At 46.1% G+C, this 135,192-nt stretch overlaps 1 protein-coding gene across 1 annotated transcript; it reads right to left on the bottom strand.

Moving 5' to 3' along the window:
- Nucleotides 1–26,169: 26,169 nt before the first annotated feature.
- On the bottom strand, nucleotides 26,170–108,188 carry CDC16 (cell division cycle 16). The gene is made up of 18 exons (XM_088454144.1): nucleotides 107,877–108,188; nucleotides 91,864–91,918; nucleotides 79,292–79,389; nucleotides 78,199–78,237; nucleotides 77,825–77,965; nucleotides 72,702–72,861; nucleotides 69,556–69,647; nucleotides 68,015–68,148; nucleotides 52,183–52,262; nucleotides 52,032–52,081; nucleotides 44,876–44,949; nucleotides 44,551–44,676; nucleotides 40,892–41,044; nucleotides 34,025–34,088; nucleotides 32,723–32,784; nucleotides 32,032–32,167; nucleotides 29,358–29,448; nucleotides 26,170–26,912 (listed from the first exon to the last, which is right to left on the bottom strand). The coding sequence occupies exons 1-18, from the start codon at nucleotides 108,165–108,167 to the stop codon at nucleotides 26,647–26,649; spliced, it is 2,112 nt and encodes a 703-aa protein (XP_088310270.1). The 5' UTR covers nucleotides 108,168–108,188; the 3' UTR covers nucleotides 26,170–26,646.
- Between the last annotated feature and the right edge of the window lie 27,004 nt (nucleotides 108,189–135,192).

The following is a 135,192-nucleotide window of genomic DNA, read 5'->3' as shown; positions in this document are numbered from 1 at the left end:
AAATATGATTAAGTACTGAACCTTTACAATGTTTCCGGTTTATCTATTTAACTTGCTCTTAACCCACTTGTTATAACATACTGTACAGCAATTATTCATTATCTGTAGAAAACCTTACTATACGGATAAACCCTCTACCCTTACATGATACATTGTTGTTATGATAGCGGCTGGTATTGATATTTCTTAATTTAGGGGTCTTGCTTTACTGGGTGATGCTGCATGTAAAGCAATCTCAAAGTCTTTCCTTTGTAAACTATCATGCATGTGACAAGCTCGATCCACAGGTACATTTGCAAAACACTGTTGGAGACTAGTAATTGGGAGGCTTACCACTTATATTGTTCAATTATCTGGAAGAGAAATTTATCTGACACTGTGATATAACCTCAACATTCATAGAATGAATTGTGACTGCAATGCAGATTTTGTCACTCCTAATTTTAAAGGCCAAGTTTTGAGAGGAGTTGCCAAACTGAAAACACCTCAGAAGATCTTCCCCTACAAACATTTATGCACAAGGCTCATTTTGCTCATTAGTAATCAATGCGGTTATTTGCATAACATTATTAGAGACTGATCAAAAAAAGATCAGGTTTCCCAGAGCAACCAACAGATGTGTGGTAGTCTGCCCACAAGCTGGTGCCAGGTGACAATCTCCCGAAGAACAAACTGTAGTTTGCAGGAATCTATGATCTGCAATCTTTCTTTGTTCTAGGGAATAGGATTAACACCTAACAGTGCTTATCTGAACTTTCCAAAAAATGACAAAGTAACTGTTGCTCACTGTTGGTTACTGTTCCATGACATTTGTACCTGGCGATAGGACGACGCGATGGAACGATACATCTCGCCGTCTGTAGACATTGCACAATGTTGTGTACCATGGCGCAATTTAGCAGCATGGTGTAATTCACAACATCTTCCCACCTGACATGCAGCACATCAGATGGGAAGATGCAATGAATGACGCATGTGAACGCGCATTTGAGCGTGCACACTATGTGATGTGAACAATGTCATTCCAGTTTGCCTCAAAATGACATGTCATCCAATAAATCACCTAATCTCTACCCATCCTTAGGCTGGGTACACACCTAAACGACCGGCAATTGTATCGATGTTCAGGGCGATTTGCCTTCACCCTGGACATCGCATGATTGCCGGTACACACTGCACAATTTAATGAACGACGGAACGATTACTTGTTCCGTCCTTCATTAATATGTATGGCGCCGCATGCGATATCGTGTGATTGATTGTGCAGCACAGCAATCACACGATAACGCATGCGGCCAGCGGGAGCGCGCAATTGTGCATACACACTAGGTGATATACACGATTTGTCATGCAGATACGCCAAATCATTCCGATATTGTCCTGGTGTGTATGCACCCTAAGGGCCGTATTCAGTTAGGTGCAAAAAGTCAGTTTCTGTGGAAAAGTATCGCGAGTGATGTCATTTCACCTTGCGAAAAATTTCCTCCGTATTCAATTCAGAAGACTTTTCGCCAGTGTGGAAACTCAATGCAATGGGACCTGCGATAAAGTTTCGCCTATGAATAGGTGTCGAAAAAAAGATTTGAGGTTTTGGGGTGTAAAGCTGAGGGAACTCCCCTGCACCCTTGGGACAGTCCCCCAAAGGTAAACAGCGTCAAAAAAAGTAAAAAAAACTTCTTTAGATCACCCCAAAAAAGTACTTTCATTTTGGGGGTGAAAAAGTCCAAAGTTGGGGGACAAACTTAAAAACTAGCAAAATACACTCCAGGGGCCCCCCAAGTATGCCCCAGGTGTTTTTAAGTTTGCAGGTGCTTGCGGAAGGTGGATTTTTAACGATTTTTAAAACTTCACCCATTTTCAAGTACCCCAAATTTGCTGGGACTACTTATTTTCACCAAAAAAAACTGCTAATTGCTATTCTTCACCACTTATGCAAAGACGCTAAATAGCAGCTATTGAGAGCATTTAAGTACCCCAAATACCTGCAGCAGGGCTATTCAGGGGGCTCTAGAATGATCCTCAATGTCAGTGTATCTTTTGGGAGTGTCAGGCTGATTTCCCCTAATCTGACAGTACATTTCTCATGTTTGAGTTTTGCCGGGTCCTGTTTTCGACGATTTCTAATTGAAACCGGTGGAAAAGCGGGCACGCGCGCGATACTTTTCCGCATTGAAAACCAGCAATGTCGGCGAAAAGTCCGGCATGCGAGAAGTATGGGACTTTTCATCTGGAATTGAATATGCCTCTAAGTCTATTAAAGACCCTCTTAATGGCCCTCCGAGGGACTAGAAACGAACAACTAGGCTCACTACACAGGACCCTAAAAATTGAGAAGCCTCAATTTCCTCTGTACCTTTATTTTTAAAACAAAGCTTACTTTACAATATTGTTTATCATCCTTATCAGTTGCTGTGATTATCATCCTTATCAGTTGCTGTGATTATCATCCTTATTAGTTGCTGGAAAACAAAACAAATACATACGAGAAAGTCAGTTCATATATATGTAATTTCTTCTCAGGGTTTACCAGTACTGTTTGCTTAAAGTAATGTTCATTTGGTTCGGAACTTAAGTGTGGACATTAATATGCGCATTTTCCAACCACACACAATATTAACCCTGAGGTGTTTTAGTTGTTAGAATTGCTACCAGTAAGCTTCCACAAATCTGATGCAGTGAGCAGTAGTAGCCCCATCCAGCTGCTAGTGTGCATGTGACCTGTGCACTAAACAGCCTGCTGGGTAGTTGCAGCTTCACAGTTAGGGGCCTATTCATGATGTTAATTATCGGGGTCTGAACAGACCCCGATAATTAACATTCCAACCCGCTGCGGCTGTCGGAGCAATTCATCATTGCTCCAGCGCGGTGACAGCTAATGCAAAATCAGCTGTCCCTGCGAGCGGTTTCACTGCTCCTTTTCAGAGCAGTGAATCTTTTCACTGCTCCTTTCGGAGCAGTGACAGGACTGCACATCCGCGACCTACAGGTCACGCATGCACGCAAAAGCCCCGACGTCCGACGGAAGGAGCCGGACAGGGGCGGAGGGATCCATAGGGAAGGAGCAGGTTGCGAGCCCGGAGGAGGAGCATTCGCCATCTGAAGATGACGAATGCTCCCACAGTCAAGCCCCGAAAATTTAATATTTTCGGAGCTTGATGAATTCTGTCCCCGTACTAGTGTATGGGTACAGCCGGCCATTCCGCAAGAGGAAGGTAAGTAGGAGATATCTGTGATACTAGTGTATGGGGACAGCCGGCCATTCCGCAAGAGGAAGGTAAGTAGGAGATATCTGTGATACTAGTGTATGGGGACAGTGGGCCATTCCGCAAGAGGAAGGTAAGTAGGAGATATCTGTGATTCTAGTGTATGGGGACAGCTGGCCATTCCGCAAGAGGAAGGTAAGTAGGAGATATCTGTGATACTAGTGTATGGGGACAGCCGGCCATTCCGCAAGAGGAAGGTAAGTAGGAGATATCTGTGATACTAGTGTATGGGGACAGTGGGCCATTCCGCAAGAGGAAGATAAGTAGGAGATATCTGTAATTCTAGTGTATGGGGACAGCTGGCCATTCCGCAAGAGGAAGGTAAGTAGGAGATATCTGTGATACTAGTGTATGGGGACAGCCGGCCATTCCGCAAGAGGAAGGTAAGTAGGAGATATCTGTGATACTAGTGTATGGGGACAGTGGGCCATTCCGCAAGAGGAAGGTAAGTAGGAGATATCTGTGATATCTCCTGCTTTACCTTCTTGATAAATGACCCAGTAACTTAATTTTTACAATTGCAGGTGAAAATGTGCATTTTCACCTGCTTTTGTAATAATTAAGTGATGATGAATTGGCCCGTATATGTTGGCAGGTTAGTGATGGAAATATTTACTTGCCCTGTATTTCAGCAGAGAATCAGGATGCTTGGTACCCAAACCCACTGTCTTTTGCTAGGTTATCAGCAGAGTGCCGCGCCCTGCTCGATTTTAAGAGGCTAAAATGCACCCTGCCCTTATGGAGACGCTCCACTGATCACAGCCTGATGCCAGCGATCCCGCAAAGACCCGCTGTGCCTCCTCCTGCCCACAACTTTCACCTTAAAGGCTGCAGTGTCCCGTTGGGGGTGAAAGGTTGGGGGAGCAATGTGCAGAAGGTGAATAGATGCCGTGCGCATGTGCATGGTATCTATTTACAGTGTGGGGAGAGCTTGGGGGCAGCAAAGCATCTCTGAGTGCTGGGTACGACTCCTAGAATGATGGAAAGGCCACAAAGTCACACCCTTCCCCAATAGGCCACACCCCCTTTTTGGCATGCGGAAAAGTGCCCTACTTCTTGATCGGCACCAGGGGCCTGATTCAGAGGCGCTCGCAAAAAGCGAGCGCTAGCTTTGAGTCAGGGCGGGCGCTTGGTTTTTAAGTTGCGGCCACCCACAGCTTATGCGAGCGGCCATGATGATGGTCACGATGGTCAAGATCATCGCGACCATCGGGCTTGCGACGAGACCCTTGTGGTAGGGTCTCATGGCTGCAAGCCCCAGAGAGCTTTCGGCTCTAACAGAGCCGGAAGCTCTCTGACTGACATCACTGGTGATGTCAGTGAGGCCGCCCACAAACAGCAGGTGTTCGCTTGGGAATGCCTCCGTTTGTGAAGCCACCCCCCGGCCATGCCTACAAAAGGGGTCGAGCTGTTGATCAACATTGACAGCCGCCCCTATTGTAGTGAGTCCCAGAGCGAGCGCTCTTTGCGCTCGCTCCGGGGCTCGCGCACGCGTAGTGCGCACGCCGCACGTGCGCACTGGCCCACCATTGACCCGGTTGCGAGCGCACAGCGCTTGCGACCGTGTCTGAATCAGGCCCCCTGTCCAATCATGAAGCTAGAATTACCACTACAGTCCTATTCCCTAGAACAAAGATTCCTGCAAACTACAGTTTAACACCTGGTGGTTCTATTGGCATTATACTGAAAAGATTGTGGGCTTCATTCAGAGGCGGCCGTACGGTCTACGACCGCTTCGATGTTTGTCCAGTGCGCATGCACACGAGGGAGCCGGCTCCTTCATGCGCATGCGTGAGACCCGCTACGACCGACAGCGCCGGTCGTAGCGGGTCTCTTTCCAAAGGGGACGAGCTGTCGATGTTGATTGACAGCTTGCCCCGTTTGGAAGGCGGGCCGGGGGGGTGGCAGCCCAAACGGAACGCCTGCCGTTTGGGGGAGGCCCCACTGACATCACTAGTGATGTCAGTGGAGAGCTTCCAGCTCTGACAGAGCCAGAAGCTCTCCGGGGCTTACGACAAGTGAGACCCTACCCTAGGGTCTCGTCGTAAGCCCCGATGGTTGCGATGGTCTATGACCATCGCGACCATCACCCTAGCGGTCGTTAGAGCTGTGGGTGTAAACCCACAGCCTAACGACCGAAACAGAGGCGGCCGGTCAGGATGCAAGCGGCCGCCCAGTTTCTGAGCGACCGCTTGAATCCTCCGACCACCTTTGAATGAGGGCCAGTGTGTGCACTGTAATCGCAGTGCTATAGAAATGAAAGTATAAATAAAAGCACGTTATAAAATACACCACACTACGGGGTCCAATCACTAAAATGAGAGTTTTTAGAAGTGGAGATGTTGCCCATAGCAACCCATCAGATTTTACTTAACATTTATCTAGCACCTTCTAAAAGATAATAGCTAGAATCTGATTGGTTGATAGAATCAGCTCATGCCCTGTTCCAAGCCACTACAGTGTAGACACTGGATCAATGATCCAAGTCAGTGGCGTAAATTCATCTCAGATACCCGGAGGCAAGTTATAATTTGGTGCCCCCCCCCCTAAAAAAGGAAAAATAAATATGGTGCATTATCTATCTATCTATCTATCTATCTATCTATCTATCTATCTATCTATCTATCTATCTATCTATCATTCTATCTATCTATCCACAAGCACAAAAAAACTAATATAGAATATGTGAATTTGTTTCTATTAAAGTAAAATTGCAGTACATACCCCCAAAACACCCTTTTTCAGGGAGTTGTGGGTGAGGGGGGGCGCCGTATGTGTCACACTGGCATAAGAAGCTGCTGAGGAGCAGCGACACCAATAAGCGGAGACAGGCTATGGATAGACGGAAGCGGCAGCTGATGATCTGACACAGAGCCCCCCACTAGTTTATGCTTATGGTTTGCTCTGACACGCAATGTACATTGCAGGTTTCCACTTCCTGACAATATTGTTACAGGGGTTTGCTCTTATGTTTTGTTTAGAAACTTGCTTGATTGAGTCCTAACTCTTTTGCAGTAATCTGCATGGGAGATAGAGAAATGGAAAGGTGTTGCTTAGAGTTTCCTCTATGTGTTCCTGTATCAAGGAGCTGTAGGCAGGTAAATGTTGGAGTCATAGAAATCATCTTGGCATGGGAATATATATTTGTAGAGTAAGTGAACCAGAGGAAACATTTTTAGAGCAGACTTTTGGTTCCGGTTTTCATATTAGGAGATGCCAGAATCCTCAGCTCCGTTGCAGCCTCAGTTACTGGGAGCTACACAGTTACTACAGCACCTCCCTTTTCTGCATCTTCAGCAGATTACTGGAGGGGATTACACCCTGCACTGACCCACGAAACGCAGCATTTTGCCGTGAGACGGACAGGGCTTAATAAAATAGTACATGCTCTGGTGCAGCTGCGGCTGCTGCTGTGTGGGGACCCCCTAGGTGTGGGGGCCACAGGATGACCGCCCCTGTCGTCCCCCTTTAATCTGGCCCTGTCTGATCATGCCTTAATGGTGCGTACACACTGGGCGATTAAAGTGGACGACTGAACGATAACGATATCGTTATCGTTCAGTCGTCCACTTTATCGTCCATTTTTAACATAAAAAAGATGAACGATGACGACGACGCGCGTTCCCACGGGTCGTTCGTCATCATCGTTCATCGCGCTGACATGCAGGCCAACCTGACGACCTCGTCAGGTTGCTGCATGTCAGGGAATGGGTGAGAGAGCTCGGCGCTGAACGATATCGCTAATGATATCGTTCAGCGGCTGTGCTCAATGTCATGAACGACATTGAGCACAGCCTGCCGGGGACACACTAGACGATATCGCTCAGGGAGCATATCGTCTAGTGTGTATGCACCTGAAGCGAAGTCAGACTGTGGCAGTGGCGTATTCCATCTCACCTTTTCAACTCATTGCAGTTTCGAAACATGGAGGAAACAGCATGGGCAATACACATAACAATTTGAAATCTGAGAAGGATCCATCACTGCTCTTCTGTCAAGTCTCGAAACCAGTTATTTGTGGTGAAATTATATCTTACTGCACACACCGTGATAAAATGTTTTGAGCTTCAGTCTGCCCTGGCTACAGCTTATCAAGTTTTAAATCCACTCCCTCTCCCAACATTAAAGCTGCTTTCCTGCACCAGAGGTCTTTGTTTGAATATATGCTCTCCCATATGTAGTCGCATTACACCTTTCAAATAAATATAATTTATACAGATTTGGTAACAAACCAAGTAGATTAATATCCAACCTATTATGTGGCCATTACCCCCTACTGCAGTAGTCCCCAAACTGTGCGCCCTGGCACCCCAGGGTGTGTTGGGACACTTACAGGGGTGCCTCAGGTTGGTGGTCCAGCACCAAATCAAATTCTTTATGGTTAATGTAATGTAAATATGTGGACAAACAGAAGTGCAAACCTGTCATCCATCACATAACTGTACCTTAGGATGATAGGTAAGCACAATTTACTTCACTAAATTATTTTCTGAATTTCTCAATAACAAACTTTTGGCTTAGGGGTGCCGTAAAAACAACGCTGATACTCTAGTGCGCCATAATTAAAAAAAGTTTGGGAACCACTGCCCTACTGTAAATAAATTCCTCTGTCATCCTGATGGTCCGGTGTACAAATTACTTATATTTTAAGATCCTTCTTTGATCAACTATATACACTGCACCCCAGCTGGATGCATCGGAGAAGGCTGCTTTTTGGAAAGGTCTTCAGTTACTACAAATGTCTGCAGAGCACGTCCCCCTTATTAGCCCCTATTACAGTTAAAGAAATTTCTAAAGTCATTAATGCCTTAAATACTGGTAAGGTACCTGGCCCATACCAGAGAGGAATGGAAACACCACCAGGCCTACCCTGGCCAGAATTACACAGTTCCCGCGGAACACTTTGCACAGCCAATGCCCGCCACCAGACACCAGCCCCTCCACCGGAAGGACCACGCCACAGCGCCCTCACAAGTAATACCCGTCGCCCCCTATGCTGAGAAACCCTGATCGTGATAGTACCCCCCTCCTTACGGGTGGCTTCAGGACACTTACCAGGCTTTTCTGGATGGTCAGAGTAAAACTTCCTGATGAGTGTAGGAGCGTGAATGTCTTGGGCATTAGTCCAGCAGCGTTTTTCCGGGCCATAGCCTCTACAAAACAATAAGATACTGTAACTGACCGCTTCAGACATGGCAATCCAAGACTTGGGACACTTCAAACTCCACACCTCTCTGTTTAGGCATGGGGTGGAACTGGAAGAACTTTGAGAAACTTGTTGAGAATCAATGGCTTGAGTAGGGATACGTGGAACGAATTCGTAGATAGGAAGGAAGTTGGAGATGGTAGGAAACTGGATTAAGTACTTCAGTAATAGAAAATGGTCAAATGAATCATGGGGCAAACTTCATTGATGGAACTCTGAGGCATAAATTATGGGTGGAAAGCCAAACTTGATCCCCGATTTGCATTTGAGGCACTTTCCTTCGCTTCCTACAAAAAGCGGATTGAAACACCACTAGGCCTACCCTGGCCAGAATGACACAGTGCCCGCGGAACACTTCGCACAGTCAACACCCGCCGCCAGACACCAGCCCCTCCTCTGGAAGGACCACGCCACAACACCCTCACAGGTAATACCCACCATCCCCTATGCTGAGAAACCCTGGTCGTGACACCGACACCTCCTTCCAAGTAATAGGAAATTGCTATTTATCGCCTTCATTTCTATAGAAAGAGGCACTCGCTAAGGTTGTCCTCAATCACCAATACTCTCTGCTTTAGTCATTAAAGCCTTAAATACTGGTAAGGCACCTGGCCCTGATGGCCTGACTAATGACTTCTACAAGATACTTGCTCTTAGAATCTGCAAATCCCTAGAAGCGGTGTTTAAGATTTTGTCAGGCCACAGCCCTCCAGCTTATTTTAATTTAGCCATTGTCAAAGTCTGGCCATGACCCGGAAATATTAGGAAAGTACTCATGGTAATGTGATGATTGGAGTCTTCCGAATCCCACAATACCAATGTTATTCTCTCCTTAGACACCAAAAAGGCCTTCGAGTTTGTCACTGGGGATCAGCAATATGAATCTCTACGTCAGTTTGGGGCTCTAGGGGACTTCATCTCAGTCCTTCAGCGCTTGTATGCCGACTGTTAGAATCTGGGTTTGTTGTGGACCCGGGGTGGTAATGGGAGCAGACACCTGAACAGATTTAAATTGAAAAGTGGTTTTTTTAATGGGTGAACCTTCAGACATGTACACGGATAAAATTAAGTCCAGAATATTAAGAGGATGGTGATGATCAGAAACTGTAGTGAAGTAAGAATAAATAATGTCTGGGTAGTGGCAGAACTAATAAAAAGTCTTTGTAATCCAGAAGGTCACTCCAAGGCTGCAGACAGGATAACAGTTACTGATTGATACTGGTGAGATGAAATCCAGAGAGGTTATAGAGTAATTGGATTAGCAGCAGCTGATGAATTGAATGGAGAGTTGTACTGAGACGGCTCAATGTATAATCAGAGAGCTAGGTAAAAGGAGGCAGTGTAGGTACAGGGTTAACTGAACACTCAGGTCCTTTGGCAGGGAAAGGGTAGATAGAAGGTGTAGGATGGTTCCAGCAGGAGACTGGGAGCAGGCAGGGTGATGTAAGCTGCTGGGAAGCTGGCATTCAGCAAAAGCACAGGCAAGAACTCAAACAGATGGGTTTTCAGGAGCACAGGAACTCTCTCACAGCATGCACTGTGAAACATGTTGCACTGGCAACTATGGGAAGCTCTGAACTCCCTTAAGTACCCAGTGCAGAATCGTGATAGGTCAGAGAGAGCATGTGACACACCAGGACTGGAGCAGCTAATTCACATGACCAAAGGCAAGATGGCGGTGCCCATACCAGAGCGGTATGGAAACACCACCAGGCCTACCCTGGCCAGAATTACACAGTTCCCATGGAACACTTCGCACAGCCAACACCCGCCACCAGACACCAGCCCCTCAGCCGGAAGGACCACGCCACAGCGCCCTCACAGGTAATACCCGTCGCCCCCTATGCTGAGAATCCCTGATCGTGATAGTACCCTCCTCCTTGCGGGTGGCTTCAGGCTTTTCTGGATGGTCGGAGTGAAACTTCCTGATGAGTGTAGGAGCGTGAATCTCTTGGGCATTAGTCCAGCATCGTTTTTCCGGGCCATAGCCTCTCCAATCCAGAAGATACTGTAATTGACCACTTTGGACATGGGAATCCAAGACTTGGGACACTTCAAACTCTACACCTCTCTGTTTGGACATGGGGAGGAACTGGAAGAACTTTGAGCAACTTGTTGAGAATCAATGGCTTGAGTAGGGATACGTGGAAGGAATTAGGAATTCGTAGATAGGAAGGAAGTTGGAGATGGTAGGAAACTGGATTAAGTACTTCAGTAATGGAAAATGGTCAAATGAATCATGGGGCAAACTTCATTAATGGAACTCTGAGGCATGAATTACGGGTGGAAAGCCAAACTTGATCCCCGATTTGCATTTGAGGCACTTTCCTTCGCTTCCTACAAAAAGCGTAATGGAAACACCACTAGGCCTACCCTGGCCAGAATGACACAATGCCCGCGGAACACTTCGCACAGCCAACACCCGCCGCCAGACACCAGCCCCTCCTTTGGAAGGACCACGCCACAGCACCCTCACAGGTAATACCCGTCGTCCCCTATGCCGAGAAACCCTGGTCGTGACACCGACACCTCCTTCCAAGTAATAGGAAATGGCTCTTCATCCCCTTCATTTCTATAGAAAGAGGCAGTTGCTAAGGTTGTCCTCTATCACCAATACTCTATGCTTTAGTCATTAAAGCCTTAAATACTGGTAAGGCACCTGGCCCTGATGGCCTGACTAATGACTTCTACAAGATACTTGCTCTTAGAATCTGCAAACCCCTAGAAGCCGTGTTTAAGAATGTGTCAGGCCACAGCCCTCCGGCTTATTTTCATTTAGCCATTCTCAAAGTCTGGCTGTGACCCCGAAATTCCTACAGGCAAATATCATTACTGAATACCAATTCTACATTTTTTACGAAAATCATATTGGATAGACTTAAATTTATTCTTCCATCCCTTATACATGTAGATATCAGATATTAAATAAATCTGGTTTTATTTGGGGTCGCCACTCTCTGGTTAATAGTAGGAAACTACTCATGGTAATGTAATGATTGGAGTCTTCCGAATCCCACAATACCAATGTTATTCTCTCCTTAGACACCAAAAAGGCCTGTGAGTTTGTTACATGGGATCACCTATATGAATCTCTACATCAGTTTGGGACTCTAGGGCGACTTCATCTCAGTCCTTCAGCGCTTGTATGCCGACACCTTCCTCCAAGTAGTAGGAAATGGCTATTTATCTCTTTCATTTCTATAGAAAGAGGCACTCGCTAAGGTTGTCCTCTATCACCAATACTCTCTGCTTTAGCTCTAGAACCCCTTGCGATTTTCACAATTATTCAGCCTTTACAGATATTCAAATCCTGTGGCTTGAGGTTAAGCTGGCTTTGTTTGCTGATAATTAAGGATACTGCCTCTGAACCTCTAAATACCCCTGCCTATACCTTCTAATATCCTACCTATAAACCTCTAAGGATGACACTAATTTGCGTACGCAGTCATACAGTAAATAAGACTCCAGACCTAGAATCTGTGGTTCCAAAGCACAAAGTATTATTCAAGTAAAAGTACAGCAGTTACACGCTATGATCCTCATATAATCTTAGCGCAAAGAGATTATACAGACCCAAGTACAATTATACATACGCAGCGCTCTCTGGTCCAGATGTTAGGCATCAGCAAGAAACCCCTCGTCAATCAGCATTCAGCACAAAGACTAGGAACCCAGGGTCAGAGCACACATATTTATACCCCCCAGAAATAAACAACACAATAGAGAAGTTTGTTGCTAATACCATTGGTCCTAAATGAGAGGGCATATGTTACAATACAAGGCATTTAATAGGTTGATTCAAGTAGACACAACCCAGCCTCTAACAACTGGGGGTCTCTGGTATCCTGCCTCATGCAACATCCTAACAGTTGTTCATATAATGTACATTTTGTTGCTTGAAATCTCTGCGGTCCATAAGTTAAGAATGCATGATGCGATCTCCACACCGATGGTACCGGAATACTGTTGAAAGAGTACGCATCAGTACAGTACCAATCACGGCTTACTTATCATGTATAAAACCTTAGTTACGAAATAACCTTTATTTCATAGCAAGTAAATGTGCATACATGAATCTTATACCTTAAAGCTTATGGAACCTTGTATGTGAATATGTAAGGTGTGAGTATGTGGGGTTTGATGTAAAGACGCTAGTTAACTTGGGGCAGATGCGTGTGCATGGAGCTAATATTCAGCGTTTTCATACAGGGTCTTATGCATTCGCTAATATGCGACTAGTTAACAGCGCAATTGTGCGTATTAATCTGTGTATGAGAAATGGTGCACTTAAATCTCACTTAAACTAAGTGAACACCTAGCAGTGTGGAATGCTGAGCCTAATAGTTCCATGACCTGCTCATGCCCCAGCAGCCCCCACCCTTTTCAGGCTCCAAAATACTGGTCTTTGTTCTCCCAGGGCCTGTGTGGATGCAAATTAGCACAGCTACAAGACCCAAACCTCAGGTAACACTCTTGGCTTTGAAGGTATTTTATTGTAGGAAGCCTGCTAATGTAAGGTGCTACAAATGACCCTCTTGCTGTATTCGAGCAGGGCCACCAGGAGTGAGAGCAGACGTTATGTCCATGAAGCTTGTCTTCACAAGCTAGTTGTCACGTGGCCATTTGCTCTGTTTAGCTAATGCAATCCAATTTTGACATACTGTACAGCCATTTCTGAAATATATACTTTAGGGGAATAATAATAATATACACACTTTATCCAGAGCACCCAAACTACGTAAAGTCATGAAATGGGCTTTTGATGAAATGCCGTAACTTATGGCGATGGTCACAGATGCAATCGCATGATGCTAATAGTAATATTGCCACATGTACTAAAGTGTGAGTTTATCTAAAATGGCGCTTAGGCGGCCATTCGCAAAATTCCAGTTTCGACACGATATGTTGCTGTTCATGTCAAATCAGCCTACCTGAATTCCTGCTACAATCTCCGTCATTAACTGTTTTGGCACTTTTGCAGGTTATAAGGTCAATTTTACTAAATCTGAATTATTACCCCATCCTGACCGCCAACATCCCAAAGGTAAGTATGCGGGTTAGGCTTAGGGGGGGTTAGGTTTAGGGATCTCCAGGGGGGGTTGGGGTTAGACACTGCCCAGGGAGGGTTAGGTTTAGGGTGCCTTATGGGGGGTTAGGTTAAGCCATCAGCAGGGGAGGGGGTAAGGGTTAGGCACCACCAGGGGGAGTTTAGGGTTAGACACCATCGGCTGAGGTTTAGGTTACTTACCTACCCGTCGGGATCTTCACCATCGGGATGCTGCTGTTGGCCTTCTGAATAATGGGATCGTGTCCGCCGGTATATCATACCGATTCCCTCCCATTATCCTTATTAGGCAGAGCAACCGTTAAGAGCATAGCCTTCCCAAAACTCTTGTACTTACTCCAAATGCTTCCTATAAGGCTTTCAAAAATAGACATGCCGTGCTGTGATACTACATTTTCAAACTCAAACTAAATAAGGCAGACAGAGGTTTCAGTGTTCCTGAAATTGGGGATTTTGGTCAAGCGGCCTTCTTCATATACATTTCAGACTGATTCATGCTAAAGTTTCTATTCACTGAGAGCTTGTATAGGCATAATTTCATCCTCATTCCCGGAGTGCTTTATTTCATACCCCAAATCACCTATTACCCGATGATGTTGGCTCCAATATTTTGTTTTGTGATGTATACAAAGCCTGGTGTTCCATTAAGTAAAAAATTAACAGAAACCCTACCTGTTTCCCATATAACACTTTCTGGGACAATCCAGTTTTTAGCCCTAGTCTAGATAATAGTACTTTTCTTGTCTGGAAAACTGCAGGTATTGCGGCTATCAGCGATGTTTTCGATCCTGGGGTGTTATTCAGTTATTTTCTATTTTGAAAAATAAGTTTCATCTATCGCACAAACATTTTTACATGTATTTGCAAATTCAACATTTAATACAAATGTAGCCTCCGGCTGTACCCCCAGGAAAGATTTTGACCCCATACATACGCTTATGGCTTTTCTCCGTACTTACACATATAAGATTAGAGATCTTTATTCTGACCTTATTATGCCTCGAAGAGATACTTTGTGGCTCCATTACTACTCAAAGTGGTGTGCTGATATCACTTCTCTCAACTCTCCAGATATTTTATTACAGCATTGCAGTGACATCTTAAAATATCACAAAAACCAAGAAAAAGAAAAGCATTCGTCAGGGTGCACTAGGAGCAGCCATTTGTTAAAAGAATATTTCTTTATTGGTATGCATTAAAAAGATATCCCCTTGATATCAAAAAGGTGAAATATTTAAAATCTTTTATGTAGTGTGAAATAAAGATAAGAAAATTGTGTTTATATAACTACAAATATAGTAAGTGAAATGCTGTGCCTATTGTCTTTATTTATCCTTTTTTATAATTGTAATAGATACCGATCAGTGGCCTTATTTTTCTAATCTGAGTCTATAGTATTGTTCGTCTTTTCCCATAGAGAGAAACAAGGTAGTTATTATTTGTTCGGTCTACATTATCTATATACAATGTTTCAGAATTGTTGCATACACCTTATTATGAGTTCTCCTGTTGCAACTAGATGTCACTCCTTTGCCATATTCCCAGAGTCTCTTTATTAGATGCAGTACTTTTAATTATTTATAATTATCATTTAATATTTTGTATTATACTGGAAGAATCAGATAAATTCAGATCCAGACACTGGTGGAACCCTAGTTGTCTGGACCTTTCAGAAATCAATTTCCAAAGTACTACAGATAATGTTATTTCGGCTTAGGTTGACTTAGCAGTTTAGGTTTTCCATCTTGCATTGATATCCCCTTTCAACAGCTGCTTTAACTGTGTTAGTGCTATCTTATATATTATCAGTAGAGCTTTTTGGTAGCATTCATAACATTTATTTCATTAATATCCGAGCTCTTCATAACAAAGTGTCCATTTATTGTACTGGCACAGTACACACACAGTAGTCTTTCACAGTGTTAACTGGTAATTCACACTTCCAATGCTTTTAATGTTATATCAGGGCTATCTAAGATGCAGTGTCCTTATAAATATCTCTATCATCTGCCACTTTTAGTACAAGAGCAATCATTGATAAATTTGCCCCTTTAAGACAGTTTAAATGGTAATCCTATCATAAATCTTAAACTGTATATGACTTGCACCTGAAGCTGGGCACACACTTTTTTGATTGCAGTCTGTCCCGAGTGTGACCATGTCAGCCGCGTACATAAAAGTGCAGACATAGCACAGTGTGTATGGGCTTCTATGGGATCGGGAGGTCGAACCGATAAATATTAAACCGTACATAAGATGCAACGATGATTGTATAGGTGTGTACCCAGCTTAACACTCCTTGTCTAAGAAAAGAGTGCTGGGGATTTGTATTAACAGCGCTATACAGAAGGTGTGATTTACAAACAATAGTGAGCCTCAGAATAGAGAAATAAGGCCACTGAGCGGAAACGATTACAATTATAAAAACGGATAAAGACAATAGGCACAGCATTTAAATTAATATATTTTTAGTTCTATAAACCCAATTTTCTTATCTTATTTCACACTAAATAAAATATTTTAAATATTTCACCTTTTTGATATCAAGGGGATATCTTTTTAATGCATACAAGAAATATTCTTTTAATAAATTGCTGGTCCTAGTGTACCCTGACGAACGCTCTTCTTTTTCTTGTTTATTTTTGATGACTCTTCTCTATGAGCTATGGGTAGCACCTCTAATACAATAATCTAAAATATTACCAGATTGATTGAATGTGAAATGGGAGTATGGGACCAAAGAAACATTAGATTTAATTGAGCTGGTGCGGGATTGGATGTTCTTAAATTGGGTGTAGAAGTTTCAGACACCTTAAAATATCTCCACTCTGCAGCCCTACAGGAGGTCCATCTTAGGACCCTTCATTAAGGATATATTTCTCAAGTTTAGAGGGCACACGTGGTAGCTGTGGAGACCTTTTTTCATAATTTCTGGGAACGTGGCAAAATTAGGAAGTTTTGGAATAAAGTCATGAATTTTATAAATCATATTTTATCTTCATTTAATTAAAGACCCTATTGCATGCCTTTGCTCCAGTTTTACCTATGGGGATTAGGCCCCAGAAGCAAGGATATTACCCCTTTAACTCACTGTTACTGCTACAGTTTAAAAAAAAAAAATGATTCTATTTAATTGGGCAAAGAGATCTTCCCCCGTCCCTTTTTGGAGGGGGAAGATCTATTTATCTAATAAATCACTAACCTAGCAGAAGACAGATGCAAATAGAGATTTACTAATTCTGCGGACATTATCCCTACACTGCAGCTAAGAGGTTGAAAAACCTAATTTATGGGATATATATGTTTTGAGACTAACTGCAACAGACAACTATGACAAAACTATTATGAGATGCATAATGTATGTGTGTATGATTACCAGAGATCACCCTAACTATAGATCCAGAAAAGGAGACCACCTTAACTATAGATCCAGAACTATAAACAACACAAAATAGATGGTGTCAAAATACCTGAATGAGAAGGTCATGCTGCAAAGTTTAAGCAGCTTAATAGACGACCACTTAAATCATAAACATACAAGTGTAAAGTCATGCTGTGGAAATATCGTTGTAGAATAATTATGCAGCTCAATAAGTGACCAATAAAACTGCATGGGCTATGCTGTATATAAAATATACATACAGCTCAATGAATGGTCAATTAACCAGAGTAACTGTCATGTGGTTGCGGGTATGCATGAAGCGAGGTATCTGCACTGTGCAGAGAGATCACTGATTACATTGTGAATTGTGTAGAAAGCAGGGTCAAGCTACAACTAATAAAGAAACAATAGAAATAAGGAGCTATAACATATGGCCACAAGGGAAAAGGAGGAACAAGCAGCTCAACAAGTGACCATTATAATAATCATAATTAGATAAGACTATACTGCAAAGAGAAGGTGTGTCATACTGTGAAAATATTTGCAACATTTCAAGACAGTGTAATTTAAGAGTAGCTTGCAAGAATCTAATTCGACAATATTGAATTGCAACTCTATCAATGGGGAATGATTTGCAATATTTTAATACATTGCAATTCAAGAACATCAAGCAAGAATTTAACAGTGTAATTAGCAACCACATAAAAAGACTTGCAATAACTAAAGGGGTCTGTTACTAGTTGAGCCGTATAGTAGATCAACCAAAGTACCACTTTGTGAAAAGCATATAAGTAAAAATACTGACAATAAAAGAAATAGTAAAATAGAAATATCCATATATTGTGTTATAAGCAAACACACTTACGGTAATTTTACTTCACTTATTTCTAAATTATAATTGCTATCTATTTTATTTTTACATATTTTGCTTTAACCACAAAAGAATCTGGGTACATGTTTTAAACAAAACTAAATAAAAGCCATATTTTAATTGTATTACTATCCGTAAAAAAAGAAAACAAAATAACCTCATACTAAAGAAACAGTGCCTAAGTATGGCAATTAAGGGCATGTGCACTGAGTAAGAAACCCCTTCTCTCTCTGTAATTTTAGTACATTGTATTTTGAAAGGTGAGCAACATTGCCGGTTACACTGCACAACAATGAAAATGTATCCGATGTGAAAATAGTTACTTCTAATTGATTTCAGCATGCAAAGAATGAATATGACATTTTTATGACGATATAGGGCTATTCCTAGTGAAGTGGATAGAATGGAGAGAATCTCACCAGCAATCTGCGTTCCGCGCAGAGGGGGCGGGGCCTAATGACCCAATTAAATGAATCAGTTATTTGTCCCCTCCCCTATTCAAATATATGCGATTCACGGAATTACCCACACAAGATAACTGTGGTGCACTGAGTGACAAGCATAGTGAGCGATTCCACCAAGACATTTCAGCAATGGAACAAAGATATCAGGGTAGGTGATCACTACTGTTGGACAGTGACAAGAGATGCCCCAGAAGAGGAGTACAAGCGACAAGCAAAGAGAAAGCACCCCCATGAATAGGCCACTATATTAGATAGTACTTTCGTATGCTGTATGTTTGTTTAGTTTTGTGATCTTATTTGATTGTTTGAATTAAAACAACTGTTATTTATTTTCTACCAAGAAAATATCAGATTTTAAAATAGCTTTTCACTATGACTATATTACTTATGTACATACAGTATAGTGCAAGTAGTGTAGCTCAAAAAATAGAGCTAGTAAAAATATTCTGAAATCATTTTAGTTTTTCCTGACCTCAAATTAGTAATGTATGACTATTTTTAGAAAGGAAACAAATTAAAAGTATTAATTTGTTGTACAGTGTTATTGAAAAGGGTGTACTTCGCTTTCATAAGCAGTGGGGGCTCTATATCGATCAGCTAGATCAGGGGTGGGGAACCTTTTTTCTGCCAAGGGCCATTTTGATGTATATAACATTATTTGCGGGACCGGTGCAGGCAATAACGCCACGTGTGACATCACACGGGGCTTGGCCACAATTGCTGGTGATTACAGCAATCCCTGGAGCATCCTGAGGATGCTCCGGGGAGCTGTAAGGGCAGCGGTGTTACCGTCTGAAGCGTCCTAAGGACGCTCCAAACGGCACTGCTGCATAGATCCTGCTGGCTGCAGGATGCCATTCTAGGCACCCTGCTAGCCAGATGAGGCTAGCAGAAAAAAGCTTAGAGGGCCCTACCAAATGATTCCGGGGGCCTTATACGGCCCCCGGGCCTGAGGTTCCCCATCCCTGAGCTAGATAATGGTACTCACTGTAAATTCAGAAAATGAGTCAACCAATTGGTTCTTGTTTTACCAATTAGACACATATTTTTACCATACACTCTCATTGTGATAGCCCCCTTTGAATTTTCGTTAATTGCTAATCAGCCTTGTCTTGTGATCCCTACCCACCCCTCTGTGAATCCCACTTAATATCATTGTTATTTTTTATACATGCTATATTTTTTTACTATTACTACTATTATTAATATTGTTAATATTATTATTTTAATCATATTTTGTTTAATTTCCGTCGACTTGTTAATGCTATGTAATGGATTGTCTTCATGCACATTACTACTTTTATCTTTGCCAAATCTTTTTATATGTTCATCCAAGACCCTTTGGGTTACCTCACTTTTACATATTGTCTTTGTCTTCTATTTCCATGATTGATTTGTGTGCAATATTCATATCATTACTGGATACTTTTCCATGCTATAAACCAATAAAATAGGTTCTAAAAAAACAAAAACAAACAAGTGGAGATCATACAAACTCCACACACATAGTACCCTGGTCGAGAAGAGAACACATGACCCCAGTACTGCGAACCAGCAATACTAACCATTGTTTCAAATTGCTACCCCAGTATCTCTAATAAATTACAGAAGTTCACAAAATATTCAGATATAACAGATAAGGAAAGATATTCTGGAACAAAAAACAAGAGATATGGTAAGAACTTACCTTTGTTATCTCTGTTTCTACGAAGTCCATAGGGTCCACAGGGTGACCTTGGGGTATAGCTGGATCCTGGATCCTCGGGCACCACGGAGTTAAAGCTTTTAGCTGCTCCCAGGATGCACTTGGGTCCAACCTCCCCTATACCCCGCCCCCGAGCCACAGGCACCTCAGTTGGTAAGCAGCCCAGGCCGGAGGAGGAGACGAAACAGAGAGAAGGAAGACTGGAACACACAAGAACCATACTCACAGAAATGGGAGACGGAAAACCGGTGACCAGTCACAGAGCCCATATGAAGCCAGGTGCGTCAGGGCGGGTGCCCTGTGGACCCTATGGACTTCGTAGAAACAGAGATAACAAAGGTAAGTTCTTACCATATCTCTTGTTTTCTACTTCAGGGTCCATAGGGGTCCACAGGGTGACCTTGGGGATGTCCCAAAGCAGTCCAACTAAGGGCGGGGACGCTCCTGTGCTGATAGGAGAACCCGGCGCCCAAAGGATGCATCCTGAGAGGCAAAGGTGTCAAACGCATAGAACCTCAAAAAGGTCTGAATGGAAGACCAGGTGGCCGCCTTACAGAGCTGAACAGCAGAGGCGCCACGGCTAGCAGCCCAAGAAGGGCCCACGGACCGAGTGGAATGAGCCTTAACAGAGGCTGGAACAGGTAAACCCTCCTGCATATAAGCCTCAATAATAACAGAACGAAGCCAACGGGCTAGAGTCTGTTTGTTGGCAGGCCAACCCCTCTTGTGAAAACCAAAGAGGATAAACAAAGAATCCGACTTCCTCACAGAACTAGTCCGGTCCACATAAACCTGGAGTGCCCTTACAACGTCTAAGGAAGTCTCCCCAGCCGAAAGATCAGGTGACTGAAAGGCTGGTACAACAATTTCCTGATTAATGTGGAACCTGGAAACCACCTTAGGCAGGAAATCAGGACGAGTGCGAAGCACCGCTCTGTCCTGATGAAAAATCAGAAAAGGGGGACGACAAGAAAGCGCCCCCAAATCTGAAACCCTCCTGGCAGAAGCAATTGCCAAGAGGAAAACAGTTTTAAAAGTTAGCCACTTGAGCTCCACTGACTCCAAGGGCTCCAAGGGCTCAAAAGGAGGACCCTGTAAGGCCCTAAGAACCACCGCCAAATCCCACGGGGCCACAGGTGGCACAAAGGGAGGCTGGATTCTCAAAACACCCTGGAAAAAGGTGTGTACGTCCGGCATAGCAGCGATCCTGCGCTGGAACCACACCGACAGACCAGACACGTGTACCTTCAGTGAAGAAAGACGTAATCCTAAGTCCAAACCGGACTGAAGGAAAGCCAGAATACGCGAAACTCGGAACACCTGGGGATCATAGTTTCTGGCCTCGCACCACTGAAAGTAAGTGTGCCACACTTACTTTCAGTAAGTAAGTGTGCCACACTCTGTGATAGATCCTCGCGGAAGCAGGCTTGCGCGCCCTCAGCATGGTGGTAATAACGGAGCTAGAAAAGCCCCGAGACCTCAGGACGGCTGTCTCAAGAGCCACGCCGTCAAAGATAGTCGACCCAGATCCGGGTGAAGACAGGGCCCCTGAGACAACAGGTCCCGCCGTTGAGGTAGGAGGTACGGAGTGTCGATGGACAGGCTCCGCAGATCGGAGTACCACGGCCTTCTGGGCCACGCTGGGGCCACCAGGATCAGTGTGTCTCCGTCCTGTTTGAACTTGCGCAGGACCCGAGGCAGCAGAGATATCGGAGGGAACAAGTAAGCCAGTTGAAACAGCCATTTCACCGACAGCGCGTCTATCAGACTTGCGCCTGCGTCCCTTGTCCTTGACCCGTACACAGGCAGCTTGTGATTGTAACGGGACGCCATCAGGTCCAGCTCTGGCAGCCCCCACTTGTCCACGAGTAGTTGGAATACCTCTGGATGAAGCGACCATTCCCCGGGATGCACATCGTAACGGCTGAGGAAGTCTGCCTCCCAATTGAGGACTCCTGGGATGAAAACTGCCGAGAGAGCTGGAAGATAGCGCTCCGCCCAAGCCAGGACGCGGGACACCTCCGACATCGCAGCTCGACTGCGAGTCCCTCCCTGGTGATTGATGTACGCCACCATGGTGGCGTTGTCTGACTGCACCTGAACGGCCCTTCCGTGAAGAGCGGTGCCGGACGACTGCAGGGCTCTGTATACTGCCCGCAGTTCCAGGATGTTGATGGGAAGAATCGCTTCCTCCGCCGACCAACGACCCTGAAGTGACAAGGAGCCTGTCACCGCCCCCCAACCCCGGAGACTGGCATCTGTCGTGAGCAGAACCCATTCCGGGATCCAAAAGGGGCGCCCCTCCAGGAGATGCGCTGTCTGCAGCCACCAGGCTAGGGACAGACGCACCTCCGAGGACAACACCAGCATCTGAGAGCGGATCCTGTGTGGCAATCCGTTCCATTCTGAAAGAATCAGCCCCTGCAGGGGCCTGGAATGGAACTGGGCAAACTCCACCATGTCGAATGCCGACACCATGGACCCCAAAACTCTCATCGCTGAGTGCACCGACACTCTGCCACTGCTCAGACAACTGTGAATCCGCAGCTGTAAGGAGGAGACCTTCTCTGGAGTCAGAAAAATCCGTTGCTGACGAGAGTCCAGCAGGGCCCCCAAATGAACCATCCGTTGTGATGGGATGAGGGAGGATTTCTTCCAGTTGATCAACCAGCCGTGCGCCTGTAGACAAGCGACCGTCAGGTGGAGATGCTGGATCAGTACCTCCGGGGAGCTTGCCAGCAAGAGGAGGTCGTCTAGATACGGTAGCAACCGTATCCCCTGGCTCCGAAGGTGAGCCGCCATGACCGCCATCACCTTGGTAAATACCCTTGGTGCCGTGGAGAGACCAAAGGGTAGAGCCCTGAATTGGTAGTGGTTGTGGAGAATAGCAAACCGCAGAAACCGTTGGTGCGATGTTGCTATAGGCACATGGAGGTAGGCGTCCTGGATATCCAGGGAGACCATATAATCCCCCGGTTCCATCGCCAGTATGATGGAACGCAAAGTTTCCATCCTGAATTTTGGAACCCTGAGAAACCTGTTCAGGGACTTCAAATTGAGGATGGGGCGATGAGAGCCATTGGGTTTCTGCACCAGAAACAGCGTAGAGTAATACCCCATCCCACGTTGAGACTGTGGTACGGGTATAATGACCCCCGCCGTCAGCAAGGCCTCTATGGCTTCCTGAACCTGCAAGGCCTTGGTTTTGTCCTGAGAAGGACTTGTGCAAAAAAACTGGCAAGGCGGCCTGTGCCGAAAAGACAGGGCGTACCCCTGGGACACCACTTCTCGCACCCAGGCATCCGTGGTGGTATTGTGCCAGCACTGGGCGAATTGAAGAAGTCGGCCTCCCACTCTGGGGTCCCCCAGAGGGAGGCCCGTCCCATCACGCAGAAGGCTTATCTTCTGGCTTGGAAGAAGGGCGCCTAGCACTCCAGGCTTGCTTCTTTGGCTTTGAGGCGGTCTTGGGTGCGGACTGCCTCGGGAAGGACTGACCCTTTGCCTTGCCCTGAACCCGATAGGAACGAAACGCCGAGCTCCGGACCTTAGCAGGTGTAGTAGCTGAAGGGAGGAAGGCTGACTTGGATTTTGCCAGGGTATCTACTATTTTGTCCAGGTCCGGACCAAATAGTAATTCCCCATTAAAAGGTAAGGCCTCCAAGCCTTTCTTTGAATCCGCGTCTGCTCTCCAAGACCGCAACCACAAGGATCTACGAGCAGACACTGCTGCCGCCGAAACCCTAGAGGTCAACAGGCTAGCATCCAAAGATGCTTCTCCAATGTAGGAGGCGGCATCTCTCATCTGTCCTAACAACGCCCCCTGGACGTCCGGAGATTCATCCGTAAACGTGTCCTCCAAGGCGTTGGCCCACCCCTCAATGGCCTTGGCCACCCAGGAGATGGCCATGGACGGCCGGGCTACAGCCCCTGAGAGAGAATAAATAGACTTTAGACAAGTCTCCACCTTCCTGTCCGTAGGATCCTTCAGCGAGGATATAGACGGCAATGGCAAAGTAGCACTCCTGATGAGGCGTGTTACATGGGAATCGACTGCAGGCGGAGTTTCCCATTTCTTACAATGCGCTTCCGGGAATGGATAATTGGACGCCAAGCGTTTCTGTGGCAGGAAACGCTTACTGGGCGTCTGCCAGGCCACCGCCATGTGATCAGTCAACTGATCAGACAAGGGGAACGCTGTAGAAGTAACCTTAGCTTTTTTAAAACTAGGATACCTTGACTTGGGAGCGGGTGCCTCATCCTCAATCAGAAGAATAGCCCGCACCGCCTTAACCAGAGCCCGCACATTGATGGAAGACTTAGTGTCTACCTCCTGGACTGAGGCATCTGAGGCTGAGTCATCCTGTACCTCACCATCATCCGAGAACCCCTCAGAATCCGAAAGATGCGCAGCCTGTGCCATGACTGAGCGTTTAGACGCCCTGGAGGGCACGTCACTGCGCAACATCGACTGAAAAGCCGAAGATGCTGCCGCCAAATCTTGGACAGTGTGGGAAAGCGCATCCACCCAGGGTGGAGGAGCTGTCACAGGAGCCTGAAACGGCACCACAGCCGGCTGTGCCACAGGGGTGGACTGAATATACATTGGCAACCCCGCATAGGGACCAACAGGCTGAGACCCCGGGGGAGTCTGCAATAATTGTGGGACACCCGGGGAATGGGGGATGGCAGGCTGGGGCAACGCCCTAGTAGGGGCGGCAGTCGGGACCGACAGACGGTCCGCGATGGACACCAGCACCTGGGAAAACATCGCCCATGGTGGCTCCTGCGAAATGGGAGGTTTAGACGTACCAGGGACCGCCTGGCACCGTCCGCACAGGCCGTCCTGTGACAAATCCTCCCTATCCACTCCTGCAGAACAGCGCCTGCAGGAGAACAATGCTGGAGCCCCGGAGTGCTCAATCTCCTCCTCAGACATGACTTAGGAAGAAAACATGCGCACTCACCAGTGTGCTGAAAAACAGCCCACAATATGGCACCGTGTAGCACACAACTGTATGTGACGGACCTCACAAATACGTGATCTATATAGGTGAGGTCAGTAGAAACACCCTTCCCCCGCACACCTGTAGGGCTTGTAGGAGAAGGAAAGGGATAGGTACAGGCTGACAGTAAGTAGAGAAAAGACACAGACAGGCAGCACTAGCAAAAGTCACATACCATGCAGGAAGATATACTCACTGCACCTTTCCACTACAATCAACCTCCCAGATTCAGTGTCTGGGAGGGCTATAGCGCTGTGTACACTGTCCTTCTGCAGGGGAGAGGTACACAGGGGGACCGGTCCGCGTGCTCCTTGAGAGTATCCACGCTGCCACAGAGAAAATGGCCGCTGGAGACATCAGAGGAGGAGTGGCCCGAGTATCTGCAGCTCAGCGACGCCAGACTCCGAGCTGAAAGGCGCGCTGAGCTGAGGGGAGGAGCCGCTAGACAGGGAAGGCTTCCTCCCCTGGCTAGCATATTAACCCCCGGGTTGCCGGCATCCCGCTTGCCGCGATATTAACCCTGGTGGTCTAGTGGTCTGGCGGGGTATGCCTCCGCTGGAGGGGGGCCCGCCGCCACCGCTAGCGCCCCCGGTCTGTCCCCTAGACCGGGGGCATGGGACTGCATTTGAAAGGAACCCGCGCACCACCGCTAATCAGCGGTGCACGGCTTACCTGATCTCCCCGGCGTCTTCCGGCAGCAGTCCCGGGGGAAACCAGAGTCCGGCTAGTACAGACTCTGGCTTCCCCCGCCACGATCCCCAGTTCAGTGCTGGCGTCGCGGCGCCAGCAGGGAGAAGGAGCGGCAGCGTGGGCGTCTGTACAGACAGCCCAGCGCTGCTGCTCTAGAGAAAAAACTTATAGTAAAAAATAAATAAATTTAACGAAGTTAAATAAAAAATTAAAAGCTTTAGGGGGCTGCTCCTGCAGCCCACCCCGCAGGGTGACCCGACTCCGGCCGGGCACCATCTAAAACTGAGGTGCCTGTGGCTCGGGGGCGGGGTATAGGGGAGGTTGGACCCAAGTGCATCCTGGGAGCAGCTAAAAGCTTTAACTCCGTGGTGCCCGAGGATCCAGGATCCAGCTATACCCCAAGGTCACCCTGTGGACCCCTATGGACCCTGAAGTAGAAAGATAGATACGCAAAGAGTGACCTGACTGAAGTGATATGTTTAATAAGTATAAAAAAAAAAAAACAACAAAACCCCCCACATTAGGTCTTTTCAAGTCTTTATTACAGACAATGACGAAATGTGATGCATGTCTGAGAAAAGCAATTTCACATTATCACATGGAGTGGTCTGTGGACATAGAACACTTCTTTCCTAGTTAATGCACTAAAATAGTTTTATTCACAAGTAATTTCTATTTTACATGTGAATACTGTAATTGTGCAGCACTTTATTATAATCATAATGGCAGTCCACAGTACACGGTTTAAAAAACATAATAGGCTAAATACATTTTACAATTGTTAACAGTAAAAATGTAAAACCTTTTCAGAGTAACACAACCTTCAATGTATTACAGCCAAAGTGAGGAGCAATCCATTGCTCAACAGCATACTGCTAGCCAAGGTTCATTCCCAGGTTAGAGAAGAAGTTGTGTGTCTCTTCACTATAAAATATCTAGATTTAATGGTGTAAAAAGGAGTCCCAAATAGCATAAGGAAAGCTCAGTGCCATTCCACTCATGTGCTATGGTCTGACATTGAAGTCTCCAGCATCATATCACTCTCATTCATCTCAATTTCAAGAGCTTCCTCAACTGGTGACCTGGCATCAGAGGATTTAGGTACAAGATGAGAAGTCTCTAAGGCTATAATACCACTTTCATCAAGGGACTGCCGCTGCAGCTCAAACTCTCTCTCCCAGGGAGGCGAAATAATGTTCTTCAAGGTTTTCATTGTGTGCACATCAAAGTCATAACATCTTAACTTGTCCTTGATCTCTGTTCCTAAGAGGATGATAAACAGGTTTAGTTATTTTAACACTGGACCAAATTTACATAATGGCACAGTGCATGCGTTCAGTACGTTTACATTCTGACATTTGTGTAAATGTAACATGAAGATTTTTACTTGGAAATAGAGAAAAAAATACTGGAAATATTTATTCTAAAACTTCAGCAAATTGTGTTTGTATTTTTATAAATATCACTTGGTCTATTTTCTCTTTTATCCAAATATGCACGTTTGTATCATAACTACAACTTGCTATTCTAAAATTTGATGCTACATCTCACATTTCCTATAAACAAATCCCCATGAAAAGAGGTCACTACGCCACCTTTTTCTTATAGCCACCTAAAATATGCCACATTTCTTTATTGATACAGAAATAAGACATGGTGATGTACATTTCCATTGCATCATTGTCTGACGGGTTGGGTACGGGATGCCAACACTCAGGATCTCGTTGGTCAGAATCCAAACGCCGACATCCCGACCAGGTTAGAATGCCGAAGCCCCCAGGTAAGTAAGCCTAACCTTACCCTACCTCGGCCCTAACCCTCCCTCCCTGGTGCCTAAACCTAACCCCCCCTACCCTCGCAGGCTAACCCTAACCCTCCCCCTAGTGCCTAACCCTAACCCTCCCCCAAAACCCAGTGCTTACCTTCGGGATTCCAGCGGTCGATATTCCGGCATCTGCATTCTGACCCGCCAGAATCCCAGCGGTCAGCATTCTGACCGCATCCCGTCTTGACCTCCAGTTCAGTAAATTCCACAATAACCTTTTTAAGTTGAAAGTATTTGACAGCAAAAAAGAACAAATATGTTCTGCAAGTTTGAAGTTTATTTAGTTGTTAAATGGTCTATTGACAGCTGTGTCACCCTTGTGGAAATCTAGAATCTTGAGCAAATTAACTTGCAATAGGATAGACTATCTGGTCACATATTTTATACAGCATATGTAAAATAGAACTAAAAAGCAGCACAATGTCTGTATGAAACTAAACATAGAATATCTCACCATGTATCAGAACCAATTAAATAAATAAAATAGTGCAACAAAAAATGGTTGTGTGAATTTTAAAATGAAAGAGTTCTGGACATATACCTCATATTCTGTTTTAATCGTTTGTTACTTACATCAACATTTTTTAAATGGTTATATATATATATATTATATATATATACCCTATAAGTAACGTTCCATCCTTTTACATAAAACAAAAAGCTAAAATGGTTATTAGTGTTGAGCACTTGCTTTCATATAATGTTTTAATGTAAAACACCATAAGAAACTATATGTAACAAAATAAAACAGTCAGGTAGAGGCAGTGTGAAAATGGAGTGCTCCCACTATGAGGCACAGAGATCTGGGGGCCCAGCATATTTTTTTTTTACATCAGAGCGTTGAGGCTAGACCAGTGGTACTTGTGGCCATCCAGCAGCAGTAGAACTACATGTCCCAGCATGCACTACCACAGTTTTGCTATTAGGGCATGCCAAAATTGTGGCAGGGCATGCTGGGATATGTAGTCCCACAGTAGCTGGATGGCCACGAGTTTGACACTCCTGCACTAGAACAGCATACCAATACCCAACAAAATACCAATACTCAATTCTTGGTGAAGCACTACTATGGTCATTTGCAGTGAAAAGATGCCCAAATGGGCAATTCAATTGTTAGCGCCGGCGCTGGCTCCTGGGTTTCCAAATGCTTGATTTTAAAGCAAGTGTGGCCAGTCCATGAAGTGGGCATAATTATCACTTAACCAACAATAATATTCGTCATAGATGTATATGGATCATTACCCCAAACAGTGCATGTTTTCCATATCTCCTAGTTGGTGCATAAATGTATTAATTACTGGCTCACACATTTTAAAAGATCAACAGGTGGTGCTATTGTTTTCATTTGTGACACTGAGGGGGATCTTAAAAACATGCAACTTTAGTATTATATGCTATTTCTATTGTGGGCATCACGTTATGGGCTGGTGAGGGAGATTCCAGGCAACCAGAAACCCCCGCTGCTTTTGTCTATGCATTTTATAAGATAGATCTATTACTCTTGGGTGTGCGGTCACGCTCTGATATACGCACGTCTTGGGTGGCTGATCACTCAAACAAATTGGTTTAACCAATTTGTCCAAACAACCATTTGTGTCCATATTCCGACGTTTGGGAGCAAATGGATGAATGTCAGTTGCTCCCATACATTACCAGATTTTCGTTCCAACCAGCCAGATTGGAAAGATAATCTTATAGTGTGTACGTATCTTTGTCCTGATTTTCCACTGCAGCTTCATTAAAAAGGAAATATAAATGCTAGAATTTCCTCCTCCATTCCTAGTCACATGCTTACCAATCAGCTTCCAGTTGGACCTACAGGTCCTCGTTACTCAGATGTTGTACTTCCCAAGTACACAATAATAATTAATATGAAGCCTTACCAATGTATGCTTCAGAATCTCCAATATACATTTCTATGCAGTGTCCAAGCATTGTAACAGAAAATGTGTCATCTCTCCTTAGACCAAGAGCCTGAAAACAAATCCATAAAGCACTTAGTACAGCATCCAAATATAAAGTATTAAAGAAAATTTTTTTGTACTTTGTATTAAATAATAATTAGAAATAAAATAATAATCTTTTTTGTTACACCATGCTAATCAATGACAACAATAATATCTCTTCTACTAAAACAAATTAGGATATGACCCATTTTCACAAAACTTATGCCCAAAAGCTTTCACAAACAAAGCTCTTATGGCACCAACAATCATTTCCATCAATTATACTGTGCTACAAAATATGCCTGGCCCTTAACAAAACATAGGCCTGGATTCAATTAGCCAAGAAAATTACCCTGCAAGGAAAACTGCTAGTAGCCTTGGACTTTTGCGTCCGAAGCTATTCAATTATAAGCCCTTTTCCTCGCGTGGTAATCCACAGCAAACACGCATTAACCCACAGATTCCAAGATAAGTGCTTGGAGCTATGAGTTAACATGTTTGTAGCGCAGATTCCTGTTCGAGCCTCCCTCAGGCTTGAATAGAAATCTGTGCTAAGTGGGTGCGTGGCCTGGAGTAGCTAGGGGAAGGAAGCGTTTTGCCAGCTTTCCTGCATATATCCTTCAAATATCCTGATTTTCCTGGCTGTTTCTCCACCAGACTGGATATTCCTGTGTGTTACCTTTACCAGACTACCTAGGGCTCCGAGGTGGGAGTTTGCACGCAGTGCCTCTCAGTTTATTTCCTGGAGTCTGCAGCGGCCAGGTCCTCTCTCACTGGGGTTTGTTTTCCTGTGTCCGGCTTCCGGGGCTGACTCATGTTATTATACTTACCTATGGACTTTATCCTGGTGCCTGACTGCGTCCTGCGGGATCCGTTGTGTGACTCCTGCTGGCTCTTATCTGTATTGGTTGGGGAGTATTGGATGCAGACGTCGGCCATCTTGTTTTCTTTGGCGGTGGCTGCGAGTCTCCCTGCACGCTAACATCTCAGCTACTGCGGCTGATCTGCTCCGATGTTCCCGGCTTCACCGGTTATCTAAATATTTCTCCTGGGATTTCTCCTTTATACAGTATCTGCTGCCTGCTACCTCCAGCTGACGGTCTCCTCGTGGCTGTGTGCTGGTAAGCTCTGGTGGTGTGCTAGCCACCATCATCTTGCTACTGATTTCCCTCCTGGCTGCTACTCAGGTTTCCCTGCCTTGCTGAGACTATTATACTGGCGGCTACATACCTCAAAGATGGTTAGCTCTATGCAGCAAATTATCCAGGCTATTAATGCCTTTACTTTAGGGCTGCTTACTAAGCTTGAAGATGTGATGATTATGTCTCTGAGTTCTGCAGCTGCTGTCCGCATATCTCCTGTAACCGAGCAATATTTGGATTTATCCTGTCCAAGGTCGGTTTACTTCTGATGCCCTCTCTGTTTTTGTATGTCTCAATTTTTTACAAAGATCTGTTCGTCACGTCTACCAGACAAGTTGAAGTACCAGGACTTATCCTTAAAGTACTTCTTTTTATTTATTCTCAGATGACAGAAAGCTTACAGAATTTATTGCTTCCATACTCTATGGTGTGTCCTTGGGAAGATAGAGACGGGACTATTTCTATAATCCTACAAGAGGCTGAGGCCTGGCCAGATTAACATTAATATTTTGAAACCTGATATTTTGTTCAAAAGTCTTTGGACATTTCCTTTTTGTTTATTATTACTATCCAGTTATCTGAAATGTTTAATTATTTTGTTTATACGGTTATTATATGAAGAAACACCATTTCTTTATAATGTGGGAGAGATGGGCTGAACCTTGTTTAGGGGTATTAGTCTATTGCTCTTATCAGATACATGGGTTTCTATTATCCTATATTTACGTGGATGCCATGTTATATATGTCATCTTATATTTTTTTTTTAATATGTCATATCCAATTTTAAAAAATTGTAAAAATAATAAAAAAAATAAAAAATAGAAATCTGTGTTAAGTGCAGCCTGCAGGCCTATCGCGGGCTACAACTGAATAGCTCCGGGTCACTGCATTAGCCCGCGGTTAATTACTGTGGCTAATTGAATCCAGACCATAATGTTAAATTATATTACATAGATGTTTTATATAGAGGCAAATTTTAACAAGAAGTTCCTAACATAAGATTAACTGGAGCCTCACACTGCCAATAGATGCTACTGGGGACCCAGCTTGTTCTATTGCCACTATTAGTCTGTGGCTTACTATTTACCTCCATGCCTTCTCTCACATCATGTCCTTGTCATACGCAGCCCTGCCCTCACTTGAATGAATAAGATCATTGCCTCCCACAAGATTAACACACTCATAATTCTGAAAAACTCTATGTTGCTGTAAATGTTCTGATAAATCAGCAACAAGTTATTTTTCCCCACCCACTTCAGAAGAGAGCCATACAGAGGGTAGAGACACACAGAGGGTAGAGGCATACAGGTGAGTAACAAATGATCTTACATTTCTAACAACCCTTACATCCATTACATTTTATACTTAAAATGGCTTCTAAATATAATTATATATATTGCTGTGAATAATAAACATTTTGTCCCAAAACCTAGACAAAACTTATATGTTTGAAAGATAAAAGTTTACCGTATGAAAATAATCAATTGCACTTTCAAAATTTCCCATTAAACTGTGCACATATCCAATGGCAGAATAGGTGGAGGCATTCTGTGGTATTAGAACCAGGGCTTGCCGATGGTATTCCAAAGCATCATCATACTTTCTGCCAAGGGAACAAACACAATTCATACACACAAAACCAAGTGAAACATTGCCACTTCTAAAATTTAAATATAAATAATGTGACCATAGAGGCTTAAAAAAGGAAAGAAAACAGGCTTCTCCTATATACTTAGGCTATACTGTGGTGGGGATTTACTTTCAAAATCAACACTCAAGACTCTGTTCAAATATAAGGATATTTTTAAAACGTATTACTTAAATACCTCCTAGAACGTTATTCCTGGAAGAGGTTTATGTTAACATCATAATCCCCAAAATATAAAATAACCATTAGTACAACAGATAACAATAACAGTTAATAAATAAATCTCAAGTGATCAGTAGGAACTGTTATAGTCTAGTGTCATATACAGTTTGATACTATGTGTACTGTATAATACTATTAGTATTCTGGTTGATTTAGCCTATAATCACTTTATTGCCATTCATGTCGATGAGTAGTTTTGCACTAGCATAATGTTCACACTGAGCCCACAGAAGACAGAAATATAATATGCAGCCAGTGCACCTTAATTGATTTACCTAATTTACTTACTTGAGTTTTCGGCGTACATGACCCAAGTTGTTTAGTAAAGGTTCCCACTTGTCAACTGTAACCTGCAAAGCAAAGGGGGTTTACAGCTTTTAATAGGAATGTATTATCTGCTCTTCGTACAATGCTGCAGTTCTGTTTTTGTGATAAATATTAACACTGTTCATCTCCACAGGGATTAGTTACATCATTTTCACATGATGTGTATGGTGCATTCATTAAGTACCTGAATCCATCTCAAGTGTAACGTTCTACAGGCATACACGATGCAGCCTCAAAGTGAACGGAAGAGAGAGAGAGAAGACAAGAAAATATACAGATGTCTCATTCCAAAAGGACTTGGTTTGGACAAGCTAACCCGGCTATTTTTTTGTTTTGGAAGCTATTTAAATAGTTTTATTACACAAATATATGCATTAAATAATTTGAAGGTTTGGCCTCTACTATGATGGGAAATGAAAAAGCACAGAATTGTAAATTTCCTGTTTCTTGGAATAAATGATCATTAGACAAAGACAACATTGGAGGTGGGGCATTATGAAGCACTGTTTACACTCGGATATCATTACATTCTTAATAAACTTTGAGGACTAGCTACTGAACAGGCATTTACAAATGTCTCTCATTGAGCTAAGTAATCAAACCCTTCCAAGTGCAAATAAACAGTCAGTAAGAAGAAAGCGTTTGAAATGACTGAAATGATTTCAATTATTATGGCTTAATAAAGGCATCATTGTGGTCTTAATGCTTAGAGTGATGCCAGAGCATTCATTAAAACCACAGTACTATGTGTTCGTGCACATTTTATCAATATGAAAGATACCAAAGGTTGAAGGGAGACATAAGTATTCAACATAGAACCAGTCACCAACGTTGACTACATCATCTGAAGTCACTGTGACAGTTACATTAATATACTATGATCTTTCAGCAGCATAAATATAATAAAATATTAGCAGTTATGTGAAATATAATTGTCATGTATTGTGTCCTATATTTCATGGAATGACCCATTAGCTTTTTTATTTACAAAGCACTAACATATTACACAGCAATGCACATTGAGGGGATCATGACATGACACAAACACATTACATACATGACAAGAAACAGAAGGTGGAGACTACAAAATATTGTCCTAGTTGGCATATCATGAAACAGGTCTTAAGTATATTCCCTGTTGAACCAGATCATGATTTGCCCCTGTGCATTACTTCCAGAGCAAGTGACCGGTATTGGCCCTTTTCCCATGTATATGTCTGGAATTAGATGACCACCACCATCTGCCAGATGATACAACATTACCTCGTTTCCAATGGCTCGGATTTTTTCTAGCGCTTCTAAGAACCATTTCTCAGCAGTTTTCCAGCTGCATGGCAAAAAGAAGAAGCAATGTTGAAGATATTAGTAGAGATCTCTAGCAGTGATAGTCCTCAATGTGACTATGAGGCGTACAGCTTATAATGCTATGTATCAATTAGGGGTGTGCACCGGCCACTTTTCGTGTTTTGTGTTTTGGTTTTGGATCTGGATCTTTCTTCGTGTTTTGGATCTGGATTGGTTTTGCCAAAACCACCCTTCCGTGTTTTGGGTTCTGGGTTTTGTGTTTTGGATCTGTATTTTTTTTTTAAAAAGCATAAAAACAGCTAAAATCACAGAATTTGTTGGTTTCTCTGCTCCTATGCTATTATTAACCTCAATAACCTTAATTTCCACTCATTTCCAGTCTATTCTGAACACCTCACACCTCACAATAGTGTTTTCATGTCCAAAAGGTTGCACCGAGGTAGCTGGATGACTATGCTAAGCGACACGAGTGGGCGGCACAAACACGTGACCCATCTAGGAGTGACACTGCAGTGGCAGACAGGATGGCAGTTAGAAAAACTAGGCCCCAAACTGTACATAATGCAAAGAAAAAAAAGAAGTGCAAGATGGAATTGTCCTTGGGCCCTCCCACCCACCCTTATGTTGTATAAACAGGACATGCACACTTTAACAAATCAATCATTTCAGCGCCAGGGTCTGCCACACAACTGTGGCTGAAATGATTGGTTCGTTTGGGCCCCCACAAAACAAGCTGGCAATTAATGTGTCCCTGCACAAACTGGCTCTACGGAGGCAAGATGTCATCCTCATCCTCCTCATCCACCGATTCCTCACCCTCTTCAGTGTGTACATCCTCATCCTCACAAAGTATTAACTCGTCCCCACTTGAATCCACCACCACAGGTCCCTCTGTACCTTCTGGAGGCTGGTCTCCCTGGAAGAGCTGATAATTCATTTTGATGAACATCATCTTCTCCACATTCTGTGGAAGCAACCTCCTACGCCTTTCGCTGACAAGGTTCCCGGCTGCACTAAACACTCTTTCGGAGTACACACTGGAGGGGGGGCAACTCAGGTAAAATAGAGCCAGCTTGTACAGGGGCCTCCAAATTGCCTCTTTTTCCTGCCAGTACAGGTATGGACTGTCTGACATGCCTACTTGGATGCTGTCACCGATGTAATCCTCCACCATTCTGTCAATGGTGACAGTATCATATGCAGTGACAGTAGACATGTCAGAAATTGTTGCCAGGTCCTTCAGTCCGGACCAGATGTCCAAACTTGGTCCTGCCTGCCCTGCATCACCGCCAGCGGGTTGCTTAGGATACCTAAGTTTTTTCCTGGCAGCCCCAGTTGCGGGAGAAAATGAAGAAGGAGCCGTTGACGTGTCACGTTCCGCTTCAGCTGACAGTGTGTTCACCAGCAGGTCTTTGCACCTCTGCAGGCTTGTGTCGGCCGGAAAGAGAGACACCACATAGGCTTTAAACCTAGGATCAAGCACGGTGGCCAAAATGTAGTGGTCTGATTTCAACAGATTGACCACCCTGGAATCCTGGCAAAGCGAATGAAGGGCTTCATCCACAAGTCCCACATGCCGAGCGGAATCGCTCCGTCTTAGCTCCTCCTTCACTTTCTCCAGCTGCTTCTGCAAAAGCCTGATGAGGGGAATGACCTGACTCAAGCTGGCTGTGTCTGAACTGACTTCACGTGTGGCAAGTTTGAAGGGCTGGAGAACCTTGCACAACACGGAAATCATTCTCCACTGCGCTTGAGTCAGGTGCATACCCCCTCCTTTGCCTATGTCATAGGTGGATGTATAGGCTTGTATGGCCTTTTGCTGCTCCTCCATCCTCTGAAGCATATAGAGGGTTGAGTTCCACCGCGTCACAACCTCTTGCTTCAGGTGATGGCGGGGCAGGTTCAAGAGTGTTTGCTGGCGCTCCAGTCTTCGGCACGCAGTCGCTGAATGGCGAAAGTGGCCAGAAATTTTTCGGGCCAACCAAAGCGTCTCCTGCACGCCCCTGTCGCTTTTCAGAAAATTCTGCACCACCAAGTTTATTGTGTGAGCAAAACATGGGACGTGCTGGAATTTGCCCAGATGTAATGCCCGCACAATATTGGTGGCGTTGTCAGATATCACAAATCCCCAGGAGAGTCTAAGTGGGGTAAGCCACTGGGCGATGATTTCCCTCAGTTTCTCTAAGAGGTTGTCGGCGGTGTGCCTCTTACTGAAACCGGTGATACACAGCGTAGCCTGCCTTGTAACGAGCTGGCGTTTCTGAGATGCTGCTACTGGTGACGCTGCTGCTGTTGCTGCGTAAGGTGATACATCTACCCAGTGGGCTGTCACAGTCATATAGTCCTTAGTCTGCCCTGTTCCACTTGTCCACATGTCCGTGGTTAAGTGGACATTGTGTACAACGGCATTTTTCAGGACACTGAGTACACTTTTTCTGACATTTCTGTACAGTCTCGGTATCGCCTGCCTAGTGAAGTGGAATCTAGACGGGATTTGGAACCGGGGACACACTACCTCCATCAATTGTCTAAATCCCACTGCACTAATGGCGGATACCGGACGCACGTCTAACACCAACATAGCAGTCAAGGCCTCAGTTATACGTTTTGCTTCAGGATGACTGCTGTCATACTTCATCCTCCTCGCTAAGGACTGTTGGAGGGTCAATTGTTTAGTAAAAGTAGTGGTGTTCCTACTTCCTCTCTGGGATGATGAACGACTCCCAGCAGCAGCAACAGCAGCAGCGGCAGCAGTAGGCGTAGCAATGCAGGATCCTCCAGAGGAATCCCGGATAGGAGAGTCAGTCATGCCAGTGACATGGCCTGCAGGACTACTTCCGATCCTGACTAAGGAGGAAATTGACGAGGAGGGAGTTGACGGTGTGGTTTGCAGGCGCTTGGATACAACAGGACAACGGGATTTAGGTGTCCCTGGACTGCTTACGGTCTTAGCCAAAGTTTCTGAACTTGACAGTAACTTTTTATGAACGCGCTGCAGGTGCCGTATAAGGGAGGATGTTCCTAGGTGGTTGACGTCCCTACCCCTACTTATTTCACCTTTACATATGGTACATATGGCAAGACAGTTGTTGTCCGGATTTGGATAGAAATATTGCCAGACCAAAGAGGTGGAATGTTTGGTCTTCTGCCCAGGCATGACCGTGATGGGCTTTTTCATCCCACGGACAACAACTGTCTCCCCCGGAGCCTGATTTAAACAAACCACATCACCATCAGAATCCTCCTCGCCAACTTCCTCCTCAGCGCCAGCTACACCAGTATCCTCATCCTGTTGTACTTCAACAGTGACATCTTCAATTTGCATATCAGCAAGTGGACTGTGGGTGCTCCTTTCAGCACTTGCAGGGGGCGTGCAAATGGTGGAAAGAGCCACCTCTTCCCGTCCAGTGCTGGGAAGGTCAGGCATCGCAACCACCACCACACTTGGACTCTCCTTGGGGATTTGTGATATCTTCTTAGAAAGCACAGTTCTTCGCTGTGCTTTTGCCAGCTTAACTCTTTAGATTTTTTTAGTGGGAGGAGGGCTTCCATCGTCATGTGAAGCTGAACCACTAGTCATGAACATACTAGGGATCGACCTTAGCCGTTCCTTGCCACTCCGTGTCGTAAATGGCATATTGGCAAGTTTACGTTTCTCTTCAGCTGATTTAAATGTCTTTTTCAAGGTCATTTTCCTGAACTTTGCCATTTGGGATTGTATGTGCCCTCTACTATGACATTGGGCATCGGCCTTGGCAGACGACGTTGATGGCATGTTATCGTCTATGTCATGACTAGTGGCAGCAGCTTCAGCACTAGGAGGAAGTGGTTCTTGATCTTTCTCTATTTTATTTTTATCGGAGAAAGTTTGGTCCTCCATTTATGTTATATCGATTTGATATATACGTGCGGCTAAACACAGAAAATAATTTTTTTTTTGGTTTGGACTGGAGTGTACTTTGTGGGTTACAGCACCCTTTAACGGTCAAGCCAGCCGGCCCTTTACTTATGACACAGGCGCACTCTTGGCACTACTTTGTTGATGCATGTGCGGCTACTGCGCACACAATTCACAAACACAGAAAATAATTTTTTTTTGGTTTGGACTGGAGTGTACTTTCGGGGGTTACAGCACCCTTTAACGGTCAAGCCAGCCGGCCCTTTACTTATGACACAGGCGCACGCTTGGCACTACTTTGTTGATGCACGTGCGGCTACTGCGCACACAATTCACAAACACAGAAAATAATATTTTTTTTGGTTTGGACTGGAGTGTACTTTGGGGGTTACAGCACCCTTTAACGGTCAAGCCAGCCGGCCCTTTACTTATGACACAGGCGCACGCTTGGCACTACTTTGTTGATGCACGTGCGGCTACTGCGCACACAATTCACAAACACAGAAAATAATTTTTTTTTTGGTTTGGACTGGAGTGTACTTTGGGGGTTACAGCACCCTTTAACGGTCAAGCCAGCCGGCCCTTTATTTATGACACAGGCGCACGCTTGGCACTACTTTGTTGATGCACGTGCGGCTACTGCGCACACAATTCACAAACACAGAAAATAATATTTTTTTTGGTTTGGACTGGAGTGTACTTTGGGGGTTACAGCACCCTTTAACGGTCAAGCCAGCCGGCCCTTTACTTATGACACAGGCGCACGCTTGGCACTACTTTGTTGATGCACGTGCGGCTACTGCGCACACAATTCACAAACACAGAAAATAATTTTTTTTTGGTTTGGACTGGAGTGTACTTTGGGGGTTACAGCACCCTTTAACGGTCAAGCCAGCCGGCCCTTTACTTATGACACAGGCGCACGCTTGGCACTACTTTGTTGATGCACGTGCGGCTACTGCGCACACAATTCACAAACACAGAAAATAATTTTTTTTGGTTTGGACTGGAGTGTACTTTCGGGGGTTACAGCACCCTTTAACGGTCAAGCCAGCCGGCCCTTTACTTATGACACAGGCGCACGCTTGGCACTACTTTGTTGATGCACGTGCGGCTACTGCGCACACAATTCACAAACACAGAAAATAATATTTTTTTTGGTTTGGACTGGAGTGTACTTTGGGGGTTACAGCACCCTTTAACGGTCAAGCCAGCCGGCCCTTTACTTATGACACAGGCGCACGCTTGGCACTACTTTGTTGATGCACGTGCGGCTACTGCGCACACAATTCACAAACACAGAAAATAATTTTTTTTTTGGTTTGGACTGGAGTGTACTTTGGGGGTTACAGCACCCTTTAACGGTCAAGCCAGCCGGCCCTTTACTTATGACACAGGCGCACGCTTGGCACTACTTTGTTGATGCACGTGCGGCTACTGCACACACAATTCACAAACACAGAAAATAATTTTTTTTTTGGTTTGGACTGGAGTGTACTTTGGGGGTTACAGCACCCTTTAACGGTCAAGCCAGCCGGCCCTTTACTTATGACACAGGCGCACGCTTGGCACTACTTTGTTGATGCACGTGCGGCTACTGCGCACACAATTCACAAACACAGAAAATAATTTTTTTTTTGGTTTGGACTGGAGTGTACTTTCGGGGGTTACAGCACCCTTAACGGTCAAGCCAGCCGGCCCTTTACTTATGACACAGGTGCACGCTTGGCACTACTTTGTTGATGCACGTGCGGCTACTGCGCACACAATTCACAAACACAGAAAATAATTTTTTTTTTGGTTTGGACTGGAGTGTACTTTCGGGGGTTACAGCACCCTTAACGGTCAAGCCAGCCGGCCCTTTACTTATGACACAGGCGCACGCTTGGCACTACTTTGTTGATGCACGTGCGGCTACTGCGCACACAATTCACAAACACAGAAAATAATTTTTTTTTTGGTTTGGACTGGAGTGTACTTTCGGGGGTTACAGCACCCTTAACGGTCAAGCCAGTCGGCCCTTTACTTATGACACAGGCGCACGCTTGGCACTACTTTGTTGATGCACGTGCGGCTACTGCGCACACAATTCACAAACACAGAAAATAATTTTTTTTTGGTTTGGACTGGAGTGTACTTTCGGGGGTTACAGCACCCTTTAACGGTCAAGCCAGCCGGCCCTTTACTTATGACACAGGCGCACGCTTGGCACTACTTTGTTGATGCACGTGCGGCTACTGCGCACACAATTCACAAACACAGAAAATATATTATTTTTTTAGCACTTGGGGGGAGCACCCCTGATGGACAGAGCACCCCCTGGACAACACTACAGCACTCCTTTAGGACTGGGACACTGCACAGGACTTTGGAGTGGACACAGCCCCTATGGAGAACTGACTGCACAACACAGTCCAGCCAGCCCCTATGGACTTTGAAGTAGTGGACACAGCCCCTATTAACAACAGCAGCACAGCACAACACAGCCAGCCCCTATGGACTTTGAAGTAGTGGACAACAGCAGCACTACACTACACTACACTACACAGCCCTAACTCCCACCCTCCCTCTTCACTGTCCACAGCCGAGTGAGAAAATGGCGCCGACGCGGGTACCTTATATAGGATCCAAAACCCGCGAGACCCGGAAGGCGGGATGATGACGTTTTGCCTCGATTTCAGATCCGAGTCAGGAGGGAAAAGTTGAGCCTGACTCGGATCGGACTCGGATCGGGGGGGCTCGGGGGGGTTCGGATTTCAGAAATCCGAACCCGCTCACCCCTAGTATCAATAGTGCAAATGAAAACCTGCTACTATAGGAGCTTGGAAATGTTAGTTCTACCAGATCCAGCCTTTTATACACAGCAAAACAAGTGAATAATATGTCCAATTGCTTGTGATAACGTAACAAGTTACTTTCATACGTACTCTCCGTTTTGAAATGCCACCACGCCAACTTCATGCATAACAAATGGATCTTCTGGTGCGATACTCAAGGCCTGGCTAAAAAATCTCTCTGCCAACTTAGAGTTATTGGTCAGCCCATACTCAAGTCCAATATATAACATTGGTAAATGGCATCTGAAAAAAACAAAGCGGAGAATAACAATTTTAAAGCATTTGCTGAAGAATCGATTCTGTAGTTATAAAAAAAGAGCATGGCGGGTGGCATGGGAGCATGTGTTCACTGAGCAAATCAATACTGTAATGGGCAAAGCAAACAATTTGTTTTCATTGTACTGCAAGGTCTCCCAAAGATACTAATCAGGTAAAATGTATCCAATCCCGTGTACCGTTCTCTGCACTAATTCAGTGTACAAAATCCAAGACAACAATGTAAAACACTGCAGCAAGAGAACATAAACAATTGTGAGTTCCCTCGTTGTATTTCATTGTCACACACAGACACAGCTTCTGTATTGGATGCCATCTGCAGCCTTGGGCTGCAAAGTGTAAATACTGAATTTCCTTTTCAAAGAAAAGTCCCCATTTAAATATAATAAAATAAATAGCAATCTTACATCAAACAAACATTTTACTCAAAGACAATCATGGTGTTTTATTTCCCATTAGCAGTTAACTATGCAATAAAGACCACCTCTATTTAGTAATAAATAGCCAGCAGCCTGGGCTGATACAGATTTGTGTATACTCTTATTGGGAAAGGGTATCAGAGCATATACGAGCTCGAGTGATACAGAGACCGACGCATTTCAATGGCATCTCTACTTATGACTGGGGAAGTGTAAGTAGGCTGTAACTAGGCAGAGCTCAGTCAGGGCATGATGACGGAGCTGCAGCCTATGCAGAAATGGGCTAAAGTCTGTTTCCAGGCGTACCATTTACACTAATTATAGACTGGTGCAAATGCGAACAAATTCTGGATTCAGGTATGGGGCTATGTCTACCGTCACTTAGTTAATTGCTTACCCCTATCCCCTCAAATGGGCAATTTTTGGTATTTTACCTGAGGGTAAAAAAATTTATTCTCCAATTGTGGATACAACCCATCCCCCTCCATTTTCAGACAAACTCTTTCATGTGTTGGTATGGAATAGTTGACGGCCTCACTACAAAAGGAGAGGACTACTGAAAGCTTTTTTGAGACATGGGAGAGTTACATAGATATCCTCTCCCACTCACATAAAGAACAGATCTGCAACAGTTTTAGGAACACGTTATGGTATGAGACTCGCGTATATTCCCAGGACCCCTCGATTTCTCTTTCTGACGCTTAGATCATGGTTGATCTAAACTTTGGTGAAATCTTCTTCTAAATATAAATGGAGGGAATGTAGATGTCATAGATCTGGGTCCACATCATATTTATCAGTCTAATTTTTATTTATATATCTTTCTGGTAACATTCTGGAACTGGACCCAGAAATCCTTCTATCGCAAAGAACAGCTCTTACCAGGAGAGCGGTTCTTTGTGACTTTCTTCGAACATGCGGTGTTCGGAAACGCTGTTATGCATGAGATGAGTGGCGGGATACATATGGGTTCCATGGATTCCATAGGGGACACATGGTTTACGCTGGGTATAGGTTGGTGGAAAGGAGTCTGGGCACCACACAGTTAATTTTGTCAGGCACAACCCAGGCTCCTCCTTCCCCCTATATCCCACAGGCTACCTTAGTTAAGTTAACAAGCCTAAGACAAGGAGCAAGAAGGAGAAGAAGAAAGACCGGCATGTACTCAGGTCCAAGCGCTCAAGACATGTGACCAGGAGAACCGAAAAACAGAGCAAAGCTCCACAAGCCAGGTGCAAAATGGTGGGAGCCCTGTGTCCCCTATGGAATCTAAGAAAGGATTTAACAGGTAAGCACATAAATCGCCTTTTCTTCTTCCTCCATAGGGGACACAGGCTTTATGCTGGGACGTCCTAAAACTAATCCCCTACGGGAGGGGACGCTCCTGGGCTGCGCTGAGAACTCTGACCACAAGCCGCATCAGGTGTGGCAAAGGTATCAAAAGGGTAACATTTCAGGAACATATTGGTAGAAGACCACATGGCCGTCTTAGACAGCTGCTCCGCAGAAGCACCACATCTTACTGCCCATTGCAAGTTCCCACCGACAGGGTGAATGAGCCCTCACCACAGCCAGTGCAGGAAGATCCGCCAAAGAATGAGCGTGGCGAGTAGTCAAACGGATCCATCTGGCCAGCGTCTGCTAAGTTGCTGACCAAGCCCGTTTGTGAAACTCATACAGGACAAAGAGAGCATCTGTCTTACGCAGGTCCTTTGTTCTGTCTACATAAATCCGGAGGGCCCGCACCACACTAACACTGAGGTAGCCTGTGGCAAGGGGTGAGGGACGGAGGAGCCTGGGGTGCGCCTGACAAAGTTAACTGTGGTGCTCAGACTCCTTTCCACCAACCTATACCAAGCGTAAAGCCTGTGTCCTATGGAGAAAGAAGAAACCGCTACAGCGGTGTAAATAGGTAAAATCCACCACTGGTTAATAATAATTAGTGTCAGTCAGCAGATAAACTTTATTAGAATCCTTTCAGGTGATCAGTTTGTAGTTAAAGCAGCATATTTTGATAGAAGTATACGGGTTGGGTATGAGATGCCAGTGCTCGGGATCCAGCGGTCAAAATCCTGATGCCGGCATCCCAACATGTTTAGGATACAGACACTTGTCGGTCAGTATCCTAACCCTCCCCCTCTCCCTACCCTAACCTTTCCTCCCGAATGCCTGAACCTAATGTTCCTCCCCTAGTGCCTAAACCCAACCTCCCCCTCCCCGCTCCCTAAACCTAACCCTCCCCCTAGTTCCTAACCCCTAACCCACCCCTAACCCAGTACTGTTGGGATGCCGGCACCGGGAATCTGACAGGTATCAGGATTCTATTAGCTGGCATCCTGACAGTCGGGATATTGACTGGATCCAGTGTATACTGATGGCAAGCTAGAGAATGTAATAAACCAGCACGTTAATTATACACTATGTGGCTTCTCAACTTATATAGTGCTATTAACATATGCTGCTTTAAGTTATACACAACCTTTTATTTGTTTTGTACTGAATTTATTTTGGTGCATGCAGTGAGGGAGTACATACGCCCGATTTCCCACAAACTCTGCATCAGGTCAAAAATGTCTAGTATATAGCAATTGCCTGTGCTCAAGCTCCTGTCATCATCAGTTTGCTAGCTGTAGCCAGTCTTTATCCTGCTGGCTTTGGACTCAGCAGTGCAAAGCTCTGTTTCAGCGACTCAATTCCAACTTAATGACACTGAGTTTTTAGTATGGTGGTAAAAACCAGCTGTAGGCGGGGGACTTACTGAGGCTGGCCAACCAAATGAAGCCGGAGCTTCAGGGCAGGTGCATGTTATATTCACTAAACTGTGTGTGCGCGCACGTTATAAGTACTCGTTTATGTTGTAAAAGCTAAGAAATAGGAAAAGTGTGACATTTGCTAAAAAGTCCCTTAAGAAATAAATGTGCAAAACAGACCTAGAGAGAAAATAAAAAAAATATAAAATTATAGAAATTTAATTGTGCTCTGGAAATGGGATTATAATCTGCAAGTCCTAAACCGGGTTATCACCATCTCCTGGCCAGTGATTAATAATCATACCCTTTCATCAGCTGTGCTGCAGTGAAATAAGCAGCCATTGCCTGGTCGTGTTCACTTTCCACTGCAAATGAATGTCCATACGCAATCCAAGCAGGACCATAGCTTCTCTCTAATGTGGTGGCTTTGCTGTAATACAACACATCAGTATTTTAGTGAAATGTATAGGTGTGTACAATAATAGTAAATCTATAAAAGACCGTGATAACAGCACATTAGTTGGTGAACAATATACATATACACTGATGCTTTATGAATTAACAGCCTCACATGTGAAGGACTCCATTCGGAAACAATGTAATAAAGTAAGAATTAAGGCATTTCCCACCTGAGATATCTCCTGGCATGTTCATTTTTATGCCCCACCATGAGATAATAACAACCTACTGCAAACCAGGACACCTGAAGCCAGCAAGAAAAACACATTGATTAATAAAACTTTCTACATTAGGGGTGGACAATAAGCGGCCCCCCAGTTGTTGAAGAACTACACATCCCACCATGCCTTGCCAAAGTTTTTCTATTTGGCCATGCTAAAACTGTTGCAAGGCATGCTGGGAATTGTAGTTCAGCAGCAGCTGGAGGGACGCTAATTGCCCACCCCTGTTCTACATTCATGTTTTCCCCCGCTACCATCAAAACAGCACCATGATCTCTGCATTCTTAATTAAACTATTTTATTTTATGATTATTTTTTTTACTGATAAACAGATAAATGTTCCCAACAAGGTACCACCACATTGTTGTTTGCCAAGGTCTCCCAGAAGCCCAACACATTTATGAATTTTAAAGCTTTTAGAAGTATCAGAAATATGTTACCCTATTATAACAGAAATACACCAGAATAATTCTAATTATTGTATCTATCCACAATTGCAGTATTGTATTTCCAACATTAAAGTTTCCCACTGGTATGGTATTTATAGAGATTCTCATGGGTGTGTTCAGCAGTGGTGTCATCTTGTATTTATTTGCATAATTATTTGCCCAGCTTTCTCTGCAGTCAGCATACGTCCCCATGGGTGGCAGAACGGCCCCCCAGCTGCTGTTGAACTACACATCCCAGCATGTCCTGCAACGGTTTCAGCATGACCAAATAGCAAAACTGTGGCAGGCATGCTGGGACGTGCAGTTCCCCAGTCAGCTGGAGGGCTGCTTATTGCTCACCAGTTTACACCGTGGTATATTATATCGACATTGAGAAAATAGACAATCATAATATAGACACCATAATGTTGACAGGTACTTTCTGAAGACATTTAAATGTCGACATGGACTACGTGTCGGTAATCAATATGCAGACAGTCAATGTCGATGGGGACATAATGTAGACAGTCAAAATATAGACATGGTCAGAATATAGGCAGGTCTTTGAAAGTCAACATTTTAACATACAAAAGGTAGACATACCTATATTTTGACTGCAGGTTAAACTATGTGCAGATACCTATATTTTGAATGTTGACATTTTGGCCATATAGACATCTAGGTACAATATGTTGACATGGTTCTTACTGGAACCTTCTAACTTTAATACTAACTTGATGATATTAACTTAATCTATGTCTATCAATGGTATTCTGTTTGCACATATTTCCGATAATAAAAGTAACTTTTTTTTTCCTTGGGTCGCGAAAAAATACATGTGTTATTATTTAGCATCTATTAATTGCTAAATAGTATAGGACTTATGCCATGCTTATGTCACCCTGCTTCTCTCTTGCCCAGTTTTCCCTTCAATTAGCACAGTTCCGAGTCTAGCCCAGATTTTCCAGCAGAAATAGCACACTTTCCTATAGTCCAACTTTCCTGTAGAGATAGCACTCTTCCCTCTAGCCCAGCTTTCCTTGCAGTGATAGCATGCTTCCCTCTAGTCAGCTTCCCCTGCAGCGATAGCATGCTTCCCTCTAGCCCAGCTTTCCTTGCAGTGATAGCATGCCTCCCTCTAGTCAGCTTTCCTTGCAGAGATAGCACGTATCCCTCTAACCCAACTTTTCTTGCAGAGATAGCACGCTTCCCTCTAGTCAGCTTCCCCTGTAGAGATAGCACCCTTCCCTCTAGCCCAGCTTTCCCTGCAGAGATAGCACGCCTCCCTCTAGTCATCTTCCCCTGCAAAGATAGCATGCCTCCCTCTAGCCCAGCTTACCCTGCAGTGATAGCATGCTTCTCTCTAGCCCAGCTTACCATGCAGAGATAGCACACTTCCCTCTAGCCCAGCTTTCCTTGCGGAGATAGCACGCTTCTCTCTAGTCACCTTCCCCTGCAGCGATAGCACACTTCCCTCTAGCCCTGCTTTCCTTGAAGAGATAGAACGCTTCCCTCTAGCCCAGCTTTCCCTGCAGAGATAGCACGCTTCCCTCTAGCCCAGCTTTCCTTGCAGAGATAGCACGCTTCCCTCTAGCCCAGCTTTCCCTGCAGTGATAGCACGCTTCTCTCTAGCCCAGCTTACCATGCAGAGATAGCACACTTCCCTCTAGCCCAGCTTTCCTTGCGGAGATAGCACGCTTCTCTCTAGTCAGCTTCCCCTGCAGAGATAGCATGCCTTCCTCTAGCCCAGCTTTCCCTGCAGAGATAGCACGCTTATCTCTAGTCACCTTCCCCTGCAGAGATAGCACGCTTCCCTCTAGTCCAGTTTTCCCTGCAGAGATAGCACGCTTCCCTCTAGCCCAACTTTCCTTGCAGAGATAGCACGCTTCCCTCTAGCCCAGCTTTCCCTGCAGTGATAGCACGCTTCTCTCTAGCCCTGCTTCCCCTGCAGTGATAGCATGCTTCCCTCTAGCCCAGCTTTCCTTGCAGAGATAGCACGCTTCCCTCTAGCCCAGCCTCCCCTGCAGTGATAGCATGCTTCCCTCTAGCCCAGCTTCCCCTGCAGAGATAGCACACTTCCCTCTAGCCCAGCTTTTCTTGCAGAGATAGGACGCTTCTCTCTAGTCAGCTTCCCCTGCAGCGATAGGATGCTTCCCTCTATCCCAGCTTTCTTTGCAGAGATAGCACTCTTCTCTCTAGTCAGCTTCCCCTGCAGAGATAGCATGCCTCCCTCTAGTCAGCTTCCCCTGCAGAGAGAGCATACCTCCCACTAGCCCAGCTTACCCTGCAGAGATAGCACCCTTCCCTCTAGCCCAGCTTTCCCTGCAGAGATAGCACGCTTCTCTCTAGCCCAGCTTTCCCTGCAGAGATAGCACGCTTCCCTCTAGTCAGCTTCCCCTGCAGAGATAGCATACCTCCCACTAGCCCAGCTTACCCTGCAGAGATAGCACCCTTCCCTCTAGCCCAGCTTTCCCTTCAGAGATAGCAAGCTTCTCACTAGTCACCTTCCCCTGGAGCAATAGCACGCTTCCCTCTAGTCCTGCTTTCCTTGCAGAGATAGCACGCTTCCCTCTAGCCCAGCTTTCCCTGCAGAGATAGCACGCTTCTCTCTAGTCAGCTTCCCCTGCAGAGATAGCATGCCTTCCTCTAGCCCAGCTTTCCCTGCAGAGATAGCACGCTTCTCTCTAGTCACCTTCCCCTGCAGAGATAGCACGCTTCCCTCTAGCCCAGTTTTCCCTGAAGTGATAGCACGCTTCCCTCTAGCCCAGCTTTCCCTGCAGAGATAGCACGCTTCCCTCTAGCCCAGCTTTCCCTGCAGTGATAGCACGCTTCCCTCTAGCCCAGCTTTCCCTGCAGAGATAGCACGCTTCCCTCTAGCCCAGCTTTCCCTGCAGTGATAGCATGCTTCCCTCTAGCCTAGCTTCCCCTGCAGAGATAGCACACTTCCCTCTAGCCCAGCTTTTCTTGCAGAGATAGCACGCTTCTCTCTAGTCAGCTTCCCCTGCAGCGATAGGATGCTTCCCTCTATCCCAGCTTTCTTTGCAGAGATAGCACTCTTCTCTCTAGTCAGCTTCCCCTGCAGAGACAGCATGCCTCCCTCTAGCCCAGCTTACCATGCAGAGATAGCACACTTCCCTCTAGCCCAGCTTTCCTTGCGGAGATAGCACGCTTCTCTCTAGTCAGCTTCCCCTGCAGAGATAGCATATCTCCCACTAGCCCAGCTTACCCTGCAGAGATAGCACCCTTCCCTCTAGCCCAGCTTTCCCTGCAGAGATAGCACGCTTCTCACTAGTCACCTTCCCCTGCAGCAATAGCACGCTTCCCTCTAGTCCTGCTTTCCTTGCAGAGATAGCACTCTTCCCTCTAGCCCAGCTTTCCCTGCAGAGATAGCACGCTTCCCTCTAGCCCAGCTTTCCCTGCAGTGATAGCATGCTTCCCTCTAGCCCAGCTTCCCCTGCAGAGATAGCACACTTCCCTCTATCCCAGCTTTCCTTGCAGAGATAGCACTCTTCTCTCTAGTCAGCTTCCCCTGCAGAGATAGCATGCCTCCATCTAGCCCAGCTTACCATGCAGAGATAGCACACTTCCCTCTAGCCCAGCTTTCCTTGCGGAGATAGCACGCTTCTCTCTAGTCAGCTTCCCCTGCAGAGATAGCATGCCTTCCTCTAGCCCAGCTTTCCCTGCAGAGATAGCACGCTTATCTCTAGTCACCTTCCCCTGCAGCGATAGCACGATTCCCTCTAGCCCAACTTTCCTTGCAGAGATAGCACGCTTCCCTCTAGCCCAGCTTTCCCTGCAGAGATAGCACGCTTCTCTCTAGTCACCTTCACCTGCAGCGATAGCACGGTTCCCTCTAGTCCTGCTTTCCTTGCAGAGATAGCACGCTTCCCTCTAGCCCAGTTTTCCCTGCAGTGATAGCACGCTTCCCTCTAGCCCAGCTTTCCCTGCAGAGATAGCACGCTTCCCTCTAGCCCAGCTTTCCCTGCAGTGATAGCATGCTTCCCTCTAGCCCAGCTTCCCCTACAGAGATAGCACACTTCCCTCTAGCCCAGCTTTTCTTGCAGAGATAGCACGCTTCTCTCTAGTCAGCTTCCCCTGCAGCGATAGGATGCTTCCCTCTATCCCAGCTTTCTTTGCAGAGATAGCACTCTTCTCTCTAGTCAGCTTCCCCTGCAGAGATAGCATGCCTCCCTCTAGCCCAGCTTACCATGCAGAGATAGCACACTTCCCTCTAGCCCAGCTTTTCTTGCAGAGATAGCACACTTCTCTCTAGTCAGGTTCCCCTGCAGCGATAGCACGCTTCCCTTTAGCCCAGCTTTCCTTGCAGAGATAGCACGCTTCCCTCTAGCCCAGCTTCCCCTACAGCGATAGCACGCTTCCCTCTAGCCCAGCATTCCCTACAGAGATAGCATGCCTCCCTCTAGTCCAGCTTCCCCTGCAGAGATAGCACGCTTCCCTCTAGCCCAGCTTTCCTTGCAGAGATAGCATGCCTCCCTCTAGCCCAGCTTCCCCTGCAGAGATAGCACGCTTCCCTCTAGCCCAGCTTTCCTTGCAGAGATAGCACACTTCTTGCTAGTCAGCTTCCCCTGCAGTTTTAGCACACTTCCCCCTAGCCCAGCTTCCCCTGCAGTGATAGCACGCTTCCCTCTAGCCCAGCTTTCCTTGCAGAGATAGCATGCTTCCCTCTAGCCCAGCTTTCCTTGCAGAGATAGCCCAGCTTCCCTTGCAGTGATAGCACGCTTCCCTCTAGTCAGCTTCCCCTGCAGTGATAGCACGCTTCCCTCTATCCCAGCTTTCCTTGCTGAGATAGCAAGTTTCCCTGTAGCCCAGCTTTTCTTGCAGAGATAGCATGCTTCCCTCTAGCCCAGCTTTCCTTGCAGAGATAGCATGCTTCCCCCTAGCCCGGCTTCCCCTGCAGAGATAGCATGCGTCCCTCTAGCCCAGCTTCTCCTGCAGAGGATAGCAAGCTTCCCTGTAGCCCAGCTTTCCTTGCAGAGATAGCACACTTCTCTCTAGTCAGCTTCCCCTGCAGTGATAGCACACTTCCATCTAGCCCAGCTTCCCCTGCAGCGATAGCACACTTCCCTCTAGCCCAGCTTTCCTTGCAGAGATAGCATGCTTCCCTCTAGCCCAGCTTTCCTTGCTGAGATAGCATGCTTCTCTCTAGCCCAGCTTTCCTTGCAGAGATAGCATGCTTCCCCCTAGCCCGGCTTCCCCTGCAGAGATAGCATGCGTCCCTCTAGCCCAGCTTCCCCTGCAGAGGATAGCAAGCTTCCCTCTAGCCCAGCTTTCCTTGCAGAGATAGCACACTTCTCTCTAGTCAGCTTCCCCTGCAGTGATAGCACACTTCCATCTAGCCCAGCTTCCCCTGCAGTGATAGCACACTTCCCTCTAGCCCAGCTTTCCTTGCAGAGATAGCATGCTTCCCTCTAGCCCAGCTTTCCTTGCAGAGATAGCATGCTTCCCTCTAGCCCAGCTTTCCTTGCTGAGATAGCATGCTTCCCTGTAGCCCAGCTTTTCTTGCAGAGATAGCATGCTTCCCTTTAGCCCAGCTTTCCTTGCAGAGGTAGCATGCTTCCCTCTAGCCCAGCTTTCCTTGCAGAGATAGCATGCTTCCCTCTAGCCCAGCTTTCCTTGCAGAGATAGCATGCTTCTCTCTAGCCCAGCTTTCCTTGCAGAGATAGCCCAGCTTCCCCTGCAGTGATAGCACGCTTCCCTCTAGTCAGCTTCCCCTGCAGTGATAGCACACTTCCCTCTATCCCAGCTTTCCTTGCAGAGATAGCATGCCTCCCTCTAGCCCAGCTTCCCCTGCAGAGATAGCACGCTTCCCGTGCAGTGATAGCATGCTTCCCTCTATCCCAGCTTTCCTTGCTGAGATAGCAAGCTTCCCTGTAGCCCAGCTTTTCTTGCAGAGATAGCATGCTTCCCTTTAGCCCAGCTTTCCTTGCAGAGATAGCATGCTTCCCTCTAGCCCAGCTTCCCCTGCAGTGATAGCACGCTTCCCTCTAGTCAGCTTCCCCTGCAGTGATAGCACGCTTCCCTCTATCCCAGCTTTCCTTGCTGAGATAGCAAGTTTCCCTATAGCCCAGCTTTTCTTGCAGAGATAGCATGCTTCCCTTTAGCCCAGCTTTCCTTGCAGTGATAGCACGCTTCTCTCTAGCCCGGCTTCCCCTGCAGTGATAGCATGCTTCCCTCTAGCCCAGCTACCCCTGCAACAATAGCATGCTTCCCTCTAGCCCAGCTTCCCCTGCAGTGATAGCACGCTTCCCTCTAGTCAGCTTCCCCTGCAGTGATAGCACGCTTCCCTCTATCCCAGCTTTCCTTGCTGAGATAGCAAGTTTCCCTATAGCCCAGCTTTTCTTGCAGAGATAGCATGCTTCCCTTTAGCCCAGCTTTCCTTGCAGTGATAGCACGCTTCCCTCTAGCCCGGCTTCCCCTGCAGTGATAGCATGCTTCCCTCTAGCCCAGCTACCCCTGCAACGATAGCATGCTTCCCTCTAGCCCAGCTTTCCCTGCAGAGATAGCATACTTCTCTCTAGTCAGCCTCCCCTGCAGCGATAGCATGCCTCCCTCTAGCCAAACTTTCCATGCAGTTAGTATGCTTCCCTCTAGTATAGTTTTCCCTGCAGCTAGCATGCTTCCCAATGTATGAATAGGAAACATATGTGAATACTTACCGGATTATTAGGGTATAAATCAACCAGTTTATGCGAAAGGTAGAAAAGTTCTGAAATGAAAACAATAATGTTCATGATATGAACTTCAATGAAGAGGGGGAAAAATACCAGTTTTGTTGCCCAATGAGGGCACTTATACAGTAAATCTTACCATTGGCTTTGTTCAGTTCTACTAGAGTGCCTATATGTACGGGTAAACAATTTGCATGGAAGGGATCTTTCTCCATTACTCTGAAATAGAGTGAACATTTACACAGAATGCTAAACTGTCCATATACAATATCATGATAACAGAAATCTGAATACGGTAAAAGAATCAACATGTGTGTTGGTGACAATCATTACAATAAGATGAAATGTACAGTACCAAATTAATGATCTAATCATTTTGGTAGAACATTTTTCCATTTAAAGCTATCTGATCCTAGTGATCCTACAACTCTGTTAAATTTTGCATGTACTGCAAACCTCTTTCCATTTTCATGCGTGTCAATTCACAATAAATATCTGCAAACAATAGTGATTAGTACTTTGTTAGAGTTTATACACCTGAGATGGTGAGAGGTGTATTTAACGTTTTTACATTTGTTCATTTACTAATGTAGCCTCTTCATGCAAAAATTAAATTAAAGTATAATCATATTGAAAATAGGATTTTTTTTATGTACTCGCCATAAAATCCTTTCCTAGTAATCCATCTGGGCGACACAGGAGTAGGCACTAGTAAAGTTTACAGCCAGCGCTCCCCCTCCTTATACAATACCTCCTACCTCCACCTAACCTGAGTTTTTTGTATAACAAAGCCATATGGAGGAAGAACAACCATAACTCTGTCACAAGGAACTAACCAGAACATAGAACTAAACCAATCAGGGAAGGATCGCAAATGGATTCCGAGGAAAGTATTTTACAGTGAAAAAAATCCAATTTCCTCATACATCTGATCTGGGGGACACAGCAGAGCTGACGCAGGGACTTCCCAAAGCAAGCCTAAATCACGTTTTACACAAAGTCATGCACAAAACGTGATGCCCAAACTAGTGTCACCAGAACCAAAAGCGTGGAAACTGTAACATTTGGTAAAGGTATGTACAGAGGAGCAGGTCACTTGTTCTGCACAACTGCTCAACCAAGGCTTTATGGCGAACCGCCCAAGAAGCTACAACTGCACAAGCACAATGAGTCCGGTGGGAAGCCAGAACTGACCTGCTAGAAGACAGGCAGATAGTGGTGATCTACCGAGCAATGGAAACTGAGTATGACTTGGAGTCTGCCCAACAAATATGGTAAGGTACCCTGGCCAGAATGGATAGAGGTGGAAACAGTGACCCCAAGTTTAAGGACCAAGGTGCCATAATTCCAGTCATGAAGACCGCCTAAGGATCCCCTGAGCGTGATCCTTACGAGGGAACCTCTTGTTCGACCAGGAAAACATGAAATCTATGTTGGGCATCCCTAACAATCCTCAAGGCATGGATCAATTGAAAACTGACTGGAATTAATAGCTTTACCCTGAGGTGAAGTGTGGAACTGTGAAAGTCCACATCCCAGACGTCCACCCCGGAAATGCAAATGGCCAAGATGACAGAAACCAAAGGTTCCGCCCAAACAAGAGTGTGAGACACCTACATCAGTTTTTGATGACTCCTTGTTATGACCTGCTAATCTATGTAAGCCACAGTTGTGGCATAGTCCGACTGTATGCCAACAAGCTTTCCCTGTAGCACATGATGAGCTATTTCAGGAAGGTCCTGACCACCCTCAAGTGTAGAATATTGATTGAGAGCGTGGATTCAGTGTCCAACCATAGTCTGAGACCTATAGAGAAAGAGCCCTGTGCTGTCAGGCAGGCAACTGTTAAGACCAGTACCCAATATCCAACCGAAAGGGCCCTCTGGATCGGTTTGGATTATGGAGTCGCAACAAAGGGGACAGCAACATCTGATCTGACAGTCTAAAGAGTTACATAGAAACATGAAATTTTACAGCAGATAAGAACCACTTGGCCCATCTAGACTGCCCTAAACACATGTACACACTAGGATAAATTTTTTGTGGGAGCCAATTAAGCTACCAGTATATTTTTGGCTTGTGGGAGGAAACCGGAGTACACAGAAGAATCCCACATAAGTACAGGGAGAATACACAAAATTGCTTGTCCAGATGGACCAAGTTGTTGGACCTATATCCAGATCCCCGAAGGGACTGATAGAGAAAATAAATGACTCCACCATATAGTGTGTCCTGTAGAAGATGTAGACAACTACTCTGATTGCAGTGTGGGACCAAGACATCCTGTCTACAGAGGACCAGTGAACATGTAGGTACTGACTTACTGGGCCACCAGAGGACAGAGTTGGTAGCTGCACCATACTGAAGGCCCAGGACCTGTAACCTAGATACGTTAAGGGGGAAGGACTCCGTTCACCTGTAGCCAGGGGAGAAAGACCCCTAACACTGGCAAGGAGGAACTCTTGGTCAAAGGAACCGCAGACTGGGGCATTTAGGACAGTGTCAATATGACTTGAAAGCTTTGCATGCAAAGTCTGACCACTCAGAAGGAGGAAGAAGGTATCCCCATCCTAGCATCCCCAAGGAAGGAGACCATCTTGATACCGATCAGCTGCCCAATGTACGCAAAGTTGAGAACCCAGTCAGTAGGTCTGAGCTGGGTACACGGTCCTCTTATCAATCATTGCTACGAACAGCCATAACTATTTTGACTAATAAAAACTCAGAGTGATTCAAGGCAACACCAGGATCTGTAAAGGAGCTGAGAGCATTGAGATTGAAGCTATAGCAAGTGGTGAGAGATAGCATAGAAGGAGTAGGAGAGATGCAATATGTAACTAGACAATATCCACACTACCTATGCCCACTTATAGATATACAAGCTTGACAGCAACTCCAGGACATTTAAAAAGATGACAAAAAGTAAACAGTCATTTCCACCTCCAGTAGCCAGTAATGGTCCAACCTTACCGGCCCCTACCTCCTGGTACGAAACCTGTGAGTACATCCTACGACATGAGAGGCAAACTGCAAAAGCGAACACCATAAATGTGCTCCCTGTCGTGTAATGGACACGCTGAAATCCCAGGGAGAACCCCGTATTGTAATCCCTCCAAATGGGTAAAAAGGGGAAGAGAGGCAGTTAGAGATTCAGTGTACCTATGATCTGGATGGCAACCTCACAAACATCCAACTTGCTGTTGCCTAGGTAAGTTCTGCTCTGACCCTTGCAAAGCCATGCAGAAACTACCCTAGCTATATAATTTCCAGAAGTGCGGTAACTGCAATCTTCTATGCAAGATGAACTCTGGTCATGTGGTTCTACACAACCACAAGATAATCTACACTCAGGCATGTAGAATCAGTAAACAGACAGGCTCTTACTATAAAAGATACTGCATGTCATCGGAAACCTATAGTAAGTAACTGATGGAGCCTAAACTTAGGAGAATATCTAACCACTCAGGGGAAGGGATAGTACATAAACAGCGTTATACATATGATGCATATCATACCTTGTCAGTCAGCACTTGTATCCTACAGAAGATACCATCCAGCTGCATATTAATTTTGGAAGCAGAGATAGTGCATCATTAGTGTTATATAGAAGTTTTTTAGAACACTCTATACTTATGTTGCATATGGTACATCAGCCCGTCTTCTAAACAGCTAATATATCTTTGATGTACATAAGCCTTTCAGTTGCTCAGGGATGAGAAAGGACTTCAGCTGTAAATAAACTATGTATGCCGTGTAACCTAACGGGATATAAATATATACATACATAATGTACCCTGTAACGCTTCAGTGATACAAAAATATGAGATATGGTAAGAACTTACCCTTGTTATCTCGATTTCTATGAAGTCCATAGGGTTCCACAGGATACCTTGGGGTATAGGCGATGGCGGCAGACATCCAGGCACCACAGAGTTAAAAACAACTCCATCCTCCCAGGATGCACTGGGGTCCCTCTCCTATACCCCGCCCCGAGCCTCAGGCACTCAGTTTCGTCACACGCCATAGGCCGAAGGAGGATAAAGAGAGAGAGAAGAAAGTCTGGAACACACAAGAATCACATTCTCACCAGAGGGAGACGGAAAAACCGGTGACTAGAATCACAGCCCATCTGCAGTACAGGTGCGACAGGGCGGGAGTCCTGTGGAACCCTATGGACTTCGTAGAAATAGAGATAACAAGGGTAAGTTCTTACCATATCTCATATTTTCTACTTCAGGGTCCATAGGGTATCCACAGGATACCTTGGGGATGTCCCAAAGCAGTATCCTTCAAGGGTGGGGATGCTCCTGTGCTGAGAGGAGAATCTGTCGCCCGAAGGAAGCATCCTGAGAGGCGTGGGTATCAAAAGTATAATACCGTACGAAAGTATGGACAGATGACCACGTGGCCGCCTTGCAAAGCTGAACAGCTGAGGCGCCACATCGAGCTGCCCACGAATGACCCACAGACCTATTGGAATGAGCCTTAACAGAAGATGGAACAGGAAGGCCCTCGTGAGCAAAAGCTTCAGAGATAGCCAGTCGAATCCATCCTGCCAATGTTTCTTTAGTGGCAGGCCAACCTCTTTTGTGGAATCCATAAAGGACAAACAAAGAGTCTGACTTCCAATAGACAGAAGTGCGGCCCACATAGATTTTCAAGGCCCGCACCACATCCAAGGTGGCCTCACCAACCAAAAGGTCCGGTGAAGTAAACGATGGTACAATAATTTCCTCGTTGATATGGAAACTAGATACCACCTTTGGAAGAAACCCAGGACGGGTGCACAGCACAGCCCTGTTTCTATGAAAAATTAGAAATGGAGGTCTACACGAGAGAGCTCCCAATTCCGAAACCCTTCTGGCCGAAGCAATAGCCAGAAGGAATACAGTCTTAATGGTTAGCCATTTCAAATCCACTGAGCCCAGTGGTTCAAATGGCGGTCCTTGAAGAGTCTTCAAGACCACAGCCAGATCCCATGGTGCCACAGGTAGAACAAAGGGAGGCTGAATAAGAAGCACCCTTTGCATAAAGGTGCGGACATCAGGAAGCATAGCAATCCTACGATGAAACCACAATGAAAGTGCAGACACCTGTACCTTCAGGGAAGCTAGGCGAAGACCCTGGTCTAAACCCGCCTGTAGGAAGGCCAGAACCCTGGACAATCTGAACACCTGAGGAGCATAACCTCTAGTGTGACACCACTGGAAGAAAGCCCGCCACACTCTATGGTAGATGTTGGCAGATGAAGGCTTCCAAGCTCTCAGCATGGTGTTGACCACCGAACTGGAGAAACCTCTGGACCTCAGGAGGGCAGTCTCAATTACCACGCCATCAAAGACAGCCGACTCAGGTCCGGATGAAGGCAAGGACCCTGAGATAGCAGGTCCTGACGTTGAGGCAACAACAGCGGAGTGTCCACTAAGAGACTCTGAAGATCCGTGTACCAGTGCCGCCTGGGCACGCTGGAGCAATCAGCAGTAGCGTGCCGCCTTCTTGCTTGAATTTGCGTATCACTCGAGGAAGAAGGGAGAATGGTGGGAAGAGGTACGCATACTGGAAGGTCCACTTGACCGCCAGAGCGTCCACTAGACAAGCCTTTGCGTCTCTTGTTCTTGACACGAACATTGGCAGTTTGTTGTTGTGTCGTGAGGCCATGAGATCTACCTCTGGAAGGCCCCACTTGTTCACCAGTAGCTGATACACGTCCTGGTGAAGAGACCACTCTCCTGGATGCACGTCTTGACGTCTGAGAAAGTCTGCTTCCCAGTTGAGAACTCCTGGTATGAACACTGCTGATATTGCGGTGAGATGCTTTGCCGCCCATACTAGAATGCGGGACACCTCTGTCAGAGCCGCCTGACTGCGAGTCCCTCCTTGGCGGTTTATGTATGCCACCGTGGTGGCGTTGTCTGACTGTACCTGCACAGGTTTACCCTGCAGGACCTGTCTTGCTTGCTGGAGAGCCTTGAATACTGCCCGCAGTTCCAATATGTTTATTGGAAGAGCAGCTTCTACCGATGTCCACCTTCCCTGAAAGAAATGTGGACCCATCACCGCTCCCCAGCCTCGGAGACTGGCATCTGTCGTCAGAAGGGCCCAGTCTGCATTCCAAAAGGGGCGCCCCTTGTTCAGGTGAGGCATCTGTAGCCACCAGGCCAGAGATAATCGCACCTCCGGGGAAAGCACCATAGTCTGTGTCTTTATCCTTTGGGGCGACCCATTCCATCCGGAGAGGATCAGCTTCTGCAGAGGTCTTGAGTGAAACTGGGCAAACTCCACCATGTCGAACATAGATACCATGGATCCCAGTAATCTCATTGCCGAGTGAATAGACACCTGGCGACTCTGCAGGCAAAGAGGGACCTTTGCCTGTAACGCAGAGATCTTTCCTCCCGTCACCAAGATCCTCTGATGTTGGGAATCCAACAGAGCTCCTAGATGGAGCATCCTCTGTGATGGTACCATGGAGGACCAATTTATCAGCCAGCCGAGAGACTGCAATACAAAGACTGTTAGTTGCAGATGGCGCTGAAGTTTCTCTGAGGACTCCGCCAGTAACAGGAGATTCGCCAGATAAGGTAACAGGCGGACTCCCTGCAACCGCAGATGGGCTGCCAGGACGGCCATAACTTTGGTGAACACCCGAGATACTGTAGCCAGACCGAAGGGCAGAGCCTGAAACTGGAAGTGGTCCTTGACCACTGCAAATCTGAGGAAGCACTGGTGTGCTGGGACAACAGGGATATGCAGGTAAGCATCCTGAATATCCAGCGACATCATGAAATCCCCAGGTTCCATTGCTAAAATAATGGAACGCAGGGTCTCCATCCTGAACCGAGGAACCCTCAGAAATTTGTTGAGGGATTTGAGGTTGAGTATTGGCCGGTAAGACCCATTGGGTTTCTGCACCAGAAAAAGATTGGAGTAATACCCCAATCCCTTCTGAGACAAAGGAACTGGCACTATAACTCCATTCTGGAGCATCGAGTGCATTACCTTCTTGAGTTCCCGGGCCTTGTCCTGATTGGATGGAAGGCCCATAGTGAAAAACCGGCTGGGAGGCCTCCTGCGGAAGGAGAGGGTGTACCCCTGAGAGACCACTTCTCTGACCCATGTGTCTGAAGTGGTCAGACACCAGCTTTGGGCGAATTTCAGAAGTCGGCCTCCCACTTTGAGGTCCCCCAAAGAGAGGGCCGTCTCGTCAGGCCGAAGGTTTGTCATCGGACTTGGGAGTGGGATGTCTGGTACTCCAGGCCTGCTACCTGGGCTTTGCAGGTTTCTTGGCGGCAGTCCTCCTAGGAAAGGACTGTACCCTGGGTCTGTTCTGCGTTCTGTAGGGCCGAAAGGACGAAGAACCCGGTCATGATGGGACAGTAGTGGAAGACAGACACACAGACTTAGATGCTGCCGAAGTATCCACAATTTTGTCGAGATCAGGGCCAAACAGCACTTAACCATTGAAGGGTAACCCCTCCAAACACTTTTTGGAATCAGCATCCGCCTTCCAAGAACGCAGCCACAGGATACGACGAGCCGCCACTGCTGCCGAGGAGATCTTGGACACCATGAGGCCCATATCTAAAGCTGCCTCATTAATGAAGGTAGCTAAGTCCCTTAAATTACCCAGTAGGCAAAAAGAGAAGAAGACTCTTGGGTGGGGGCACAACTTAGTAATATTGAATTAAATTAAAAATTAGCTTTTAATTGATTACTTAATAAAATACAAAATAATACAGATACAAAAAAACACACAGTACACATTTAACACATAAATCACATGTGACAAAAAATCACTAATCTGGGATCTAAGCCCAGTTATGACGCTATAAATACTCAGAGTAAATCTGTTAATGTGAAAGAAAAGGAAAACATTTTTTTCAATTGTTATATTAGCCTGATTGGCATGATACTACTACACACAGCTCCGTAATTAAATAGCAGTGATCTCTACATAGTCCCAAAGCCACTCAGTTGATTTTTAACATGTGTGGAATATTTCTCCATAATCAATAGGTAAGTGGATGTACCAGACTGTCAATTTCACACATAATTCATCACCTCCATAGGGGCATATATATAGTCTATTACTGAGTTTTGTACAAATATCCAAACAGCAGATACGTATATTATATATATATATGCGCTATAGAATCATGCATGCACCTTCAAAAATAAATAGCAATGAACTGTGCATAATCCCAAGTCATTCATTATGTAATTACATGCACATATTCTCTGCAATTGTGAATAATTATACACATTACTCCACACATAAGAAGCAGTGGTCTCACACGTAATTATCGATCATCTCAATACATAGTTACCAACATATTTGTACAATGTGAGACTGAATATCTGGAGCAGATATATCTAGGGATAAGAGGGGGTGATATTACGAAAGAACTCCTAAAACGTGAGAGTTTTTGGACCTTTAGATTGGGAGACCTCTCTCCAAGTGGACTCAATGAATATATCAATTATAGTCCTTTTCTCTAAACCAACTATGATTTTTTTGTATTCCGTATGGTCTTGTGTACAGTTTTCCCTTATTTTTGTTTTTGTTTTAGTGTTATAGGATTTATTCTTATTAGTTGGTAATTGATAAATCCTTGGCTTGCAACATTTTCCTTTCCTTTAATTGAGGGATGACGAAAATATTTATCATACTAAGGGAGGTGACACTCTCAAGTTAACATACTGTTTATTATCTGGATGTATCAATAATATGACTATTAAATGATAAGTGACACTACTCTAAATTTTATAAATGGAGGTGATCGCTTCATAACACTCATATATGGATAGATATTAATTGTTATTGAGGTTTATTGAATTGCGTCTGACATTTTGTATCCAACATTGATTTCTATGTATAGTAGGGTGACATATGTCAAATTTTAGTTGGACATGTGAGACTTTGATTAAAATAAGGTGTTATATATACGGTTACTATCTGGGCAACTATTAATAAATATTTTTTACAGTATGTTAAAAGATAAATTATCTGTTAATATCAATTGTGATTATTATATGATGAATTTACCTAGTACACCTTGGACTTCTCCATATAATGGAGGTATATTCCCCAGTTAGTTGTGTCAGTATGTAGGTCTAAACACTCAAAGGATGTATATATCTGTATATAATACACTATTATTGATAACTTTTCTCTAGAACCGATTACTCATATGTGCCATTAGTATATTATATATTTCCACCTGTATTTTGTTATATGGAATTTAGGATAGCGGGAATGATCAATGATGGATGCCACATATTATAACTGTAATTTGATTTTTTCATAATTAATAACCTCTTATACTAATTTTTGTATATCAATATCCATTATATTTTTGATGTGATGTTGATAATGTCACTTATTAACACTGACCAAATGCTATCCACTTAGGGTGGCCTTTGTGATAGTTATAATTTATCTGATAAATATTTTTGTCCTAATAATATAGTTAGTGTTTATTGTATATTATTTATTTATCTTTCTTCCTATGTATTTAATGATTAATGAGGGGCATACCAGAGGATCACTGCTGATCAAATATTTCCTTTTTCCCTTCTTTTTGTATATATATATATATTTTATTTTATTTTTTTTCCCCCTCTTCTCCCTTTTTTTTTTTTTTTTTTAATGTCCCTTTTTTTAATGTCATTTACAAGTATTTAATTGTTTCCTATTCTGGCCAACATAACGAATATTAATCATATTTCTTGCAATGACCTCAGTTTTATTGCAATCATGAATCATGATGTCGCTATCAAATTATATGGTCTTTTGAATAATTAATTATTTGGTTATTTTCAATTTCTATTGTCCCCGGACTTCTGAATGATCAATTCGGGATAAAATAGGTTATTTATTTATATTACTTTAATCTTTTTATTACTGACATCTGCAATTAATTGGATTGTAATTGGACATAGATGGATTGATTGGTTCTATTATCCTATTTAAAAGGGGTTCCTTAGGAGTACGTCACTATGATGTGATCAAGCTCCCGCTGCTTTTTTCCGCTTCCATCTGCACCCCATCCTTGTGTACACACACGGACTCCGGCATCAAGCAGCCACAGAGAATGAACAGCTATACATGTGCCGGGTGACCAGTATTACACAGATACAGCTAAGTATCTTATAGCAAGATTGTTACACTGTTACATGCTGTCTATGCGGAACGTGCAATGGTGTTGCCATTTGAGATCCCTGTATTATATCTTTACTAGAGGCGATGTCCGGAGGACATAACACTTGCTATTATGTATGATATACTGGGTATAAAGTGCATGTGATATAAAAACTATTAGTATATGTACATTTTATAGCTCTCGTGGAATAATATGCAGATCTGAGTTAAGAGATCATTATATATATCAAACCTTGAGTAATATATCAGAGCTTGCTGTGTTATTCACAAATGGTATATATACTTATAACACTGATAAAATAATTTTTACAAACAATACTCGATATGATTAGAGGTGTTTAGCACATAATTTGCTCATATGGGATTGCGTCTCTCTCACATATGCAGCCGTTTGTGACTATTATTTGGGACATTAATAATTGTACTGTCTTAATTGTCATATGACATTCAGTCTCACATTGTACAAATATGTTGGTAACTATGTATTGAGATGATCGATAATTACGTGTGAGACCACTGCTTCTTATGTGTGGAGTAATGTGTATAATTAAATTATTTATTAATAGTTGCCCAGATAGTAACCGTATATATAACACCTTATTTTAATCAAAGTCTCACATGTCCAACTAAAATTTGACATATGTCACCCTACTATACATAGAAATCAATGTTGGATACAAAATGTCAGACGCAATTCAATAAACCTCAATAACAATTAATATCTATCCATATATGAATGTTATGAAGCGATCACCTCCATTTATAAAATTTAGAGTAGTGTCACTTATCATTTAATAGTCATATTATTGATACATCCAGATAATAAACAGTATGTTAACTTGAGAGTGTCACCTCCCTTAGTATGATAAATATTTTCGTCATCCCTCAATTAAAGGAAAGGAAAATGTTGCAAGCCAAGGATTTATCAATTACCAACTAATAAGAATAAATCCTATAACACTAAAACAAAAATAAGGGAAAACTGTACACAAGACCATACGGAATACAAAAAAATCATAGTTGGTTTAGAGAAAAGGACTATAATTGATATATTCATTGAGTCCACTTGGAGAGAGGTCTCCCAATCTAAAGGTCCAAAAACTCTCACGTTTTAGGAGTTCTTTCGTAATATCACCCCCTCTTATCCCTAGATATATCTGCTCCAGATATTCAGTCTCACATTGTACAAATATGTTGGTAACTATGTATTGAGATGATCGATAATTACGTGTGAGACCACTGCTTCTTATGTGTGGAGTAATGTGTATAATTATTCACAATTGCAGAGAATATGTGCATGTAATTACATAATGAATGACTTGGGATTATGCACAGTTCATTGCTATTTATTTTTGAAGGTGCATGCATGATTCTATAGCGCATATATATATATAATATACGTATCTGCTGTTTGGATATTTGTACAAAACTCAGTAATAGACTATATATATGCCCCTATGGAGGTGATGAATTACGTGTGAAATTGACAGTCTGGTACATCCACTTACCTATTGATCATGGAGAAATATTCCACACATGTTAAAAATCAACTGAGTGGCTTTGGGACTATGTAGAGATCACTGCTATTTAATTACGGAGCTGTGTGTAGTAGTATCATGCCAATCAGGCTAATATAACAATTGAAAAAAATGTTTTCCTTTTCTTTCACATTAACAGATTTACTCTGAGTATTTATAGCGTCATAACTGGGCTTAGATCCCAGATTAGTGATTTTTTGTCACATGTGATTTATGTGTTAAATGTGTACTGTGTGTTTTTTTGTATCTGTATTATTTTGTATTTTATTAAGTAATCAATTAAAAGCTAATTTTTAATTTAATTCAATATTACTAAGTTGTGCCCCCACCCAAGAGTCTTCTTCTCTTTTTGCCTACTTACAATTCTTATTGACTCTGGGGAGCACCACCAACGTTAAATACTGATCCACAATTTCTGGGTATATTACTGATATAGTTGGTCCTAATATTTTGGAACAGTTACCATCTGCGATTTCTTGATCTCTGTGTGGTAGCATATACTGTATATTGGTCCTGTGTGATTTTCAAACTCTTTTTTCTTCCCTTAAATTACCCACCAACCCCACCTGTTCAGGTGACGAGTCTGGGTCCAGGGATGCCTCCAAGGTGTCAGCCCAGTGCTCCATAGCTCTTGCCACCCAACACACGGCCAAAGCCGGTCTGACACGCCTCCTGCAAGGGAATAAATCATTTTCAAACATATTTTTACCCTGCGATCCGTAGGATCCTTTAAGGAGGACATAGAGGGCATAGGCAACGTAGCACTCTTTACTAGACGTGTAAATCCACCTGTGGAGGGTTATCCCATTTTGCAAAATAATTATCTGCAAAAGGGTATACCGCAAACCGTCTAGGGGGCTGGTAACGCTTACCCGGCGTTTTCCATGCCTCCTCTAAATGATCCACTAGCTGATCAGATAGGGGAAACACCGTAGCATCACTTTTAATATCCTTGAAAAAGGCATATTTTGATTTAGCTACATAAGGAGCGTCATCCTCAATAACCAAGGCCGTGCGCACCGCACGTATGAGCCATCATCTGTCGTCACAGCATCCTGATCTTGATGAGGTTGCAGCTGACGCTTCTGCGGCCGCACAGACGACTCGCCCTGTAACACCTCTGATAGCTGTTGTACTGAGGTAGACAGTGAATTAGCCCACGTAGGTTCATGGATGACCTGAGGGGGCGACAACGGGAAACTCTGAGGTACTATTAACTGTGTAAGAAAACCCTGCATAGGGGACGACACCATAGACTGCTGTGAGACCCCCATCTGGGGACACGCAGGGGTTGTCGTTAACTGGCCCACCAGGATAGTAAGTGCCGTAGCAAAACAAGCCCATGGTAGCTCCTGCACAGGTGTAGTGACAGAAGTCGGCCGTACCAACCGCAGGCACGCCTTACATAATCCATCAGAGTTACCATCACCCTCTGCCAATGGTACCTTCCATACAGTACACTTAGGCGGAATGGGGAAATCGTGCTCACTGTCAGACATACTGAGTGTGTGACCTTGAGCTGTATGTGACCACCGCACTTCACAACAAGTTGTATAGTGAGGTATAAATCCCTCTTGCAACACCGCACCACAAGGGCTTGTTAGCAGAGAAGAAAAACAGGGATAGGGAAAATAGCTGACAGTATGTGAAAGTGAAAGTAACAGACAGCAGCGCTAGCCTAATGTCACATACAATGCAGAATATTGAAAACCCTGCAGTATATGCGCTTCATCAACTAACCAGACCGGAGGAGAGGTATGCAGGGGGACCCAGACCACGATGCCCGCGTTAACAGCTTCCAAAAGTGTTTTCCACATGTATTAAAATGACCACCGAGGAGCAGAGGGAGGGCTGGTCCGGGGGCGAAGCGCATGCAGATGCCTAACCACCTTGTGGAGAGGCCGTGTGCAGCGGGGGAGGCGCCGGCTGCTTAGCAGGGAAAGCGCGCTCCCCTGGCATGCATTTAACCCCTGGGACGCTGGACATTTACTGTTTCTGTCCAGTCCTCAGTCCCAGGAGGTAGTGGAAAGCGCAGGGATCAGTAGCCTGGTTCCACACTGCAGCCAGTGCCCAGGGAGCCCCCTGCCTGGGGACTAAGGACTGTGCTATTCGGCTGGGACCCACCGCGGGACCTTGCCGCTTACCTGAACCCCCGTAAATCCGGCCACAGTCCGGGAAACCGCGGCCACCGTTAGCTGTGACCCCAGTCACCCACCAGCATCCCCGGATCAGTACCGGTGTTCTGGTACCAGCAGGGTGTAGAAGCGACGACATGGACGTCAGTACAGACTGTCCATGTTGTCTGCTCGTTAGATGTGCAGCCACAGCTGCACTGAAGAACTTCAGGGGCCTGCAGACCCCCACTCTGTACGGTGCATCCGACTTTGGCCAGGCACCGACGAAAAACTGAGTGCCTGAGGCTCGGGGGCGGGGTACAGGAGAGGGACCCCAGTGCATCCTGGGAGGATGGAGAAGTTTTTAATTCTGTGGTAAAAAAGAAAAAGATGCTGCTTGCCTTTTGAGAAAACCCCTGTATAGGGGAGAAACGCGTCAAGGAACCAGTGAACTGCCGATTACTTCACACACTCTTGACTCCAAGTGCTGGAGGGATTGCACTGGAGTGACTGCCTATTGTGCTCTCCGGTCGAGATATCTGGGTCTCTGTGTGCTCAGCTCCCGGCAGCCGCCCAAACTCACCTAGCAGTCATCTGACTTCATCCCGCTCAGCCGCCGGGCCTCTGTGCCGGCCAGGACGGACACGCACCTGCTGCCGCTTGTCTCTACCGTCTATTGGGGCTTTTTGACCTTGGTGCCCCCTCCACACGGGCTGGTGTCCCTCTGCCAGCGGTACGTGTGGGAGCCGGTCCCGTGGTGCCAATCGGCTATACATCAGCATCTGGTACGTTACACCTTTATCCACAGATTTTCGCTATCCATCCCATTGCGGGCAGGAGTCGCCTGAACGGTGTGACTTTATCATACACCACTGCCGCTCTATATTTCTCCTGTGAGCCCTTGGGTTAGGAGTTGCAGTCACTGGACTTTATACATTGGGATGTGAGCGATGTGTGACACTGAATAGCCAGAATCTTATTCCCTATTTTGGGCCTTCTTATAGCAACATTATTGCCATTTGCTGGACTGTGTTTATTGGCTACATATTAGCCCTTGGGAACCATTGGATACTATCCATATGCAACAACCATCCTATTTATCTGGTTGTTAGCATTATTTGTGGCAACATTTTTTAATTATCTGTTATATGTGTGTATGTTATACTGAACTGCAGTTCACTATTGAATAAATTACATAAATTTTTATATAAACAAGGTGTCATATATTTATATAATCACCAGCGCAGATACCTCAATTCTTTCTCTTTTAATTCTGTGGTGCCTGGATGTCTGCCGCCATCGCCTATACCCCAAGGTATCCTGTGGAACCCTATGGACCCTGAAGTAGAAAAGCTGTATTGATCTGAACTTTCTTGGCTGCCTTCTATATCTGGCAATATGAAAAGCCTGTAAAGGACAAACAGTACCTCTTTGGTACATCAACTCCCCCTCTGTATCCCACAACCACTTAAACCCGTTCAGCAAACTGTGGTTGTCCAGAGCTGTAGCACTGGTCTGGTGCAATGGTGCCTCAGCGTTCCATCCGACAAGAGACCGCCAAGAAGGAATGGCGGGGATTATCACCGTCGCCAGCTGAGAATATGTGGTCTGTGAAGAGGCAATACCTGGACATAGGGTACGCTCATAGGCGGCGCTGTCGGGACTTCTATAATGCCAAGCCCGGCACTACTCACAGATAGGCAGTGGATGGCTTTTCTGAGGGAACACCATTTCTTCAGCTTTCTTACGCACCAGATCCCGGAGCATTCCATGAGAGAACTAAAGATCTGTGCACAAATAGACATTAGCCACATGTGGAAGCTGTGGCAGAGCGATGTTTCCTACCATCTAACTACTGGGAACCGCTCTGACTGCCTGAGCCCTGTAAACAGAAGCTGAGGCTGGTGACAAAAAGGCAAATAAAAAAATAAAAGTTATGGAGATATTACTCCAAGGGCACTAGGGAAAAACTGAGGTTAGGTGGAGGTAGGAGGGGTTATATAGGGGCTGTGAGGCTAGCTTTAAACCTTTGTAGTGCCTACTCCTGTGCCAGCCCACCTAACCCAGCGTCAGCTGTGCAGTATCCCCCAGATCTGATGTATGAGGAATTCGTGTTTAAATATACAGTGTTCACAGCAAAAGTTAATAAAGACTTACGCGGATGTAAGCTTATAGCACATCTTGAAATCACAGTTGTAGTAATGTCTTTCTGCTAAAGAAACTATTACATCCAGGTTTTCCTGAAGTCCATCTACAGATTCTGGTATCACCGTTTCACTGGGTTTGTTGTACTGGAAGGAAAGCATTTAAATAAGCATACTGGGAACTTCCACACAAGACGAACACATTTGTTAATTTAACTTTAAATTCCACATAAGTGTAGCCCACACATGCACCAATACTGCCAAACAGGACCAATATCTGCAGAGGTACACTATCGGTATGCCAGTAAATGGTGGGATAATTTTCAGGCATGTTGGTAGATGACTGCGGTCAGACGGAGAGTGTGCCATCAGCTGGTTAAATCCGATTTGCTACCCACACTGGGTAAAATTGGAAATTACAATTGTAACTTGGATCTGGAAACAAAACAGCCGGATTGGCTTTTGTGTAGCCAGCTTTGCATTGTTCCCACTGAACAAAAATTCCCTTGTGTGACTACTTCCAATCACAAGAAGGGGATGTAGTTATGAGACCGGTGGCCGCCAGTCTAAATCCAGACAGGGGAAGCCCGACAAGGGACTTAAGATAGGCGTAGAAATACCGACGCCTATCTCAATCCCGACGCAAAGGAAGCCAGGTCGAACGAGGTAAGTCCAGGGCACCCTTAGTGTTAGCCGCGGTGGGGGAGGGTTAGGTTTAGGTAGCATAGCGGGCTTAGCGTTAGTTTTTTTTTTTTTTTTTTTGTTAAGGTTAGGCATCCCTAGGGGGGAGGTTAGGGTTAGGCATTAAAGGGGGAGGGTTAGGTTTAGGCATGAAGGTGGGAAACTTAGGTTTAGGCACTAACAGGGAGGGTTAGGGTGTGGGGTGGAGAGGGTTAGGCTACAAAAACGGAGGGTTAGGGGGAGAAGGGTGGAGGGTAAGTATACTTACCCAACCCCTGTCGGGATACCAACCATCAGGATGCCGCTGTCTGTATTTTGACAGGAGGCATCCCGTCACTGGTATTACATACCCATTCCCATAAGAAGAAGTGATTCAATTTAAGACTGTCTGACAACTTTAAATCTATGTATATTTGAATTAAAAAAAAAAAAAAAGTCTACCCTATTGGTATGTTTATTTAAGTGAGAGTTTTTGTGAAGTTGTTACCCATAGCAACCAATCAGATTTTAGCTATTATATTCTAGAAGGTGACAGATAAATGATAAGTAGAATCTGATTGGTTGCTGTGTGTGCAACATCTCCACTTCTAAAAATCTGCACATTAGTAAATATACCGCTGAGAACCTATTTCCTCTGTAAAATAAGGCAAAAGAATCCAACACCCCAGCATCCTTAAATATCCCATCTTTAAAAAGTCTTTGAAAGTAAGATAGAAGGCATAGGACTGTGTGCCAAAGCACTTGTATTTACTATTCATGTTTCATTGTATTCCCTGTGTCAGTTATGTAACTATAGAATAGCCCTTGCAGCTCACAGACAACCCATTTCAGATGTATGATAAATGTTTACAATATAGTCACGCCTTTCTTCACCTTTTTTAACTTGTTTTCAAAGAGGAAACGAAGAAGCTCTTGGTCTTCCGTAGATTTCTTACTAAGAGGTAGAGAATCAAGAAGTTCTTTCTCTGTGGAAAGAGAACACTCAGAGTAACGTGGAGTGCTGTGGTTTTAGATCTATTCATGTACCAGGGCTCCTCTTTGTGAGAAGCTGTGTAACAATCACAGGAGTATTGTGTGCAACATTTAACTGTATAAAATTATTTTTGTTTGCAATATTAATATTTTCATGTTTTATTTATAAAGAGCTGAAACATTATGCAGCGCTGCATATTAAAAGGACAATGACACAAATTATATACACATAGTTTATTGGACCCGACATATGCTGGATCACTTCAGTCTCCGCACCTCCACTATGCCCCATCTTGCCTTCCACTGTGTCCATACCCTCTCTTCTGGTCTGACCGCAGCTGCTCCAATCTTCCTCCCCTCTCCCGTCACTTAGTCCTGCTCTGCCCCGTGCAGCTCCCATACTTACACCAATACTGGCAGACTGTTCAGTCTCCGTCGCAGTGGGAGCCATTGGGGCTTGCCCATTGAGGAAACAGGACAGACCGTACACAATTCTTATGTAGATGCCAAGAAACATAAGGTAAAGATGACACAGCCCAAATGAGTTTATAATCTAAGAAGTGTGGGGAACACTTTATACATAAGATAGTGAAATAAAAATAATTGCTGCTGGTGGGGAAAGAGTAGGCAATCCAGCTCGGAAAAGCATAGGCATGTGTGTTATCACATATACCTATACTACGCGGAATGACAGAACACGCTACACTTCTGAAATTCTCAGGATTTAGGGTTAGGCACCCCCCCCCCCCGGGAGGATTAGGTTTAGGCTAGGGGAAGGGGGGATTAGGGTTATGCACCACCGGGGAGAGGTTAGGTTTAGGCACTTGTGGGGGAATTTAGGGTGAGGCACCCCTAAGGGAGGGTTAGGGGGGTAAATAGGGTTAGTTATACTTACCTTATTAGCGATCAGGATCTTCACCTCTGCCGGGTTCTGCTGCCGGGATTTGAACCAATACTTACTACACCCCAGGAGGTGAGTATTGTTTTTTTATTTACAGGTAACCCTTTGGATTTCTACATGGAGAAGGGGACCGAACATCTAGCAGTAGGTAAGAATGTGTGAGTGCGGTATGTGTGTAATAAATTTGTAAAATCTACAGTGTGTGTGTCTTGTGGTTTTTTAACTATTTTCTTTTTTTTTTTACAGTGGCAGTACGGGTGCCGGCCGCCTGCTGGCACTTGTAGTTCCACAAATGCCAAAGGGCAGACATACTGGCACCTGTAGTTCCACTGTAAAAAAACAATAGTTTTAATCTATTTTTAACACTATTACCCCTGTACCCACCGCCATGGGGTTCTGGGGAGAGCCCCGGGCTTCAGCTTAAGCTTGGGGTGCTCGGGAGAGGGGGGACCCCTTTATTTGGGGGGGTGCCCACCTCCCCTGAGATCCCCGGCTTGGGATGACCAGCTTGGGGTGATAATGCTTTGGCCGGGTTGACCCGGTGAAAGGGTCCCCTGGCTGTGGCATTACGCCCCGGCTGGAATTGAGTGCTGGTGCTGGTTTTATAAAAAGGGGGAAACCTAAGCAATTTTTCCCCCCCATTTTTAAAACCAGGACTGGCTCAGTAGCCCAGTGATGGTTCCTAAAAAATTGGGGCACCCTATACTTTTTTTTCCCCCGTATTTTTAGGAACCAAGACTGGCTGACGTGCCCGGGGCTGGTTATGCTTTTTGGGGGGTGGACCCTATGTCAATTTTATTTTTAAATTAACGCTTTGTTCACAATAAAAACACACAAACAGACTTCACATATCTCACTGATATGTGCAGGCTGTTTGTTCGGGAGGGAAACAAGGGTAGTAAACACGGGGATTAAACACGGGCAGGAACGATCAAATACACCATCGGAAAACACGATCCTGACAAACACAAGAGCTAGGTAAATAGCCGATTTATTTATTTTTTTAAAACTCCCGATTTTGATCGTTCCTACCAGTGTTTAAAAACGGATCAAATTGGTACCAACATGGATCATAGTAAATGCACCCCTAAGTCTCATAAAATGAGACAACTCACTTCATTTGAACGTCATTGTGTATATAATCCAGGTTGTAAGGGCTCAATCTTAATTTTGTAGTCTCAGCTATCCCACCCCCTCCCAAATCTTGAGCTCAAGGAATCATTTGAATTGGCTCGGGACCGAGACTTGGGGGTATGTCTTGAGAATGATGACTGGGTGGGCATCAGACAATAGGTGACTAAATCCTCCATCAGTACTAATATAAAGAAAAATTCCTATAATGTGTACTCCTGCTGGTATATGGTGGCCGAAAAGTTGCATCATATTTTCCCGGGGTTCATCGGACCTCTGTTGGATACAATGTGGAAATGTTGGTTCTTTTCAGCATATATGGTGGGATTGCCCCTTGATCTCTAAATATTGGGGCAAAGTCATATCTTTGGTGTTAAAGTGATCGGCATTTCTCCTACTAAGGACCCCTTACATATGCTTTTGTGTAAACCAATCAGATTCCGTTTGTAGTTTCAAAATACATTTTGCGGTCACATTTATAATGCAAGAAAACTTGTAATTGCTGTGAATTTGAAGCAACTCAAAGCTCCATCGTTGAACATATATAACTGCCCTTCTCAATGACGATGTGTAAAAATTTCATGCAACTTGGGACTCTTGGTACTCTACATTTAACAGATGGTTACCCGGTATAGAGTGAAGCTGGTCTTCACTTGGTTGCGCAGTGCTCTGCAGGTTGTCTTTACCACTACCCCTCTTCTTTATTATCCTTTTGCTTAATTTTATTTGATTCATATTGTTGATTCTTATCATTCTGCTACAAATATTAAACACATAAAAATCAGTTGACTATTTACTGTGTTGTACAAATAATTTCTATGGATCAGTGTACTGTTTGCGCTATGCTGTATATGTTTTGCATTTGCTCTTTAATATACTGTATCTTAAGTCAACTATTCTAAATAAAGAGATTTAAAAAAAAAAGTTCTATATGTGTACATTATGTTCTCATCATATTTGTATCTAATGATTTGTATGTACGGGTGTAGTGATGAGAGAGATGCTATTTTCGAACCTTCTTGTGCTGTTAGCATATGGTGCGCTGTTAATAGGTCAAATGCTTCAAAGCAGTAAACATCAAACTTCAAAGCCTCTTTGTAGCTGTAGGTTGCCAGCGTTCTGTTATCCAGAGCATCATAGATCTTTCCACGCAAAAGGCAAATGGAGCTTTTGATCTGCAAAGAAAGCATCCAGGTACCCCATGAGACTCCCACTGACAATATAAATGAACACAACAATTATAGTTATGTAATAATGGGTTTTATCTATAGACTGCCCCCATGTCAATGTAATTCCACAAATATACTCAGGTAATTCACAATAAATCAGAATCATTAGTAACAGAAGTGTGGCAAACCCCTGAAATAAAACTTCTTTAAGAACGGCATGTAATGGGCATTGAGCAATGTAAATAAATGTGATTAATGGGTATTTTTACTGGTTAACATGAGTTTCCTGCTATTAGCTTTGGATGAAAGGGGATACTCTAAAAGGTATTGATATAAAATAAAACCCAAGAACATTATAAGGCTTCTGATATATTTGATCATCTGGCTTGTAATGTTATCAGTGTTTGCAAGTAGGTAACATGTTAGTTACTGCACACATTGTTTCTAATATTGCAGTTACACCAACATGAAAATCCCAGGTTTTTGCACATGAACGTGCATCAACCTTGGATTTTTGTCAGTGTATTCGGATCCACCCGGGTCCAGTGACCCAGGGATCAAACTTGAGTAGCTTGCAGGGTCAGCCACGGGTCGTTCCCGTGTCACCCTGCAGTGTAAACGGCCCGAGCCGGGTAACGATGACCCGGGTCGTGCTGCATGCTATCCGATTGACCGGCTTCAGTGGCACTTGGAGATTACATTGTCTCCAAGCGTCCAATGCATCGCCGAAAGATCTGGGTCACTGCAGTCCCGTTCCGGTGTGAACAGTGACGAACCAGGCATAGCCCGGGTTGGTGCCGCGGTGTAAACAGGGGATTGTCCTGGGTCTAATTTGGGTTGGAAACATGTTCCAAATCTCGGGTCATACTTTGGCATAAAAGAGGTATTACTGATCAAGCCTGTGATTTGGATGTTAATTAGAAAGCATTAAAAAGTACATGCTGCCATATCTCTGAGAGTCTAATTAATGATTGCAGCTGGTGTCTTGGCTTTCCATGCCTTTCCCATTCTTCATGTGTTCAATACTTTTCCCTGTGTCATTTCACATTATTACACATAACTTAATTCATGGACATATAGGGCGGAATTCAATTGATTACGCGGTCCGGATCTCCCGTCTAAAGTGACAGGAGATCGCGGGCCGCCATTCAATTGCTGCCGTTCTTCGCACTGATCGCGCCCATAGAGGTCAGGTTTAGCCGCGTAAAGCAGCTAATCCCGACCAAAGTGCTGGGCGCGATCGGGAAAAGTGATGTTTGGGTGCCCAAACATGTCACTTTTCGCACATTTCAGCTCTCATCCCCCAGGGGCTGCGAGCTGAAATGTAGCGCTTGGCAGCTGATCGCGCCCGACAGGAGCAAGAATAGAATAGCTCCGTCGGGCGCGATAGGGGATGAAAACAATTGAATTCCGCCCATAGGGGTAAATTTACTAAAGTGAGAGTTTTTAGAAGTGAGTTTTAGAAGTGATGTTGCCCATAATAACCAATCAGATTCTACTTAACATTTAACTAGCACCTTCTAGAAGATAATAGCTAGAATCGGATTGGTTGCTATGGGCAACATCTCTTCTAAAACTCACTTCTAAAAACTCTCACTTTAGTAAATTTACCCCCTATGGTCTGATTTCTTTGCATGTGTGGATTGCATTAGATGTTACTGACATTTGGTGAAAATTTCATTACAATTGCCCCATTACAAATATATTTACTGAAAAAAATGTTGATGTGTTCAATACTTAATTTACCCGCTGTACATACATATTTACATGGTACATACAGTGCGTAAAGCAGGCTGAGGTAACCTGAAGCATACCACCGGTTGTTGACAAATAACTTCCAGTAGGCCCAGCAAACATCACAGATGCTGAGAGTTCTAGTTCAGCCGGAGAACTACAGGCTGCTTTCCTCGGATGTAAACAGCAAGTCTTGGTCCCATTATCCCTAACAACCTCCCTGAGTACAAAATAAACATCTGTTTACAGTATGTTCTAGCAGCACCTCCACAAGCAAGGCCACCGCATTTCTATTAGATGTATAAAAATTAAAAAACCTCATCCAGATCAAAGATGTCTTTTAGGAACTGAAGAACTTGATCCTACATTGATCTTCCCTCATAAATTGTCTGAAGAATCAAAACATTTAAATAAAAAATAATTGAAAAACTAATCAATCCTTCTGTCCTTTCCTGGTGTTCAGTCCATATACGTAGTCCAATTCCCTCGAGTCTTTGACCTCGTTTTTGATTAATGAAAACATCCTTGTTTTTTAAACTACCTAGGGGGTTGTATAGTTTATTAAAGTGCCATCCTGTCTACCACTGCAGTGCCACTCTGTGCCATGTTGAAAGTTGAACTGCCACGTTAGTGCCGCCCATTCCTGTCGCTTAGCTTAGTCAGCCAGCTAGCTGGATGCAACCTATTGGCCTAAACTAGATGAAATCAATATTGTGAGCTGGTCAAAACTGACTGGAAATGACTGCTGAGGGTATCCCTCAGAAGGGGCCGGACTAGGAGCAGATAACCGGTCTACAACCTGTGCCATGATCTGGGAAAAGGAAGCCCAGGGGATCCTGCCCAGTAGCTGGTATATTTGACTGATGTGGTGACTCCTTATAACAGTGACCACATAATCCATTCTGCGTGAAATACTGAGGGGATAACCACGCTTTACAGGCCATGTATGACACCAGCGCAGGGGCTTCAGCTACCTGCTTTTCAGTTTATTTAGACATAACAATAGCCCTAATGTTATGCAAAGTAATACACAATATTTCACACCTACAATAACCCACAACCTGTAGCAGAGGGCTCATGAGGAGAAGCAGCAGTGATAGCTATAACAGACAGTCATTCAGGAATAAAATGGCAGCATAACACAGCAGAAATCACAAGAAAGTCACATGCAATGCAAATAATATGTAACATTATATCTATCTATATCTATACACACACACACACCGACACACACACACAATAAGCTCTTAGTCAACTACGAACAGCACACAAGGCTAAGTAGGATATGGAGCTCTGTATAACCTGGCCACCTAAGGAGAGGTATACAGGGAGACTGACCAAACCTCCTGAGATTGCAACCACCGAGAGCACCTGAGAGTGGTCTCTGGCAATCTCATATACAGGGTGGCTGGGCGGGGCAACCCAGACACGGGAAACCTTGCCTCTGTACCAGCATCTGTGTCAGGGGAAGGGCAGCCGGGGAAATCGTACCTCTCCTCTGCTGTATAGATCCACCAAGCACGCTGACATATCATGGCCGCCGCCGTTATCACCCCCGGCTGTCAGGATCCCTCATGTCCCGGTGGTCTAGTGGGGGAGGCAGTTCACCTGGCTCCTTACTACAGCGTCCCCAGACAGGTCTCCACCGCCGGGGGCACGGACCGCCACGCGGATCCTCGCCGTCAGCAGCGGCGGGGAGCCACATTACCTGCATGCCCAATGTTTCCAGCTGCAGTTCTGGGCTCAGCTGGACCTGTACACGCTACTGACACCGGCCAAAATCACCAGTTCCCTCACTGGTGTTGCGGCGCCGGCGGGGGTAGACGGAGCAGCAGCACGGGCGTTCATCCGGACACCTAGTGTTGCTTAATCATACAAAAAAATAAAACTTGTTTGGGACTGCCGAAGCAGTCCATCTGTTCAGTAAGGTGCACTCTTGCGCACCAAACAAAAAACAAAATGCCTGTAGACAGGGGCAGGGTATATATGGAGGAGGACCCAGTGCATTCTGGGAGCTGAAATCTTGTAACTGTTTGGTGCCTGGATCACTCTAACCACATAGTCTAAGGTAACTTCTGTGAACCCTATGGACCCCGAAGACGAATTAAATGTTATTGAGGTTAATAATACTGTGTTTCTATGGTTTTTATTTAAAATATAGATCCAAAAACAAAACACGCATGGGCAGTTTTGCTAAGACCAAATCCAGATCCAAAACATGAAGGAGATACAGAACCAAAACACGGGGGTTGGTGCATACCCCTAATATATATATTATATATATATATATAGGGTTGCGGTGGGCACAACCTGGTTTAACACAGTGGTTGCTTATGCTAATTGTGCCAGGTGCCATTTCCATACACTGTTAGTTGTTCAAATTAATTGTGTTTAATTATTTTTTGTTTGTTTTAACAAATGTGCACTGGATTAAAGGCCACTTGGATTCTGACTCTCTACTTTTAGGATAATGTGATTTTTATTGTATATAGCCAATATGTATTCTTCTAATAAATACAAAGGTTTGCTGTATAAGCCCAAAAGAATGGCTAAGATGCACAGTGGTCTTTAATGTGTCTTGATCTTTTCTAAACAGCTCTGGTTTACAGAAAAACTTCATAAATTTACCAGATTAAATTTGCTAAATGTATTATTATTATTATTATTATTATTAAAATAGGAATCCAGCCATCTGTCATCCTAACCCTCTGTCCCATGCTCACTGTCTACCCCATCTGTGTCACCCCTGTCTATTTGCCCATCCCCTTTAGAATGTAAGCTCTCACGAGCAGGGCCCTCTATCCTCTTGTGCTTATCCTTTCTTTACTTATATTATCTGCTCTATACACAAAAGCACCTAACCCGTGACTTTTGCCATCCTGCTTCTGTTGCAGCAGTGTTTATATACCATGTACTTGTCTTGTAGTGTCTTAAACTGTATGACACTGTTTTCTTGTTCTGCTCAACTGTTTATGTACTATGTTTATGTACTATGTAAGGCGCTGCGGAACCCTTGTGGCGCCATATAAATAAAGTATAATAATAATAATAATAAATGTAGTTATGTATTGATAATCTTATACTGTATACAAAATAACATACAGGCCATAGTCTACCTACATCCACAGGATGCGTCAAGCCTATAATAGAACAAATGTAAAAGAAACCAAATATCACAAGCCTATGTTCCATTGTAAAATAAAAAACAACAAACTCCCTAACAGCATGACCTTACCGAGGACTGAGATATTTGCCATTCTCCAGAACCATCCCTTAAGATCTTCTCATCCTTAATACTTTTTTCAAACAACTTCTTACTGATTGGTTCCTCCATGTCCAGGATATCTAGAGCCTGTTGGTACTCTTTTGCAGCATACTTAATAGAAAAACAAAAGAGCACATTTTGTGAAGGTTAAATGTTTAAGATGTTGCACCAGATTAGTAAAAATAATTGGCCAATAATAGTCTAGAGATTTATTTTACATACTGTCCCCAATTATTTTCCATAAATTGCTACAAAAACATAAAAAAACCTGCCTTGTTTGCAACCATGAACAGACTGATGACACATTACACCTGCATTAGCGAGAGCTTAGTGATGTTACTTACATGACATCGGGCTGCAAGGTAACGACATGCCTCAAACACCTGAGATGAAAAAGGATAAAGGAAAACAAAAGTCATAAAGAAAAAAAAACAATGGACCTATCACTCTTGATGACTGTTTGCACTAACTAAATTGTGAAGAGGGGAGTTTATACTATATTGGTCTTGGGCACCAAGCAGCAATTAGCTATTTGATTGTTAGACCAATTATTATAAGTGATGCTCCAAACAGTTTCTTAGTACTGTTTGAAGGACCATCAGTTCTAGGTACTGCAAACAATGGAGTACTTGATGTCCTAAGGAATTTCTGCAGCTTTTATTTACTGGAAAACAATGAAGTATATGAGGTCATCCGCACTGCTGTAGGCTGTATTATCTCATGTTATTGTGTGCATGGAAGGAACTAGCTCCAGCAAATAACATACTGTGGTTTATCTGCAAACAAAGCAAAAATTGTCCGTCAATATTTCAGCAGCCCTAATTACAGTATCTGCTTTGGACAATTACTATAATTGTAGCACCACAGAACTGGGGACATTTGTGGGCATGTGAGGGAATATTGGGACATTGTGTTTGCTAATTACAGCAGTACAAGTAATGCTGGCCATACACGCTACAATTATCGGGGCGATCCGCCTGATATCGGCGGATCGCCCAGATAATTGTAGCATGTGTGCGGGAGACCAAGGGTTAAATATTGCTCGGTCGGACATTCCGGATTGTCCAGCATGCCCGTCCGATGTGATATTTACCCAGTAAACTGTCGGTCGCATCGGGCAGAGACAGACAGATAGACAGACAGATATTTCCTGTGTTCCTTCCTACGGAAGGAACAGGAAAAGGTCTCCTCCCCCGGGGGCGGAGCGTGGATGTCGGGCTGATACACTGTGAGAGAAATCTCAGAGTGTATGCCGGCGACCTCTGCGGCTGGCAGCTGGCCAGATAAAATGTCTGTCGGTCTGACAGACATTTTATCTGGCCGTGTATGCCCAGCATAAGTAATAATAATCTATGCACAGGTTCCCAGCAAATCTAAAATTGGCACGGAAGGAATTATATTCCAGAACTCAGATCAGCACAATGAATAAAAACTTACTTTATCCAGTTTCCGTGACCTTAGCGCATGTGATGCCCTATGGTACTGAGCAGTCAGATACAGACATTGTGCCAGCCAATAAATATCTTGGGGCTCCTCTGCAAACAAAACAAACAATTGACCTTTATATCCAGCCATCTTAACACAGTATGTAAGCTGATGCATAGCACAGTATAGATGACAGTTACCAGAAATTAATGAGGAATCTGATGACCGCAAGTAGCTCCTATTTCATGGTAGTAATGTGCTCTATAAAATACATAATTGTTTCTAAAGGAAGCATTCCAACTTTAATAAAAACAATCCCTAACTTCTACCTGGAGTCTCCTGTGGTCCAGCAGCCTCTGCTACAAAGGCACTCTTTAACAATACACCAAGGTTTGCATGATTAAGTTCAAAGGGGAGGGGTATTGACAACAGTACTGCCAATATGAGCCCCCAATATCTAGCAAGCAATACAATCACTGCACCGGGCTAGTGGAGCCATTATCAGCATACTTGGCTACTTTGGAAAAATCATTTCAGGGAGATTGTGAAAGCAGCACCTATGAGCGCGGCGGTAAAGTGGGCGTGTACTGCTACATCTGAGAGGCGTGTCATAAATAAGATTTACATAAAAATGTAAATGAGCCCCAAAGCAATTAGTAAGATCTATTTGTTGATGAAAATATACTGATACATTTCAGAAAATACATGTAACCATAGGGATCATTGTGCCTTATAACCAATGCAGGTTATACTAATGGTCCCATTTGAATGTATATATCTGTTTTTATTTAACAGCTTCATAATAGGGGTAAGGTGCAGGAGATTGTCAGACTCTTCAGGGAATCAGAGAGATTGCTACTATTTCAGGGAGTCTCCCTGACAATCAGGGAGTGATGGCAAGCATGATCATGAGGAATTGCCATATCAGAGAAATGCTGCACTGAAAGAAAAATAACATCTTGTAGGTTGTTTTATTTTTTCTGTAACTCCTGACTTTGACATAGTCAATATTGTTGTTCAGAAAAAAATGCAACAAAGCCTACTCTGACAGTAATGAATTTGCAATGTAAATGATATAGAACAAATTATGTGGTACTCAAATCACCAAACAGGAAAACTATTACTTATGGCCCCCATAAACCAGGGACGGATTGCGGCGTTCTGCGATCCATAGATGCCGGGTTGTAGGATCAGTGAAATCCAACATGTTGGATTTCACCGATTTGCCAATTACAATCAAAATATGATCGTGATTTGCAAACAGGTGAAATTGAACATGTATAAATTTTACAGATCCTCAGACGTATCACGGAACATCGATGCCACCGGTCGGCATTTCCCACCAACGGATTTGCGTTTCCGAACCCATCGCAGGATCCGGCAATCCGTCGGATAGTGTATGGGGGCCTTTAGACAGTGAACATTTGGTGTTGAGACCCTAATTTAATGTAGTACAGGCAAACATACTTTATATAACTACCATGCTCAGAAGGTGAGGATAGCAAGGTGAAATCCAGGTTTAAAAGAATAAATTAGAAATAATACAATAAGCAAGTTGTATGGTTAAATTCCTTGCCTGCTTTTGCACTCATAATACATCCCTCACTGTGATACATATTACCCAGAATTCAATGAATAACCAAGATTGCAAGTCATAATTACTCAAAGCAAAAAAATATCAATATAACTACCAATAGTCATTTATGTTTCTATCAAAAATTTTAACTTGAATTTAAATGATTACATGCATATATCACTGAAATTCTCTAAGGTAATAGTACAATAAAAATGTTGCTAACAAATGCCAGGTCATAAGTGTAGTAAAGGGTTTATAGTGTTCTTAACTGGTCTCATAACACACAACAATGTACACAATGTACCAGTAACAGTTTATTAGGGAACCTCATCCAGCTCTCAGACGGATGCCTTCGTAATCTCTTTTTGTTCTATTCCTAGGGACTCTGTTGCTACTATCTATAGAGGCAGTGTGGATCTTCATATAAGCTTTACTAGTTAGAAATACTTTGAATATACTGTTTAACCTGCATAAACACTTACTTTAATCCATACTAGGGATGGCCATCGAACATCGATTATTTATAATCATTGATGGTTTATGGTCGATTATTTTTAATGCTTTTACCATCAATGGGGGAGAACCAGATGGTTTTCCTCCATCGATGGCACAGCATAACTGAATAGTTTTTTTATTGTTTTTTACAAGGTGTCCGGACACTAAACATAGCTCCGCTCCTGGTACCCACAAAAGCCCCGGACCCATGTTCCGATTGGCCCACGGACCAGTCAGTCAAAGAACAGGGATGACCATCGGTTGGTGAAACCAACGATGGTAATCCATTGAATGGATGTTAACCATCGATGGCCACTTGCTATATCGCCATTGATGGTAACACCATCGATGGCCATCCCTAATCCATGCTTGCCTACTATACGTTTTGCCTCCATTGGATAACCATAGGCAAACACAGAGTGAGGGTTCTGGTTGCCTGGAAACCCACAATCCACACCATGACAACAAAAGAAATAGTATATAATACAATTTTACTAGTGTTGCATGTTCTCCTCAGTATCACAAATGAAATAATTAGCACCACCTATGGATCTTTTAACATGTTTCAGCCAGTAATGAATACACATGTGTACCATGTAGGAGATCTGGAAAACATGCACTGTTAGGGTTTCATTGCTATAGACCATCTATAGGGTTAAGTGCCAATACTGATAGTGCATATGGTGACCAAAATATGTACATATATGCCCAGAGCAGTGCTAGGTTCTTCTGCTGCTCCCCAAGACTACAGTTTTAGTCCCATGCTCTGGAATGGTGCCCACATGTGAAATAAAAAGTCAGCTCGGAACGAATGGATGGCTCTACTGCCGCATCTAATGGCTTTTATTGGAATGCCAACACAAAAATATAGAAAATAGAATCAAAAGGAAAACTGTAATAACTGAATATAATTGAGTGCCATATATAACATATGAAAAAGACAGTGGCAAAGAAAATAGTAGCGATAAAACAGGCTGGGAGCCTTCCCCATATAGTTGACATAAAAATATTTGTATATAAAATAAGGGGAGTAGCCTACGATGGATTTTTACCTTTGTAATTAACAATGGAAAAATTATAGCAAAAAAAGTGTTTTTCACCAATTTAAAGCCTAGAAAATGTTGACGTACAGAAAAATTTCAGTTTTAATTCTTTTTAAGCAACTTTCTAAAATTTTGGGAAAAAAAACACTACAATCTGCAAAATGAAAAAGGAGATTTATGTTCTTACCTGGTTAAATCCTTAGAGGACACAGGCTTTTGACAGTATAGGCTGGAGTAGGAGTCCGGGCTCCAAACAGTTAATCTTTTTCTCCCAGCAGCCCAGGCTCCTTCTCCGCTATATCGCACCCTCAGCCCCAGGCATGCCAGTTAGGTTAGCAAGCCCAAGGCAGGAGCGAGAAAAAGGAGAAGGAAGACCGACACACACACAGGTCCACACACCCAGAAGAGACTGACAGGGGAGCTGGAAGCAGAGCAAAAACCCAGCAAGCCAGGTGTGTCAGGATGGGCACCCTGTGTCCCCTATGGATTTAGAAGAAAAGGAATTATCAAGGTAAGAACATAAAGCTATTTTCTTCTCTCCATAGGGGACGCAGGCTTTAGACAGTGGGACGCCCCAAAGCTATCCCCCCTGAGGGAGGGTACGCTGCTGAGCTGCACTGAGAACCTTTGGTTCGAAAGCCGAGTCAGTGGAAACGAGGGTGTCAAATGAATAGAATTTGAGAAACATATTGGCAGAGGACCACGTGGAGCTGCCTAAGAAGTACACACCAACCTGGTGGAATGAGCTGGCACCACGGCTGGGATAGGAAGGTCCGCCACAGAGTGGTGGATGGTCAAACGGAGCCATCTGGCCAAAGTCTGCTTCGTAACTGGTTAGCCAACCGTTTGTGGAAGTCATAGAGGACAAAAAGGGACTGCGTCTTATGGAGAACCCTGGTCCTGTCATGTATATCTGGAGGGCCCTCACAACATCTAAAAGAGGCCTCCTCTGGCAAAGAATCAGGTGTTTGAAAGGCAAGGACCATGGTTCCTGGTTGATGCATAACCAAGAAACTACCTTAGGAAGGTAGTCTAATCATGACCGAAGAACAGCCTGATTCGAGTGAAAGCTTAAAAATGGGGAGTGACAAAACAACGTGCTCAAGTCTGACAACCGCCAGGCTACTGCTATTCCAAGTAAGAAGACCATTTTCCACGTAAGCTACTGAATGTCCACAGAGTCCAAGGGCTCAAAGGGTGACTATTGAAGTATCCGAAGCACCAAAGACAAGTTCCATATAGCCACAATCGGGGGCTGAACGTGGAGGACACCCAGCAGGAAAGTCCATACATCAGGCATCAGAGCAATCTACTTCTGGTAGAAGACAGAAAGGACCTAAACCTGCACCTTTAAAGAAGAGAGATGAAGACCCAAATCCAGACCCGCCTGCAGAAAGGAGACGTGATCTGGGGTTAAACCCAATGGCTGAACATCAGGCAAAATAAGATTGCCAAACTCAGTGATTAATCCTTGCAGAAGGAGGTTTTTTGGGCATTCAGCATGGTACGACTGACCAATCTGGAGCACCCCTTAGCTCTCAGGATGGATGTCTCAGGAGCTACACCATCAAACCTAGGCGAGCCAGATCTGGAAGGAAGCATGGGCCCTAAGACAGAAGATCCATGTGCAGAGGAAGACGCAGGGGAGTGTCAATAGAGAGGCCTAGGAGATCTGCGTACCAAGCCTGGCGAGGCTAATTCAGAGCTACTAGGATTACGGTGCCTCCTTCCAACTTCAACTTGCTGAGGACCCATGGAATCAGCACTATCGGAGGGAAGATGTACATGAGATGGAAGGTCCACCGAACCACTAAGGAATCCAAATGGGCTTCTGGATCCTTGGTGTGTGAGCAGTACCTCGGTAGCTTGTGGTTATGCTGAGACGCCATCAAGCCGATGTTCGGCAAGTGCCAGCAAATAACTAGGAGCTGAAAGTTGTACGGATGAAGCGCACACTCTCCTGAGTGAACTTCATAGCGGCTGTGGAAGACCGCTTCCCAATTCTGGACTCCCGAGATGAAGACAGTCAACAGAATTGAAATTTTACACTCGGCACAGATGAGAATGTGGCTCACATGCTTCATGGTGCCGCCTTGATGGTTTATGTAGGCGGCGGCAGTCGCATTGTCGGATTGTGCCTGGACAGGATAATGCTGAAGGAGCAGCAGAGCTAGGCAGAGAGCTTTGAAGACTGCTTGGAGTTCCAGAATGTTGATTGGTAGCCGGCTCTCTGAAGCCATCCACCAACCCTGAAAGGTCTGTGACAGGTTACTGGCCCCACTCGAGAAGACTTGTATTGCTGGTGAGGAGGGCTCAGTCCTGAAACCAAAAAAAGAGAGGCCCTTGTCGAAGTGAGATGCCCGGAGCCACCACAAGAAGGAGAGTCAGACCTCCCAAGAGAAGTTGACAGTTTGTGATTTGAGCTGGCAATGGGACCTGTTCCACCAGGAAAGAACCTCCATCTGAAAAGGCCGGTAGTGAAACTGGGCATACTCTACCATGGTGGAGACAAGAGAGCCCAGGATCTGCATGCGAAAGTGTATTGACACTCAGTGAACTTAAGTACTTGCAAATCCTGGCCTGTAGGTTCCGTAGCTTTTCTAGCAGGAGGAAGACCAGTTGAACCTTGGAATCCAGCAAAGCCTCCAAATGGTACATCTCCTGCGACTAAGTCAGGGAGGTTTTCTTCCAATTGATAATCCATCCGCGGCACTGGAGGAGATCTATCGTGAGACGGATGTGTTCCCTGAGGACCTCTGATGACCGGACGAGGATCAGAAGATCGTTTAGAAAAGGTAGAATTCTGATACCTCTGTGTCGCAAATGAGTTGCCAAGACTTTTTTGTGAAAACATGAGGAGCCTTGGAATGTCCAAATGGCAATGCTCGAAATTGGAAATGTTACTCCCGGACCGCAAATTTGAGGAAGCTCTGGTGACTGAGCCATATAGGAACATGCAAATAGGAATCCTGGATGTCCAAGCAGGCGATGAAATCCCACGGCTCCAGCGCCAGAATGATGGAACAAAAAGACTCCATACAGAATCTGGGGACTCACAAGAACTTGTTGAGGGTTATCAGGCTGAGGATCGGACTGAACCAAGAAGAGGTTGTCATAAAAGCCCTAGTCTTTCTGAGACAAGGGAACTGAAACAATTACTTTGGAGGCCAGCAGGGATTGAACAGACTCCCACAGTGCTCATGCTTTGCCTGGATCTAGCAGAAAACCTATGGAAAAAAAATGATTTGGAGGCAGCTCCTGAAAGTTTAATCTGTAGCCCAGACAAACACCACCTCACGCCCAGGCGCCCGACGTGGTCGCCATCCAGGTCTCAGGGAACAGCAGAAGTTGGCCTCCCACACTGAGATCCCCCAGATGAAGGCCCGCCCCATCAAATGGCAGGCTTGTCAGTAGGCTTGGTAGCAGGGTGTCAGGTAGACACGGGTTATTTAGCTCTGGGCTTGGAACCCTTGAATGAGTAACCATGGAACCTCGAGGAAGGCTGGCCCTTTGCTTTTCCCTGCCGACAAAAGGAGCGAATATTAGATGTTTGCGAACTAGGGCCTGCAGCAGAAGGGAAGAAAACCACCTTTGACGCCGCCACTGTGGCCACGATCTTGTCCAAATCGGAACCAAAGAGAATGTCCCCTGAATACAGAACTGTCTCCAGGGCCTTCTTAAAGTCTGAGTCAGCGCACCAGTAACGAAGCCAGAGGGCTCATCTAGCAGACACCGAAGATGATGACACCTTGGAGGTTTGGACACCAGTGTCTATTGCTGCCTCTCCGAGATAAGAGGCCGCCGGCTCTGCTGTGCTCCACTAATGACAGTTTGCGCTAAACCTTGCCTTAACTGTGATGGTACAACTGGGGGCAGCTGGCCCCCTGTAGGGATACTAGCAGGAGGAGCAGTCCCGGGGTTGCCAGTCTATTAACCAACTGAAACATTACCTGTGAGAGAGGTAGCCCAAGCCGGTTTCTGGTAGGAACTGAACCTCTTTCAGAGAAGCGGCAAAACACCGGACACAGAGCCTATCATGGTACGCAGCCTAAGGAGAAAGTACAGTGGTTACACAACACAGGAGCACCCAGATCCCTGGGTGCCTTGCCCTCGGAAGACATTGTACAGCAATCCAGGGTAATCCCCACACACAATCTAAGTAAACTATAGTGTGCAATAAGGGGTAGTGCAATGAATGTGACCTCACCACAATTAGTGGGGCATTACAAAAGGGGGTATTACTAAACCCTGCAGCAATTAGCACTCCAAGCTATCTGCACAGAAAAAAGGTCAGACTGAATAGAATACAGTCAAACAGAAACATTCAATGCATGTAAAAATGGGCAGTAAGTGCTCAACAATCCAAACCTCACTCGGCAGGAAGGAGCTTTCTGCTTTCTGTATAACCTGGCTGCTGAGGAGGTATACATGGAGACAAGGAGCCCGTGCTACTTTCTGGAGACTGGCTACAGCATGCACTGTGGAAAATGGCCGCTCAGTGTCTCTGTGAAGGAGGGGAGAAGAGGAGGAAACACCTGTGGCATAAAGCCTCAAGTAGCAGAAAAGGAGCTAACAGGGCGAGCCTACCTCCCCTTTCTTATATGGACCCCCAGGGCAATGGACACCTATTATGAAGTGCCCCATTGCCTGTTGACCTGGTAGTCTAGCGTAGGTACCAGACGACCTAGACCCTGGCTGTCAGAACCGCCGGTGAAAGTCACTACAATGACTGGTTCCCTGCAAGCAGGGAGCCACTCTTACCTGTCCCCTAGCGATTTCTAGCTGCAGCTCCCGTGTGCTGCTGAGGGCCCGGTCGAAGACACAGACCTACTCGCCAACACTGAGGCTGCCGGTGCAGGGGGTTGGTGAAGCGGCAACGAGGGCCACCTTTCGGACGCCTAGCACTGCCCACTCAAAAGGAAAATTAAATAAAAAAAAATATGAGACTGCATAAAGCAGCCCCCAGTTTAAACAGTGCGAACTCCTGCAGGCACCAAATTAAAACTGGTCTGCCTGGGGCTGGTGGCGGGGTATAGGGGAGAAGGAGTTGCTGGGAGAAAAAGATGAATTGTTTGGTGTCCGAACTATTACTCCAGCCTATATCCACTGTCTAAAGCTTTTTTCCTCTATGGAGAAAAGAAGAATACGAATTTCCATCTAAACAACGCCCCAAAATACACGTCCCACATAACCCAATTTGAGCTTTTTTCAGAAAGTCACCTGGCCAAATGATACTATTTAAAAGGTCTGTAACTGCATAATTTTTCATTGGGAGGGGTGTGCCAGAGGTTCTGCACTGAGTCTTGACATTTTGGGCTTCATTCAGAGGCGGCCGTACGGTCTACGACCGCCTCGATGTTTGTCCAGTGCGCATGCGCACGAGGGAGCCGGCTCCTTCGTGCGCATGCGTGAGACCCGCTACGACCGACAGCGCCGGTCGTAGCGGGTCTCTTTCCAAAGGGGGCGAGCTGTCGATGTTGATTGACAGCTCGCCCCATTTGGAAGGCGGGCCGGGGGGATGGCAGCCCAAACGGAGGCGTTCCCACGGGAACGCCTGCCGTTTGGGGGAGGCCCCACTGACATCACTAGTGATGTCAGTGGAGAGCTTCCGGCTCTGACAGAGCCAGAAGCTCTCCGGGGCTTACGACAAGTGAGACCCTACCCTAGGGTCTCGTCGTAAGCCCCGATGGTCACGATGGTCTATGACCATTGCGACCATCACCCTAGCGGTCGTTAGAGCTGTGGGTGTAAACCCACAGCCTAACGACCGAAACAGAGGCGGGCGGTCAGGATGCAAGCGGCCGCCCAGTTTCTGAGCGACCGCTTGCATCCTCCGACAGCCTCTGAATGAGGGCCTTTGTACCTTAAAATAACATTTTTTTCCTACTTTTCATCCACTCAGGGGCTGCAAACATGTATTGACTCCCATTGAGACCACATTAACTAATTGGATAGCAAAAAGTCGTGGCTGTGGATGACTAACCTGCATTAACGGTACCCACGGCTAAATGAACTGTGGCTATAGGTTCCTAATGGCAGGTAGGCCCAGGCTGAAACAAAACATGCTGCTGGACACCATTATACAGCATCAAACCCTGTTTGAGCTAGGACTCTCACCTGCCCTTTGATGGATACATCTCACAGACACACTTGGTCATTTTATTCCTCTAGTTCGGACAACCTCAGAAATATGAATAAACAGATGTCTTATATCTGTCTTCATTTTGGGGACACACAGACTTAAGCTGGGTAGACATTGTACAATTTTTACTTAAAATGTGTTGAACTCACAATTTGTCCTTGCGAGAAAATCCTCTAATATTCAAGCGAACACGTTTTACAATTGTTTCTTCCAATCTTGCTATTTATTTGTCCGGTTGATTGGATAGAATGATCATGTCCTTGCCCAAGCTGCACAGATATCATTGTCAGCGCGTACACACTGAAAAATGTTTATGATACGGTGACCAAATTTATTGCATCTTATGAGCATCCTAGATGATGCGTTCATGTGATGAGACCAATTTATCTGAGATCCTCTATCAGATTATAAAATTCTCAGATGATCTGACAGATAATTGTAAAGTGTGTACCCAGCTTTACTCCTGGGACTGAAGTTGAGCAAATTCATAGTATACGCACACGTGGACTTTTTTATCTTCTAAGGACAAATGTTTAAGACCCAGAACTATATAATCAGCAATGCTTCAATTGCTGCTATACTGTACAAATATGCACAACTTTGCATTATATCTAAATGTGTAAAAGGTAGGGGGAGCTGAAGCAACCAATGGAAAAACTGATTTCATTTCTGTGTGGTCTCTTTGTATTTACAAAGCATGACTATCAAATACCAAAGGCTGTTTCCAAAATTTCATATATAAACAGGAAAGAGGAACCTGGGATTTGGAAGTACACCGAACAGTGGGCCTGATTCAGAGCCGGACCCTATTTGCGCTCGCTCGTTCAGAAAAAGGGGCCGGCTATTTAAATTGAGCGCTCGCTCTTTGCGGTCTGTTGACGCCTCTATGTCTGAGCGAGCGAATGAAACATGCGCTCGCTATTTTGTAGAGACGCCCCCTGGCCGTTCGCATCCTACGTCATCTCCGCTATTTATTTGATTAATCGAGTACATCGAAAGGCATCTGAACTGCTCGCAGTGCTTGTGGTAGGTTTATCCTACCGCAATCATGCGAACAGTTCAGGCTAAGAGACAACCAAGTGACGTGGTCGATGACGCTGTTTTGTTAACTATGCACACCCTTAAAACGCCCGTTTTGACCGTTTGGCACACCTGCGTTCGGATCACCACTCCCCGTTTTCAAGCACCTTCCCCTGTTACCACCCACAAACGCTTCATCCTGTCACTCAAATTAGCAGGCACTCGCTATTTTGCGAGCACTCGATTTCCGACCGCAATGACTGGTTGGCGCATGCGCATTACGACCCATATGCATGCGCAGATGTGCGAACATCGCTCGGAGCGAACGAGCGGCTCTGAATCAGGCCCAGTGTTGTGAGATTTTCCCTTTAAACCATGACATTTTAATTGCAGACTACCCAGTGGCGTCACAAGGGGGGTGCGGGCACCTTTAGTAACCTAGCGGTTCTCACCATTGAAGTCAATGGTGGGAACCGTTCATTGGCTGTGAGAGGCGGAGGGCTCACTCCTCAGCACCGGGATTTCTATAGAGAAATGCTGCAGCTGAGTGGTCATACAGAAAGTACCGTCCTTAGAAAATGGTACTAAGTTCGTGGGTCGGGACTTTTAGTTTGTTATTTTTGAAGAAGATGGTAGATGCCTACATGGAGAAGAGGACCTGTCCAGGGATTGAAGGTGAGTATGTGTGTAATAAAAGTTTATTTTCACGGTGTGTGTCTTGTGTTTATTTTAACATTACTTTTGCAGGTGAACTAGAGGTACCAGCACGCCCATAATGCCTCACATGCTGGTACTTGTGGTTCTCCAAGTACCAGCATGTGGGGGAGGCTTGCTGGGACCAGTAGTTCTACTGTTAAAGACAATGTTTTTACATCTATTTCAACACTACACTTTACACTATCAACCCAGCACCAACTGCCCAAGGGTGCCGGAGATAGCCATGGGCCATCAGCCCAAGCCTGGGGTGTTCTGGAGAGGGGGACCCCTTTATTGGGGGGGACCCCACCTTCCCAGGGATCCCCGGCCGAGACTGACTAGTGGTCAGGCGTAATGCTTTGGCTGGGGGGACATGGTGAAAGGGTTCCTCTGGCTGTGGCAATACACCCCAGCTAGAAAGAGTCCGGTGCTGGTTATGAAAAATACAAGGGACCCCTACTCATTTTGTCCCCTGTATTTCCAAAATCAGGACCAGGTCACTGAGCCCAGTGCTGGTTGTGCTAAATGCAAGGGACCCCTATGTCTTTTGTCCACAGTATTTTCACAACCAGGATGCCTCTGAAAAGTCTGGGGCTGGTTGTGCTTTTAGGGTGGGTTAGCACCACATCTTTTTTTCTTTTTTTTTTAGCTTGACAAGCATGTTTTTTTTAACACAGATGCATGCATGGATCATACTGATCTGTGCATGCATCTGTGTCATTAGGGAAATGCCTGTCAAGTGACATACACATCGCTCGGGTCCGAACAACATATCGTTCGTTGTTCAGTAGTGCATACACAGTGCACAATATGCCACGAATTGTTAACGAGATTGACAGATCTTCCTGCATGTAGGAAAGATCTGAAGATACAGTACGATCAACGACCGGAGGGAGAGCGCATCGTGATCAAGTGTACATACTGGACGATATGTCGTTCCAATACGTCGGAATCGGCCAAATCGTTCACGATATCATCTGGTGTGTAGGGGCCGTTAGACTTTATTCTATACTTATATACATTCAACAGAATGAGATTAAAATACTGGCCTGTGGGCTACAGGATAAAAATAATGTTTGTTGAGGATAATTTATTGGGCACAGGCTGGATTTAATACATTACACAGATTGACGATCATAGTGCTCAGGTATAAGAAGGGGAGGGGGATTCTAATCACACTCTTGTGCTGCCAGCATGATAGAGCAGTCCCAACTCTATATAAAACACGGTAGTTTTAATGTATTGTTGAACACTGAGTTGGTTAAAGTTTGTTGTTCAGCACTGGAGGGTCATTTATGCACAATGTTATATGCTAATGCAGAGATTCCCAAACGCGGTCCCCAAGGCTCCCCAACAGTTCAGGTTTTAAAGATATCCATGGTTGAGCACAGGTAACTTAATTAGTACCTCAGTCAAATTGATTTAATCACCTGTGCTCAGCCATGGTTATCTCTAAAACCTGAACTGTTGGGGAGCCTTGAGGACCACGTTTGGGAACCTCTGTGCTAATGGTTGTTATGTATGATGATAGATAGATAGACATTCCTTGTATGCTTTTAACAAGCAGAAATCCACCAATATAAATGAAATTAGTAATAACAAAAGCACTTACCGTGCGACAATGAAGCAACCTTATCTGCCCAAAATAAGGCACTCTGGTACTGTTGCTGCAAGAGACAAAATAATTACATATGTTTACCAATCAAGATACAGAGCAAATACATAGTCTATATGAAGCATATTCTGCATAAAGAATATGAGCCGACACTCTGAAGCTCAGATAGAATAGTGCACAACTCAAATGCTATTTTGTGACATCACATAGTTACTTTTATGCAAATCATACTGGCCTACTCTCCCGGAAGTTGCGGGAGGCTCGCTGTTTTTCAGGTAGCCCCCTACACCACCAGAAGTGTGGTCGGATCTCCGTCATCCCACCCACTTTGTAGGGAAGTGGGCAAAATGGGGGAGATAAAAATAGAAATTGCCCTTCCGCATGGAGGGGCAAAGCTAAAATAACGCAAAAACGCATAGTTTAGCCCAGCTCCCTCTCAATGGACTGGCGAATCGTGCCATGTTGCCGCAACCGGGCAGGGCCTAATGACATCAGAGTCCGATCCCGCCCCCCCCAAAATAGCAAGTTGCATCTTCTCTCCAGGGTTCTCCCAAAGTGGAGATGAATAAAGTAGGTAAGTATAATGCAAGTACACCCATTTGTGCAAAAATTAGTGTCATGGTAGACTAACCTTGATAACTCCTTTTCTTCGAGGTCCATAGGGTCCACAGGGATACCATGGGGAAAATGTGGTTGGAGAGATCCAGGCACCAAACAGTTAAAGCTTTCAGCTCCCAGGATGCCTCTGGTCCTCCTCCATATATACCCCACCCCTAGCCACAGGCCTTCAGTTTTGTTAACAAGCCCAAGCCAGGAGAAGGAAAGAGGAGAAGGAAGAGCTAAACACTTACAAAAAAAATGAGGGAATCTGTGACCGAAAGAAAAATTACCCAATGCAGCCAGGTGCGTCAGGGTGGGTGCCCTGTGGACCCTATGGACAGAAGAAAAGGTGTTATCAAGGTAAGTCTACCATTACTCTGATTTTTGCACAAAGGGGTCCATAGGGATCCACAGGGATCCCATGAGGATGTCCTAAAGCAGTTCCCCTAAGGTGGGGGATGCTCCTGAGCACTCATCGCCCAAAGGAAGCATCCTGAGAGGCAAAAGTATCAAATGAATAGAACCTAAGAAAAGTGTGGACAGAAGACCACATGGCTGCCTTACACAACTGTTCAGCAGAGGCACCACGATTAAATGACGATGACGGCCATACAGACCGAGTAGAATGTGCTGTCACCGTCCCTGGAACAGGGAGATCAGCCTGTGTGTACATCTGAGAGATAGTTATGCGTAGCCATCTCACCAGAGTCTGCTTGTTGGCGGGCCATCTTCATTTGTGAAAACTATATAATACAAAAAGAGCATCTGATTTTCTAACAGAGTTTATGCTCTCCACATAGATACGGAGAGCACGAACTACATACAGGGAGGCTTCACCTACAGAAAGATCTGGAGCCTGGAAAGCTGGAACTACAATTTCTTCATTCAAATGGAAATGGGACACTACTTTAGGAAGGTAACCCACCCTTTTACAAAGAAAGCTCTATCCTGGTGAAAAAAAAATAAAAAATGGGGAGCGACAAGATAGCGCTGCCAAATCAGAGACTCTGCGTGCAGAAGAGATAGAAAGGAGAAAGTGTCTTCGCCTTCAACCATTTTAAGTCTACAGAGTCCAGAGGTTCAAATGGGGGAACTTGTAGCCCCTTAAGAACCAAAGACAAATCCCATGGTGATACCGGTGGAACAAAAGGAGGCTGAACTCGCAGAACTCCTTGAAAAAAAATTCTATCATCTAGTAATGAAGCAATCTTCCTCTGGAACCAGACTGACAGTGCAGAATTATATGAAAAAAAGGAAGGGGAAGGATGGAGATGGGAAGGGCACAGGTTTAGGAGTGTCACCTTATATATAGACTAATATGTGAAAGAGCGTTGCTATAGCCACTATCTAGAGCATCATACCTATCAGGGTGTGTGTTTGGTTGTGGAGGTGCTTCTCAGAGTAAAATATCATTGAAAAGAAAATAAAATTGTGGAAGATCTAGCCATCCACAGATAGACTCTGTAATGAGAGCACACAAATAAGCAATACCTCACCTATTAAAACTTAACCTTTAATGGGTATATAACTTGACACAATAAAAGGATTCACGGACATACAAAACAATTACTGTATAATAGTATACAGATTTGGAAAAGTATAAATAGATTACTTCAGTTATAATATATACATACAAGGCGAAATATTATATAGTTAACAAAATTACATAAATACAAGTATATCATTTAAATATAAATTCACAATGTAAAAAACATAGGTTCCGTAATGTAAGTAAATAAATAATTAGTCCTCTAATGGGACATACGAAGACCACCGTCACTATTATATCTACTAGTATTGGAGGGATAAAGAAAAGTGTGAGCAGGAGTAAGTTGGATGTGTCCAGATCTGCAACTAGGCTCTGCTGTCTTCTCTCATACAATGTAGAGGAGGGGAAATGAGAGATCTGCTAGTGCAAGCATCCCTTGAAAAATGTCAACAGCGAACCACTTCATCAACCCCAATCTCTGCTATTGGTTATTGTGCAATTTGCACTGGATGACCAATGAGAAGATTATAAGATCGGTATGTGGGTCCCTGGGAACAAGATTATAGAAAAACCAGGGGTCTCAAAAGAGGTATGAGAAAAAGTCTGGAATAAAGAATCTGAAGCAAAGGCTCTGCTGCTTCTTCTCATGTAAGTATACAGAGGAGAAGGAGAGATCTCCCATGTACAGTAATCCCATGGAAATAGTATATATATTTAGAAAGTGGTTCGCTACATTGGCCCAAATCTCCACCTATTATCGTCTTGCCAAATGGTATTGGACAGTAAAGGGGAGGGTTACAGGGTCAGTGTGGCACCACCTGAGGGAAAGAGGGGGGGTATAGAGACAACAAGTATAGTATGGTTCACTCACATGGGGATGTACATGAGGAATTAATCAGGTATTGCAAAATATCACTCACACCCTCTATTAGAGGAAGTGTCTGCAGTTATACACGTGTACATAATATCCTGTAAGTGAAATATCATTTACATACTATAAAAACCACAAACATTGATTGTATGTTTCAAGATTTATCATGTACATAGAGTATGATTGGTTGTTGACAAAAAAGGAAGCTGAGAAAGGGGGTCACGCGTCACTGTAGGGGAAAGTCTTGTGTGCAGAAACCTGCAATCTCAAAGTGGCCAGACGGAGACCGCGGTCTAAACCTGCCTGGAGAAAAGTCAATACCCTGAAAATCCTAAACACCTTAGGATCATACTTTCTGTGGGAACACCATTGACCAAGAGAATGCCAAACTCTGTATTAGATGCTGGCAAAGGCAGGCTTTCGTGCCCTAAGCATCGTCTGAATGACAGAACTGGAAAAACCTTTTGCTCTTAAGATGGACATCGCCTGAATTACAGAACTAGAAAAACCTTTTGCTCAAAGCCAAACGAGGTAAGTCCGGATGCCGGCAGAGACTCTGCGTTAGCAGATCCTGTCATAGAGGAAGAAGATACGGACTGTCTATGGATAGATTCTGTATGTCTGTGAACCAATGACATCTGGGCCAAGCCAAAGCCACCAGTATTACTGTTCCACCTTCCTGCTTGAATTTCCTGAGCACTCTTTGAAGGAGGAAAATCGGAGAAAAGAGAAAAAACCAGCTTGAAGTCCCATCTTACTGCCAGTGCGTCCACACAGGCTGCTGATAGGTCTCTAGACCTGGATGATGATCTATTTCTGGTAGACCCCATTTGTTTACCAGGAGCTGAAACACTCCCGGATGGAGAGACCACTCTCCGGCGTGTATGTCCTGGTGACTTAGTAAGTCTGTTTCCCAATTGAGGACTCCCGGTATGAATATTGCCGAGATGGCTGGAAGATGCGTATCTGATTTATCTGATGATGCATCTCAATCCGTATGCTGGGCAGACTGATAAAAAGATAACTTGCGTTTAGGTACCTTAGTAACTACCGGTCTGCTTGCAACCGCTGACTAAGCCATACTCTGACTTGAGTGGGCATAAGCATCCACCCAGGAAGGATGTATAAACATAGCATGCTGTGGGTACCACATACATGGAGGCATTATGGGAGTAGCCATACGATCCACACACTGCTTCGTAACCTGAGACAAGGAGGACACCCAAGATGGCTCTTGTTCAGGGACTGGTATACTGGACTGGTGAGGTGGCTCTTTATAACAGACAACACACAACAATGTAAAATATTGTATCCTTAATCAAGTCCTGAGAGGTCAAGCCCGCTAATCTGGATTAATTGAAATCAGCACAGGGGCTCTTGATTGCCTTTTCCTTATTGACATATCCATTTCAAAGGTAACAATGCAATGTAATGTGACAACCTTCACAAATAACAATGAAATGTGAAGTATTAAGGTGCCCACACACATACCGACTTTTCATCCAATTTGGCCGATTTCGACGAATCGTGACGACAGATCATGTAAAAAATGGCCAAATCGTGAGTTTCTACACTTGATCACGATGCCGATGCGCGTCCCCGCTCGTCGTGCATCGCATCTTCAGATCTGCCGTGCTGTAGGGCAGATTAGCCAATCTGGGATACAATGCACTGGCTGCACGATAGATCTTAAATCAGATTGGACATTTTTAACTCCAAATCGTGACCACAACTGCCTGGGGAGAGTTCAGGGGAAATCGTGTACATTGGCTGATTGGGAGCAAGTCGGTATGTGTGTGGGCACCTTAAGAAAACCCCTGCATACCTGCAACAGAGGGATGAGGAGAAAAACAGTGATAGCTGTAACTGACAGTCAGAAATAAAAGGCAGTATAAACACAGCAGCTAGCAAACAGTCACATACAATGGAATCGGTATGATTTAACACAGGACGCATGGCCGGCGGTTCAAACACTGACAACGTGAGGTCGACAGGGCTGAAAATATTGATCGTCCTAAGGTAAGTATTGACTAACCTAACTCCCCCCCCTAACCCTCCCTTAGGGATGCCTAACCCTAACTTCTCCCCCAGTGCCTAACCCTAATCCCCCTTCTAAGTGCCTAAACCTAACCCCCCCCTTCTCCGCTGCCTAAACATACGTCTCCCGCGGGGGGTGCCTAACCCTAACCCCCCCTTCCCCTAGCCTAACCCTAACCTCCCGGGGGGGTGCCTAACTCTAAGTCCCCCCGGCAGCCCTAAACCTAACCCTCCCCCATGCTACTACCCGCGCCCGGCGTACCTTCGATCGGGATACCGGGCGTCGGGCTCCCGGCGTAGGTGTAATGATAGGCGTCGGCATCTCGACGCCTGTCTTTAGACACGTGCCGGGATTAGACAGTCGGGAGGCCAGCGATCGGGATTAGGTCCGTCGGCTTCCCGACTGCATACCTATACAATGCATACGCAATTTAGTTGCAATGGGCTCTGAATCAACTACTCAAAACATAATGCTTGGTAGGATATAGAGCACTATATACCTGACCCATGGGAAAGGTACAAGCAAAAAACAAAACTGCATCCGCACAGACTAATATTTTCTAATTGTAAGTATGATCCTTCCCTCTCAACCAGTAATAATTGTCTCTAGTTTATTGTGGAGGGGGTGCACCCAAGAACCGAATTGACTAAGAAGACATGGGAAAGGTATACAGGGAGACTGACCCAAAACCTCCTGAGACCAACAGCTACAGCAGTGCACCGATAGTGGACTGTGAGCTTCTCATATACATGAAACGGGTAGGAGGAGCGACCCAGACATGCGAAAACCTTTGATGGGACCGCATCTGGGTTGGGGGAGGAGCTGCCGGGGGAACGCCTACCTCCCCATAGCTGCGTCAACCGGCCGGGTACGCTGGCCTTGTGGCAGCAGAAGAGTCTGCTGCCGATCCCGGTGGTCTAGTGAGGACGCGGAAGCTCCTGGTCCTGACTGCAGCAGCTTCCAGTACATCTCCTACGTCAGAAGCAAGGAGTGCCACACGCGATTGCCCATAAGCGAGGAATCGCCTTACTTGACATCTCCGTACGTCCGGTTGCAGTCTGGGTCCCAGCATCGCTGCTAGCATGCTCAATGAGACCTGCCGGAATCACCAGCACTATTACTGGTGTTGCGGCCCAGCGGAGGTAGAAGGAATCGCATTATATGAGTCTTAATTCAGATGCTCAGTACTGCCAACCCAAAAACATAGAAAATAAAACATAAAAATAAAAGCTTAGGACTGCCCTGAGCAGTCCCGTTACAAAAGTGTGTCTGAATCCTGCCGCACTAAACGAACATCTGAAGGTCTGTGGCTAGGGGTGGCGTATATATAGAGGAGGACCCGAGGCATCCTGGGAGCTTTGCAAACTAGCTGGATCATTACAAAAGTACAATGTCAGGGTACACTTAATACTGATGCTGGCATTCCATGTACTACTGTGAGCGACTAAGTCGCTAATCTGAGAAAAAAAGGCAGAGTACCAATACGAGCGACCCAGGCAATGCCTTGCGCCGGCCAGCACTTTCACTGCACACATCAGCTGATCGGGTCACACATAGAGGAGATCACCGATGCAGGGAAGTTTTATTTTATTTCACTTCTACACCAGAGAGAAGCAGGGGGAAGGAAGAGGAGGCAGGGAGCCAAGCTGCAGCGGGAAGGAGGGGTGGGTGCATGAAGGGGGGGGGGCGGGTACAAATTACCCAGGCCCAGGCTTGCTGGAGGGGCCCGTGTCCGGCACCGCTCCTCCTCCCTCTTACGTCACAGCAGCCCAGCACACGCTGCCATGTCCTGGGCTGCACTGGGAGACTGCTTGCGGCTGCTAAAGCAGCAGCCACAGCAGTCTCCCATGCCTATGGGGGGAGCGATCATGCTGAAGATCCCAGCGCCGACATATTGGGCGGTCCGTACACACTGGGCAACCTGGTGCCCGACTGCCCCTTATGTCGCGCCCCCCCCACATAGCGCTGCATGGGATCGTCAGCCTATCGCCTGATCTTGCATGCAGCACATAAGATGAGGAAATGAAACTGACGACCCCACGGGAGTGCGCACTACACGATGTAGTGCATCCACACTACAGATATTTAACGATTTATTGTTCTGATGTGTTGCAATCGGCCAAATTGTTAAAGATATTGTGTAGTGTGTGGGGGCCTTTAAGATTATGTTTTAAAAGGCACTGTACTAAAGAGTTAGTGGCCTATCTATTAATAATTGCAGCACTTCAGCGTTGATTAACAATCTGGATATTTTAATGAAAATATATTCACTATGTACTAAACTGAACCTGCAAGGACAGCTTTAGCGATAAGCACTACCCCTTTGAGTTACTTCCCTGGTATATTGGAGGAGTCTCTCAAATTTGAAAGACTCCTCCTGGGGAATCTGACACTGTGTACACACAAAAATGTCATTTGCAGGAACCGGACGGAGCCTGCAGTAGAGGGATCGCAAGCTCTTGTAAACTGTGGCCAAACGACACATAGGGGTCAAATCATAGTCCCCATTGATGATAATGGGGACTGTGATCTGCAGTGCTAATTATCCTTCTGCCGGAGATTTCTGTGAAATTTCCTGCATTATGCTCTTCTTATTATTATTATTACATAACTATCTATTGCCCTTGGCTTCACCCATGATGAAAACAAGAGATATGGTAAGAACTTACCTTTGTTATCTCTGTTTCTACGAAGTCCATAGGGTCCACAGGGTTGACCTTGGGGGTATAGCTGGATCTGGATCCATGGGCACCACGCAGTTAAAGCTTTAGCTGCTCCCAGGATGCACTTGGGTCCGTCCTCCTCTATACCCCGCCCCCGGCCACAGCACCTCAGTTGGTAAGCAGCCAAGGCCGGAGGAGGAGACTAAACAGAGAGAAGGAAGACTGGAACACACAAGAAACCATACTCACAGAAATGGGAGACGGAAAACCGGTGACCAGCCACACAGCCCATTTGAAGCCAGGTGCGTCAGGGCGGGCGCCCTGTGGACCCTATGGACTTCGTAGAAACAGAGATAACAAAGGTAAGTTCTTACCATATCTCTTGTTTTCTACTTCAGGGTCCATAGGGGGTCCACAGGGTTGACCTTGGGGATGTCCCAAAGCAGTACAACTAAGGGCGGGGACGCTCCTGTGCTGAAAGGAGTACCCGGCGCCCAAAGGATGCATCCTGAGAGGCAAAGGTGTCAAACGCATAGAACCTCAAAAACGTTTGAATTGAAGACCAAGTGGCCGCCTTACACAGCTGAACAGCAGAAGCGCCACGTCTAGCAGCCCAAGAGGGACCCACAGAACGAGTGGAATGAGCCTTAACAGAGGCTGGCACAGGTAAGCCCTCCTGTGCATAAGCCTCACAAATAACGGAACGAAGCCAACGGGCTAACGTTTGTTTGTTGGCAGGCCAACCCCTCTTGTGAAAACCAAAGAGGATAAACAAGGAATCAGACTTCCTAACCGAAGCCGTCCGGTCTACATAAATTCTAAGCACCCGGACCACATCTAAGGAAGTCTCACCAGCTGAAAGATCAGGGGACTGAAAAGCTGGCACAACAAGTTCCTGATTAATATGGAACTTCGAGACCACTTTGGGCAAAAACTCAGGACGAGTGCGGAGCACCGCTCTGTCCTGGTGAAAAATCAGGAAAGGAGGGCGACAGGAAAGCGCCCCCAATTCAGACACCCTCCTGGCCGAAGCAATTGCCAGGAGAAAAACCGTCTTAAATGTCAGCCACTTGAGCTCCACCGCCTCAAGAGGCTCAAACGGAGGACCCTGCAGGACCCGTAGCACCACCGCCAAGTCCCAAGGAGCCACAGGAGGCACAAAGGGAGGCTGGATCCTGAGAACACCCTGGAAAAAGGTGTGAACGTCTGGTAGTATTGCAATCCGCCGTTGAAACCACACGGACAAGGCGGACACATGAACCTTCAGAGATGCAAGGCGTAAGCCGAGATCCAATCCTGACTGAAGAAATTCCAAGATCCTAGAAACTCGGAACACCTGAGGATCATAATGTCTGGACTCACACCACTGAAAGTAAGTGTGCCACACTCTGTGATAAATCCGTGCTGAAGCAGGCTTGCGTGCCCTGAGCATGGTACCAATAACCGAACTGGAGAAGCCCCGAGACCTCAAGACGGCTGTCTCAAGAGCCACGCCGTCAAAGACAGCCGACCCAGATCCGGGTAAAGGCAGGGCCCCTGAGACAACAGGTCCCGACACTGAGGAAGAAGGTACGGAGCGTCGATGGAGAGGCTCCTGAGATCGGAGTACCAAGGACGTCTGGGCCACGCCGGAGCTACCAGCACGAGCATGCCGCCGTCCTGCTTGAATTTCCGCAGAACCCGAGTAAGCAGGGATATCGGAGGAAACAGATACGCCAGGTGAAACGTCCATTTCACCGACAGCGTGTCCACCAGACTTGCACCTGCGTCTCTTGTCCTTGACCCGTAAACGGGCAACTTGTGATTGTGACGGGAGGCCATCAAGTCCAGCTCCGGCAGTCCCCACCTGTCCACAAGTAGCTGAAACACCTCTGGGTGAAGCGACCATTCCCCGGGATGCACGTCGTGACGGCTGAGGAAGTCCGCCTCCCAATTGAGGACTCCGGGGATGAAGACCGCCGAGATCGCTGGAATGTGACCCTCCGCCCAAGTCAGGATACGAGACACCTCCGACATCGCTGCCTGACTGCGAGTTCCGCCTTGGTGATTGATATACGCCACCGTGGTGGCGTTGTCGGACTGCACCTGTACCGCCCTTCCGTGAAGAGCGGGGCCGGACGACTGCAGGGCCCTGTATACTGCCCGCAGTTCCAGGATGTTGATGGGGAGAAGTGCTTCTTCCGCTGACCAACGACCCTGAAGCGACAAAGAGCCGGTCACTGCCCCCCAACCCCGGAGACTGGCATCCGTCGTGAGCAGGACCCAGTCCGGGATCCAAAATGGGCGCCCCTCGACCAGATGAGCTGTCTGAAGCCACCAAGCCAAAGATAGCCGAACGTCCGGAGACAACACCAGCACCTGAGAGCGGATCCGGTGAGGTAACCCGTTCCATTCTGATAGAATCAGCCCCTGCAGGGGCCGGGAATGGAACTGGGCAAATTCCACCATGTCGAATGTCGACACCATGGACCCCAGAACTCTCATAGCCGAATGGACCGACAGGCGGCAACGGCTCAGGCAACTGCGTATCCGCAGCTGTAGGGAGGCGACCTTCTCCGGAGTCAGGAAGATCCTTTGCTGACGCGAATCCAGCAGGGCTCCCAAATGAACCATCCGCTGTGATGGAATCAGGGAGGACTTTTTCCAATTTATCAACCACCCGTGTGCTTGCAGGCAAGCGATCGTCAGGTGGAGATGTTGAAGCAGTACCTCCGGGGAGCTCGCCAGCAACAGGAGGTCGTCCAGGTACGGCAGCAGCCGTACATTCTGGTTCCGAAGATGTGCGGCCATGACCGCCATAATCTTCGTGAACACCCTCGGTGCCGTGGAGAGACCAAAGGGTAGCGCCCGGAACGGATAGTGGTGCTGAAGGATAGCGAACCTCAGATACCGCTGGTGTGAAGATGCTATCGGAACATGGAGGTAGGCGTCCTGGATGTCCAGGGACACCATGTAATCCCCCGGTTCCATCGCCAGAATGATGGAACGTAACGTTTCCATCCTGAACTTGGGAACTCTGAGGAATTTGTTCAGAGACTTCAAGTTGAGGATAGGGCGATGAGAACCATTGGGTTTCTGCACCAGAAACAGAGACGAATAATACCCCGCCCCTCGTTGTGATAGAGGAACGGGAACAATGACCCCTGCTTTCAGCAAGGACTCTATAGCCTCCTGAACCTGTAACGCCTTGGTCTTGTCCTGAGAAGGACTTGTGCAGAAAAACTGGTGGGGTGGTCTGTGCCGAAAAGACAGGGCGTACCCCTGGGAGACCACTTCTCGAACCCAGGCATCCGTGGTGGTATTGTGCCAGCACTGGGCAAATAGAAGAAGTCGGCCTCCCACTCTGAGGTCCCCCAGAGGGAGGCCCGTCCCATCAGGCCGCAGGTTTATCTTCCAGCTTGGAAGAAGGGCGCCGAGCACTCCAGGCTTGCTTCTTGGGTTTAGAGGCCGTCTTACTCACAGACTGTCTCGGGAAGGACTGACCTTTCGCCTTACCCTGAACCCGAAAGGAACGAAAAGCCGAACTCCGAACCTTAGCAGGCAGTGCCGCCGAAGGGAGGAAGGCCGACTTGGATTTAGCCAGGGTGTCCACTATTTTGTCCAAGTCCGGACCAAATAGTAATTCCCCATTGAAAGGTAAGGCCTCCAGACCTTTCTTTGAATCAGAGTCCGCTCTCCAGGACCGCAACCATAAGGATCGGCGGGCAGACACCGCTGCAGCCGATACCCGCGAGGTCAGCAGACTAGCATCTAAAGAAGCTTCTCCAATGTAAGAAGCAGCGTCCCTCATTTGTCCCAACAACGCCCGCTGGACATCCGGAGCGTCGTCCGGGAAGGTATCTTCCAATGCATTGGCCCACCCCTCAATGGCCTTGGCCACCCAGGAGATGGCCATGGACGGTCGGGCCACCGCCCCGGAGAGGGAGTAAATAGACTTTAAGCAAGTCTCAACTTTCCTGTCCGTGGGATCCTTCAGCGAGGATATCGACGGTAATGGTAAGGTGGCGCCCCGAGTTAAACGGGTGACATGGGAATCCACCGCCGGTGGAGTTTCCCATTTTTTACAATGTGCCTCAGGGAAGGGGTAATTAGAAGCCAACCGCTTCTGAGGAAGGAATCTCTTACTGGGCGCCTGCCAAGCTACCGCCATATGATCCGTCAACTGATCCGACAGGGGAAACACCGCCGAAGCCACCTTAGTTTTTTGAAACTAGGAAACTTCGACTTAGGAACCGGTGCCTCATCCTCTATAAGAAGAATAGCTCGCACCGCCCTAACTAGTGCTCGCACATTAATGGACGACTTGGTATCCATTTCCTGGACCGAGGCGTCCGAGTCAGTGTCATCAGGGACCTCCCCATCATCTGAGGAACCCTCTGAGTCCGATACCTGAGCAGCCCGTGTCATGAGTGGGCGTTTTGAAATCCTAGAAGGCATGTCAGTCTGCAACATTGACTGAAAAGCCGAGGAAGCGGCCGCCAAATTTTGCACGGAGTTGGAGAGCACATCCACCCAGGGTGGAGGAGTCACCATAGGGGCCTGAAAAGGTACCACAGGCTGCTGCGGCACAGGGGAAGCCTGTATATACATAGGCAACCCCGCATAGGGACCCACCGACTGAGACCCAGGAGGACTCCGCAATAACTGCGGGACACCCGGGGAATGGGGGATGGTCGGCTGGGGCAACGCCCTAGTAGGGAGAGCAGTCGGGACCGACAGACGGTCCGCAATAGACACCAGCACTTGAGAAAACATCGCCCACGGTGGTTCCTGCGCCAGAGAAGGTCTAGATGGGCCATCCTGTGACAAATCCTCCCTATCTACTCCTGCAGAACAGCGTCCGCAGGAGGCCAACACCGGAGCCACTGAGCGCTCAACCTCCTCGTCTGACATGACAGAATATATTATATATCTGGCACCAGGGTAGAAGTAAAATGCACTCACCGGTGTGCTGAACAACAGCCCACAATATGGCACTGAGTAGCACACAACTGTATGTGACGGACCTCACAAATACGTGATCTATATAAGTGAGGTCAGTAGAAACGCCCCTCCCCCACACACCTGTAGGGCTTGTAGGAGAAGTAAAGGGATAGGTATAAGCTGACAGTAAGTAGAAAATAAGCACAGACAGGCAGCACTAGCAAAAGTCACATACCATGCAGGAAGATATACTCACTGCACCTTTCCACTACAATCAACCTGCCCAGATTCAGTGTCTGGGAGGGCTATAGTGCTGTGTACGCTGTCCTTAATCAGGGGAGAGGTACACAGGGGGACCGGTCCGCGTGCTCCCTGAAGATCTGCGCTGCCACTGTGAGAAAATGGCCGCTGGAGACCTCAGAGGAGGAGTGGCCGAGGAATCTGCAGCTCAGCGACGCCAGACTCCGTGTTGAAAGGCGCGCTGAGCTGAGGGGAGGAGCCGCTGACAGGGAAGGCTTCCTCCCCTGGCTAGCATATTAACCCCAGGGCTTGCCGGCATCCCGCTTGCCATATATCCCTGGTGGTCTAGTGGTCCCACGGGTTATTCCTCCTCAGAGGGGGAGCCCGCCGCCACCGCTAGCGGCCCCCGGTCTGTCCCCTAGGACCGGGGGCAAAGGACTGCATCTGCAGGCAAAACCCGCGAGCCGCCGCTAATCGGCGACTCGCGGCTTACCTTGTCCCCGGCGACTCCGGCAGCAGTCCAGGGAGGGACCCAGAGTCCGGCTAGTACGGACTCTGGCCTCCCGCCGCGATCCCCAGTGCAGTACTGGCGTCGCGGCGCCAGCGGGGAAGGAGAGCGGCAGCGTGGGCGTCTGCATAGACAGCCCGTCGCTGCCACACTAGAGCCTCTGTTTTAAAATAAAAATCTAACAGGCTCTTTTTTTTTTTTTTTTTAAATAAAAATAGAAAGCTTTTGGGGGCTGCTCCTGCAGCCCCCCTGCGCAGGTGACCCGACTCCGGCCGGGCACCAACTCAAACTGAGGTGCTGTGGCCGGGGGCGGGGTATAGAGGAGGACGGACCCAAGTGCATCCTGGGAGCAGCTAAAGCTTTAACTGCGTGGTGCCCATGGATCCAGATCCAGCTATACCCCCAAGGTCAACCCTGTGGACCCTCTATGGACCCTGAAGTAGAAATAACTTCTACCAACATTTTTTGTTATTTGAGGTGTTCTATTGTTATTGTTTTGCATAGTGGCCCACGTGACAAGGAGCGCTATACAGACTGGTGGCAGCAACGCCTTCACCCACCACTCATTAATGTCACTGTGTGCCCTGTGCACAGACTGCTATGTAGCCTATCCTATTCACCCACCACTCACACCAATGTCACTGTGTGGCCTGTGCACGGAATTGGTATGAAATACCGTCGGCCGCATGGCGGTTCAATTCCCGTCAGCGGCAGCCCGACAGAAGCAGAGTGCAACGCAGCGGAAGCACGACAGCGCTGGAAATCCCGATCGTGGATAGGTAAGTATCCACTAACCTAACCCCCCTAACCCTAACTTCCCCCCCAAGTGCCTAACCCTAACCACCCCCTTCCCCGCTGCCTAAACCTAAGTCCCCCGGGGGGGTGCCTAACCCTAAGTCCCCCCCGGGAGCCCTAAACCTAACCCTCCCCCCCCGCGGCTGTCCGCTTGCGGCGCCCGGCGTCGGGGAAATGCGGGCATCTACATCTAGACGCCCGGCATTTCACCCTTGCCGGGATAAGACAGTCGGGAAGCCGGCTGCCGGTATTTAGGCAGTCGGCTTCCCGATTGCCTCCCCTGTGCAGACTGCTATGTAACCTATCCTATTCATCCACCACTCACACCATTGTCACTGTGTGCCCTGTGCACAGACTATGTAGCCTATCCTATTCACCCACCACTCACACCCATGTCACTGTGTGCCCTGTGCACAGACTGCTATGTAGCCTATCCTATTCACCCACCACTCACACCCATGTCACTGTGTGCCCTGTGCAGTCCTATCCTATTCATCCACCACTCACACCCATGTCACTGTGTGCCCTGTGCACAGACTATGTAGCCTATCCTATTCACCCACCACTCACACCCATGTCACTGTGTGCCCTGTGCACAAACTGCTATATAGCCTATGCTATTCCCCCACTACTCACACCCATGTCACTGTGTGCCCTGTGCACAGACTGCTATGTAGCCTGTCCCATTCATCCACCACTCGCACCAATGTCACTGTGTGCCCTGTGCACAGACTGCTATGTAGCCCGTCCTATTCACCCACCACTCGCGCCAATGTCACTGTGTGCCCTGTGCACAGACTGCTATGTAGCCCGTCCTATTCACCCACCACTCGCGCCAATGTCACTGTGTGCCCTGTGCACAGACTGCTATGTAGCCCGTCCTATTCACCCACCACTCGCGCCAATGTCACTGTGTGCCCTGTGCACAGACTGCTATGTAGCCCGTCCTATTCACCCACCACTCGCGCCAATGTCACTGTGTGCCCTGTGCACAGACTGCTATGTAGCCCGTCCTATTCACCCACCACTCGCGCCAATGTCACTGTGTGCCCTGTGCACAGACTGCTATGTAGCCCGTCCTATTCACCCACCACTCGCGCCAATGTCACTGTGTGCCCTGTGCACAGACTGCTATGTAGCCCGTCCTATTCACCCACCACTCGCGCCAATGTCACTGTGTGCCCTGTGCACAGACTGCTATGTAGTCTGTCCTATTCACCCACCACTCGCACCAATGTCACTGTATGCTCTGTACACAGACTGCTATGTAGCCTATCCTATTCACCCACCACTCACACCAATGTCACTGTGTGCCCTGTGCACAGACTGCTATGTAGCCTATCCTATTCAGGTGATATTGGGCTAAAAGCACCTCCCCCACCACCCCTTATTGGCCGCGCACATGGTGCCACACCTCTCTCTTGCATTGATGATGTCAATAAATATTTTATCGCTCAGCTTTAACTTGACGGAATGAGATGTAACAAAGTGCAGGTTATTTCTAGGAGTTTCCACTACAAAGTGATGCAGTTTTCATAAAAATTGGTTCAGTATTTTTTGCTCCAACTTGGAACAGACACAACGTTCTTATAATATTAGTATAGAAGATATTGCACAACAGGTAAAAGATACTTAATATAAACGTATACAACATTACAAATGGTAACAATGTAAATTATTGTGTGGCTGAATACGTGCAGCTCACACAATCCGCAAATAAGTGTTGTACGCAATAGCAGTAATAAGGCAGCACAGATATGACCAGCCAGCTATATAACAGGGCGCCCAGGGACAGCAGCTATGGGGGGCCCAGGAGCTCCCAGTGCTAGGAGAGAGGCTTGCTGCTATGTCACGTGATGAGGCACAACGTCACGTGGTCTCACCTGCTCTATATATTGCCGCACTCTCTTCCTCAGGCGATCCAAGTTCATTTTCGTCTGGTACGAGGAGGCTGCGGCTACAGGGAGGCGCGCCCACAGGCAGGGTGCGCGCCCCCGGCCCCGCTCGGTCAGTATGTACAGCGCCGTGCACCGATACTGGCGGCGCGCCCGGTCTGTGTCCCGGTCCCGACTCCTAATACACCCGTGCAGCGATGACACCAGCGGCGGCAACAGCAACGCTGAGTGTGGAGGATGAGTGTTACACACATCTCCTACCGGGAGGAAACAAAGCATCACACGCAGAAGTTCCGGTGTAACTGCAACATCCTAACATTTCATTTTCTAACAGTGCTGATAACAGTAGTAAGCTGCAAATGTGCAACAATCTAGCTCACATACAAGTAAAGCACTGTGGTGATTGCAATTTAGTTTACAATAAGGACCACAAGAAGAAAAATAATTGTCATGTGTGGTGCATATTAGTCATACATAAAATATAACGTATATATATATATATGTTAAAGTCGATATAGTTGTGTAGAATAAAAGGGAATTTGTGATTAAGAATAACTGCACTTATACCCACTTTCTGTTTATTGTGTTTAAATAAAATATATATATATATATATATATATATAAGTAAAATTTATGTAGTCTCTTTTTCTATTTATTTATTTATTTTTCTTGTTTATTTGATATCATTCCGGGTCGAGGAAATTTTGAATTTCAAGTACAAGTATTCCATTATTCCTATTCCCCCCCCAAAAAAAAGATAGTAAAAATAGAAAAGAGATTTACGGGGATATCATAGGTGTATAATTATACCAATATAATATTGTGTATCTGGAGAGATACCTAAAGGTTATTATCTTCAATTACCACATAAGTCCGTGTGTAGGTATATATAGGTAGATAGAGATAGATTCTATTGAAAACATATGCACATATATTTTATCCAAAATACAGTTATTGATGTATAATTATTTCCAAAGATTTCACAGGTTAACCCTAAAAGTTTTATTATTTAAATATTAGTCTTTAAATGTCCCACATATTTATGGGTAGACTTATATAGGTGTTTGGAGTATATTTTGAGCATGTATACAGAGGGGCGTATCTACCCATTGGCAAGGATGGCACTCGCCAGGGGCGCCGGCCAAAGGGGGGTGCCATCCGGCAGTGCCACCAGCAGCCAATGGGGCTTGAACTAGCCGCGCTAATACCCCGGGTCCCAAGTGTAGGGCAGACCGCAGTGAGAGTGCTCTGCCCTACACAGTTTTACAAACACACAGCTGTCAGCGGCAGCTATCTGTTTGTTATAGCAGCCAGCCAATGAGAGTCAGACAGACTCTCATTGACTGCTGCGTCGTCCACGGAGGGATTCGGCTGGAGCTCACTCATGAGCTCCGTCTTCCGTCTCCTTCCGCAGCAGGTAATGGGAGAGACGTCATGACGAATCTCCCATCCTATAGTGCAGAGCGAGAGCGGGCCCGGAGGAGTGGACAGCTGCGGTAATCGGCAAAATCGGGGATCAAGTAAGTTGCTTTTTTTTTCTGTGTGTTTTTTTTTTCTGGCACAGCACGGGGGGGGGGGGGAGTGTGGCTAATAGGGGGGCACTGTATAGGGTGATAACACAGGAATATGTGGTCGTTCATATTCCTTCAGCAATTCACGAATATATGCATGTTTATGTTCGTTTATTTTTCCCTATATTGCAATGTAGAATATATAAAATTGTTTAAGATGATATTCGGTATTAGTATAGTTGTGTGAGGTGCAGCTGGGTCGCATTTGTCGAATGGTCTCAACCCTGGAGAGGATTAAGGCCTACCCTTCCCCCTCCAAAGTAAATAGATGAGTCCCTGTTGCATCAGTCATTTTGTTTAATATTCTAGTTAAAGGTATGTTATATGATGTATTAAAAAGTATATAGGGATTAGTGTTTATTTATATGCAGGTGTGATTAACTGCGGAAATATGTATAGTTTAGAACTGTGGTAGCCATTTTGTTCTAGCAGAAAGAGTCATGGGATTAAAGTGTGTCAGTTTTAGCGTGAGCAGACTAGCGGACAGCAAGTCTCAGTAATGATCTAACTGAGATAGCCTTTGTCTGCAATAGTCAGAGGTGAAGGCTAGATGAGCAATTATGACAAGAGAACAGAAAGATAACACTGAATAGTGTCAATATTTTGGTTAAGAGACACATAACCAATTAAGGTCTAGCACGTACGAATATTAAATAAATTAACATTCCTCATTGGGTTAATTGGAGGTATAGCCAGGATTAAGTATAAAAACTCCCCAGAGAAAGAGGGAGGGGGAGCAGTCGGAGACAGAGGAGAGAGGGAGCACACAATGAGAGTCTGGGGGTGCTGGTGCCGTTGCCGTACATATGTATGAAATTGTCTGACTGATACTGCACTGGGTGTCTCAAATTTATTTTACAAATATTCCCTACTGCTGCTAATATAATCTATGTCTTATGTTGTAAGTCTGCACTGGCAAAATACATGTGTAATTACGCTGTCTTTAAGTAAAAGCATTGACATTTATTTTAGAATCTGTATTGGTGTGAATTATTTAATTTCCTTTTATAACAAGTAAGGTTTATAAATAAATAAATATAGAACAACTCGCGTTATCAAGGGAGTGGCCGCTACTGGGGGCACTTGGGGGGATGGCCGCTACTGGGGGCACGGTATTGTGGGGGCCGCTACTGGGGGCACGTTATGGGGGGATGGCTGCTACTGGGAGCACTGTATAGGGGGGACTACTACTGGGGGCACTGCATAGAGGGAACTACTACAGGGGGCACTGCATAGGGTGGACTACTGGAGGCAATGCATAAGGGGGACTACTACTGGGGGCACTGCATAGAGGGGACTGCTACTGGGGGCACTGCATAGAGGGGACTACTACTGGGGGCACTGCATAGGGTGGACTACCACTGGGGGCACTGCATAGAGGGGACTACTACTGGGGGCTCTGCATAGTGTGGCCTACTACTGGGGGGCACTGCATAGAGGGGACTACTACTGGGGGCAATGCATAGAGGGGACTACTGGGGGCACTGCATAGGGTGGACTACTGGGGGCATTGCATAGAGGGGACTACTACTGGGGGCACTGCATAGGGGGGACTACTACTGGGGGCACTTCCTGAAATTATGGGGGGAGGGGGTGCCTGTCCATTACCTTGCCAGGGGCGCTCGGATCCCTAGCTACACCCCACATATATTTCGACCATAAAAAGAGGTCTCTGGATTTATTTCCTTAAGCTAGGTACTGTTACGGTTGTCTGGGGAACCAGATGACCAGATTACCTTAAGTAGAGTGACACCAGAAGATGTAGGGTGAAATCAAAGTTAGTGACTTTATTGTCACAAAAAAACAAGCTAGCATGTATAAAGGAATAGTCCAAAGTACATATGGTGCGTCTGAACGCCGATGATATGGCTAGGGAGTCTATGGTGCAGCTAGTGAGCCAGTAGAGTGGCTTGAGGCCGATGTTGTGGCTTGGGAGCCGATGATGCGGCTTAGGAGCCGTTGGTGCGGCAAGGTGCTGATGGTGTGGCTGGTGAGCCAGTAGAGTGGCCGAAGTTCGATGTTGCGGCTTGGGAGCCGATGATGTGTCTTAGGAGCTGTTGGTACGGCAAGGTGCCGATGGTGTGGCTGGTGAGCCAGTAGAGTGGCCGGAGACCGATGTTGTGGCTTGGGAGCCGTCGGTGCGGCAAGGTGCCGATGGTGTGGCTGGTGAGCCAGTAGAGTGGCCAGAGGCCGATGTTGCAGCTTGGGAGCCAATGATGCGGCTTGGGAGCCGTTGGTGTGGCAAGTTGCCGATGGTGTGGTGAGCCAGTGGAGTTGATTCCGATCATCCGAAAACTGGTCTCGTAGATTAACCTTAGGCTCTCTGACGTTAGAAGAGGTGGCCGAGGTGCAGGGATTTTCTACTCAGAGGGATAATTTTTGGACCTTTTGGGTCAGGACTTGGATCTGTGCAACCAGGACCTGCACCGGGTTCTGTGGCTGCTCCATGATAGGGTGACTAGTGACCTCTCCCAAGTGGCCAGTTATAATGTTACGGTTGTCTGGGGATCTAGACGACCATATTACCTTAAGGAGAGTGACACAAGAAGACGTAGGGTGAAATCAAAGTTAGTGATTTTATTGTTACAAAAAAAACAAGCTAGCATGTATAAAGGAATAGTCCAAAGTACATACGGTGCGGCTGAACGCCGATGATGTGGCTGAATGGCGATGATATGGCTAGGAAATGTATGGTGCGGCTAGTGAGCCAGTAGAGTGGTCGGAGGCCGATATTGTGGCTTGGGAGCCGATGATGTGGCTTAAGAGTCATTGGTGCGGCAAGGTGCCGATGGTGTGGCTGGTGAACCAGTAGAGTGGCCAGAGGCCGATGTTGTGGCTCGGGAGCCGTTGGTGCAGCAAGGTGGCGATGGTGTGGCTGGTGAGCCAGTAGAGTGTCCGGAGGCCGATGTTGCGGCTTGAGAGCCGTTGGTGCGGCAAGGTGCCGATGGTGTGGCTGGTGAGCCAGTAGAGTAGCCAGAGGCCGGTGTTGTGGCTAGGGAGCTGGGAAACAGTCTGTGCACTGAGCGGCTTGGAAGCCAGGAGAACGTCTGTGCGCTGGTGCAGCTTGGAAGCTGGGGAACAGTCCGTGCTCTGGGGTTTACACAGTATAACTGTCACAGAGTGCAGGGCTGGCTGTAATTTAAGAGACGCAGGACCCAATCAGAGCCGTCTCCAGCAGAGAGTAATTCCTGATCACAGGCTGGTGTGCACCTGAGATCTGCAGAGAGGCAGATGATTAATAGCACCTGTGGATCCTAACAGTACCCTCCCCCTTGACATGGGGTTGAAGAACCCCTAGAGTCTGGTTTAAAAGGAAACTCCTGGAAAAACATCTTCTTCAGCCTGGGAGCATGCAAGGAGTTTTCTGGTACCCATGAACGTTCTTCGGGTCCATAGCCCTTCCAATGGATGAGAAATTGCAGATGACCCCTAGAGATCCTAGAGTACAGAATTTTCTTGACCACAAACTCCTCTTGACCTTGAACATCCACTGGTCTGGGTCTGGAAGCACCTCTCCAAATCTGTTGGATGTGTAGACCGGCTTGAGTAGCGAACAGTGGATGGAGTTATTGATCTTCAAAGATGCAGGTAACTGGAGATTGAAGGTCATCGGGTTGACCTGTGAAATGATGCGGAAGGGTCCAATGAACTTAGGACCCAGCTTCCGCGTAGGCTGAAGCAACCTGATATCTCTGGTAGAGAGCCATACCAGATCTCCTCTACCAAATGTGCATGCCCTCCTGCGTTTGTCACAAACTTCTTTGGCCCGAAGCGAAGCCTTGAGTAGATTAGAATGGACCTTGTTTCAAATGCGACATAACCTGGAGGTAGCAGGTGGGTCACTGACCGTAGCGAAGCTTGCGTCAAAGGCGTTAGCCCTGGGATGTAGTCCAGAAACACAGAAAAATGGAAACATCACTGAAGCAGAATGGCAGGCATTATTAAAGGCAAACTCAGCCAATGGTAGATGTGAGGCCCAATCATAATGGCATTTTGAAATGTGGCATCGCAGGTACTGGTCCAGTGTCTGGTTGGCCCGCTCTGTTCGTCTGTTTGTCTGCGGATGGTAACCCGAGGAGAGACTCAGATGAATGCCCAAAGAGGAGCAGAAGTGTCTCCAATATGCTGCGATGAACTGCGTCCCTCGGTCTGAAATGAGGTCAAGCTGAAGCCTATGGAGGCGAAAGACATTTTGAATGAACAGGTTGGACAGTTCCTTCGCTGATGGTAACTTGGGCAAAGGGACGAAATGGGCCATCTTACTAATTCTGTCCACTATATTCAAGACCACGGAGCAACCCGCTGAAAGTGGGAGATCCACAATAAAGTCCATTGCGATATGGGTCTATGGTCTTTTGGAAATCAAAAGTGGCAGCAGGAAGCCCAAAAGAGCGGTGCGAGGGGTCTTGTTGTGGGCGCAGGTGTTGCAGGTGTTATGTTCTGGGTTGTTTGTGGACCCGGGGTGGTAGCAGGAGCGATCACAGAAGCAGATTTGAAAATAAAACTAGGATTTTTAATAAGTGCTTGAGTAGACATATAATGTGGCAGTAAATAAAAGTCCAGGAATATATAAATGTGCACAAGCAGGGGCAGATTGGGCATTACTTTTTGCGGGGAAAATCCTGGTGGGCCGATTGGCTGTGGGGCCGCTTGTTATTTGAGGCCTCGCCCCCCGATTCGCGTCACCCAGCCGGCTCCTGTGTGTTTTACACAAGCAGCCCGGCTGCCTTTCAGTACTGCCTGGCCGCGCCTGAGCCGGTCAGCGCAGTCTGTCAGCCTGATCACATCCTCTCCACTCTCCCCTCCCCAGTCTGTGAAGTGTCATGTTTAAGTTTCATTTCACAGCCTGGGGAGGGGGCAGAGTGGAGAGGAGACAAACGAGTCTGGCTGCAGTCTAGGGGGTGATGATCTGTCTGTGGGGGGGTCTGCTATATTAGGGGTAGGGGAGATGATCTGTCTGGGGGAGGGGGGTCTGCTATATTAGGGGCGGGGGAGATGATCTGTCTGTGGGGAGGGGGTCCTCTGCTATACTAGGGGTGGGGGAGATAATGATCTGTCTAGGGAAGGGGGAAGGTCTGCTATATTAGGGGCAGGGGAGATGATTTGTCTGGGGGAGGGGGGTCTGCTATATTAGGGGCGGGGGAGATGATCTGTCTGTGGGGAGGGGGTGCTCTGCTATACTAGGGGTGGGGTAGATGATGATCTGTCTGTGGGGGAGGGTGGTCTGCTATATTAGGGGTGGGGGAGATGATCTGTCTGGCGGAGGGGGGTCTGCTATACTAAGGGTGGGGGAGATGATCTGTCTGAGGGAAGGAGGGTCTGCTATACTAGGGGTGGGGGAAATGATGATCTGTCTGGGGGAGGGGGGGTCTGCTATACTAAGGGCGAGGGAGATGATAATCTGTCTGGGGATCGGGGTCTGCTATACTAAGGGCGGGGGAGATGATAATCTGTCCGAGGATGGGGGTCTGCTACATTAGGGGTGGGGTAGATGATCTGTCTGGGGGAGGGGGGCTGCTATACTAAAGGCAGGGGAGATGATCTGTCTGTGGGAAGGGGGGCCTGCTATACTAGGGGTGGGGGAGATGATGATCTGTCTGGGGGAGGGGGGGATCTTCTATACTAGGGGTGGGGGAAATGATGATCTGTCTGGGGGAAGGGGGGTCTGCTATACTAGGGGTGGGGGAGATGATGATCTGTCTGGGGGAGGGGGGGTCTGCTATACTAGGGGTGGGGGAGATGATGATCTGTCTGGGGGAGGGGGGGTCTGCTATACTAGGGGTGGGGGAGATGATGATCTGTCTGAGGAGGGGGGGTCTCCTATACTAAGGGCGGAGGAAATTATGATCTGTCTGGGGGGACGGGGAGGTTTGATCTGTCTGTGGGGAGGGGGCTAAGGGGAGATGATCTGTGTGTGAGAAAGAAGGGCTATTCTGTGCTAGGGCAGGAGGACGCCACTGAGGAGACGCAGGATGATGGCGCTCGGGAGATGCAGGAGGATGGCACTGTGGGTGGATGGTGCCGGAGAGAATTGGGGGTGGCACTGGAGAGGAGCAAGGAGATAGCGCTGAAGAAACACACGAGAGGGGATAGGTTGGAGACACACCAAGGCGGTGGTGATGGAGACACACATATAGGATGGTAGGAACACTGATACTATTAGAAGGAAACATTGGGGCACAGTAATCTTCAGTAAGATAACAATTCTAATGAAACCATATTCTGATGCAAACGGTACCAAAGTAGCAAATATATTTTATTAATATAAATTTGTTTGATATGGGAAACCCACATTTATTATCTGGCTGAACCTCTGTTGCATGATAATGACATTGGTTTTATTGGGACACATACAGGCGGCTTCCAGACCATGGGATCTCGTGCATGAATAGCAAATACCAACTCAAGACACTGCCTGTCCAGGGAGGATAAATTTCTTCAGAGATTCCCAGTTGCAGAGAAATCATATAGGTAAGAAAATACTCATTCACATGCTCGCTGTGCTTATTCACTGGAGAGAGGGACTGTGGGCATACCCATCAGCTCCTGGAGCGTAGGCATGCCCCCAGCATGACTGAAACAGGGGGAGTGGCTTGCGGGCATGGTGTTTCACATTAGGCCACACCCCTTTCCACGAGGCCACACCCAATTTTTCAGCGCACGCACCGAGGGCCACTTTCACAGTTTATTCCAGGGCCACTTTCAATTCCCAATCCGCCCCTGTGCACAAGAGTTCAGTGGTGGGAGTAAAAGGGTTAATGTCCAAGTAGAAACAATTAGAGCTGTCCAGGTGTGCAGGTAGTGAAACTGAAAATAATCAAACCAGGTATGCAGGTAGTGAACTGAAAATAATCAAGCCAGGTATGCAGGTAGTGAACTGAAGCGCAGGATGTCAGCAGGCTCAGGCACTCAGGTATGGGCAAGGGTGATGGAGGAAGCGGGGTAGTCTAGTGGGAGCTAGGAGCTGACAGGCAGACTGGCAGACAGCGAATTCACAGGAACAGGATAAGCACAGAGAACTCCCTCTCAGCTAGGCTGAGATACACGTTGCACTGGCAAAGAAGGAAGGCACTGACCCTTCCTAAATACCCCATGCTGTGCTGTTACTGGCCGGAGGGAACATGTGACTCACCAGGATTGGCCAGCCGCATCACATGGCCAGAAGGCAAAATGGCGGCACCCATGCCAACCGGAATAGAGACGCTGCCAGGCCTTACCAGCACAGAGTGACAACAAGCCTGCACAACAACGCGAGCAGCCAAAGCCCCCCGCCAGACACCAGCTCCGCCACCAGACAGTCTGCGCCACAATGACCTCACAGGTAACACTCGCCTAGCGCCATGCTGAAATACCCTGGCTGTGACAGTACCCCCCCTTTTTGGGTGGCCTAAGGACACTCACCAGGCTTCTCCGGATGGGCAGAATGGAATCTCCTGAGGAGCGTGGACATCACGAGCATCGGTCCAGCAACGTTCCTCTGGACCGTAACCTTTCCAGTCCAGCAAATGCTTAGATGACCTCTGCGTAGACGAGAGTCCAAGATCTGGGCGACCTCAAACTCAACTCCTCTCTCCGTCTGGACTTGAGGAGAAGCAGGTAGAGCACTATGGAACTTATTCAGGACCAGGGGCTTCAATAAGGAAATATGGAAGGAATTAGGGATTTTTAGGTATGGGGGTAACTGTAGACGATAGGCCACTGGATTAATGACTTCTGTTATGGAGAAGGGACCAATGAAGCGTGGTGCTAATTTCATAGAAGGAACCCTCAGACAAAGATCCCGGGTGGACAACCAGACCTGGCTTCCAACTTGCCTGCGTGGAACTATTCTACGCTTCCTATCGGCCTGGGTCTTATAGCGAGAGGATGCCTTCAACAAATCAGACCGTACTTGAGTCCAGATGGCAGCAAAATTCCACACCGTGTCCCCCACTGCCGGAACATCGAAAACAGGCAGGCTTCGGAATTCGGGAACATGAGGATGAAGGCCATATACAACCTGAAATGGCGTTTGGTTAGCTGACGAGTGGTAGGAAGCATTATGTTCAAACTCAGCCCACGGCAGCAAGGCAGCCCAATTGTCCTGGGAAGATGACATAAAAATTCTTAAGAAAGTCTCTAGATCTTGATTAACTCTCTCGGTGGAGCCGTTGCTTTGTGGATGGTAGGCCGTGGAAAAGTTTAACTTCACTTGAAGAACAGAACACAAAGCCCTCCAGAATTTTGCAGTAAACTGCACACCACGGTCAGAGACAATTTCAGCAGGAAGGCCATGTAGACGAAATATGTGTTGGACAAACAACTGTGCCAGGTCAGGGGCAGAAGGTAACTTCTTCAACGGTATATAGTGGACCATCTTAGAAAATTGGTGTATTACAACCCAGATAGTGTTGAAACCTTGAGAGACTGGCAGGTCTGTTATGAAATCCATGGAGAGATGCGTCCATGGACGTGATGGAGTAGGTAATGGAAGCAATTCCCCAGCTGGAGCTTGTCGTGATGATTTATGCTGGGCACAGGAGGAGCAGGAAGAGATGAACTCCATTATATCTGCCTTCATAGAAGGCCACCAATAGTGTCTTTTCAGGAACTCCAAGGTCTTCCGAGTGCCTGAGTGCCCTGCGAAGCGAGAGGAATGTGCCCAAGTGAGAAGCTGCTTCCTTAATTCCGGGGCCACAAATGATTTTCCCGTAGGAGGCTGAACTTGTAATGCGGCGAAAACTCTTGATTCCAAGACAGGGGTATTGCTTTGATTTTCAGATTGATCATCACAGAGGAGAGATCTCGATAGGGCATCAGCCTTCTGATTAAGTGCTCCAGACCGGAAGGTCAGGGTGAACTGAAATCTGGCAAAGAATATTGCCCAGCGGGCCAAACGAGGACTCACACATTGGAGATTTTTGAGAAATAGGAGATTTCTATGGTCCGTAAATACAGTAAATGGAAACTTGGCGCCTTCTAGCAAATATCTCCATTCCTTCAACGCCAACTTTACAGCTAGTAGCTCTTGCTCACCTATGGCGTAGTTCCTTTTGGCAGGTGAGATTATTTTAGAAAAGAACCCACACGGATGGACTCGGTTGTCCTCATAATGTTGAGACAAGACTGCTCCCACAGCTTCAGATGATGCGTCTACTTCCAACAAAAAAGGCCTGTCCAGATCTGGTTGTCGAAGAACTGGTGCTGAGATAAAGGCCTGTTTTAGAAGATGAAAGGCAGACTCTGCCTCAGGTGACCATTGGGCAGGATTAGCACCTTTGCGGGTCAAGGCTGTAATGGGAGCCAGCAGTGTAGAAAATCCCTTAATGAAGCGTCTATAATAATTGGCGAAGCCCAACAATCTCTGGATGGCCTTCAGTGTCTGAGGTCGGGTCCAATCCAGAATTGCTTGTACCTTCTTGGGGTCCATCTCTAAACTGGAGCCAGATATTACATAGCCGAGAAAAGGTACACTGGGCACTCCAAAGATGCACTTCTCCAGTTTGCAGTAAAGGTGGTTTTCTCTCAAACGGGTCAGAACTTTTTTAACATGTTCTTGATGTTTAGCCACAGAGGGTGAAAAAATCAGTATGTCATCCAGATAGACAACAACCGAAACATATAACAGATCCCGGAAAATCTCATTAACAAAACTTTGAAAGACAGCAGGGGCGTTACACAATCCAAAAGGCATTACTAAATACTCAAAATGTCCATCTCTGGTATTAAAGGCGGTCTTCCATTCATCGCCAGCTTGGATACGAATGAGGTTGTAAGCCCCTCTCAGATCTAATTTAGAAAAAATGACAGAGCCCTTGACCCTATCAAACAACTCAGTAATCAGGGAAAGAGGGTATCGATTCTTTACAGTAATGTCATTAAGGCCTTGATAATCGATACATGGTCTTAGACCACCATCCTTCTTGCCAACGAAGAAAAACCCAGCTCCGGCAGGTGAAGTAGAGGGGCGAATGAACCCCTTTGCCAGGTTGTCTCGGATGTACTCGGTCATGGCTTGAGTCTTAGGCAAGGACAGCGGATAGGTACGACCACGAGGTGGTATCTTATCAGGTATCAATTCAATTGGACAGTCCCATTCCCCATGAGGGGGTAAGATATTTGCTCGTTGCTCAGAGAACACGTCGGCGAACATCTGATATTCCTTGGGAATGGCAGAAGAAACCAATGGAACTGTCTTTCTCACAGGTCGAATTTTTGGAAGACAGGATTTCTGACAGTCCATACCCCATGACAGAATATGCATAGAACTCCAATCTATCCTGGGATTATGTTGACATAACCAGGGTAGACCAAGAACAATTTCTTGAGAGGCCTCTGATATCACCAGGAATTTTAAGGACTCAGAATGAAGTGCCCCAATTCGGACCAATACTGGTTGAGTCTCTTTGGTGACTATCCCGTTAGTTAGAGGGCGTCCGTCTATAGAGGTCAGAGAGATGGCATGGTTGAGAGACAAACAAGGAATCTGAAATTTATCTATGAAACTAGACGTTATGAAATTTCCGGCTGCTCCCGAGTCAAGTAGAGCAGTAGCAAAGACAGGTTTGGGTTTAAGATCCAAGGCTAGGGTAATCGTGAAATCTTTAATTTTTGGAGACGGGTTCATAACTCCTAACTTGATGTCTCCAGGGTCAGTTAGAATTTGGCATTTCCCGGTTTACGGGGGTAGGAGATCAGCAGGTGACCGGACTCTCCGCAGTACGGACAGAGGTTCTTTTGCATTCTTCTCTGACGTTCTTCTTTGGAGAGGTGTGTATGATTCACCTGCATAGGCTCCTCTTCAGTAGGAGAAGGAATGGGATGGGTAGAAATGGAGGGGGTAAATGACCTTTGCTGGTCAGTTCTGTTTTTTTCAGCCTGACATTCCCTGAAGCGTAGGTCAACTTTGATACACAACGAAATCATGTCGTTCAGATTAGTAGGAAGCTCTCGAGTGACTAGATCATCCTTTAGTCGGTCTGACAACCCATGCCAGAAGGCCAAGGTGAGGGCTTCCTCATTCCATTTGAGCTCTGATGCTAAAATTTGAAATTGCACCACATATTGACTGACAGGACGGACCCCTTGTCTCAGTGTCATGATGTTTGATGATGCTGATACAGTACGCCCAGGTTCATCGAAAATCCTCCTGAAGGATGACACAAAGCCTGCGTAATTATCCAGCAGCGGATCTGAGCGCTCCCAGAGTGGGGAAGCCCATTCCAAGGCCTGGCCGGATAACAGAGAGACTATATAAGCCACTTTAGTTCTTGCAGTTAGAAAGTTGTCAGGCTGCAGGGTAAAATGTATGTCACACTGATTTAGGAATCCTCGGCAGAGTTTAGGATTGCCGTCAAATTTACTTGGTAAAGGAAGATGTATGCGGGGAGATGATCTGCCTCCTGTATTCCCAGATGCTGATGCGGATGTAGATGCTGGTACTTCAGAGGTAGAAAAGGAAGTTTGCAAACTATCCTGTCGCTTGGACATCTCTTGCAGAAATTGAGCCATCTGATGCTGCATGTTTTCCAGATTTTCTAAACGACCAGAAATGCACCAGAACAAATCCACTCCTGACTCCTGATCCGTGGCCGGCTCCATGGGGCCAGTGCAAACTGTTATGTTCTGGGTTGTTTGTGGACCCGGGGTGGTAGCAGGAGCGATCACAGAAGCAGATTTGAAAATAAAACTAGGATTTTTAATAAGTGCTTGAGTAGACATATAATGTGGCAGTAAATAAAAGTCCAGGAATATATAAATGTGCACAAGAGTTCAGTGGTGGGAGTAAAAGGGTTAATGTCCAAGTAGAAACAATTAGATCTGTGCAGGTAGTGAAACTGAAAATAATCAAACCAGGTATGCAGGTAGTGAACTGAAAATAATCAAGCCAGGTATGCAGGTAGTGAACTGAAGCACAGGATGTCAGCAGGCTCAGGCACTCAGGTATGGGCAAGGGTGATGGAGGAAGCGGGGTAGTCTAGTGGGAGCTAGGAGCTGACAGGCAGACTGGCAGACAGCGAATTCACAGGAACAGGATAAGCACAGAGAACTCCCTCTCAGCTAGGCTGAGATACACGTTGCACTGGCAAAGAAGGAAGGCACTGACCCTTCCTAAATACCCCATGCCGTGCTGTTTACTGGCCGGAGGGAACATGTGACTCACCAGGATTGGCCAGCCGCATCACATGGCCAGAAGGCAAGATGGCGGCGCCCATGCCAACCAGAATGGAGACGCCGCCAGGCCTTACCAGCGCAGAGTGACAACAGGCCCGCACAACAATGCGCGCAGCCAAAGCTCCCCGCCAGGCACCAGCTCCGCCACCAGACAGTCCGTGCCACAATGACCTCACAGGTAACACTCGCCTAGCACCATGCTGAAATACCCTGGCTGTGACAGCAGGTCAGAACAAACTTGCGTACATCATGAGACGAGGAGGGCCACCATACTGAGCGGGAGAGAAGTTCAGTGGTCTTGTTGATACCCGGATACCCAAATCCCCGTCAAACATGAAAGTCCAAGAGAACCTGTCATCTGAACCTCTCAGGAACGAAGAGAAGGTGTGAAGGTTTATCAGGAGATTCAGTCTGACGAGCAAGAATTATTCCAGCAAGACTTTGGATAAGCGCCAGGTGGAGGCAGGAGCTAGGCACTATGGTCTCATCAGGAGAATTATCCTGCTGAAGAGGAGAAAAGCTTCGGGACAAGGCATCCGCCTTAATGTTCCTGGAACCCGGTCTAAATGAAATACAATAATTGAAGCGTGTGAAGAAAAGTGCCCAGCACGCCTGGCATTCAATCTCTTCGCCGCTCCAATATATGCCAGGTTTTTATGGTCCGTGAGGATGGAAATCTGATGCTTGGCCCCCTCTGTCTCCAATCCTCAAAAGCCCATTTGATGGCCAACAGCTCATGGTTGCCTACATCAGTTTTTTTCGGCCGTAGAGAACTTTCGCGAGAAGAAGGTACATGGGTGAAGCTTGTCATCGGTCGGATCCCTTTGAGACAAGACTGCTCCAGCACCAATCTCCGAAGCGTTTACCTCAACCACGAAAGGGAGGTCAGGATCAGGATGACGGAGCACCGGGGCACTGATGAATGCAGTCTTGAACTTTAGAAATGCGTGTACTGCCTTGTCAGGCCAGTGGGCAGTATCGGCATCCTACTTTGTCAGTTCAACAATCGGTGCCATGATGGACAAAAAGGACCCAATAAATCTTCTTTAATAGTTAGAGAAGCCAAGGAAACGCTGGATCGCTTTGAGTGTGGTGGGCTGGACCCACTCCTGAATAGCCTTGACTTTTTCTGGATCCATGGAGAATCTGTGTGGTGAGATCACGTACCCTAGAAATGCCACCTGTGTAACGTGGAATTCAGATTTCTCGGCTTTGTCAAACAAACGATTCTGTCTGAGTTTTTGTAGGACTTGTCTGACGTAGCCTTGGTGTTCGGTCATAGATGATGAAAAGATGAGGAAATCATCCAGGTATTCCACAACAAACTTTCCCAAGTACTCCCGGAGGACATCGTTAATCAAGTCTTGGAAGACAGCAGGTGCATTTGCCAAGCCGAATGGCATCACTATGTACTCAGTTTCCTGTATGGGTACTAAATGCCATCTTCCACTCATCCCTGCTCTTTATCCGGATAAGATTATATGCTCCTCTGAGGTCGATTTTAGAGAAGATGGCGGCCTGCCGGAGTTGGTCAAAAAGAACGGAGATGAGGGGCAAAGGATAATAATTTTTGACTGTGATATTATTTAGGTCCCGGTAGTCGATGCAGGCTCGGAGAGAGTCGTCTTTCTTCTGCACGAAGAAGAACCCTGCACCTACTGGAGATTTTAAAGGCCGGATAAAGCCATTGGCTATCGCCTCCTTGACATACTCCTCCATGGCTTGGGTCTCTGGAATGGATAGCGAGTATAGACGGCCTTTTGGTAACTTCGCCCCAGGAAGTAACTGGATGGCGCAATCGTAAGGCTGTTGTGGAGGTAGAGAGCTAGACTTCTGCTTGGAGAAAATGTCCACATAATCTTGATAAGGAACCGGCAGTGGGTCGATAGTTCCGGAGGAATGGGGTTTCACAGCTCTGACTGGTAAGGACAGGCAATGAAGGAGGCAGGTGGAACCCCATCGTGTGATATCCCCCGTGCTCCAGTTCACAAGAGGATTATGGATTTTTAGCCAAGGAAGTCCGAGGACAATGGGCACCAGTGGGCATTGGAGGAGAAAAAAATAAATATTTTCAGAGTGCAGTAGGCCCATGGAGAATCGGATGGACGGAGTCCGGAAGTTAATGGTCCCACTCGAAACCGGTCTTCCATCTAGGCCACAGATGGGTATCTCCTTCTCAAGCGGAATAGTGGGGAGACCAGACTGAAGGAAGGAGGACAGGTCCATAAAATTTCCTGCAGCTCCGCTGTCCAGGAAGGCTGAATACAGAGGGAGAAGTCTGGGGGAATTGGACAGTGGTCGGCAGTAGTATGGAGTTATCGGAGGAGATGGAGACCAGACCTAGATGTAACCCCTCCTGTACAGCTAGGTCCTGGCTTTTCCCGACTTCAGTAGACATGTCTTAGGGGTGTGACCCTTACTGCCGCAGTATAAACAGAGGCCCTGAATCTGTCTACGACATCTCTCCTCAGGAGGCAAGCGAAAGGCACCCAGTTGCATGGGTTCCTCAGGATCGATACTTGGGGCCCATGCAGCAGATAGATGAGGAGAATGAACTGGGAGATTCTGCTCACGTCTGCATTCACATAGACAACGGTCAATCCATATAGCTGATGCAATGAGCTCGTCCAAGGTCCCTGGAGTTGGTTGCTGGACGAGGATGTCCTTGATTGCCTCTGACAGGCCAAGACAGTATTGACTGCGCAGAGCAGGGTCGTTCCAGCTGGAGTCTACTGCCCATCGATGGAACTCAGATGAATAATCTTCCGCCGCCCATTGGCCTTGGCATATGGAGCGCAGCTTGGACTCGGGCAGTGCAACCTTATCCGGGTCATCATATAAGAGGCCGAGCACTTGAAAGAAGGCCCGACCGTCTGTAATGCCACATAGCCAGGCTGCAGATTGAAGGCTCAGGTCTGAGGGTTGCCCTGGAGCAGGGAGATAATGATCTTGACCCGTTGTGTCTCTGATCCCGAGGACAGCGGCCGGAGCCTAAAGTATAACTTGCAGCTCTCTTTGAAATTCAGGAATTGATTCCGATCATCCGAAAACCGGTCTCGTAGATTAACCTTAGGCTCTCTGACATTAGAAGAGGTGGCCGAGGTGCGGGGATTTTCTACTCAGAGGGATCATTTTTGGACCTTTTGGGTCAGGACTTGGATCTGTGCAACCAGGACCTGCACTGGGTTCTGTGGCTGCTCCATGATAGGGTGACTAGTGACCTCTCCCAAGTGGCCAGTTATAATGTTACGGTTGTCTGGGGATCTAGACGACCATATTACCTTAAGGAGAGTGACACAAGAAGACGTAGGGCGAAATCAAAGTTAGTGATTTTATTGTTACAAAAAAAACAAAGCTAGCATGTATAAAGGAATAGTCCAAAGTACATACGGTGCGGCTGAACGCCGATGATGTGGCTGAATGGCGATGATATGGCTAGGAAGTGTATGGTGCAGCTAGTGAGCCAGTAGAGTGGTCGGAGGCCGATATTGTGGCTTGGGAGCCGATGATGTGGCTTAAGAGCCATTGGTGCGGCAAGGTGCCGATGGTGTGGCTGGTGAACCAGTAGAGTGGCCAGAGGCTGATGTTGTGGCTCGGGAGCCGTTGGTGAAGCAAGGTGCTAATTGTGTGGCTGTCTAGCAAGTAGAGTGGCCGGAGGCCAATGTTGTGGCTTGGGAGCCGTTGGTGCGGCAAGGTGCCAATGGTGTGGCTGGTGAGCCAGTAGAGTGGCCGGAGGCTGATGTTGTGGCTTGGGAGCCGATGATGCGGCTTGGGAGCCATTGGTGCGACAAGGTGCCGATGGTGTGGCTGGTGAGACAGTAGAGTGGCCGGAGGCCGATGTTGCGGCTTGAGACCCATTGGTGCGGCATGGTGCCAATGGTGTGGCTGGTGAGCCAGTAGAGTGGCGGAGGCCGATGTTGCGGCTAGGGAGCCGGGAAACAGTCTGTGCACTGAGCGGCTTGGAAGCCAGGAGAACGTTTGTGCACTGGTGCAGATTGGAAGCTGGGGAACAGTCCATGCTCTGCTGTTTACACAGTATAACTGGCACAAAGTGCAGGGCTGGCTGTAATTTAAGAGATGCAGGACCCAATCAGAGCCGTCTCCAGCAGAGAGTAATTCCTGATCACAGACTGGTGTGCACCTGAGATCTGCAGAGAGGCAGATGATTAATAGCACCTGTGGATCCTAACAGGTACACACTAAAGGCCCCCATACATCAGCAATTGATTGCAGCAATCGTGCAATTTGCAATCGATTATGTATAAAAATCTTTCCCTTTTTCAATCCATTGTGGCAGTTCTGCAATCTGCAATCGATTGAAAAAGGGAAAGATTTTTATACACAATGGATTGCAAATTGCACAATTGCTGCAATCAATTGCTGATGTATGGGGGCCTTTAGCCAAACCGGTCCTCAAGGACCCCTAACAGTTCATGTTTTCTAGACCACCTGTGTATCTGTAGAATGTGTCAGTATGAATGAAGACTGCATTTTTTTAAATGTGACAGTTATGCTGGGCATACACTATGGCCCTCATTCAGACCCGCTCGCAAGCGGGTCGATGGTGGGGCACTGCGTGTACGCAAGCCCCGGAGCGAGACAGAAATTCTCTTGCTCCGGGGCTCGCTACAAACGGGGTGGCTGTCGATGTTGATCGACAGCTCGCCCCGTTTTGTAGGCGGGAAGGGGGGTGGCTGGCCAAACGGAGGAACGCCTGGCGTTTGGGGGCAGCCCTACTGACATGACGAGTGATGTCAGTAGTGAGCTTTTGGCTCTATTAGAGCCGAAAGCTCACTTGGGCTTGCGGCAGATGAGACCCTACCACAAGGGTCTCATCGCAAGCCTCGATGGTCAAGACCATCGCGACCATCCCCTGGCCGCTCGCTAAAGCTGTGGGTGGTCACCCACAGCTTAGCGAGCGGCCAGGGGGCCGGCTTTAAAAAAAAGTGGCCGCCCTCATTCAGAGCGAGCGCTCGCTTTATGCGAGCGGCTCTGAATGAGGGCCTATGTCTGTCAGACATCTGTCTAATCTGGCTGGTTTGAATGAAGACCTGGTAATGTATGGGAGCAAATGACAATCGACCATATGGTCTCATAGGCAAACGCAGGGGGTGGTTTCCGTCTGCCTGGAAACCCCCCTCCCCAGCACACAAAATGACCACAATAGAAATAGTAATATAATACAATGTTACTAGTGCTGCATGTTCTACTCAGTATCACAAATGAAATGATTAACACCACCTGTGGATCTTTTAAAATGTGTCAGCCAGTAATAAATATACCTGTGCACCAATTAGGAGATGTGGAAAACATGCACTTAGGGGTGCACTGCTATAGACCTTCTAAAGGGTTAATTATTAATACTATATAATAATACACTATCCAGTACATAAGGAGACCAATATGTACATATACTGTATATGTCCAGGGCAGTGCTAGATTCTTCTGCTGCTCCCTCAGACTCCGGGACTTGCCCCAATGCTCTGGAATGGTGCCCACATCTGAAATAAAAACATTCTTCTCAGACAGAATGGACCTACTGCCACATCTAATGGCTTATTGTGATCGCTGGTCCTGTATATGCTGGAATTATGACACACAATATACTTTGTATGTAACATATTAAAGCTGGATAAGTGCTAATTATGCCCTCTTCATGGACTGGCCACACTCACTCTAAAGTCAAGCATTTGGAAACCCCCCTCTAGAAATCCTGCATTTGCCACTGGGTCTTAAACACTGGAAAACAAAAACGAATTGTTCATATTGGTTAAATTAATTTGATTGAACCAGTTTGTCTGAACAACCAGTTTTATCTTGTTTTCCAGTATTTGTGAGCAAATAGTTGATTGTCATTTGCTCCAATACATTACCAGATTTTCATTCCAACCAGCCAGATTGGACAGATATCTGACAGATAATTGTAGAGTGTATGCTCAGCATTAGTAATGACTACACCTGTGCACAAGCTAGGCGGTCTGGAAAATATGACCGGGATGGCCATTCCTGCACTAAGTGATATATATTGGACGATATTTATCGTTCGGACGCGGATTGAAACAATATATCTGCCACATTACTCAGTGTGTATGGGCGATTGCACTCTCCCATGCGTTGTTTGTCGCATCTTCTAATCTGCTGGGCATACACGGCAGATGAGAAAATCCAGCGTCAAGCACCATGCTTCTAGATGCGGGGGGGCACGATATATCGGGTGGTCATACACCTGATTGTGCAGTGTGTATGGACCACGAGATATCTCGTGCCGTCACTGGGTACACACTTCGTCTAGTGTCTACCCAGCTTTAGATTGTTTTGGATGCATTAGTTATTTATCAGACTATATAGTGGTTTAGGATGTCTTTAAGAATTGTGTATATACAGACTCTCTGGGGCCAATTCAATAGTTTTTTTGGGTGGCTATTTGTTTTGGGTGCCCGAGCAAGCAATTACATTTTTGCTCCATTCGGGCACGATTGCTGCTGGTGCTGGCAATTCTGCTCGCACCCTCAGGAGTGTGCGAGCAACAAATGTGTGATAAACCCAGTTTGAACACCCCAACCAGGACTTTAGACGGCTTTAGCCGTTTTATGCTAAACTTAGTCTAATTGGGCCTGAAGGCCGCGATAATTAGTGAGCGCCCAGAACAATTGAATTGCAACACTGGGCGCCCATAAATTATCTCTGCCCACAAAACAATTGAATCGCCCCCTCTGTGTAGCTTATTTACTATAGCTGTGTATTCCAAATTAGCCACTAGAGGGAGCTCTAGGTGTGTTTCTTATTATTGATAGTGATTGTTGAAGCAGATTTTCTCTCAATCACAGGCATATGCTCAGCCTTATCTGCACGTTCTTAATTAGCAGCTTAATAATTATGCTGAGGGTTTTGAGAATGTGTCACAACAGAGTTTGGTGTATATATATATTTGTATAATTCATAGCATGATATAAATTTGCACTTTAAGGGGTCTATTTACTAATAATCGCGATTATTAATATCACATGGGATATTTTAATTCTTAATGAAAATATCCCCGCTATGTACAAAGGGGAACTTGCAGGGACAGCGGATGTGGTAACAGTGTCAGCATCCGGAGGCTGCGAGAGAGATATCGAAAGATCTCTCTCCTGCTCCAAAAGCTACACACACAGCGATTTTTTGAACGATTATCGTTATGGTGCATACACACGGTCAGATTTTTCCTTCAGATCTGAATGATAACGATTTAAAAATCGTTCAGTGGTTCATATCTGATGGAAAATCTGACATATCTGACATGCCTGAATGATGGACGATGAACGATGCGCGTTCCCGTTTGTCAGATATCTGACATCTGATGTGTTTGCAGTCAGACTTGGACGATTCCATTCATTTTAATGCAGTCAAAAATCGTTCAATCGTTCAAATCGTTCAAAAACTTTGGTAAAATCGTTCAAATCGTTCAAATCATTCAATCGTTCATCTGACAAATCTGACAAATCTGACTGTGTGTATGCTCCATTAAACTATATCGTTTAACTATAATCGTTTGAAAAAATGGTTCACTTTCTGAGTCAAACGATGAACGATTATCATTCATGCGTGTTCACGTTTGTAGTTTGTAGTTCAGTCAGACTTGTCAACTCAACGATTTTCATCAAGTTAATATGCGAAAATCGTTTGTAGTTCAAAAAAATCGTTCATACACTTTAAAAAATCTGACAGATAATCTGACAGAAAATCGTTCATAAAATCATTGGTAACAAAATCGTTGTGTGTGTATGCAGCCAAGACTCCAAAGACTCCACCATCTGAAGATGGTGTAAACTACCAGGACCAAACTACAATTTTTGGAGTATGGTACATAGGCGTCAGATCATAGGGCCTCATTCAGACCCACTCGCGAGCGGCTGTCCGCTCGCAAGTGGGTCGATGGTGTGCACTGCGCATGCGCATGATGGAGGGAGCTCCGCCGTGCGCATGCGCGAGACGCGACGAGCGAAGGACTTTCCTTCGCTCGTTGTGTCTGATCAAAGGGGGCGTGCTGTCGATGTTGATTGACAGCATGCCCCCTTTGGTGGGCATGCCGGGGGCGTGCCTCCCAGACGGGGGCGTTCCCAAGGGAACGCCTACCGTCAGAAGCCGGCTCCACTGACATCACTAGTGATGTCAGTGGGAGTGATTTTGGCTCTGATAGAGCCAAAATCACTCCGGGCCTTGCGGTTGAGAAATTCAACCGCAGGCTTCGGCTCGCAGTGGCGATGGTCGCGATGGTCAAGACCATCGCGACCATCATCCTGCACGCTCGTATAGGCTGTGGGTGGTGACCCACAGCTATACGAGCGTCCAGGAGGACGCTCCATAATTATGGAGGTGGGCCCTGATTCAGAGCGAGCGCTCTGGTCAGAGCGTCCGGCTCTGAATCAGGGCCATAGTCCCCATTGCTAATAATGGGGACTGCGATCTGCAATGCTAATTGGCACTTTGCTGGAGATTTCTATGACATCTTCGGCATTGTGCCATAATAAAGGACTTTTATCCAGAATGTGGCAAAGTGAATTCAAATAGTATGTTTCTCCGATAAGTAAATGTTTAAAAAAAATATGGCGTCAGTATAAAGCTGCATATACACACAACAATTTTTTGAACGATTATCCGATATCGTTTAACGATAATCGTTTTCAAAAATCGTTCACTTTCTGAGTCAAACGATGAACGATTATCGTTCATGCGCGTTCACGTTTGTAGTTTGTAGTTCAGTCAGACTTGTCAACTGAACGATTTTCAGTAAGGGAATATGCAAAAATCGTTTGTAGTTCAAAAAATCGTTCATTACACTTTAAAAAATCTGACAGATAATCTGACAGAAAATCGTTCAGAAAATCGTTGGTAACAAAATCGTTGTGTGTGTATGCAGCTTAAGACCAAGAAAACCATCTATAGCAAATGTCATTAAAACTTAATAAACGTTTGTTATTAAGCTGTTTCAAAGCTATTATATTAAAAAACAAATTTTGGACATTCTACAGAATTATCTTATGGCACCAACTGGGGACAATAATAAACTGTGAAAATGGATTGATTTATGGGCCAGGAGGCCGCTCCAAAAAGTAAGAGCGTCCGGCTCTGAATCAGGGCCAGAGTTCCTATCCGGATGAGACCCGGAATTTAGCCGGCGCTGACTCTGGATATTCCCGAGTCGGCGCCGCTCACACCGCAGTCGGGTCTGCATAGACCCGGCTTTTCGAGCGTGAAAGTGGACGCTTGGAGATGATGTCATCTCCAAGCGCCACTGAAGCCGGACCAATCAGCCCGGCTTGCGGCGCACTGCAGGTCATCGTGACCCGGAGTGCGCTGTTCTCACAGCAGGGTTTCACGGGTTACTACCGTGTTAACCCCTGCTATTTACCTGGGTTGGATTGCCGGGTCACTCGACATGGCGATCCAACCCTCACACCTTTTACACCAAGGAGCTGCCCGGGTTAACCCTGCAATAACCCGGGTTTTAGTTTCGGTGTAAAAGGGGTATTAGTCTGCTGCCAACAAAATATGCTCCCTGTGCATGGGATTCATGGGAGGATGAGAATACATCCCTTTTTCCCCACGCATTTTCATGATATTCTACCTAAATCACCGTAAAAAGATGGCCAAAGCTATATAAATGCCATATGAAAAAAAAAAATCTTTTATGTGTTTGATGCATTCTAAAAAATATAGTTTTTTGTTAAAAACTGCAATTTGTTGGGATGTTTTACAGTTTTAAAAAATTTAATGGCAGATATCTGCGATATCTAATGCGTTAACAGTTTAATACATATCATGAATAATAAATTAGCATGAAAATCATGTGTAAAATTCTGTTTTCTCTAAATTTCCGTGAAAATAGCCTTGATAATTCAGCCCCTATGTACATTTAGCCACTATGCATCAAGACTTCAAAAGTGTATGTCTTGGATGCCACAATTAAGCCATAGGTTTGCAACTGTAAGTCACACCTTGATTGCCTTATAATTTGTTGCCATTAGGTGTCTGCGTGATGTCTTAAGCCGTCCATACACGGTGCGTTAAATCAGCTGATCCGGCAGATTGGTATGATTTGGCTGCTATATCGCACCGTGTATGGGCATGATATCGGACAGAGGGCCTGATTCAGAGCCGAACGCTCTGACCAGAGCGCTCGCTCTGAATCAGGGCCCTCCTCCATAAAAATGGAGTGGCCTCCTGGCCGCTCGCATAGCTGTGGGTTACCACCCACAGCATATGCGAGCGTCCATGATGATGGTCGCGATGGTCTTCACCATCGCGACCATCGGGCTTGCGACGGAGACCCTGCGATAGGGTCTCCCTGCCGCAAGCCCTGGAGTTATTTTGGCTCTATCAGAGCCAAAATCACTCCCACTGACATCACTAGTGATGTCAGTGGGGCCGGCTTCAGACGGTAGCCGTCCCCATGGGAATGCCTCCGTCTGGCAGGCACGCCCACCAAAGGGAGCGTGCTGTCAATCAACATCGACAGCACGCCCCCTTTGGTGCAAGACCTAGAGCGATGGAGAGCCCGTCGCTCGCCGGGTCTCGCGCATGCGCACAACGGAGCTCCCCATCGACCCGCTTGCGAGCGTCCTGCACTCGCGAGCGGGTCTGAATGACCCCCAGAGCGCGCATCCGTGGGGTCGTACATCGCGCCCCCAGATCATATTGCAGGTTCAGTCGACCAGGGGATGCGATGTGCCACCCCATGCAGCGCTATGCGGGTGGGGCAGTGGGTAGCCGGCATATCCCCCGTCGCGTCGCATGGTGCCTATCGCACCATGTATGGGCCACTTTAGAGATCAAGTGTAGACTTGACTCCTGTGTTCTCATGGAGGTGAAGTAGCTACTGTCAAAGCTAAAATTTTTAAACTGAATGAAGTACAATAAAATACAACACTTTCTGTACGTTATTATAAATATTATTTTCATTATAAGTGTAATTACCTATTTTATTTTAACTGTTTTTTGATGTTTAGTCTTATTTTAATCAGCATTTGATAAGTATTGTTTTATAGATAAATACTGCATCTCTGCTGTAAATATAATATTATTGATGTAATGTTCTAGATCCCTTTATTTGCAGTTAAGCAATGTAATGTGCTGCCCCTGCAACTCTATATTTCCCCTCACCCATGACACTGTAAAACAAAGGAAATCCAGCATGAGATAGTCATTGGTGGGGCCCTCAGGCTTTATGAAGATCCGGCAGCACACACAAAGGAGAAGGTCCAGACCTATCCAATGTCGAGTATACACAGATCCCTGCCTGTACCCAATGATTTTATTCCCTAAGGAATATTTGAATGTGAACCTATAAATTGTACTGTAGTGACCTTTGGAAGTCCGTGCATTCAGAATTGAAGCCCTGTGTTGGTGCCAACCGCGCATGCCAGGGGCGTATTTATAATGGGTGCAGGATGTGCGGGGCACACGGATTCCTGGGTCCAAGGGCGGCCCGCACCGCACACCCTGCACCCATATTATACTTACCTCTCTGGAGTTCCACATCGGCACCGTTGTCTGCGCTTTAAAAAAACAACTGGAAAATGGCTATCGTGGCCATTTTCCTTTCGTATGCGCAGTACAGGGAAAATGGCCACCATAGCCATTTTCCTGGTGACATTTGCATGTGCTGTAGACTCTGGGCACACTTTAGTGCCCAGAGTCTATAAGTGCAGCTCTGACCGCGCACCGCTCAGTGGAGAGGAGGGGGCCCATGACGGAAACTGCACACGGACCCCCTCCTCTCTAGAAATGCCCCTGGCGCATGCGCATTGTAAGGGGCGGTACTCTTTTTTTTTTTTTTCTTTGTGCAAATATATCTTTTGGACTTTGGAACTCCAAGTAAGCTGAGCAGACTTTAATACTTCAGTACTCTTTAATCCTGGCCTTTTGGCTGGGCAGGAACATTTCTTAGAATTGCAGATGAAATCCTCCATTTCGGCGGTGGGGGAAAGGGGGGGGTTAGGTTTAGGCACTTAGAGGGGGGATTAGGGTTAGGCACGGGGGGGAAGTTAGGGTTAGGGGGTAGAGTTAGGTTAGTAAGTACTTACCTTCTAGATGATCGGGATTTCCTTCCATGTCAGGCTGGCGCTGTCGGGATTTGAACCGTGCAGCCGGCTGTGTATCACACCGAATCCGTGTTTTCCACCTTTGGAAACAGTAAAGTGATTTTTAAATTCATTTAAATACATTTTTGAATGTACTCAGTACAATAATTTTATTTCATGTATTACATGTAAGTGAATCCATCAACGCTACCGTTTTTTTCTGTATTTTTATGTGTGTTAGGGAGTGACTATCCCGTTTATCAGTAGCTGCGAGGTATTAACAACTCATTCCAGTGCCTGTTTATACCTATAAGATATAACTTTTTTTGTCTAAGTAAATATGCCCTTGTTATTATTTCACAGAAAAACAGGAGTTAAGCTGCATACACACAGGGCCTGATTCAGAGCCGCTCGTAAGCGGCCGCTTGTTCGCTCTGAGCGATGGTCGCACAACTGCGCATGCGTATGGGTCGTAATGCGCACGCGCCAACCAGTCATTGCGGTCAGAAATCATGCGCTAGCAAAACAGCGAGGGGCTGCTAATTTGATTGACAGAATGTACCGTTTGTGGGTGGTAACAGGGGAAGGTGCTTGAAAACGGGGGAGTGGAGATCCGAAAGCAGGCGTGCCTAACGGTCAAAAGGGCGTTTAATGGGAGTGCATAATTAGTAAAGGAGCGTCATCGACCACGTCACTTGGTTGCCTAAACTGCTCGCAGTGATAGCGGTAGGAAAAAGCTACCACAAGCACTGAGAGCAGTTCAGATGCCTTTCGATGTACCCGATTAATCTAATAAATACCGGAGATGACGTGTGATGCGAATGGCAAAGGGGCGTCTTTACAAAATAGAGAGCGCATTTTTCGTTCACTCGCTCAGTCATAGAGGTGTCAACAAACCGCAAAGAGCGAGCGCTCAATTTAAATAGACTGCCCCTTTTTTGGAACGACCGTCCGCAAATAGCGTCCGGGTCTGAATCAGGCCCACAGTACGATATCAATGAACGATAATGATATATAATATTCTGTATGAAACCCCTGATAAGCGCCGTATGCATGTATGATTTTTTTGTACCTGTTTTTGGTGGGAACAGTAAGCCACATACATTGGCTGCTCAAAATGCGCTGGTGTTTTCTCCATAACAATTATTCAACGATAATGATATATCGTTCATATCATTCATTTTTATGCAGTGAACAACCAACGATGTGCGTTCCCGTATGAAAGATAACGATATCTATGATCGGCTGTACATGCAGGCCAACTTGCATGATATTGTCAGCTTTGCCTGTGCAGAGATGTGGCAGGATGACTTCACTTAAAGATATCTTTCAAGTCATTGGTGGTACAGATCGTACCGTGTGTTTCCAGCTTCAGATTGGTAGGTATGGGTGTATTGCTGGGTACACACGGGACAATCTGTTCAGCGAACGATATCGCCGAACGATCTCCCTTGAAATTCCTGGTGTGCTGGATGAAGGATATTTTTCATCCACACACCAACGATTTCACCAACGATG

Source organism: Taudactylus pleione, unplaced genomic scaffold (genome assembly GCF_031769625.1).
Source record: "Taudactylus pleione unplaced genomic scaffold, aTauple2 ptg000609l, whole genome shotgun sequence".
NCBI classification, from domain to species: Eukaryota; Metazoa; Chordata; class Amphibia; order Anura; family Myobatrachidae; genus Taudactylus; species Taudactylus pleione.
Note: the sequence above shows the minus strand (reverse complement) of the source record. Positions and strands in the feature narration are given on the sequence as shown.

What these genes read in the sequence shown, in the direction of transcription:
- CDC16 (XM_088454144.1), bottom strand. Translation starts at nt 108,167, where the DNA reads ATGCTTTGTTTCCTCCCGGTAGGAGATGTGTGTAACACTCATCCTCCA. An exon ending in GGCAAATATCTCAGTCCTCG is followed by an intron (nt 72,862 to 77,824) that starts GTAAGGTCATGC and finishes CTTTCTTTGCAG; the next exon opens with ATCAAAAGCTCCATTTGCCT. An exon ending in AGATTCTGAAGCATACATTG is followed by an intron (nt 26,913 to 29,357) that starts GTAAGGCTTCAT and finishes TCATCCTCTTAG; the next exon opens with GAACAGAGATCAAGGACAAG.